Here is a 140,508-nt window from a genome sequence, read left to right as displayed (position 1 = left end):
GTGATGATCTAGAATGTTTTAGAGTAGATTAATATGTTTCCTTGCTTGATTGAGTGATCTTAATGCTAATCTAGAGTTGGGCATTTTAGATTAGAACTCTTGACATTTCATTGCCCGGAAGGTGTTCGATGAAATGTCTGAGCCAACTCAACATACTCTTAACTTACCCTACCAAAGGGATTTGATGTTAGGGGAGTTTAGAAAGTTGAATGATCTCTTCTTAATGATTGCTTGATTGACACAAACCAAAGGAATTTGATGTTTGATCAATGAGAGTAAATGAGCTTTTGTCTTGGAAAAGAACTTGCTTAGAATTTCTATCTAGACTTAGGGGAATATGTTGATTGAAACTTTGCCATTTTAGATTAAATCTTAGTCATCTGAAATCAAAATCCTATGCATATGATTCATCCTTTATCCATTTGATTGAAATTTGCTAGTTAGTTGTGTTAGAATCTTGTTAGTTTAATCAAACCACTTTATTGAACTGAATGCACTTAGATTAAGTTTGAACATGCATTCTCTTTGCATCAAAATACTTAGAAATGGATTGACATCTTAAATACTACATTATTTGAATTAGGACCCTTGAAAAGTCCATTTCGTAGGACCACTGATTCAGATCAACTTCAAAACCTGACTGCGAAAAATCAACATATAATAAATATATTTTTAGTTGTTATTAAAATTTAATGTTTCATAATCAATGTTTGATTATCACAATTTAATTGCTTTTCTAATTAATTATATTTTCTTAAGAAAGAATGTAAAAAAAAACCTTTTTATCTTTCATATACTATTCTTATTTTACCATATTGATTGAGACTTTAATTGTATAAATAAATAAATATGGCAATTTGAACGGTCAATCATTTAGTTTTATATATTTTGAATTTACATTGTATTCACTTGTTTGTTGTGTATATAGTTATATTTATACTTATATTTTATTTTCTAATTAATTGAAAAAAAATAAAGAACATGTTATATGTGGAGATACTTTTTAGATTGTTAATATATGATTATATATATGTAAACTTCTTTTTGAAAAATGGTTCAACTTGTTGAAACAGTATCCAGTCCGGTTTTCAAAACATTGTCCCAAACTATAAAATGAAATAAAAACAGATAATTTCTTATTTTTACAGAAAATATAAATATTTAATCACCCTGCAATATAAATTTAGACTAATATCCATATACTTTGAGTTATTCTTGGATTCACCCCATAGGTGAACCTGTAAGAAATCGTTATTTTATATTCAATATCTTTTAAAATAGAAAATAAATTATTGTCAATTTATATCATGATTTTAAAATTACAAAAAAAGTAAAAATAAATAAAAAAGTAAGATGCAAAAAAAAAAAATTTAACGTCGTCAGCAAAACACTAAACCCTAAACTCTTGGATAAACTCTAAACCTTTGGGTAAAGTATAAACCCTTGGATAAATTCTAAAACCTAAATTAAAAACACTAAACACTAAATCTTAAAAATGCTAAACACTTAATCCTAATCCTTAAACCCTTGGGTTTAGTGTTTTTAAGATTTAGTGTTTAGTGTTTTTGATTTAGGATTTATCCAAGGGTTTATGGTTTACTCAAGGGTTTATGGTTTACCCAAGGGTTTAAGTTTTAGGATTTAGGGTTTATGGTTAGTGTTTAGTGTTTTTCTGACTGCGTTAAAAACATATTTTTTTGCATCTAGTATTATTTTTTATTTATTTTACTTTTTAATTTATTTTAAAATCATGATATAAATTGATAATATTTTGTTTTCTTTTTTAAAAGATACTGAATATAAAATAACGAATTTCTATTGGTTGGTGAACCTACATGTTTACGGAGTGAACCCAAGAATAACTCATATACTTTCTGTAAAAAGATGGAATTTTGTATTAGTTTGATTTTTTTTTTTTATAACGTCGATTTATTGATTTAACTTGAATGTAAATGATCATCATGGAGTAATACACTTAAGTACTGTGGTACATAATAATGAAAAGAAAATGAAACACCATCTTCAATTTGTTTTGCCAACAAATCTGCAACTTTATTTGCACTTCTTCTTGTCCATTGCTGGGGTCAAAATCGGTCACGACGGAATCAATGTCTGAAAGTCCGTAAAAATCGGCATGAACGTTTTTACGAAAAATAAATCTTAGAAAAAGATTTATTTTTACGAAGAATCTTGCGGAGAAAACACATTCACGAAAAATCGAAGAAAGACTCGAACAAGGTTGCCGCGTAGCAACCAGCGCAAAAGCTGGTCGCTACGTAGCGACCAAGCACGTACACGGCTCGGTCGCTACGTAGCGACCGATCAAGTACACGGCTCGATCGCTACGTAGCGACCGAGCTCTCACCGAAGCTCGGTCGCTACGTAGCGACCGAGCGATCGCTACGTAGCGACCGAGCTCTCCCCGAAGCTCGGTCGCTACGTAGCAACCGAGCACGTACACGGCTCGGTCGCTACGTAGAGACCGTGCTTTCTTAAAATCGATACGACACGAATCCATGTATTCTCGTCTACTCTTTAATGCTATCTCACGTACACGGCTCGGTCGCTACGTAGCGACCGTGCTTTCTTAAAAATCGATACGACACGAATCCATGCATTTTTGTCTACTCTTTAATGCTATCTCCCGAAGACCGTAGCCAACCCATTTCATGTTTCTCGTCATTTGAAGTCATCAATCGAACTTTACGATAAAAACCGTGGAAAGTTCGTTTTTATCGAAAGAAGCCATAATAAACGTTTCGAGTTAAACAACGGCCCAAAGAGACCTAAGACGTGACTCGAAACCCACTTACGATTTCTTAACCAAAAGCCCATAAACCGTAGGATGGTTTATGCTTGGTTCGCAAAGAAAGATAAATGTCAAGTTTCCGCGATAAATACGAAATTTTTAAGATAATTACGAAGATCGGAAAAAATGGAACATCTTCATTTTTATGCTATGACGGCTTAAGGGCAGAAGAGGAAAAACGTAAACCGACCTAGGAGCCAGTATATAAGGAGTCCTAGGCGAGAGGCATGAAGGGAGACATTTCAGAGCAAACTTAGCACTTAGAGCGATTTTAGGCAATTTTCCGTTTTTTTTATTCGAGGTGCGACTCAATTAGGTTTTTGCCGTCTTAGGGTTTTAGAACTAGGAATCTCGCCGACAGCTCTCGTAGCCCACTTACCTTGTTGTAAACGCTCAAACGCAGATTTGGAATAAGAACTATCTTGCTCTCCTTTTCGTATTCTTATTTTATTACTGTTTTCGTTTCGTGTTCTGATTGCTTGGCGTGTGGTATTAGCAGATATCCGAGACCTCTGGAAAATTAGGGTTATCCTACGTTCCTAATTTAATTGACAGTGCGAATTTCAGTTCCCAAAGTTTGGCGCTAGAAGAAGGGGGGGGGGTACGGATCAATCTAACTCTCAGCCACAAAACGCTTGATCAAAACAATGTCAGGAAACACGAAAGACAAAATCGCAGTTCGCAACAACGCTGGTAAGACAACCCAAGCCGCCACTGCGCATATGGCCAACGATTACGCAAACGCCATAGTGCCTAAAAAAAAAAAAAAAATCTAGCCGCGATTTTTCGCTAACAGGAAGTGCTACGAGACGAGCTTGCGATTTCTCTGTCTAAACATAAAGGAAAATGATAAATTTTATCAAATCCTGTAAGTTTGGCTCATTTCCGAGCTAAAGAAGTTTCAATGCGTAAGGGTTTTACCAAAACACGTTTTCCGAAAACTTTTCGGAAGGTAAAACTTGTTCACCCAAAAACCGCAGAAAACCCCTAGGTTAATCGCGGAAAAAGGAAGCGCATCAAATCGATTATACAGCTCGGTCGCAACGTAGCGGTCAAGCTCTAGCCAAGCTCGGTCGCTACATAGCGACCGAGCACGCACAAGGCTCGGTTGCTACGTTGCGACAGAGCACGCACAAGGCTCGGTTTCTACGTAGCGACCGAGCACGCACACGGCTCGGTCGCTACATAGCGACCGAGCTCAAGCCAACTCTCCACTCGCTACGTAGCAACCAGGAAGGCCTCAGAAAGGTCCTCCTTTGCGTTCTCCTTTGAATCCTCATCGAAACGCTTTTCGTTTCGTCTCAATCCGAGTTTCCGTTGATATTTTACGATGAAAACAAGTAGGACTCTTCTTGGCTTGCTTCAACTCGCTACGTAGCGACCTGTTAGACCTTCACTCGCTACATAGCGACCTGTCAGGCCTCAGAAAGGTCCTCCTTTAGGTTCTCTTTTGAATTCTCATCGAAACGCTTTTCGTTTCGTCTCAATCGGAGTTTCTGTTGAGATTTTACGACGAAAACAAGTAGGACTCTTCTTGGCTTGCTTCCACTCGCTACGTAGCGACCTGTCAGACCTTCACTCGCTGCATAGTGACCTGTCAGGCCTCAGAAAGGTCCTCCTTTGCGTTCTCGTTTGAATCCTCATCGAAACGCGTTTCGTTTAGTCTCAATCGGAGTTTCCGTTGAGATTTTACGACGAAAACAAGTAGGACTCTTCTTGGCTTGCTTCCACTCGCTATGTAGCGACCTGTCAGACCTTCACTTGCTACATAGCGACCTGTCAGGCCTCAGAAAGGTCCTCCTTTAGGTTCTCTTTTGAATCCTCATCGAAACGCTTTTCATTTCGTCTCAATCGGAGTTTCCGTTGAGATTTTACGACGAAAACAAGTAGGAGTCTTCTTGGCTTTCTTCCACTCGCTACCTAGCGACCTGTCACACCTTCACTCGCTACATAGCGACCTATCAGGCCTCAGAAAGATCATCCTTTAGGTTCTCTTTTGAATCCTCATCGAAACGCTTTTCGTTTTGTCTCAATCGGAGTTTCCGTTGAGATTTTACGACGAAAACAAGTAGGACTCTTCTTGGCTTGATTCCACTCGCTACGTAGCGACCTGTCAGACCTTCACTTGCTACATAGCGACCTGTCAGGCCTCAGAAAGGTCCTCCTTTAGGTTCTCTTTTGAATCCTCATCGAAACGCTTTTTGTTTCGTCTCAATCGGAGTTTCCGTTGTGATTTTACGACGAAACAAGTAGGACTCTTCTTGGCTTGCTTCCACTCGCTATGTAGCGACCTGTCAGGCCTTAACTCGCTACATAGCGACCTGTCAGGCCTCAGAAAGGTCCTCCTTTGCGTTCTCATTTGAATCCTCATCGAAATGCTTTTTGTTTCGTCTCAATCGGAGTTTCCGTTGAGATTTTACGACGAAAACAAGTAGGACTCTTCTTGGCTTGCTTCCACTCGCTATGTAGCGACCTGTCAGACCTTCACTCGCTACATATTGACCTGTCAGGCCTCAGAAAGGTCCTCCTTTGCGTTCTCATTTCACACTACTAGAAAAACTGGATTTAGCTACAAATTAGCCACACAAAAAAAATTGTTGCTGTTTTTTCACCACAAATTGCTACAAAATAGCCACAATTTTTGAAAAATTATAATTTGTAGCTAGTGAGTGGATTTTTGTAGCTAATTAGCTACAAAATATCATTTGTGGATATTCTAAGAAAATGAGTTACAATTAGCTACAAAATAAATTGTGGAAATCCAAATCCACTATTAGCTACAACATAGTTGCGGAAATATATAGCCACAACATATTTTGTGGCTCTTTGAAGAAAATGTAATCCCTAAATATACCCTAAACAATAATTTATAAAAATGTTCAATTATAATAAATTTAAATCTTAAATCCCAAACTTTTTAAAATAAACTATACATAATATATCTGAATAATATTCAACACTTATGAGTTATAAGTTATAACAAATTTTCAATAAAATAAATTTCTATATCACACTTTAAACCCCAAACATATCTCAAACAATAACTATATTATAAACCCTAAACCTTGAATTTTTGATAATAAACTTTAAATCTTAAATCCCATCTTAAAATTAAACAAAAAAGATCAAACATATATTGATAAATTATATATTTTGTTCAAAATAGATCAATGTTTCTTAGATTATATATTATATAACAAATTACTGTTTATAATATAGCTAAAACTAAGATCTAACTCTCATTAAAAAGTTTATAAGTTTATAGAAAAAAATTAAATCATAACTCTAAATTTTGAGCTTAACTTCAACTCTTTCGTAAATCTCAAACTCTAAATTACACAAGTTTATGGCTTAAACTTTAAACTACTTTAAATAAAAACATACAAATGTTATAACTTCCAAATCCAAAATTTGAAACTTTAAACCTTAACCCTTTAATCATATTCCTTAAACTCTAAACCCTACTATACCATATATCCAAACATTAAGCTTATTACTATTGAAATTAAATAATAAATCATAAAACTAAAATATAGTGTTAAGTAGTAAAGTAAAGAGTATTGTATAATATAATAAAATTTAAAGTATTTTAATGATATATATATAATTAAACGTGCATAAAGCATAACACAAAAACTATTCATTTTCTTTAAAGTAGTATGATAATGCAATCTCCACCATTGATTAAATTAATTTAATGGTTGAAATCTCCGTCCTTTTTCCTTATTGGCTAATCCATGAATCTCAAGACTGCCATCTCAGCCACTAACTTCATTTTAATCTAAGGGTCAAAAATTATTTGGTTTTGTCTCCTCCTTCTTCCGAGATTTTCTTTCTTCTTTCTTCTTTCTCCACATTCATTTCTTCTGCAAACAGAAGACATCTCTCGTTTAGTTGTTTCTTTCTCTTCCTTTCTCAAACACAAATGGACGAGTACAGATTGATCGGAGAATCCAGTCAAACATATGTCTCAAGAACTGGATTCTGGCGGAGAAGTGGTGCCATATGCGGCGGAGGAACTGAGATCCAGGCGAGTCATCTGATGGAGTTGGCGCCGTTGCCTAAAGGTAAGACCAAGCGGCTTGCTTAACCTTCTTTGTCTTTATTTACTTTTTTCCTTTGTCTTTTCTAAGGTCAAAGACGGCTTGTTTAACCGTCTTTGTCACTAAGCCAATGTATCTAAGGTCTTTGTCTTTGTTTACTTTTTCTCAGGTTGAAGAATCGAAGAACGAGAAGCAGAAGGTGGAGGAAGAAGAAAAGACGGCGTGAAATAGTGTGTACGAGCGCGACGCCGCGTTTGGTGGAAACGGAGCAACACGACGGCCCTTCAGCTCCAAGAGACTATCCAAGACATAGGTTTAGGTTCCTCATGGCGGCGCAAGAGACTATCCAAGACATAGGTTTAGGTTATTATTTTTATTTTTTTGTCGACTGTGGTTTAGGTTATTTTTAAACCAGTTTGTAAACCAGATATCATTTGTAAACCAATTTAAAATTGTAAACCGAAAATACTATTGGTAATAAAATAATTTGTTTTGGCTAGATATATATTGCTGAACATATATATAATATATTACAAATTTGTATTATAAGAAAAAAGTTTCAAAAGTATTATATCAAATTAATATACAGATATTTATTAAAATTGTATTCTAAAAAATTGTATGGCCACAAATAATGCTGTGGCTTATTGTAGCTATCATAGCTACAAATACTATCTCTTGCTATTTGTGGAAATTAGCTACGAAAAAATATTGTTGTTATGTCGTAGAAAAGCGACTACAAATAGCCACAATTAAACAATAGCCACAAGCTCATAGTCAACAAAAATGTTTTGCGGCTATTTGTAGTTATCCGTTAAATAGCCACGAATTTTAAGTAATAGCCACGATTAATTTTGTAGCTATATTGAATTTTTCTTGTAGTGTGAATCCTCATCGAAATGCTTTTCGTTTCGTCTCAATCGGAGTTTCCGTTGAGATTTTACGACGAAAACAAGTAGGACTCTTCTTGGCTTGCTTCCACTCGCTATGTAGCGACCTGTCAGACCTTCACTCGCTACATATCGACCTGTCAGGCCTCAGAAAGGTCCTCCTTTAGGTTCTCTTTTGAATCCTCATCGAAACGCTTTTCGTTTCGTCTCAATCGGAGTTTCCATTGACATTTTACGACAAAAACAAGTAGGACTCTTCTTGGCTTGCTTCCACTCGCTACATAGCGACCTGTCAGACCTTAACTCGATACATAGCGACCTGTCAGGCCTCAGGAAGGTCCTCCTTTAGGTTCTATTTTGAATCCTCATAGAAACGCTTTTCGTTTCGTCTCAATCGGAGTTTCCGTTGAGATTTTACGACAAAAACAAGTAAGACTCGTCTAAACTCCTTCGCTTGCTCCTACTCGCCCTTACCTCCATCTTTGTGTTCTCCTTCAAATCTCGATCGAAACGTCTCTTGTTTTGTCTTGATTGGAGTGACCATTGAAACTTTACGATAAAAAAACCCGCAAAGACTTGTTTTCTCGCTTGGATTCAGATTAATCGTATAAAACGGCAACGGTTAACTTAACACCTTAGCCGCCTCAACTATACGATTACGTTGAACCTTTGTATAAAAATTGACGTCGTATCTAAGGAGAAGATAACAGCCAAGTTCGGAAGATAAATGCCAAGTTTAAAGGATAAAGACCAATATCGAAAATGGCGAACATACACGAGAAGAAGAAGGGGAAATAAGCAAGCAAAACTGAGAAGAGACAAAACTGCATCTTCGAGAGAACTAAGGTATTTCCGACTTGAAATTTTTGAAATCAGACTTGGAATTTTCGTAGGAAATTACTAAGAAATAAAAACGCCTTTGAGACTGCCATAGAACTTTAGGGAACGTACAACTTTTGCAAATCATGAACATAATCTCAAAGACTATACATCATTTCTTGTCGCAATCATGCGTACAGAAACATATATGTTGGGGTCAAAATCGGTCACGCCGGAATCAATGTCTGAAAGTCCGTAAAAATCGGCATGAACGTTTTTACGAAAAATAAATCTTAGAAAAAGATCTATTTTTACGAAGAATCTTGCGGAGAAAACACATTCACGAAAAATCGGAGAAAGACGAGAACAAGGTTGCCGCGTAGCAACCAGCGCAAAAGCTGGTCGCTACGTAGCGTGCTCGGTCGCTACGTAGAGTGCTCGGTCGCTACGTAGCGTGCTCGGTCGCTACGTAGCGTGCTCGGTCGCTACGTAGCGTGTTCGGTCGCTACGTAGCGTGCTCGGTCGCTACTTAGCGTGCTCGGTCGCTACGTAGCACGTAGCAACCGAGCTCGAGCCAAAGCTCGGTCGCTACGTAGCGACCGAGCTCGAGCCAAAGCTCGGTCGCAACATAGCGACCGAGCGATCGTCCTGCTCGATCGCGACGTAGCGACCGAGCTCAAGCCGAAGCTCGGTCGCTATGTAGCGACCGAGCGCTCGTCCCGCTCGGTCGCTACGACCGAGCTCGAGCCGAAGCTCGGTCGCTACGTATCGACCGAGCGCTCGTCCCGCCTGGTCGCTATGTAGCCAACCGAGCTCAAGCCAAAGCTCGGTCGCTACGTAGCGACCGAGCGATCGTCCCGCTCTGTCACTACGTAGCGACCGAGCTCAAGCAAAAGCTCGGTCGCTACGTAGCGACCGAGCACGAGCCGAAGCTCGGTTGCTACTAACGACCGAGCGATCGTCCCGCTTGGTCGCTACGTAGCGACCGAGCTCAAGCCAAAGCTCGGTCGCTACGTAGCGACCGAGCGCTCGTCCCGCTCGGTCGCTACGTAACGGCCGAGCTCGAGCCGAATCTCGGTCGCTACGTAGGGACCGAGCTCAAGCCAAAGCTCGGTCGCTACGTAGCGACCGAGCGCTCGTCCCGCTCAGTCGCTACGTACCGACCGGGCTCGAGCCAAAGCTTGGTCGCAACGTTGCGTCCGAGCGCTCGTCCCACTCGGTCGCTACGTAGCGGCCGAGCTCGAGCCGAAGTTCGGTCGCTACATAGCGACCAAGCGATCGTTCCGCTCGGTCGCTACGTAGCGACCGAGCTCAAGCCAAAGCTTGGTCGCTACGTAGCGACCGAGCGCTCGTCCCGCTCGGTCGCTACGTAGCAACCGAGCTCGAGCTGAAGCTCGGTCGCTACGTAGCGACTGAGCGATCGTCCCGCTCGGTCGCTACGTAGCGACCGAGCTCAAGCCAAAGCTCGGTCGCTACGTAGCGACCGAGCGCTCGTCCCGCTCAGTCGCTACATAGCGACCGGGCTCGAGCCAAAGTTCGGTCGCTGCACAGCGATCGAGCTCTTCCGAACATCGATACGACACCAGTCCATGCATTCTCGCCAAACCTTCAAATGCTATCTCCCGAAGACCGTAGCAGGCTCAGTCCATGTTTTCCGCTATTCTAACTCATCGATCAAACTTTACGGATTAGAAACCGCGGAAAATTCGTTCATTGTAAGAAGAAATCGTAGTAAACGTGTCGAGTCGGAAGACGGCCCAAAGGGACCTAAAACACGACTCGAGGCCCATCCTACGATTTCTTAACCAAAAGCCCGTAAACTACAACACGTTTTACGCTTGGTCCACAAGGAAGGATAGATGTCAAGTTTCCGCGGATAAATATGGAAGTTTTGAAGATAATTGTGAAGATCGAGAAAAATGGAATATCTCCATTTTATGCTATGACGGCTTAAGGGCAGAAGAGTAAAAGCGTAAACCGACCTTGGAGCTAGTATATAAGAAGTCCTAGGCGAGGAGCATGGGGGAAGACTCTTTTAGACTCAGAACTCTCTGCACTTAGAAACTTAGGCTTATTTCTCGACAAGTTCGGTTTCTATGACTGGCACTCAATCACTAGACGAACTCGCCTAGGCAGTTCGATCTCTTGTCCAACTCTACCAATTGAACTACGTTCGGCTTGATCCTCGAAAGGGGTACGTAGGCAGCCTTTCATAAGGTTCAGTCCGAAATCAATCAAAGCCTTTTAGATATCTTTTTCGTCTTTTGCTATCGAGCTGCGACTCAGCTAGGATTAGGGTTTTATGTTGCTAGAACTAGGTAACTCGCTGACGGCCCCGGCGGCCAAAGCCTTTGTATTCTCTTGTAATGATCGCAACGCTCTTACGCGAATTCGAAATAAGATCTACTTCCTTTGTAAATTCGTTTTATCATGTTTTCTCATATTTTCCGCATTTATTTGGTTACTTGTCGTTGGCTCTCGCAGAGATCCGGGTCCTCTGGAAAATTAGGGTTTTCCTAATTTTCCTTATTTAAACGGAAATCGACAGTGCGAATTTCTGTTCCCACAGTTTGGCGCTAGAAGGAGGGGGGGTCGGATTACTCTTACTCATAGCCGCAAAACGCTTGATCAAAACGATATCTGGATATATGAAAGACAAAGTCGCAGCTCGCAAAAACGTTGGTAAAACAACTCCAGCAGCGTCTACTCCTATAGCCATCGCTCATGCAAACGCTGTAGTACTTAACTAAATCGAAAACCTAATTGAGACTCTTCACCACAGAAAGAGCACGAAGCGAGCTCCCGATTTCTCCGTATAAACAAAAGGGCAACGATAAAACTTGTCAAACCCCGTAACCAAATCGGAGAAATCTCAACGTGTGAGGGTTTGACCAAAAGATGTTTTCCAAAAAATTTTAGGAAAAATAAAACTTGCTCTCCTAGAAACTGCGTAAAAAACCCTAGGTTACACGCAGAAAAACCCTAGGTCGCTCGCAGAAAAAAAGAAGCGCAGCAAATTAGAAACGCAACGTCCAGCTCATCCAACGGCGAGTCGGACAAGACTCCCAGGATCCCAATCCTGATCCTACTTCGAACAACGGTCATACAGCTTTTTGTTTCGTCTCAATCGGACTCTCCGTTGAGATTTTACGACGAAAACAAGTCAGCTCGACGAATCGAGACTGTCCGCATCAGCTCTCCGTGTGGCGAGCTGAGAGGGCTCATTCAGCTCGCGCTACGGCGACCTGGATCACCCCTCGAGCTTCCCTCTCCAGTCTCGATCGTACAGCTTTTCGTTTCGTCTTAATCAGACTTTCCGTTGAGATTTTACGACAAAAACAAGTCAGCTCGACGAATCGAGACTGTCCGCATCAGCTCGCTGTGTGGCGAGCTGAAAGGGCTCATTCAGCTCGCCCTACGGCGACCTGGATCACCCCTCGAGCTTCTCTCTCCATTCTCGATCGTACAGCTTTTCGTTTCGTCTCAATCGGACTTTCCGTTGACATTTTACGACGAAAACAAGTCAGCTCGACGAATCGAGACTGTCCGCATCAGCTCGCCGTGTGGCAAGCTGAGAGGGCTCATTCAGCTCGCCCTATGGCGACCTGGATCACCCCTCGAGCTTCTCTCTCCAGTCTCGATCGTACAGCTTTTCGTTTCGTCTCAATCGGACTTTCCGTTGAGATTTTACGACGAAAACAAGTCAGCTCGACGAATCGAGACTGTCCGCATCAGCTCGCCGTGTGGCGAACTGAGAGGGCTCATTCAGCTCGCCCTACGGCGACCTGGATCACCCCTCGAGCTTCTCTCTCCAGTCTCGATCGTACAGCTTTTCGTTTCGCCTCGATTGGACTTTCCGTTTCGCCTCGATTGGACTTTCCGTTGAGATTTTACGACGAAAACAAGTCAGCTCGACGAATCGAGACTGTCCGCATCAGCTCGCCGTGTGGCGAGCTGAGAGAGCTCACACAGCTCGCCCAATGGTGAGCTGTACCACTCGTCGAGCTTCTCTCTCGAGTCTCCATCGCGCAGATTTTTGTTTCGTCTCGATATTACGAGAAAAACCGCAAAGACTTATTTTTCGTATAAGATCGAAACGATCGTCTAAAACGGCAACGGTCGACTTAAACCCCAAAGTTGCCTAAACTATACGAGAAATTTAAACGCAATCCGGTTTTATAAACTTCTGCTACGTTGAGTCGAAAACATCTAATCATAAACATCAGATGGTTTTTCAACAATATACAAAGTACACCTAGTAAGTTAAGTAAAACCAGCAGTGCGAAGAAACGAGAACATAAACTCGGATGTTGAAATCCCTTTTTCACTCCGAAACTCTCGTTGGTATTTCGTCAAAATCAATTCGTACGATAATAAGTCAGAAGACACGAGAATAACGAAGAAGAGGCAGCCCCAAATCATCGATGAGAATAAGGTATGTCTTATTTGAAAATTTTATTAGACTTCTAATTTCTCGTAGGAAAGGAATGAAAACGTCTTGGAAACTGCCGAAAACCCTAGGGAACTTAGAATTTAGGTGGATAGTCTAGCAAGCTAAGTCGTAGGCGATTTTTCTATCTCGATCTATTGTCCTCTAACTGTTCAGGCAAAACTCGCAAACCGATCCAATCTCTCGTACAACCGAGAAACGATCGCCACGCATTCAAGCACACCATCTCACTTCCTAAAGAAAGAAGAAACTAGAGACACGAACGTCGTCTTAAAACCGACTCGCTCCTAGAAATTTTCGTGAAACCAACATATTCCAAGTCATCATCAATTAGTCGCGGTCTTTAATCGACCCGGATTGACGATCATCCCATGAAGGGATGAAACCACCCCGCGACTGACTCCGCACGGGCTTTTCATCGAGTTTCTTAGGCTTTGTCTCCCTCGGATAAAAAAAGAAAAAACTTCCATGCGAACATAGGAAAGATTATACGAAACTTTCATCGTATAAATCAAACCTAAAAACGGAAAAACGTTTCCTACGACCATGGACATACTTGGCATATCAATCTCGACAAACGCTACTTGGCCCTTGTCCTATCACGCTTCACTTCGATGACGAGCTAGGTTACGGCATCCCCTTTATGGGCAATCCGAACCAACTCGACCTTATTGATAGCACGAAAGTGTCATGGCCTAATTATTGATCAACTACGTCCTTCGATATGCGGCTGAATACAACCTTCACGCCAAGCCAAAACATTCGACGGACAATGTAAACATGTCGAAAATCGGCTAAGTTTTACAATCTCACAATTCACTCTATTTCCGAACTGCTCTAGCATGAATCACACTACTTGACATCCAAACAAGAACATAAGTTTTGGCTGCGACTGTCCGCAAACAAATTGAAGTGTTCCAGCAAAGCAGGGTTAAGACAAACAATTATCGTACCGCCCAAAAACGGGAATCATACGGTAAATTCGTCATAACGAAACTCAGTCCTAACAACCAAACAGTTAACAGAAATGTTCCACTTGTCAAAAATCGACCAAGGTCCATATACTACGAATCACTTTAAGTCCGCTGTCTATTACTCGTAAAATGCGGCATGTAAGAAAAACTCGTAACAAAGCTCCTATAGCTATACGGAACATCCTCAAATAGACACGAAAGAAAAACTCGGAAGGCCAACACTTCACAAAGCACTATGAAGGAAAACGCTTGTTCCCATGGACAAATTTACACGACGCCTCAGTCATAATTCCTCGATCGCAAATAAAACTATTAGCATCCAAACATGCATGAACAACAATTTTGGCTGCGAACATTCGTAGTCAAACTAGAATGTTTTTCAAATGCATGGCTAAGACTAAACCCTTGCAACATCGCGAAATATCTTCAAGCCCGCGAACATTTCAAGCACGAAACGTGGCATACGAAAGAATAACAAATCTTCAGCATCGCGAGACGTCGCAGACGCCTGAAGATTAGTTCTTCGACGAAATTTCCTTCCTTGATAAAAACACCTTCATGGAAGACCAAACAGTCATACGCACTAACATCTTCTCAAATATTCTTCGCGAAGACTCAAAACGGTATTTTTTACCATTAAGTTTGTTGCTGATCACAACAAACTCTCAACGTCCTAAACAGACATAGCCATCTCACGAAGATGACTCTCGTACATCCGACACAAGGATAATAGCGCTATAAAAGAAATCCGAAATTTTGGTCCAACACTTCCGGTCTCCGGAGAGATGCTTGATTCGTATCAAACAAGTCGTATAAGCCGAGAACCTATCGCGGACTTTAAATCGATACGAATCAGGAAGAAATCGCAACAGGAAAAACGATAGCCGGCCAGTCACCGCACAATCCTTAAACCGAAAGTAAACCTAGGTCTTGCCCTAAACCCAGCGCACTGGTCTCTAACATCTCTAGGCATAGTATCAAACACCCTAATACGAGATCCCAAAATTTGTCTCTTTCCCAATATTCGAACGTCTTCAGAAAATCCCGCAAGTTTACACACTGCGGAAAACTCTCGAAACAGAGAATCTGGATATGGCAATTCACACAGAGTTAGATTACAAGACGACAACTCGTAGTCTTCCCTCTACACCCATATAAAATGCCATCGGCAGCAACATGCCTGATAACCTCTACATAAAAACCAGACCGTAAAGGTGTCGCTGGAGAACTAGTCATACAAACCTTAACTCCAAGACGAACTACGAAAGGTTTGATCCCTTCAACAAGGGTACGTAGGCAGCCCTCATAAGGCGCAGCCCCAATCTTATTGCGTTCTACTTTTAGAAGAGCGAGAAGACCACTTACCACGGACCTTTTCGACCATTAATTCCGCCTAACTCACCTAACTTGCCAAGCCACTCGCTAAAACCTCACGCTAGAAGCTCATGGTTCTAACGATCTGGGGGGCTAACTGTTGGGGTCAAAATCGGTCACGACGGAATCAATGTCTGAAAGTCCGTAAAAATCGGCATGAACGTTTTTACGAAAAATAAATCTTAGAAAAAGATCTATTTTTACGAAGAATCTTGCGGAGAAAACACATTCACGAAAAATCAGAGAAAGACGAGAACAAGGTTGCCGCGTAGCAACCAGCGCAAAAGCTGGTCACTACGTAGCGTGCTCGGTCACTACGTAGCGTGCTCGGTCGCTACGTAGCGTGCTCGGTCGCTACGTAGCATGCTCGGTCGCTACGTAGCGTGCTCGGTCGCTACGTAGCGTGCTCGGTCGCTACGTAGCACGTAGTGACCGAGCGATCGTCCCGCTCGGTCGCTACGTAGCGACCAAGCGCTCATCCCGCTCGGTTGCTACATAGCGACCGAGCTAAAGCCAAAGCTCGGTCTCTACGTAGCGACCGAGCTCAAGCCGAAGCTCGGTCGCTACGTAGCGACCGAGCTCAAGCCAAAGCTTGGTCGCTATGTAGCGGCCGAGCGCTCGTCCCGCTCGGTCGCTACGTAGCGACCGGGGTCGAGCCAAAGTTTGGTCGCTACGCAGCGATCGAGCTCTTCTGAACATCGATACGACACCAGTCCATGCATTCTCGCCAAACCTTCAAATGCTATCTCCCGAAGACCGTAGCAGGCTCAGTCCATGTTTTCCGCTATTCTAACTCATCGATCAAACTTTACGTATTAGAAACCGCAGAAAACTCGTTCATTGTCAGAAGAAATCGTAGTAAACGTGTCGAGTCGGAAGACGGCCCAAAGGGACCTAAAACACGACTTGAGGCCCATCCTATGATTTCTTAACCAAAAGCCCGTAAACTACAGCACGGTTTACGCTTGGTCCACAAGGAAGGATAAATGTCAAGTTTGCGCGGATAAATATGGAAGTTTTGAAGATAATTGTGAAGATCGGAAAAAATGGAATATCTCCATTTTATACTATGACGGCTTAAGGGCAGAAGAGTAAAAGCGTAAACCGACCTTGGAGCTAGTATATAAGAAGTCCTAGGCGAAGAGCATGGGGGAGGACTCTTTTAGACTCAGAACTCTCTGCACTTAGAAACTTAGGCTTATTTCTCGACAAGTTCGGTTTCTATGACTGGCACTCAATCACTAGACGAACTCGCCTAGGCAGTTCGATCTCTTGTCCAGCTCTACCAATTGAACTACGTTCGGCTTGATCCTCGAAAGGGGTACGTAGGCAGCCTTTCATAAGGTTCAGTCCGAAATCAATCAAAGCCTTTTAGATATCTTTTTCGTCTTTTGTTATCGAGCTGCGGAGAAGGCGAGCCATAGAGAGGCCATGATCTATCACTTTAAAGCGGAGAAGGCGGAAAAGGATCTTGCTCGCATGCGAGATGAGATGTTGGCGCGAGACGCTCAACTCGCTCGTGATCATGCCCGGGCTGTTCGTAGGGCGGAACGGAAGGGCAAGAGGGAAATTGTCGAGGTGATGAAGACTCGCGCTTCTCATTTCCAGGTTGAGTACGGGAATCTTAAGGGCGCTTTCAACTCGCTGGGCGACTTCCGTGAGTGTCGCGGCTCTGTTGGGAGCCTTTGGAAGACGCGGGCGGATGACTACGTTTTTGAGAGGGAGATAGAGTTAATGAAGGGTGGCATGAAGGATCATGCTCACGCTGAGACGCTCATTCCTCCGATCGATGGGAAGATTCAGGGATTCTGGGATCCCGTCCCGGTTTCTCCTGATACTGTAGAAACCACGACTGATTTTGCCGGTGACGATGAGGAAGTGAACTATCCCGCGGATGAATTCGGAGTGAGTGTTTTAACTTTGATCTGTGAGTGTTTTGACGGGAAGAAGTTTTTCCCTTATCTAGTTTTTAGCGGCGAGTGTGGCCTTTGTTCACATATGTCTGGCCGAGCGTGGCCTTCGAACTCTGTATGGGCCTGTTTTGGCCGTTTTTATCGGGACTGGCCGTTGGTGGCTTTGAACCCCTACCGCTACGCGGTTTATATAATGGATGTTTGTTTGAGTTACTTCGTTTTGAGTGGGTTTGAAGTAAACATGAGTTGTCGTCTCATATTTAACTTCGTTGAGGCGTTCAATCTGTTGGTTCGTTCCAGACGTGAGTTTTCGTAAAAATTATTTACGACCTTTTGGGAACGTTGAGATATGAACGGAGAGACATGTTTTAGGATCTCATATCGTTTAGATATCATGTCTTTGAGATGTCTGAGACCAATGCGATGGGTTTAGGGCAAGACCTAGGTTTACTCTCGGTTTTAAGGTTTGTGCGGTGACTAGCCGGCTATCGGTTTTCCTATTGCGATTTCTACCTGATTCGTATCGATTTAAAGTCCGCGATAGGTTCTCGGCTTATACGACTTGTATGGTACGAATCGAGCATCTTTCCAGAGACAATTTTTAAGCCTACTGGAAGTGCTAGACAAAAATTTTGGATTTTTTTTGTAGCGCGCTTTCGTACTTATGTTGGACGTTCGAAGATCAAAAGAGTGATCTAATTGCATTTGTTTAAGACGGCTGATGTATTCGTCGGGGCCAATCGACGAACGGAGTGTAAGATTTGTAGTGGTCGCGTTCGGACAATTTGTTCGTATCATCTCGATTTTTAACTTGGCGACGTCTCGCAGTTAGTTCGAAGACTATACGTATATTTTCGGTGCTGAAGTGAGATTGTTTTGCGATTTTGGGCCGTACGAGGCTGCTGGCAAGAGTATTAACATTTGTAAATTTTCTAGGCGTGTTCTGAGACTTTTGCAAGTGTCTTAAAAAGGAGCGACGCATATTGGTCGTAAAAAGTTTTGAAATCTCTATAGAATTCGATTACGATAACGCATCTTTTCCTATGTGGGAGTATACGAGTATACGCACCCACTCCCCCCTTTTTTAGAAAGGGGGATAGATGAACTCGTCTTTCGACGAGCTGCCTACGTACCCCTTTCGAGGATCAAGCCATCTCGTAGTTCTGTTTTGTGCCGCGAGTGTTTTCACTCGGCGGTTGTTGCCGTGCTGACCGCCTTAATCGTAATGATCGTGGCTGGGTCAGTGTTCTCTTCTGGATGTTCCAGCTGAGTTGTAGTGTCGGCTTCGGACTCATGTTGAGTTTCGACACCCAAAGCGCTTGCGTCAGCAGACGATGTTAAATCGTCTTTTCTTGAAACGTCTGTTGAAGATTTATCAATCTTCGTGCGTTTGCGATTTGCCGTTGCAGAGGTCGTCATCTGTCTTAGCTTGTGTTCCACGAGGAAGCATAGTCGCGACTGTTTCTGATATCCCCAGATAGCTGCGACTCCGTTTGGGGTCGGGAATTTGACGCCCAGGTGGTACGTCGATGGAACGGCTTGCATAGCGTTGAGCCATGGGGTTCCCATGATCACGTTGTAGATGGCAGGATGATCGACTACCGTGAACTCGACGATTTTTTTGATCTCCTTGGCCATGACTGGTAGCTGAATCGATCTGAGGGTCATCGATACTTCGCCTGAAAAGCCTGTGAGCGGTTTCGGAGTTGGAGTTACTTCTCAGAGTACGATGCTCATCCAATTGAGAGTGTCGTGGAAGATTACATTGACCGTGCTTCCCATGTCAATGAGTACTCTTCCGACTTCCAGATCTCGTATGACGAGGTCTATGACGAGCGGATCGCAGTGAGGTTGATCGATCCCGCCGGCTTCCTCCTTTGTGAAGGTGATCGAGCAGTTCTGATCATCTCGGGTAGGAGACCATGTAGGCCAGTTTGCGCTCGACTCCGCCTTCCACTGGTAAGCCTTGATGGCCGAAACCATATCGTTGAAGAATTGCGATCCTCCGATGATCATGTTGACTCTACGACGATTGTTATTGTTCCCTTTGTCGTCGGGCCTCCTGCCGCGTTTATCCCCAGATTGTTTTCTTTGAGGAGATCTCTCCGCGGGAAGATTTCTGTCCGGCTTCGGGGCGCGATCGGTCTCGAGGATGAGATCTTTCACGCTGGTCACTTCCGAGAGTTCTCCGGCTAGTAGCTTCGCGGCCAGCCTTGCTCCCAAGACCTTGCAGTTAGTCGTGGAGTGTCCTCGGGACTGGTGGAACTCGCAGAAGGTGTTTTCATCATATCCTTAATTGCGAGTCCACGTATTACCCATGGTTCGGCTCTGGTCTCAACCGATCGCGTAATTGTGCGCTCCTTGGAGTTCTTCCCCCTCGTGATGGACATACTTGTCGTTATGAGGGTTCTTCTTCCTTGATTTTGGGTCTACATCTTTCGAGGATGATCTCGCCGACTTATGTTTTTGCGATAAGATTTTCGTTTCTTCCTCGATCATGATGTAGTCCATCACCTTGTGGAGGGCGTCTTGGATTTTTCGCGGTTTTTCGAGGGATATCCATTTTCTGAATTTCGACTTGTACCAGAGCGCCTTTCTGAGCGCATCGATGGCCACCTTGTCGCTTATCCCGCTGACCCTAGACATTACCAACTTGAATCGGTTGATGAACTCGCGGAGGGGTTCGTCTTCCCTCTGGGACAGACTCCAGAGATCGACATCGGAAGTTTCTCTATCTATGACCATAGAGTATTGCTTGAGGAATTCCGATGCAAGCTGTCAGAAACTTCCGATAGAGTTTCGCTTAAGGCGCGCGAACCATTCGAGGGCTGCTCCTTCTAGATTCTCGACGAACAGGCGGCAGTAGCCGGCGTCTCTTTCGCCATCCTTCAACGTCGCTCTTCCCATCGTGATGTGGAAAGCCTGAAGGTACGCTCTCGGATCGGTCGTACCATCATACTTTGGTACTTTGATTTTTCAAGGATTGGATACCCTCGTATCTGAGATGCAAGTGGTGAAAGGGGTCTTCCGAGCCCCTTCCAGCAGCATGTCGATCTCGGGGGCTGCGCTGGTAGCGTGATGGATTTCAGATTTTACGGCTCTTACTTCTGCCGTAGTCTTGGTGATATAGTCGCGAAGATCGCGTATATCCGACGTCTCGTCAGCAGATTTCCGCGCTTGTCGGCGTTTACTGCAAGTGAGCTCGGTTTGCTTTTCAGCCAGCTCTTCTTGTTCGTTCCAATAGAGGATTTCCTCCTCTTCTGTCATTGGTTTGTCGAACGGAGACCTTTCTCGAGTGAATCGGCTTCTGGTTCTCCTTGGATGTCTATCGGCGTCCTCATCAGTATTGTTGGAGACATCGCTAGGATCCAGGTCGACTTGCTCGACTCCATTATCCTCCAAAGCCTTCGCGGGAGGCGGAGGGCTTTCGGAGTTTCCTTTTTCGACGGGAGATTTCTCGCTAGGGTTTCGACCCGAAGGTAGTTCTTGTGCGGCTCGAGGACTGTTGAGTGGGGTTGCAAAGTCGAGTCTTTTCCCGCGGACTTTAGTGGTTCCGCGGGGGCGGATTGCTCAAGTCCTTGCCGTTAAAGTTTCAACTTGTTTGGTCAAGGTGCTCACGAGCTTATCCTGTTCTTCCGACCTTTTTTCGTAGGTGGCGAACATCTTTTTAAACTCCTCGAGCGCCGTGGCGTTGGCTGCTGCGTTGGCCACGTATATGTCCGCTGCGGGAGTGTGGAGATCAGTGCTGCTGCCTCCGTTAAGAGGAGTCTGCACGTTATCCGTGTCGTCAGTTGACATGTCTGGTTGAGCGTGATGTGGTTGAGAGTTAGATTGATCCGTACCCCCTCCCTCCTTCTAGCGCCAAACTGTGGGAACCGAAATTTGCACCGTCGATTTCCGTTTAAATAAGGAAAGTAGGAGAACCCTAATTTCCCAGAGGTCTCGGATATCTGCTAATACCACACGCCAAGCAATCAGAACACGAAACGAGAACAGTAATAAAATAAGAAATCGAAATAGAGAGCAAGATAGTTCTTATTCCGAATCTGCGTTTGAGCGTTTACAACAAGGTAAGTGCCTGGGCTACGAGAGCTGTCGGCGAGATTCCTAGTTCTAAAACCTTAAGACGGCAAAAACCTAATTGAGTCGAAGCTCGAACAACAAAAACGGAAAATTGCCTAAAATCGCTCTAAGTGCTAGGTTTGCTGTGAAAAGTCCTCCCCCATGCCTCTCACCTAAGACTCCTTATATACTGGCTCCAAGGTCGGTTTACGCTTTTCCTCTTCTGCCCTTAAGCCGCCATAGCATAAAAATGGAGATATTCCATTTTTTCCGATCTTCGTAATTATCTTTAAAATTTTGTATTTATCCGCGGAAACTTGACATTTATCTTTCCTTGCGAACCTAGCGTAAACCGTCATGCGGCTTACGGGCTGTTGGTTAAGAAATCGTAAGTTGGGCCTCGAGTCACGTCTTAGGTCCCTTTGGGCCGTCTTCCGACTCGAAGCGTTTATTACGGCTTCTTTCGATAAAGAATGAACTTTCCGCGGTTTTTTACTGTAAAGTTTGATTGATAACTTAGAATGGCGGGGAACATGAAATGGGTTCGCTACGGTCTTCGTGATATAGCATCGAAGGGTTGACGAGAATGCATGGACTAATGTCGTATCGACGTTTCAGAAGAGCTCGGTCGCTACGTAGCGACCGAACTTCGGTTCGAGCTCGGTCTCTACGTAGCGACCAAGCTCCTGCTCGAGCTCGGTCGCTACGTAGCGACCGAGCAGAATGGACATTCGGTCGCTACGTAGCGACCGAGCCTTGGCTTGAACTCGGTCGCTACGTAGCGACCGAGCCTTGGCTCGAACTCGGTCGCTACGTAGCGACCGAGCGGAGCACGTGTTCAATTGCTGCGTAACGATCCTTTTCGAGCTCTTGTCCGATGACTCGCGCTTCCTCCGCAAAGCTTTTCGTAAAGAAGAATCTATTTCGAAAAAGTATTTGTCGAAGAAGGTTTCTACGTTTTCTTTTCGGAGATTTGGATGTTAACTTCGTCGCAACCGTTTTCGACCCCAACAAGTCTCTTCTTGTTAATGATATCTATCACCTTCTGACAATCACTTTCTATAATAACCTTTCTATAACCCAAACTCCAACAGTGTTGTAAAGCCATCAGTATAGCTTGTAGTTCACTTTCCAAAGCATCATTATTCACTCTCCCCCTCGCTTGAGCCGAACCTTTATAAGAACCATTAGCGTCCCTTATAACCCAACCAGCCGAGCTTTGATTTAGTAGTGGATCATAAGCTCCATCTGTATTACACTTAACCCACCCAATCATAGGTCTCTTCCAATGTAGACACTCAGGCAATTGATGACTATGTCTCCGTCTTGTATGAATCTCTTCAATCTTACTATCCAATTGTTTCCATTCTTTTGCATCCTCTCGTGCATATCTCAATAATCTTCTCCAGTGAATTTCCTTTTGCTGGAATATTAACATGTTTCTACTCTTCCATAATCTCCATAGCAACCAGAAGGGAAAATCATGCATGTGTGACAATCGAGTTGATAAGGAGCATTGCAAGCATGCATCAATCTTCACTTCTAGCGTTGAACTCGGGTTGTTGATAATGAGATTAGAGATTCCAGATGTTCTCCATATCCTTTTCGCATAAGGGCATTCAAAGAAAATGTGATCCTCCGTTTCTACTGCAGAGCAACATCTTCGACACTGATCATTTTGAGTTATGTGACGTCTCTTCAGGTTATTAGCAGTCGCTAAGCTTCTAGACAGAAGCCTCCACAGGAAATGTTTTAGCTTAGCAGGAGTTTTTGTTTTCCAAACCTTGTGTTTCAAAACTGCAGGTCCATGAGTTGGAGTTGTAGGTGTGCTGGACGGTAAGTGCGTACCTAGCCAATATCCTGATTTCACTGTGTAAATACCATCTTCATTATAGTGCCAACCCAATAAGTCTTGTCGTGCCACTGAACTTATCTTTAGAGCTAGAATCTTATCCACATCCTCATCAATGATCACTTCCCGCAGTTTTTGTTCATTCCATTGATCTCTAGCAGCGTTGAAATATTCTTTCACCTTTTCCTCCAACTGATACACTCCACGGGCTCTTGGTGGTCTAGGTGGGTGATCCGGTATCCATGGATCTTTCCACAAATTAACCAGAGTTCCATCACCAATAATGTAACGCATTCCTTTACTAATAAGATCACGCCCATGTAGAATCGACTTCCAAGCATAAGAAGCTTTCTTTTTTAGCTTTGCATTCAGAATGTCCTCCTCAGGAAAATATCTCGCTTTCAGAATACGAGCCATCAGACAGTGAGGATGTTGCATAATTCTCCATACTTGTTTGCTTAGCAGAGCTTGATTAAAAATTTCCAAATCTTTAAAACCTAGACCTCCTTCTCTTTTTGGCACACTTACTCTATCCCAAGAATACCAGTGCAAGCCTTTCTTATCACCAGCTCCCCACAAAAATTTAGCTAAGACTGCATTGATCTCAGCACATACCTCTTTTGGTAACCTAAATATATTCATTGAGAAGATTGGCATCGCCACTGCAATAGCTTTCAATAGAACCTCCTTTCCACCCGTAGATAAGTACCTCTGTTTCCAGCTTTGTGTAACACATTTAACCTTATCTATAATATAGGCAAACATCTCACTTTTCTTGCTTCCCACTTGTTCTGGCAGTCCCAAGTACTTACCAATTCCTCCTTCATTAAATATTCCTAGCAAACACCTCATTTTTGTCTTAACCGTGGGGTTAACCTTAGTTCCAAAAGTAATCGAAGATTTGGAGAGATTGATTGCTTGGCCTGAAACTGCTTCATAGATGCTAAATATAGTCTTGAGCTTCTTTGCCGCCTTCTCATTAGCCAAGGAAAAGAATAAAGAATCATCCGCAAACAACAAATGATTGACCGTTGGTGCATTGTTTGATATTTTCACTCCTAATAGTGATCTATCCAGCATTGCTCATGTCATCAAATGTGATAGCACCTCTGCACACAGTATAAACAGATAAGGGGGCAGAGAATCCCCTTGTCTCAGTCCACGAGCTGGCGTGATAAGACCCTCTGGAGATCCATTCACTAGCATCGAATATTCAACTGCAGTGACACAACTCATTATCCATCGAATCCATTTGCCATCAAAACCCATAACCTTCATAGTCTCAGCTAAGAAATTCCACTCCAGTCTATCATATGCTTTAGTAATATCTGTCTTAACTGCCATGTAAGACGAAGCCTGTCTTTTCCTAGATTTAAGACTGTGGAATACCTCATGAGCTATCACAATGTTGTCTGAAATCATTCTTCCCGGGATGAAAGCATTTTGATTCTCTGAGATGATATTACTCAGATGTTCCTTGAGTCGGTTGACTAAGACTTTAGTAATAATCTTATATGAGACGTTACAAAGCGCTATAGGTCTAAACTCTTTCATACCAGTGGGAGGATATACCTTTGGTATCAGGCATATATTAGTATGACTGAGCTGATGATCCATCCCTCCTGTCTCAAAGAAACCCGTAATCTCCTTCATCACATCTTCTTTAATTTCCTCCCAATAACTGTGATAGAAAACCGCAAACTGTGGGAACCGAAATTCACACCGTCGATTATAACAAATAATAATGGAGGAAAACCGAGTGAACCCGTTTTTCCCTGAAGGTCCGAATTCTCCGCGTAATCACTTTAGAACGATAAAAAGATAGATAATCGCTCAGAGGCGTTTTATTGAATAGTATGAATACAAGATTTCTCCGAGAGGAGTAGAGATATGCTAACTATCGGAACAACAGGACAAGAGGCGGTCAAGACGTCCTAAGCCTTGCCGTGCTAGTTTAACCACCTAAGCCCTAAGTTCTCTAAGCTAGCAGGAGTTCTCTAAGTCTAAATTCTCGGATCCCTTTTTCTTCTGCTCCTGCTCTCCTTATATAGTCGCTCTAGGTCGGTGGCCCATCCTTCGCCTTCGGGCCCAAGTCTATCTCTTTCGGGCATATTCCATTTTTCGTCGATCTTTATAGTTATCCTCGAATCTTTACATTTATCTTTGGAAACTTAGCATTTATCGTATTTCTGCGAGTTAGGACAAACCGTCATAACTTTTATGGGCTCGAATCCCTTCTGAGAGCGTAGATGGGCCTCTAGACCAGTCTGAATCCTTGCGGACCGTTCTTAGGCCTTTTGGCGTTTATACGATTTCTCGGTTTTGGTCATAAAACTTCGAGAATAACTTTAATCGAAACGAAACGAGAAGTATATGGTCCCGAAGGTCGGATATAACAGCTATACGGAAGATACGGGAGTCGAAGTAAGTCGGACAGGCCAGGATCAGGTCGAGCTCGCCGGGCGAGCCGACTCGCGTGATGGCTGAACTCGCCGGCGAACACAACCACGCGACGGTTCAGCTCTTCGTTCACTTCCGATCTTTCTTTCAGTGAATGTTTTGCGAGAATTTCGTGAATAAGAAATAATCATAGCCGTTGATTTTGAAATAACCGTTTTTGACCCCAACAGTGGTTGAGCTCGCCGGGCGAGTATAACCACACGTCGGTTCAGCTCGCCGGCGAGCTGTCCGACGTGATGGTTGAGCTCGTCGGCTAGCTGACCCGCGTGACGGTTCAGCCCTCCGGCGAGTGGCTTTTGTGTGGGATTCGCTCGTTCGTTCACTTCTGATCTTTCTTTCAGTGAATGTTTTGCGAGAAATCCGTGAATAAGAAATAATCATAGCCGTTGATTTCGAAATAACCATTTTTGACCCAAACAGTTAGCCTCCCCCAGCCCGTAAGACTCGGAGACAATTTTGCGGGCGAGTGATATGAATTAGAAATCGAAATCTTTGGCTAAGAATATTTATTGCGGAAATCCATGTCACCCTCATATCCTTATAAGTAGCAACTCACCACTCCTCATTCTTCACATATCTCTTTCTCTCACATTCTCGTTTCTTCAAACTACCTATCAACAATGTCTTCCTCCCCAAGTGAAAAGAAAAGCTTCGACGTCGAGATGGGTGAGGCCAACTCGGCACTTCCGACTCCGGCCATGCACGAAGCTACTCCAACCTTCATCGTCGGGTTTCTTTCTTTCAAAGAGGGACTGTCCAGACGCAGTGCCGAGAAGGAAGGGGGTTGGATTCAGCCTAAGGTGCCAGCTATCCTTTCTTCGCCTGCGATGTCGACCTCGGCTGGAGGGAACAAGTCCCCTGGTGATGCAACGCCCCTCGCAGAATCGGCCATTGGTTCCTGTTCAAGTTCCGGAGGTCTCGGCTCAACCCTCGGGCTCTTCGACCACACCAGTCCCAGTTCCTAAGGAGGAGAAAGCGACGGAGTTGATGCCTCCACCTTTGGATAGGAAGGAGATCGTCCTAGGTCTTCCCGCGTCCAATGCTGCTCCTTTGACCAAAAGTCGCAAGAGGACTGGCGCTGCGACCGAGACCATCAAGAAGAGGAGATGTACCGCTGGCGCGGAAGGGGAGCCCTCGTGACCTTTGTCGCAACATCGTGCCAAGGTTTGTTTTGACTATTTTCAGCATAAGCCACCTTGTTCTACGATTATCTTGACCCTTATTTCATGTATAGTTTGTATCCCTGATTAACGGGATCCTCAGCGACTAAGGAACAGAGATAGAGCGTTCGACAAGGGGCCTGGCTGAATCGCGAGAGGCATTGAAACAAGCCGAGGCCGCGTTAAAATCTACTGAAGCTGCTCGTGCTGCTGAGCTCTCTCAGCTGGAGGTTCGGGTCAGCGATCTCGAGCGGGACCTCAGAAAGTCGGCGTGTGCATTGTTCAAGCTGAAGAAAGAGAAGAAAAGCAAGGCTTCCGAAGTCCTCGTCTCCAGCGTGAAATTCTGAACCGAGAAGAGTCGAGGACTGTTGTTTCGAGGGATGATTTTCACGCTCGCCTGACGAGGATGGCTGTTCTGTTTGATTCCCTCATGGCAGTCCATGAGAAGGACCTGGCTCTAGCGAGCGTCGAGGGAAGCCTGAACGAGATCCACCTGCTTAAAGGCGACATGGTTCCGACTCTGGACTTCGAAGAAACCAGACTGTTGTCTCGCAAGGAGGAATTGAAGGCTTCCGACGGGGACTTCGAGTCGATCCTCTCTCAGCTGTAGTTCGAGTGCACCCTCACGCCGTGTTCGGGAGAGACCGAGGGGCAAGGCCCCGTGGCTGAAGAAGGTGGAGATGTTGCGAGTGGGAGAGGATACGACGAAGCGGCCGAGGGAGGCAATGGCTGTGAGGTTGAGGATGAAGGTAGTGCTCCGAGGAGTGCTCAGGGTAATGATCCTTTCGGGGATTTTTTTTTTTTTGGCCTGTTTGTGAGGCCTCAGTTTGCGTGTTTCGGGACTGGCCGTTGGGGGCTTTGAATCTCTGCCCTTGTTAGGGCTTTTTGTATAATGCTTGGCTCAATCTATAAAACCTTTTCGGCTTATTATAAATCGAGAGAACTCCGGGTTTTTCGAAGTTAGAGGGCAAAGGAGTGAGTTGTCGTCTCGTTTCTTGCCCCCGGACGATCACCGTATCCATAGTCGGTTGAGTATGGGAACCGAAATTCGCACTGTCGATTTACGTTTAAATTAGGAAACTAGGAAACCCCTAATTTCCCAGAGGTCTCGGATCTCTGCGTGAGCCAACGGCAAGTGACCAAATATATGCGGAAATCGTGAAAAGATAACAAACGAGATTAGAGAAAACAGTAGATCTTATTTCGTGTCCGCGTAGGAGCGTTGCGATCATTACAAGAGATCATAAAAGCTTTGGCCGCAAAGGCTGTTAGCGAGTAACCTAGTTCTATCGGCCTAAAAGCTCAAACCTAGGTTAGTCGCAGCTCGATAACAAAAGACGAAAAAAATACAGAAAAAGTTTTTGATTGATTTCGGACTGAACCTTATGAAAGGCTTCCTACGTACCCCTTTCGAGGATCAAGCCAAACGTAGTTCAAGAGTGAACCAAGAGATCGAACTGCTTGTGCGCGTTCGTCTGGTAATCGGGTGCCAGTCATGAAACAGAGCATGTCGAGAATAATGCCTCAGAGTTTCTAAGTGCCGAGAGTTCTGAGTCTAAAAAGTTGTCCCTCCATGCCTCTCGCCTAGGACTCCTTATATACTGGCTCCTAGGTCGGTTTACGCTTTTACTCCTCTACCTTTAAGCTGTCATAGCATAAAAATGGAGATATTCCATTTTTTCCGATCTTCGTAATTATCTTCAAAATTTCGTATTTATCCGCGGAAACTTGACATTTATCTTTCCTTGTGAACCAAGCGTAAACCGTCATGCGGCTTACGGGCTGCTGGTTAAGAAATCGTAAGTTGGGTCTCGAGTCATGTCTTAGGTCCCTTTGGGCCGTCTTCTGACTCGAAGCATTTATTACGGCTTTTTTGATAAAGAACGAACTTTCCGCGGTTTTTACGGTAAAGTTTGATCGATGAATTGGAATGGCAGGAAACATGAAATGGGTTCGCTATGGTCTTTGGGAGATAGCATCGAAGGGTAGACGAGAATGCATGGACTAATGTCGTATCGACGTTTCGGAAGAGCTCGGTTGCTACGTAGCGACTGAGCGGAATGGACGCTACGTAGCGACTGAGCGGAACGGACGCTCGGTAGCTACGTAGCAACCGGGCTTGGCTCGAGCTCAGTCGCTATGTAGCGACCGAGCTTGGCTCGATCTCATTCGCTACGTAGCAACCGAGCGGAACAGACGCTCGGTCGCTACGTAGCGACCTGGCTTGGTTCGAGCTCGGTCGCTACATAGAGACCGAGCTTGGCTCGAGCTCGTTCACTATGTAGCAACCGAGCTTGGCTCGAGCTCGTTGGCTACATAGCGACCGAGCGGAACGGACGCTCGGTCGCTACGTAGCGACCAAGCGGAACACGCATTCGGTCGTTGCGTAGCGACCTTTTTCAAGCTCTTGTCCAATGTCTCGTGAATGTGTTTTCTCCGCAACATTTCAGACATTGATTCCGTCGTGACCGATTTTGACCCCAACATTGAGCGTGCAGCTTTTGCTTTGTGCGAGAACTCGTGAAAACGTATAGACTTAAGTGAAGAGACAAGTTTTGGGATCTCATATCGAGATGTCGATATTATGCCTTTGAGATGTCAGGATCCAGCAAGACTGGGTTTAGGGCAAGACCTAGGTTTACTTTCGGACTAAGGCTATGCGATGACAAGTCGGCTTTCGTTTTGCATGTTTGCGATTTCTACCTGATTCATACCGATGTAGAGTCCGCGAAGTGTTATCGGCTTATATGACTTGTCTTGGCATGAATCGAGCTACTTCCAAAGGCCGTTTGGAAGTGGTGGCCAAAATATTGGATTTCTTGTATAGCCCGCTATGGTATCCTTGTTGGATGTAAGAGAGCATATCCTTTCGAGGGCGGCTAGTGTCTGTTTAGGACGTTAGGGTTCGTTTGTTGTGATCAGCAACAAAGAAGCGATGCCAGTTTAAAGGCATTTCACCGTTAGAGGTATCTTGATTTTGGAAACAAGATTGTTGTTTCCATAAGTGTTGGAAAGACCGTAACTTCAAGCGTGTTGCGACGTCTCGCAGTGCCAGAAGTTAATCGTTTTTGTTTTGAGCCGCGTTTTTCTTGCGGGCTTTTTACCAAGGATGCTCTCTTTTTTTTTTTATGAGCATTCGTGGGTTTGTTGGTTTTAGCGTGATAGCTGATTTAGGCGTTTTAGGCGAGTTCTAGGCCGCCGTTCTGGCCGTTTGTCGGATAGTGGGCTTAGCGATTGTAGCGTCGCATTTTTTTTGTGAAAAGTTTCGAAAAGATCGACTTTTTGAAAGTTGTGGGAGTATACGAGTATCCGTACCCATTCTCCCCCTTTTTTAAGATGGGGGGATAGCTGAACTCACTGGGCGGGCTGCCTACGTACCCTTTTTCGGGGATCAAGCCATCTCGTAGTTCTTTGGACCCACTTTATGATTAGTGGTAGTATTTCTTAAGATGCATCGCGTTCCAGGTTCTTTGGATCTTGACGTCCCAGTTTGCTCCCAGTTTTCCTGCGTTACGTTCGGCAGAGTTCTGGAAGACTTTGCAAAGGACCAGGTCGCCTTCTTTGAACCTGCGATGGCGAACGTTTGAGTTGTAGTATTTTTCGGCGGCATGCTGGTAATTTTGGATTCGTATGAGAGCTTGATCTCGCCGCTCGTTAATAAGATCGAGTTCGTCCAACAGCGCTGTTAAGATCTTCTCGTTCGGGGAGGAATCTTCTCCGAACTCCGAGAAATTCTACTTCCGCGGGGATCATACATTCCGTTCCGTAAACAAGGGCGAATGGGGTTTCACCCGTAGCCCGTCTCGGGGTCGTACGATGCGACCAAAGAACTCCTTCGTGCTCTTCCGCCCATCGCCCCTTTTTGGCTTCTAAGCGCTTTTTTAACCCGTCGAGGACGGTTTTGTTGATGGTCTCTGCCTGGCCATTGCACTGCGGATATCTGGGAGTCGACTTGGTCAGTCGTATTTTCCACTTCTCGCAGAATGCTTCGAATCGGGTAGAGATGAACTGAGATCCGTTATCTGTCACGATTTCGTAAGGGACCCCGTGTCTGGTGATGATGTTCTTCCATACGAAGTTCTCGACTTGTACGTCTTTGATACTTGATAGGAATCTGCCTCTACCTATTTTGAGAAGAAATCCGTGAGGACCAGGAGGAAGCGTTTCTGCTTCGAGTTGTGTAATGGCCCGACGATATTCATGGACCATCGCATGAAGGGATACGGAGACGAGATGGACGAGAGGACTTCCGCGGGTTGATGGATTGTCGGCGCGTGCCTTTGGCATTTTTCGCACTTCCGTGCGAACTTCTCGCAGTCTTTGATCATAGTTGGCCAGTAAAAACCATGGCGTTTTATTTTTACGGTGAGAGATCTTCCGCTGGAGTGGTTCCCACATGATCCGGAATGAACCTCCTCCATTACTCTTCTTACTTTTTCGCCTTCGGCGCAGGTCATGAGTGGGCCGGAGAATCTTCATTTGTAGATTTCTCCTTCTACCTTTACATATCGCGCGGCCTGGGCCTTGATTTTGCGGGCCGCCCATTTCTCAGTGGGAAGCGTTCTGTTGATTATGTATGCTCGGATTGGCTCTATCCATGGGCTGTCGCAGCCGTATTCCGACTGATCCACGTTTTCTTCTGGTGGGTCTTCGAATTCCTCCGCATTTTCGATTTGTGCTCGAATCAGATTGGCGACCACTGGTGGTCCGATGCTTGGGTGTTCGATGAAGTCGATGGGGATTACTCGTCTTAGTCCAAAATTCGAACTTGATGCGAGTGCGGCCAAGGCATCCGCCTGAGTGTTTTCCGAGCGAGGAATCCTAGTGAGGGCGAAGTGGTTGAAGTCTCGGGAGAGGTCTTGGATGAGTTTTAGATATGCATCCATTCTTTCGTCTCTCGCTTCATATTCTCCGCTGTACTGATTTGCGACTAACTGAGAGTCACAGTAAGCGTGAATGTTGCGGATCTTAAGCCCATGGGCGAATCGTAATCCTGCGACGAGTGCTTCATATTCGGCCTCGTTGTTCGACGCATGGAATTCCAATCGGAAAGACTGTTCCAAGACTTCGCCGGTCGGAGACGTGAGCCGGATTCCGATCTCGGATCCTTGTTTGGACGATGATCCGTCGACGTGAAGGATCCAGGTTGAGTCCGGTTCCGTGTTTGTCATATCCCCCGTGGGCAATTCTACCAAGAAGTCCGCTAGTACTTGAGATTTTGCGCAGGTTCTTGGGTGGTACTCCACGTCATACTCGCTTAGTTCGATTGCCCATTTTGCGAGTCGTCCTGACTGACTCGGACTGTGCAAGATCGTTCGCATGGGCAAGGTGGTGAGGATTGTTATGGTATGCGACTGAAAGTACGGCCAGAGTTTCCTTGCCGATTTCACAACTGCGAATGCTAGTTTCTCCATCACGGGATACCGGGTCTCAGCGTCCAGTAACGTTTTGCTTATGTAGAAGATTGGTTTTTGCTCACCGCGTTCCTCTCTAATCAAAACGCCGCTTACTGCTGTTGTGGAGACTGTGATGTACAGGAACAAGGGTTCTCCCTCCACTGGTTTTGCGAGGACGGGAGGAATGGCTAGGTAACGTTTTAGCTGTTGGAAAGCTTTCTCACATTCCTCCGACCATTCGAACTTCTTATTCCCTTTCAGCGTGTCGTAGAAAGGAAGACACTTATCTGTCGAGCGCGAGATGAAACGGTTCAACGCCGCGACTCTTCTGGTTAGCCTTTGGACTTCCCGTTTCGTCCTTGGCGAGACCATCTCTATTAACGCGTTTATCTGCTTAGGATTGGCTTCGATCCCACGACACGTGACTAGGTACCCGAGAAATTCCCCTGATGCCACCGCGAATCTACACTTTGCAGGGTACAGTTTCAAGTTGTGGGCGTTAAGTTTTGCAAAGCACTCCTCCAAATGGGAGACGTGGTCGTGCTCGTCAAGAGACTTTACGAGCATGTCATCGATGTATACCTCCATAGTCTTGCCGAGCTGTTCGGAGAAAATTTGATTGACAAGTCGCTGGTAAGTGGCGCCTGCATTCTTGAGACCGAAAGGCATTACTTTGTAGCAATATGTTCCCCGATCGGTGATGAACGCAGTTTTCTCACGATCGTCGAGATTCATCATGATCTGATTGTACCCGGAGAAGGCATCCATAAATGACAAGAGTTTGTTCCATGCTGTTGCTTCGACCAGTCGGTCGATGTGCGGGAGTGGGAAGCAATCCTTTGGACGGGCCTTGTTGAGATCGGTGAAATCAACGCATACTCGCCATTTGCCGTTTTTCTTTTTGACCACGACCGGGTTAGCGAGCCAGTCTGGATACCTAACTTCTGTTATTGATCCGACCTTCAGGAGTCTTTCGACTTCCTCATTTACCGCGGTGGCACGCTCCGGTCCTAGCTTCCGCCTTTTTTGTTTGACGGGTCTGTAGGTCGGATCGATGTCAAGCTCATGACACGTTATGCCGATATCGATCCCTGGCATATCTTCCGCGGCCCAAGCAAACGCATTGAGGTTCTTTTTGAGACAGGCGATGAGCTCTGTCTTTAGTGGCTTGCGGAGGTTGGCTCCAATCTCGACACATCGTTTCGGAGAGGATTCGTCGAGGCAGATCGAAATTACCGGTTCGCAAGTCGGTTCGCGCTTACCTTCTAGAGCTTCGGCCCTTTGAGATTGCCAGAAGACTTCCGAGTCTCGTTCTGGGGCGTTCTCATCGAGAGTAAGCTTTCTTTTCTTTTTGTGGGAAGTTTCGATCGCCAAGTTCTTTCATTTTAACTCGGCGATGAAACATACTTGCGACATCCTGCGGTCTCCTTGTATAGTTTCGACTCCACGAGGGGTTGGAAACTTAAGGCACAGAAGGAATGTCGAACGGATCACTCGCATGGAATTCAGCCATGGAGTACCGACGATCGCGTTGTACGATGTTGGGCGGTCGATGACTAAGAATTCCGTGACTTTGGTGACACTCCCGGCTTTAACAACGAGGTCGGTCGAGCCTAGAGTCATAGTAGCATTTCCCGAGAGTCCGAATATCGGGCTGGGTCTTTCCGTAACGGCGCACAGATCGATCTCCATTCTTTCGAGGGTGCCTTTGTAGATAATATTGGCCGAGCATCCGGAGTCGACCAACACTCTCGCTACGTCGATGTCTTGGATCGTCAGCTCGATGACAAGGAGATCGTTGTGGGGTTTGGCCTGATCGGCCGTTGCTCGGTCCTTGAAAGAAATGACATCGTTAGCTTCTGGAGCGGACATCCTATGTCTTTTATCGTGTAGTGATTTTTGAGTTAGAGAATTCGTTAAACCCCCACTACTTCTAGCGCCAAACTGTGGGAACCGAAATTCATAGCGTCGATTATAACAAATAATAATGGAAGAAAACCGAGTGAACCCATTTTTCTTTGAAGGTCTGAATTCTCTGCGTAATCACTTTAGAACGATAAAAAAATAGATAATCGCTCAGAGGCGTTTTATTGAATAGTATGAATACAAGATTTCTCCGAGAGGAGTAGATATATGCTAATTATCGGAACAACAGGACAAGAGGCGGCCAAGACGTCCTAAGCCTTGCCGTGCTAGTCTAACCACCTAAGCCCTAAGTTCTCTAAGCTAGCAGGAGTTCTCTAAGTCTTAATTCTCGGATCCCTTTTTCTTCTGCTCCTGCTCTCCTTATATAGTCACTCTAGGTCGGTGGCCCATCCTTCGCCTTCGGGCCCAAGTCTATCTCTTTCGGGAATATTCCATTTTTCGTCGATCTTGATAGTTATCCTCGAATCTTTACATTTATCTTTGGAAACTTAGCATTTATCGTATTTCTGCGAGTTATGACAAACCGTCATAACTTTTATGGGCTCGAATCCCTTCTGAGAGCGTAGATGGGCCTCTAGACCAGTTTGGATCCTTGCGAACCGTTCTTAGGCCTTTTGGCGTTTATATGATTTCTCAGTTTTGGTCATAAAAATTCGAGAATAACCTTAATCAAAACGAAACGAGCAGTATATGGTCCCAAAGGTCGAATATCACAGCTATACGGAAGATACGGGAGTCGAAATAAGTCGGACAGGCCGGGATCAGGTCGAGCTTGCCGGGCGAGCCGACTCGCGTGACGGCCGAACTCGCCGGCGAGCATAACCACGCGACGGTTCAGGTCGCCGGCGATCTGACCGGCGCCGACCTGAACCGTCGCGATGGTTGAGCTCACCGGGCGAGTGCAACCGTACGTCGGATCAGCTCGCCGGCAAGCTCACCGGCGTGATGGTTGAGCTCGCCGGTCGAGTATAACCACACGTTGGTTCAGCTCGTCGGCGAGCTGTCCGACGTGATGGTTGAGCTCGCCGGCGAGCTGACCCGCGTGACGGTTCAGCTCTCCGGCGAGTGGCTTTTGTGCGAGATTCGCTCGTTCGTTCACTTCCGAACTTTCTTTCAGTGAATGTTTTGCGAGAAATCCGTGAATAAGAAATAATCATAACCGTTGATTTCGAAATAATCATTTTTGACCCCAAGACAGTAAACCCGTCAGGTCCTGGAGTCTTATGTGCACCAATATCCATTACAGCTCTATAGACTTCTTCCTCAGTAACCATTCTAGTAAGATCATGATTCATATTTGGAGTAACTCGTCTCTGAAAGTCGTGAAACACCTTCTCATACATTTTTGGATTAACCCCTTCAGATGTATACAGCTCATTAAAATAGTTGATCGCCAATGTCGAAATCGCCTTATGACCTCTATGAATAACTCCCTGGTCATCTTGGATTACCTTGATAGTATTTTTGATTCTTTTTCCTTTTGTGACAGCATGGAAATAACCTGTATTTCGATCTCCAGACCTTAACCAATTGATTCTGCTTTTTTGTTTCCAATAGATCTCTTCATCTATATAGGCTTGATTCAATTCCTCTATGATCTCTGACCTCCTTTCCTGGCTCGTTGTTGTAGATGTTACACCTTGATCCAACAAGGCTCGCAGCATTCCTATTTTCTCCACTGCATTATTCATGTTATGTCTCTTCCATCGAGATATATGGGTTTTACATCTACTTAGTCATTGAACTAAAGGTATTTGTAGAAGTTGAGCTTGCCCTATCCCTTTCCATCATCTACGAACAGTATCTTCAAAACCATCTTTTGACATCATGCGGCTATCAAAACGAAAACACTTGCACGGTTCTTCTTTCCCCACTGCGATGAAAGTTACCAGTGGTCGATGATTGTTAGGGTCAAAAACAGGTTACGACGGAATTACCACTCGAAAATCCTCGGAGATCATATTTCCGAAAGAGATAGTAAAAAGGAAGATGTAACTTTCGTAAAATATAACCAAACACGAAGTTTTTACGAAGAAGTATCCTTGAAGATTCAAACCAAACTAACCAAGCTCGACCGTTGCGTAATTACCACGCATACACGCTGTCCGGTCGCTGCGTAGCAACCAAGTCCGAGCCAAAGCTCGGTCGCTAAGAAGCGACCGAGCTCGAGTCAAAGCTCGGTCACTAGGTAGCGATCGAGCGCTCGTCCAGCTCGGTCGCTACGTAGCGACCGAGCTCGAGCCAAACCTCGGTCGCTACGTAGCGACCGAGCGATCGTCCCGCTCGTCCAGCTCGGTCGCTCATCCCGCTCGGTTGCTACGTAGCGACCGAGCGATCGTCCCGCTCGGTCGCTACGTAGTGACCGAGCTCGAGCCAAAGCTCGGTCGCTACGTAGCGACCGAGCACTCGTCCCGCTCGGTCGCTGCGTAACGACCGAGCGATCATCCCGCTCGGTCGCTACGCAGCGACCGAGCTCGAGCCAAAGCTCGGTCGCTACGTAGCGACCAAGCACTCGTCCCGCTCGGTCGCTACGTAGCGACTGAGCGATCGTCCCGCTCGGTCGCTACGTAGCGACCGAGCGATCGTCCCGCTCGGTCGCTACGTAGCGACCGAGCATTCGTCCCGTTCGGTCGCTACGTAGCAACCGGGCTCGAACCGAAGTTCAGTCCCTGTGTAGCGATTGAACCCTTCCGAACATCGATACGACATCAATCCATGCATTCTCGTCAAACCTTCGAATGCTATCTCCCGAAGACCGTAGCAAGCTCAGTCCATGTTTTCCGCTATTCAAATTCATCGATCAAACTTCGCGGATTAGAAACCGCAGAAAGTTCGTTCTTTATCAAAAAGAATTCGTAGTAAACGTGTCGAGTCGGAAGACTGCCCAAAGGGATCTAAAACACGACTCGAGGCCCATCCTACGATTTCTTAACCAAAAGCTCGTAAACCGCAGCACGGTTTACGCTTGGTCCACAAGGAAGGATAAATGTCAAGTTTCCGCGGATAAATACGGAAGTTTTGAAGATAATTGGAAGATCGGGAAAAAATGGAATATCTCCATTTTTATGCTATGACGGCTTAAGGGCAGAAGAGTAAAAGCGTAAACCGACCTTGGAGCTAGTATATAAGGAGTCCTAGGCGAGGAGCATGGCAGAGGACTTTTCAGAGCAAACTTAGCACTTAGAGCAATTTAGGCAGTTTTCCGTTTTTGTTATTTCGAGCTGCGACTCAATTAGGTTTAGCCGTCTTAGGGTTGCTAGAACTAGGAATCTCGCCGACAGCTCTCGAGCCCAGACTTATACCTTGTTGTAAACGTTCATACGCAGATTCGGAATAAGATCTACTTTGCTCTCTTTTTCGATTTCTTATTCTTATCGTTGTTATTCTCGTGTTCTGATTGCTTGACGTGTGGTAATTAGCAGATATCCGGGTCCTCTGGGAAATTAGGGTTTTCCTAGTTTCCTTATTTAAACGGAAATCGACAGTGCGAATTTCGGTTCCCACAATGATCTGATTCCCCAATCTCCAAGAATTCTGTTTGAGAAGCAGGAAACATCTCAAACCATTTAGTATTGGCCATTGTTCGGTCTAGACAACATTTAACAAGATGATTTCCTCTTTGTCCTGCCCATGAGAATCTGTCCCTACCGACTGAAGATCGACCAAATCACAAATCCTCATCATCTGTCTGAACTCCTGAAACGAGCTTTCTGATCGCCTTCTTCCACCATCTTTTTCATGGTTCCCTAATATCTCATTAAAGTCCCCAAGAAGAAACCAAGCCTGTTGTCTTCTGGTTAAGCTTAGTCTTGTTAGTCTTTCCCATAAGTAGTTTCTGAGAGGTGTTTCAGGATGCCCATACACGTAAGAGAAATAGAATTCCATTCCATTAAACACAACTTTACAATCGATAAGATATGCAGACTGACTAACAACACTTAACTGAACCAAAGACTTGTGAAAAATAACTAAACCACCTCCTACACCAACAGGTGAAACAATAACAGAAGAGGGAAATCCTAATTGAGCACCAACGTCTCGCACATAGTCGTCTTGCTGCTTGGTTTCTGACAAACACATAATGTCCGGGAGATATTTGCGGTTTATCTCCTTAAGGCGTCGAACTGTCGAGTTTGTGCCTAGGCCTCGACAGTTCTAGCAGGCTGTCCTCATGGCGGAAGAGGTGGTTCAGGGCCCACCGCGCCTCTCACCGTGTTTGAATCGTTTTGTACAGTCCCATCATGAGTAACCTGTTCACCACTCGCAGCCTCATTGCTTTTCTTACGTTTGGACTTGGAAGAATCACTAGACTCGCCTCTTTCACCCTTGGAGAACTTCAATGTGTTCTCATTAGCACCAGACAACCAGCTCTTCCGCTTATGCCCCGATTCCTCCTCAACATCTTTAGGAAAACGTTGCCCATTTGGATAAAGAACATTATACATCTCGTCTCGATCAACATCACTCGTGAACATGGTTTGCATTCCATTACCGCTCCAGAGTTTCTCATCATCTGCTTCCCCCTCCAGGATCCTTATGTTCCTCTCATACTCTTCCTGCTCAGGATCCTCTTCCTCAACCAACGGCTCTACATTTTCCTCCGCTGCCTCATTACCATCAGCCACAACACCCTCATTAACTTCCTCATTTATTTCCTCAATGGCCACTCCTTGATTAGGTACAATCTCAATGTCATCATCTTCTTCATCTCCATTATGAGCTCCATCGTCATTATCAGGTCCTCCATTCTGAATCAGACAGGCGCCTGAGTCATGAGTGATCAGACCACGAACTTCACAAAAACCACGAAGCCTCTCGTATTGCAGCCTCAGTAGCGTGTTGACTCCTGGGACAAACTGAAAGTTCCTCTGAAACCGGAGAGGGTGATTGACATTCCAATTCAATCTGACTCTGACATACTCCAGACGGCTCCCAATCTCCTCACTGTAATCCATGTGGATATACTCTCCCAAAAGTCTTGCTATGTTGACAATTACTTGTCGATTCATGCATTGCAGTTGAATTCCCCGGATTTGGATCCAGAAGGGAATGTAGTTAAGCATCTCCATGTCCATCAATGGTGTCCACCTCTGGAGCACAATCATACAATCCGCAAACGCCCACGGCCCCCTTCGGATTACCATATCCATTGATTCCTCGGAGGGGAAGACAAACTGGAAACGTCGGCCTTCAATGACACGTCCACGAACTAAACCTTCAAAGCCCCAGTTTCTTGGCATTGTAGCAAGGAGTGCTTGGAGATTCTGTCGTCGTGGCATCACCGGACGACCCACCAAGATGAATCGATTTTCTTCTTCGGCTTGACGCACCACCTCCGCCGGTAACACAAAAGGGGGATCTTCACTTCCCAAAGTTATATCTTGCATTGCTCTTCGAATATTATCAACCATCAAGTTTTGAAAAAGGAAAAATATCCAAAGATGGATTGCAAGAAGAGAAAGTAAGAATCTATAATATCCCCAATTGATTGGGAACTTATAAAGTCTTTCCGACAATAACTGCCTCCATACCACTTCGTCACGATCCACAATCGTGGAGATAGCCAGCAACGTGGTCGAAATCTTAGAATTAACCACCCCATTGCTCAAAAATTCATCATCAACCACCCAAAGAGTGGCGAGAAATTTGAAAAAATCTAGCCGTTTCGGTTTTGCCTTTTTGTCGCCTTTCGGAGCATTTTGTAACTTTGATTATTGTATTAGTTTGATTATATGGTGAGAAAGTGAATGAAAAAGATATTTATCCGTGTTTTGGAAAATAAAAAGAAGGAACAACAATAATAATAGTATGTACGATCAGAACTGCTTCTTCGCGTGAAATTAGATCTAGCGGTAACCTTTTTCAATTTTCAGGTATCCTATGAATAAAACGACACAACCTATAAAAGTTCATCTAATTTTTTTGTAATTTCTTTGTTTCCGTAAAATTTGAATTTATTCTCCTCACCAAACAAATAGCAGCAGCTTTCATGCAAAGTTTTACCAAAACAAAATGTTCCCATATATGATATAGCATTGGTTTTCCCACAAAAAAAAATATAAAGATATCAAAGCTCAATCATTTTAGCGAAAAAAAAAAAAAAAAAGCTCAATAGAGAGAAATAGAGTAAAGAAGAACAATCATTTCAAAAGCAAAGCATTTGTCATTTTCTCCTGCTTCCTCACCTATCATCCAAACCAAAAGCAAACACTACTCTCCTTTCCCCCGATGGACGTCGTTTAATATCTCAGTGAGACATATCTCCAACATCATCGACCAGCAATTACACAGGAAAATGCAAGATCCACGCAACCAGGTTCCACCTTCTCCCACAATCTCCTCCGTCTCTTCCTCCGATCTTGATACAGAGGTCAGTTTCTATAAATTTTAAATCAAATAGATTAAGCTTTATTTTCCATAAATCCCTTGAAAATATCATATTTTTATTACAAAACTAAATTATACATCTTAAATTGAACTTTGATTAGTTCGAAGTCTTGATTGAGTTTTGAATTGGCGATGTTGATATTAGTCGACAGGATCCTTCTTCCATGACAGAAGCATCACACTTGGAACGCTTATGGGGTTTAGTTTCACAGCAACCATGCCGATGATGCCATTCAGAGCTTCTTCTCACCGCCACGTGTCTCCCTCCATCTCAATCTCACGTGCCACCAGCTCCAACGCAACAAGACGCAACCTGAGGAAGCGTCCTCATCCGAACTCGGCTGAGCGGCATCGCCGTCGCAAGTGGTGGCGCTTTTGCCGAGACGACGACGACGACGCCGGAAACGGGATGCACCGTGGGTCCGGAGAATGCAGACGGTCATCGCTCGGAGAGTATTTGGAGGTGGAAAGGAGGTCTGGAGAAGAAGCTGTATATGGCTCCGCCGAGGCGGAGCTAGAGGGTGCGGTGGCGCGTTATAGGGAACAGCAGCCGGCGGTGGCGGAAAGAGCGTTGTTCGCTGACGGGAGGGTTCTTCCTCCGGCTTCAGCTGAGGTTGTTAGCGGAGAAGGTACGCCGGCGGTTACGGCACTTTGTAGATTCCCGGTTTCCTTAACCGGTATATGCAGCGGAGGCGGAGGATAGATTCGTATATTTTAATATTATGTATTCAATATTCAAATATTTTTTAGAATCGTAATCATTAGTCTGCGGGGAAAAAATGGGATGCAGTCCAATAACATCAACAAAGAAAAACAGCAACAAAGAGCCGAATGATTATTCAGAAATAATGATTGATAAGGGAGAGAATAAAAGTAATTTGTGGTGAATTGAGATTGTGTAGTTGATGAAAATTGGAGGCGAGAAAATGCTACCGGCGAAGCCGACCTTGTTCTTTTAATTTGTGTGTGAAATGTGTCCTTTATCCACTTCTTCCATTTTGTTGCAACAAGACTTTTGTTGCATGTTTGTATCAACTTGAGACATGTTTTCAAATCACTCAAGTTAAAAAAAAAAAAAAAAACATTCGATCACTTTATAAATAAAACAAAAGACAAGCAACAACTAAAAAGAATAACTGATAATACTAGAGTTGCAACAATTCACTCAAATCTGAAATTCTAAAGGAATCAAATTTGGAACATAGGCACAGTGAGAAAACCAATCGACCTTGCCATACCCTATCTGAATCTTCTTGCACACATCTCCCTACACAATATAGATGCAAGGATGTCTATCTTTATCGTCGCTACAACACATGAATAGGGTATTGTCATAGATGAAGTAACTAACGCCATACTTCTTGTGAAACAAATTTGGCAAGTTAGTTGCTGTTAAGGTCATCAAGTTTACCCACACCACTTCCTCTGTATCATCAATCTTATTCTTATTAGTTACCCGAATTTCAATCTTCCTTGTTAAAAAGTGTTGAAACGAAAACCGATCTCCTTTCCAAACCGCAAGGCGAAGTTCATTGAGACAATTGTTATCTTGTAAGGGAAGGAGACAAAAGGGTTTGAAAATCTCCCTAGTGAAATCAAAGCTTTGGATGAAATACTCACTAGTCTGGAGGTTGGAATCAATCCAATACAAATTTCCATACAAGGACACATGTGACCGTCTATCTATTTCAGGCATGTGTACCTCGTAAGGTGCATTAATGTACCTCAACACGTGAGAAGCACACTCGTAGATCGCAGCTACCTGGGGTGGGTGGTACAGTAAAAGCTTGTGAACCTTTTGGGGTCCACTGTTGTCGTATCCTAAGCCGAAAACATTGAACTCTTTGCCCACGGACAACTTTATCAAGTTAGCCTGTCTCAACCATGGAGACCAGAGCGCTGTCTCCATCTTCGAATGGAATGGAGGATATTTACAGAACAAGAGTTCATCGCAAGTAGTGATTCTTCTGTATTGCAAATTTGAATCCCTACAAGAAGAGTGTAGCCCACGCAAAGTTACCCTTTGATCGATGATGTCTATTGAATAAATCTTTGATTTGGTCAGAAAGATGAACTGGGGACGGGAGAGAGACAAGTGGTTGTTGATAAAACTCTTGTCGTTGAAAAGAGAATCCCATCTCTTAGACAAGGTTCTGAACCGAACAAGAGACTGAGGTGGAAGACGAGAGAGTATTTCTCCCTCTAGTTCCCACGGAAGGCTAACATGCAGATCCATTAGGTTTTCTGTTTACGATTAACTCTGATAATAATATACGATATCCTTTTCTTTTTTTTATTTAAGAAAGGTTATGATAGGATAATAATACTTTTTGTTGGAGATAATATCACACGTCAGAAAGATAAAAATAAATCAAATAATATATAAGAGATTTGGACTCTGAAACTTAGATGTTACTTGTTTCTGACTCTTAATATATTTAGATGTGTGCAAAATATATTCTAACAAACCTGTCCAATTAAATTAATAAAGTACTGAAGTTCACTCACGTAGAAAGTTATGACGTATTCATAAGTCTACTGATGGTTAAAAAAATGCAGGTGTTTCAAGAATGTCAGACACTCGATGCTGCCGGGAACACATTTGAGCTCTCCATGATCAGGCAAAAGGGCATTGGAGCTTATGTGAAGAACAAGAAGAATCAGAATCAGAATCAGGCAAACCAAATCTCTATCTATCAAGAGTGTCTAGCTTCCGATTACTTAACCTTAGATAACATTCTTTGCTGTATGGGATGCAGATTTGCTGGATATGGCAGAAAGTGAGCTCAGTAAATGAGAGAGGCTTCCAACGTTTCTTGGACAATGTTCAATACAAATCCAATGGGATCTTATGCTATGAGCGTGTCTTTGGACAAGGCTTTGTGAGCACTGGTGGAATCGGTTAAATCCTAATTTCCTTTTGCTTGTGTTGTATGTGAGATGTTTTGTGTCTTAATCTATCAGTACTATAATGTATATTTTGTGTTATGTTTCTTGTGACAGAGACAACCAAAGAGTTTGTGGAGAAGATGTATCTGAAACCAGGACAGAGAGTGTTAGATGTTGGTTGTGGCATTGGTGGAGGTGACTTCTATATGTCTCAGGAGTATGATGTTCATGTCGTTGGTATCGATCTCTCAGTCAACATGATTTCCTTCTCATTGGAACGTGCTATTGGACTCAACTGCTCGGTTGAGTATTGTAACAAATAAACGCAGGAGTATTACGAGGACATTGTTGGAGGATGGAAGGCAAAGCTGGAGAGCAGTGTTTCAGGTGAACAAAAAATGGGGACTTTTCATCGCCAATAAGAACTAACTCAAGCTCCCCTTCCCTCTCTTTTTTCTATTCAAGTGTTCGTGTGCCTCTTCAATATAAAAGTTTTATTTTCGTTTGGCATTTGATGTTCTGTGAACTTTTAAATGTTGTTTGGTTTACCGTCGGTAGATAGATAAACCGAGTTTCGTTTGGTTGCATTGTCGTGTTTCAAAAGCAACAAACTTTCATGTCGTTGTCATCTTGCCTTTTGATTTCATGATTACAGATAGAAAGTAAAGCAGCTAGGTGATCTGAGAACTGATTAACTTATAAACCAACGCTGCTATGTGTGAGACGACTAAAAGAGTGAGGAGAAAGAACACCAAACAGCGAGACAATAAACTTAAATATTCCTACAGTAACACGAGTGAAGCCAGTGAAAATGGTCCTCTAGAGACATAAGATGTACAAAGACAAGCATTAAAACAGAACCAACCAATGCAAAGTGGAAACCATGGTTTCAGCTTTGCTGACGAACCTGCGACTCCCAGAAGAGTCTAACAGTGGAATAAATCAAAGAAGGCTCAGCCATTGCACCATTACCATAGTCACCACACGCCAATCTCTTCTTGATGGGAGGAATGAGCGTGATCCCAAGCTCATCAAGGGAACAAAGATGCCTCTCCGTGAAAGGATTGTTCCACATCAAAGTATTCATCGCAGGCGCAACGAAAACCGGTTTGCTATAATCCCAAGCTCGTACGATACAAGTCAGAAGATTATCACACAGCCCACCAGCAATCTAATATAAAAAGAAAAGAAAAAAAGTGAGAGCAAAGTAAAAGTCTTCTAACGGAATTTAGATTTATTTATTTTTTTAAACCTTGGCTAATGTGTTAGCAGACAAAGGAGCTATGACCATGACGTCAGCCCAGCGTCGGAGCTCGATGTGAAGCACTGGATCGCCGATCTTGTTCCAGGTTGACCACTCGTCTTCGTCGGTGTACAGAGTGACTTCCCGCGGGAGGGAGAGCCTGTCGAGGAAGTGGAGAGACGATTTCGAGACGACGGCTCTCACTTCGGCCCATTCGGCGAAACAATGGCAGAGGTTTCCGAATTTGATGGCGGCGACGCTTCCGCTCGCGGCGAGGAGGACGCGTGGCTTCCGTGGTGCGGCTTGCACTTCCATGTCTTCTCTGTCTCGTTTCCCGTTCTCCATTGGCTCTTTTGGAAACCGTTACAGATCTAGGGATTCGGCGAGGGAACCCTAACCGAAGAAGATTGATCTGCTCGAGAAAAATATCAAAATGTTTTAGAGGGAAGAGAGAGGAGGACTATCATTCTAGCTTCTGGTCAAATGGGCCGTTGACTTCTTTTTTCTAGGCCTCTACTTTTGTATGGGCTTTTTAGTTCTTAGTAAGGGTCTAAGGGATTCAAATTACTCATCTCTATCATTTCTTCAACTTGCTTTGGGATTTCTGTGAATTTAAAAACTAATTATATACCTTGTAAACATTTTTAAGATCATGATCATGGACGATGATAGTAAGAATTTGTCTTTTGATTATATAAATGTCCATCAATTTACTAAATGTTGCTTCTTTTTTTTATCATCATTTACTAAATGTTGCTATGATATACAAATCTATAGTTATTGTATGTTAATTTGTTGCATAATACATACATGTTATAAATCATGGAATGGATTGCCATTAACCAGGTCCGGTGCAAGACCGGTCCAATACCTAAAAGATGGAGAGACGGCCGAAGCCCTAGAGAGAGGAGAGAGAGAGAGGCAACTTTAGAAGAGAGAGACGGCCACAAAGCTTGGAGAAAAGGAAGCTCTTTCCTTTTCCTATTAGACGTAATCTTTCCATTATTATGTATTAGTAGTTTTCCTAATCCTAGTGTGTTTAGGTTTTGGATAATTTCCATTTATCTTCATCTTGTAATCTTTATATAAAAGAACTCCCTTGATCCTTAATAATAACACAGAAATATTCAGTCTCTAAACACTCTATTTACAACACGTTATCAGCACGATAGACTCCAAAACCCTGAGATAAAACCTAACATAAAATCCGTCACACATAAACCCTAAATCAGGCCCAACTTAAGATCGATCTATCTCTCAAACCCTGAAGAACCAGACGACGAGCCACATATCAAATTGAATCTCTTGACGAGACGAATTTATCAGCGCATTCCGTTTGTCAATCCAATCTCAGACGCACCCACACTCGCAGAAACAATACGCGGCGCCGTCTTAATCTTTTGGAACCCTAATCTTGAAGAACCCTATATTGTTCTTGCTTGCGTTCCGGCTTGCAAACTCCGATCAAGCTCAACTCTGATCAAGCTCAGCTTCAGGCGTTCCCTGTCCGTGATCAACGTCCTCAGCCTCAGCTCAGCTTACGTCCAGCTCAAACCAAATCCCCGACCAGACGCAACCGTCCGTGAGAAGAAACAAGCTCGCAATAGCTCTCGGCAACGCGACCCGATAGGAGCCGTCCCGTGTCCGTTCGTCTCAGCTCGTCTCTGATCTTTGGTGGTCCGGTTCAGACCTGCAAAAAAAAAGGTACAGACTTAATCTGAAAACAAGAATCGAATTTGGTTGTTTTGTAAAGATTGAAACCCTAAAAGATAATCTCTAAAACTAAAAGCCATAGGTTAAATATATCAATCCCCTATGAGTAAATCAAAGCTCTATAAGTTCGATTTAAACCTAAGAACGAGATTGATCCATTGATCAATTAAAATCAGAACGTTAAAGTTTTTTGAATCTCAAATCAAATCCACTTGGTCAAAGATCAAAGTTTTCGAAATCCCCTAACACCCTAATTTTGGAAAATCGGTTTTAATTTTGATTTGAAACTTGAGTGTTTGATTGATCGCCTAGAGCTATGATTAGAATAGTTTTAAAACTTGAATCTGAATCTTGTTTAAACTAAAACCCTAATCTCGAATTTTAAAATTTCTAAAGGCCTTGAAACTTTAAACCTCTCATTACTTAAACCTTGAAAGATTGATTTAAAGAATGTACATATTGAATGAGAGTTAGGTTGCTAGATTATTTAATTCTAAAACTTAATAGATATGCAACTAAGAAATAGGATTGAATGCATCTAGATCCCGTTTTGTATATGGCCGTGTGACCTAATACATTGCTCACACTTGCGGCCATGTGCCCTTGATTGATTAAAAGCCGTGTGGCTCAGTGAATATCAAAGTGACCGTGTGGCCTAGTATCCGGATGGTTATGAACCGGATTGCATCATGATCTGATCCTTAAGATCGTTGTATCACATAACAATCGTGAAGCCTAAGCATCACAATGCAAAGCCGTGGGGCTTAAGCATCATAAATATACTTATGAAATCATATGCACTGATTATTTGAATTGGTTGTAAGAGTTCTAAATCATAAATTGATTAAATGATTTCAGATGTCGAGATTTGAGCCTTCGGATTATGCTGCCCTAAATTTCTCTGGAGATAATTATCAAGAATGGGAAATGAACACTTCAATTGCCCTGAAGTCTAGAGGACTCAGGAGATGTATCATTGAAGGCAATAATGCAATTGAAAGTGAAAAGCATAGAGCCATAACAATTATGCGCTACCATCTCACTGAGGAACTGAGAAATCAGCATGAAAATATAGAGGATCTTTGTGAACTTTGGACAAGACTAGAATCCAGATACTCAATGATATTTTGGCAAAAGACCAATGAATGAATGGAAGCTTCTCAGGTTCCAGGATTTTGAATCCGTGGAAGAATATAATTCTGCTCTAATGAAAATCGCCCATAGTCTTGAACTATGTGGTGAAGTGGTAACATATGATGATTTATTATATAAAACATACTCCACATTCCATCCAAAGGATGTACTGTTATCACATAAGGCTAAGGGTTTCACAACCTATAATGACCTATTGTCATACCTATTTGCAATCAAGCAAAGAGAGCAGAAACTTAAAAATACTATTAGTCGATTTGAGAAACTTCAGAAAAGATACATTGAGCAACGAGATAGTGAGATGAGACTTCCTGAAGCCAATGAGGCTAGAAATGATAAGGAAGAATCCAAGAAAACCGCCTGGGAAAATATAGATTGTGAGGCCGGCTTATACATTGACTAAAGAAAGATCTCGACATGATAATTTTATTTTAAGTCTATGATTTTGTGATTTGCTTTTAAACTTATTTGATGTTTCACGATTTTATATATATAATATAATTGATTTTGAATTCATTATCTTGTCTGATCTTACTTGAACATATGAATGTTTTAAAGAGTTGCCTAACTGGCATAAAAACCAAGTAAGAAATCATGAATGGGTATAGTAAGCATAGTAAAGAAACTATGGCTAAGGCATTGCCTTAAAAGGCATTATACACACCCAAAAGAACATGTGACCCATTGAAGTTATAATGTATGGTTTCCAAGTAGAAACAATGGGTAAGGAAGGAAACAAGTTCCTTTAGACTTTAAGAAGAAAAACGCCTAAGACCTTAAGAGAAAGTGGTCGAGACTATACCTATGATCTCTACTGATCAAAACTATGCTACAGATCAGTATGATAAAGAGGCAAGAGATATGGTATGATAGGATTAGCCATCCTAAAGTCTAAACTTGATGCAAAGATTGAAAAGGCACAGAGTTATCCCGTAAAAGATCTCACGTTGTGAAACATGTACACAAAGGGAAACTCATTAGGCTTAATTGTCCCAAGCACCACGATCTTATAGTATGGTCATGAGGGGGAGAGAGGATAAACTCATGATCAATGCTAAAAGTTCGTGTACCACTATGGTCTAAGACCATGTTATGTTATATGGCTCGGTCATTACTCGGCCATAAAGGACCATTCCTCGGCCGTAGAGGCCATGATACAAACGGCCAAACCAAAGAGGCCATTACCCGGCTGAAGAGACCATGAGAATAAACGGCTCGGCCGTGACTTGGTTGTGACTTGGCCGCATAGTGCAGGCTTGGCCGCACACGTTCCATTACCTATAAAGGTTCGGCCAAGTAAGCTATTACCTATAAGTTATCGGCCAGATAAGCCATTATCTATAAGACTAAGATTCTAAAGTCTATAAACTTGGAGACATTATGAATTTACATGTATAGAATGATAATATGCATCAGGCCATATAAGTGAGCATATATATTCCCATCTCAGATTGAATACGGGTCATAAAACCAGACATACACCATCTTAAGAAATTTTGAATAAACCACCACATACATACATGTGTCGTCTAAGATGGAACCTCAGAAGAGGATTGGGAATATATAAGAATAAGATCTTCTCCACAAAATAAAAAGGACCGAGAGCCAAAACATGGGTGATCAAATAGTGGCCAGATACGGATTGCATGAAACAAATGAATCCGAATATTAAATGAGAAAGATTATAAGCTGGATAAAGAATGTTAAAAGTACGAATGGTTTTAACCATCATTGTCTTGGCAAAGATCCTCGGACTAGAGATTATGATTTATGACGTCCAAAGAAAGATTATATAAAGCTAGATAATTGAGAAGCTAATCGAAATGCCAGACACTGACCCGAGAAATGACTAACCAGCTTAGCACCAAATGAATGTCCTAGAAGAGACATAATCAAGTTGCTATAGAGTCTATACAAGATAGACCAAGTGTTCCATAAGATAAAGGAATTTCGGATAGAAAAGAATGGTGCATAGAATACAGATCCGAGATTATAGGAGAAACCATACCAGACATTGAGAAAAAGGTTGTGCAGCTACACATCTAAGGTACCAAACCATGTAGTCTTGGGACGCCAAGCTACTAGGTAACAAAGGTCCTGGATAATGAAATCTCAAAGTGATCAGATCATGTCTGGAACATAATGAAACCACATGAAAGTGTCGACACACACACACATTTGTATAAAGATACATAAAGTTATAGCACTTGAACATAAAGAGATGAATGAGGATCATGAACCCACGAAAGAGTACTCATACAATCATAAAAGATCATAGAGATTAGAAAAGATAAAACGTGGAGGTTCAAAGTATCTAAAAGAGAGATGGGCGTATTGGCCATATACAAATACAGAAACGCCATCTGATAAACCAGTGAAATAGATGGATCTTGTGAAGTAAAGAAACCGTGAGAGAAGGCACATGATCACGAGGTCTAAGAGTGTTCATGTCTTCCTACTTAGCAGCATTAGATCATAGCTTGTTACACAAGGTACTCACAGAGATCAAAGGAACAGATTATAAGGAGATAAACTCCTATGTGGTGGATGCTGCTACAGATTTCCGAAATAAAAAATGGTCTGATCATAAGAAAGAAATTAGATACAATGATGCAGTAAGCAGCATATGGATCACTGGATAAGATGAAAGAACAGCTTCGTTCCTAAGCTGATTCATGGACTGAAACATAAAGCAGCTGCATATAGTATGTAAAAGAAATTGATCACGCATGATCATTGATCTTGGAGTTGTATAAAAGATAATCCAATAATAGTCCATATACATTTGAAATCCCTTGTGTTTGTACTAAACCTAAAAGAGGTTAATAGACTGATACAGAACGTATCTGTAGGCGTCCGGTCCTTCGACTAAAGACGTCCAGCCCTTAAGCTAAAAGGCGTCAGGCTCTTATCCTTTGATCACGGGCTAGTAGAAAAGATCAACCATCAGGTTGCAATCCGATAATCAGATCCCTTAAGGATCCGGCATAGCAGAACGGTCTGCTGCTGTATAAACTCCACAAAGTTTTGTTGTAAGGATAAGAGGAGATGTTTAATTTATCCTTACCTGTCGAATATAAAGTATTGTAGTCCATAAGCTCGTGAAAGCCGAAGTCCATGACCTAATAATGTATACTTAGCGTGTGATATGATCCACAGCAACTGAGGTCATGAGACGCCATCATCATCATTAAGATAGGAATGCAAAGAATAATGAATACGGCATTACCTAAGGCAAAGAAATCGATGTCCACATCCATGAGAATGTTCGGCCGCAGAGCCATAATAAGAGATTATAAACTCACATCAATGATCATTGATCTTGAACACTCATGAGACACGTAGTGGACATGTATAGACGAGATCTATGACCCAGACATAGATCGGCCAGATCGAGACATAGGTTCATGATAACCATGTCTAGTACATTGTCCATAAGTACTTATTTTGTCCGACCAAAGTAAAGAGTTAACAGTAGACGATCACGTCTAGACTATGGACACATGCAAACATGATTTGCAAAGACCCAATAGTGATCCCCGAGAACAATATGGTTCACATTGTTTAGCACACATGCTTTACTGGGACACTCAATGTCAAAGGACATGAGAAAATGACCTAAGAAGTCGAAGTGGTCTAATTACGGTTCAGTAATGATACCGGCCGATTACTCCCTTCCTACATATACAGGAAAGATCACGCATCAGATGCGTAGAATGTAGAAACCTACAGTGAGGTTCACATCAGGGGGAGTAGTGCGTGTTGTGCTCTTTTTCTTTCATCGTGGTTTTGTCCCACTGAGTTTTCCTGATAAGTTTTTAATGAGGCAACATGAAGCGTACTACAATTCATGTATGGTTATGGCATCCAAGGGGGAGTGTTATAAATCATGGAGTGGATTGCCATTAACCAGGCTCGGTCCAAGACCGGTCCAATACCTAGAAGATGGAGAGACGGCTGAAGCCCTAGAGAGAGGAGAGAGAGAGCCGACTTTAGGAGAGAGAGACGGTCACAAAGCTTGGAGAAAAGGAAGCTCTTTCCTTTTCCTAGTAGATGTAATCTTTTCATTATTATGTATTAGTAGTTTTCTTAATCCTAGTGTATTTAGGTTTTGGATACTTCTTATTTATCTTCATCATGTAATCCTTATATAAAAGAACTCTTTTGATCATTAATAACAACACAGAAATATTCAGTATTTAAACACTCTATTTACAACAATACACAAATTATCATCTTCTAATATACAATTATAAATAATTATCTTAAATAGTTGATCAACCTAATCTTAAACATGTCTTCTGATTTGCACAATACATGGTATGAATATGAAGATTTGCTAGCAACGCAATTTTTAATACTATGAAATTGTTCGTCCTCTTAAAACAACTAATATCAGAAAAATGAAAGCAGAATAAAAAGAAGACATATAGCAAAGATTCATAAGAGGGAAAACATTCAACACTGGAAATAACTCCTGATTTACATCAACCTTCTTAATGTTTAGTTAGTGACACACTGACACAAACACCATCAAAAGAGTCTTTGTTTTTTTCTTCCAACAGACTAAAATTCCTTATAGGTTTTTTAATTAAAGATAGGATCCAGTACCTAAATACTAAAAAGAACACTCCTAAACCACAAACACCAAGGCTACTGTCTAGGCTGTTTTTTGCGAGATAATTATTCTTCAGAACAGAGCTTCTTGCATTGCCTCTGCATCTGTCTGCACCTGGGTCTGGTCTGTCGGGGCTTGCTCTTCTTCTCCTTCTCTTTCTTGTCCATGTCCCTCTCCTTCTCCTTGTGGTTCTTCAGCTTCAGTCTGTGGCGCTGCCTCCTCTGGCTGCGCTTCTTCCACAGCTTGTGGCTCAACAGCCATCATTGTAATTAGTCCTTCCAGCTTTTGTGCCGCTTCCACAGCTGCTTGATTATCGTTGTTTATAATACCAGCGTTCAACACATTCAGGATTTCTTTTGCTTTCTCATTCTGAAACATTCAAAGACACAAAAAAACAAACATAAGAATCAAATAAAAGAAAAGACAGTTTATTATTAATAGACTTGACTTACACAGAGGTCAAGCTTTGCCTTGAGTTCTCCATAGGCAGACTCCAGTGCACCAGTAGCTACCGTCACGGGCCATGGGTTCTAGGTTCATAAAAAGGAATAAACGTTAGACATAAGTTCAGCAACTTCAAGACAGACAATAATGTTTGAATGAAGACAACACTTTAAGTAACACGTTTCTACTTAAAAGAAGATAAGGAACTAAGACTTGTCACTAAGTAAAGCATTAACCAGATTAATTATCAAACTAAAGCGAAACACCACCTACCACTTAAGTCGAGGGACACGATTATAAAATATAAACACATCTGAAAGCTAGACAGGTTTAGATTTTTTCTTACAAGCTCGCAAACAGACAATGCTCAAAAGCGGGAAAGTGGCACAGACATAATTCACAAATCATTGTCATAAAAGTATGAACGTTTTCAATTCCTAAATTGACGGCGGAGCAGTGAACACAGTACTAACATAGGATACTGCGAATTTATACCTCAATCAAAGATCACATAGGGACATGAGAAAGTCATTACCTTTCTGGGTCTACCAACGGGACGTCCTCGTCCACGCTTAGGCTTGGTGATTAGCCTATTCTTAACACCACCGACCTTAGGTGGTCTTCCTCGTCCACGCTTTATCCCTGGCGCAGCGGCTACAGCTTCTCCACCAGCTGGAGCAGCAACGGGGACTCCACCAGAGTCAACTCTCCTTGGCCTTCCACGGCGTCTAGCACCGTTAGCGACGTAAGGAAACACAGAGGCGGTAGAGGAGACTGATAAGGGCTTCCTCTGTCTCCCAGCAGCTCTACGACCCGGTGGCCTGCCTCTTCGTTTCATGATCACAGACAAACCAGCAGGTCGAGGGATCGGAGCAGATCCGTCCTTTCTTGGACGACCAGGCCCTCTCTTTGCAGACTCAGTAACCGTCTGGGTCGGACTGGCTACAGGAAACTGAGGTTGCTCCCAGCTTGGCTGCCCGTTAAGCTGGACAGCGTTGGGTTGAGCAATGACGACTTGTTGCTGTTGTTGTGGTGAAGCTTCAGGCTTAGGCTTAGGAGGTCGTCCACGTCCTCGCTTCTGCGGCTGAGAAGCGGATCCAGAAACGGGGCCAGAGGCGGGGTCGAGATGACCAGGGTTCCCCAGAGGAGACTCAGATCTGGGAGCGGCGAGACCGGCGGCGGCGGCGGCAGCAGCAACAGCGACGCTCTCGGGAGCAGAGGAAGAAGCAGCGAGCTTGTAAGACTTCTTGACCATAGAAAGAACGCCACAGTTCTTCAAGGTCTTGAGATGGTGAGCCAGCAAAGCTTGGTGATCGGTGGGCAAAACAGGGTTAGATCTCTCGATGTACCTCGAAATCGCCATCTTGCTCGAACCCTCAGGCTCGTTCAAATGCGCAATCGCCTCCACGATCAACTACACACAGAGAGAGATAAAAAGTTAATTACTTTATTAAAAAAAGGTCATCTCAATTTAGTCGAAAGGTGAAGACTTTTTTTATAAAGATCAGAGCTTACTTCAGAGTAAGGAGGAGCGGTCTGAGAAGGAGGCGTCTGCGTTTGCGTTTGCGGCTGCGGCGGGGAGACATGGGTGTTGAACGGAGTTTGGTTAACCGGCTGAGCACCGTAAAAGGGGAGATTCGGAGCGGAGACGAAAGGGCTGTTGGAGGTTGGGTATTGAGGGAAAGGAGAGTACTGAGGAGAACGGTGAGGATCACTGGAAAGGGATGGATCCATTGGAGACAGGAACAGTGAAACCAAAGGAAGGAAAAAAAAGAAAAAAAAAAAAGACAGCGGCAGGTGAGATTTAGTTTTTAGGTTTTTTTTCTTTCTTTCTTTTCTGCCTCTTTTGATAAATTGTTTTGGTTTTGTGAAAAATATATAAATGTGGGGGGAAGAAATATAAGAGATAGAGTTAGGTTTGAGAGAGAGGTAGAGGGTAGAGATATGCGAGAGAAGATGATAGGGTTGAAATGCTATCACCTTCATCTCACCGTTGGATGTTTTTTTATTATTGGCTTTTGGCGAGGATCGATGACGTGTCGACTTGTTTTTGTATTTATATTTTGAGATTTGTGTTTCTTTAGTTTTTATTTTATTTATTTGGGCTTTTACCATATGGCTACATTTTCGATCCAAATGTACTCAAATTAAAAAATGGACCGCCTATTTTTTCTAAAAGACCCGCCTCATTTTCAGTGTAAATAATTTTGTAAACAAGGACTGATATATTAGTATTTCTTTTTCAAAAATCAAGAATTATCAACTTGTTTCTCGTACATAAAGCGTAGCAAGCATTGTTGCATTTATAAAGGGTGGCTCGCGTTTGTAATAAACTCGGATGTTTTGTAGATGGCTGTAATAAAACTCCATTAAAGAGTGTAGATAAGCAAATATAAAGGGTGGCTCGCATAACTACGTCGGTTGACTGAGAATCTGAGATAATATGGGCGAATTTAGAGAGAAAATGCTGGGAACATTAACTGAAGAAAGTTAATTATTGGATGCACTGAACTAATTCTAACATTTTTCTGTAAACTTACCCTGAGAAAAAGAATTGGGTGTATGTACGTATATGCATCCAGTCCTTACTCTCTACATTAGTTTACCATCTAAATTTTATTTCTAATTACACTAATATAAATGATTTAATTTGGATCTATAAGCTTTTCTATGTAAAACAACTATGACCCTATTAACATTGGAGTCAACCATATTTGTTCCTACTTTTAAAGAAATCCAAAGTTGAACTTCCAAAATTGAAAATCAAATTTCAAACTAACCAAGCAGAGAAATCATTGATAAATACGTTAAAAATACAAAATATTGTCTACTTACGAATTTCCCACTACAAAGCTGAATGTTTCTTTAACTGTCAACTCGATTGAACAAACAATTTTAAATATATTGGTATATGAAACTTACGTGTGGATAACTATCATCTTACTAACATGTATGATTGCTAAATAACGAACACGTATATTACTCATGAAGCCTCCTATCAAATATCAAAGTTTGGAGTGGAAGACTGTTCGAGGGAGAGGTAAGCGTGGTCGCCGCGGGCGAAGCTCCTCTCATTAGATATTGTCTTTCATACCATTGATGGTCTATCTTAACTCTTCCTTGCCTTTGTTATTCTCACTGGTTTGGGATTAAATATGCTCATGAAGATTGTTTCATGAAAACTTTTCCCGACTATAAGACCTTCAGTCTTATCATGTAATCGTTTTATTTTAAATTTGAAAGCCTTTAGTCAAAAAAAAAACACGTATATTACTGCACACAAAATTATCAACGGATGAAAAGGAAGGCTGTAAGTGGATATTAATGAAAGGAATAAGTAGAATTAAAAAATGATAATTAGTGGAATCTAATAGAATAGAATTAGTATTTCATTTGTTTCGGAACTATTTCTACGTGGAATTATTTTTCAAAAGAATGTTGATATTTTTTTTGGAACGAGATGAAATACTCGTTTTTTTTCATTGCAACTAGTGAACATTTTGTGGAACGAGAAGGAATTAAACATTCAAAAAGTTTTTATTCCGAAAAAATGTATTTCAGTTGCATCAGAAATTTAAAATACCAAGTCACCAGTACAGGGAGAAGAAAAAGAATTCCAACGTCCCATTATATTTTGACAGAATCTAACCATAACGTATTCCTTAAAGTCTTTCCAATGTTTTCTTTGTTGGCCGCTTAAAGCCTACCAATCTAATACACACAACAATTATAATACATTTATCACATTCACCACAGTGGATATAGCGGATAATGGTGACCATTCAAGCTCCAAACCATAACCTCATAGCCAAGTCGCTTTCAATGCAACTTCTATCTACGTTTGTCTTTATATGTGCGTGTGTTGTGTGGGTGCGTGAGCTCAAATCATATTTAAGCAAAGTCAAACACATAAACAAACAAATATGCGGCAAATAAAAGACGAGAGAGAGAGACCGGACGACAACCAAATAGTCAAGGAGCAAAATGAATAAATACGAATCACGCTACCAGGTCTTGGCAATACTATTCTTACCAACATCTATAGAATATCATATTATCCACATGTTTACATACTTTGTAATGGAAACGTTGCATTTTCTATAGTTTTGGTGGAAACGTGTTTGCTTTTTTTGCTTTGTCAAAAAACTCAAAGCTTGGCTCTAGTCAGTAACAAATAGTAACAGTGTAACACACAACCGATATAAAAAGAAAAAACTGCATAAATAGTTGAATATGGTTAAATAGAAACTATGTTTGAGAAAAAGAGGGATAAAAAGAGGATCGAACAATGGTAGGCTAAATCAAATCAAAATAGTTAATCATTTGATCAAACTAAGATTCTGTGTAATGTGACTCTAGAATTGGTATATATTTAATTTGTGACTTTAAGCAAATGATTTACTTGACTTATAGCAAAGATGTGTCTGGCTCTAGCGGGGGAAATGTTTGATCTATAGACTATACCACACGTGTAGTTCAAATAAATATATATGATAAAATATACATTTTTTTGGGTCGCAAACACATTTTATTCAATGATCACACAAATACATTGGATGCATAATAAGGGAGAAAAAAAATCTGCAAATGAAAGAAAAGAAAAATGTATGCTACACCAAATCCATATTGCTATTATTCTCTCTAGGTTGGTAAATGTGGAAGGTCTGCATAAGAAGGATTGAATCTCTCTGTTCCCGCTTTCTATGGTCTGGTGCCACGAACCGAAGAGCAAACGCAAAAATTGCTTGGAAAACTTGTTGCCTGCCAAAGGCTGAGGGAGGTATCGGGCTGAGGAACTTCAAAATCTGGAATCTCACGCTACTTCTGAGGCTTGGATGGCTTCTCTTTTCAGGAAGTAGCTCCCTTTGGGTTGCCTGGCATCGCTCTCATAATTGCCCATCCTCTTACGCTTTCTGGTCCCAAGTAGAGTCACCATCGCAATCTTGGAGCTGGCGAAGCATCTTGCGCCTAAGAGAGATACTGTCTCGATTTTTATTCAGTGAAATTCACAGTGGCCAGAATACAAGTTTTTGGTTTGACAACTGGTCCCCACTTGGACCATTAATCGGAGTGTTTGGGAGGGAAGGGACTCGTAATTTGAGGATTCATATAGATGCTCCTGTCTCTGCTTCCTGGAACGCAGGAGGATGGTCTCTTCCTCACCCAAGATCAGAGCAAGAAGTCAATCTTCACCTATACCTCACTGGCATCCCTCTACCTTCCATTGATAGGAGACCTGATCAGTTCTTTTGGTTAACTAATGGGATTAAAAACAGAGTTTTTTCGTCCTCAAAAACATGGGATGCATTAAGACCTCGTGCTGCAATTCAAGATGTCGCCAAACATCTCTGGTTCAGCGGTGCGACGCCGAAACATGCCTTCCACTTCTGGGTCACAAACCTTAACAGGTTACCCACCCGTTCTCGCTTGGCTTCATGGGGATTGCAAGTACAAACAGAATGTTGTGTCTGCAACTCTGAGATTGAAAATCGAGACCACCTTATGCTCACCTGCCACTACGCAACGGTTCTATGGTCTCAAGTAAGGCGTCACTTTCGAGTCTCCGTCCCATCATTCACTGATTGGACACAACTTATCCACTGGACTACATCCTCTAGCTCTACAGCTCCGGAAAACCTGAGAATGATGGTTGTTCAAGCTATGGTTTACAACATATGGCAGCAGAGAAATAATAATCTTCATAACCAGACGCTGCAGCCACCGTTGGTTGTCTTCAAACACATCAATAGGCACATCATCAATTCTATTTATGCGTTGAGACATAGGAAGAAGTTCAGCTCCCTTATGCAGCTTTGGCTGATTTAATAGTGCTCGACTCTTGCGCACTATGTTTTAGGGTTCTCTCCACGAATCCCTGTTCTTATTTATATTGAACCCCTGTTTTTTACTTTCTTTTTGCCAGAGTTTCTTTTGTAAAAGATAACTACTTTTGTAGACTACTTCTCATTTAATATGATATTAACATTCTTAGCAAAAAAAAAATGTGGAAGGTCTCAGTCTCATATAGTACGTTCACTGAGATTTTGGCAACATCAGTATTAACAACATCAATTAAACCATTTTTCCACATGTTAATGGGCCCGAGTTGCCAGCCTCTCAACACAAGGCTTACTTCTATAATGGGCCTCAACACGAGATGGTATCTACGTGCAGTAGCTCTTTCCCTTGATAGAGGTTTTGATCTCTTTGGTTCGAAGTGCATCAGAGTTCCAAGAAGGAACTATATTCAAATGGATCTTCATAAACAGGTTTGCACTTTTTGTTAGAATTCGTATGGGTCTGTTGTATCGTTTATCTGTTTGTTTTCTTCATATTCAGAATTGAAACTTAGGGTCTAGACATCTTCGGTTTTGTTTCTGTAAATGTCTCCAACTAGGAACTGTTGCAAATCATCGTTGTATCAACTGAGTTTAAGCGAAAATTTGGGATTTATTACACAATTTTCATGGTGTTTGGTTGCCTAGAAAATGGTGGACCAGTGCAAGCTTACCATTGATGATATGTATAGTTGTTACCGGTTGATTAATGGAACTGTCAAATATTTGGATCAGAACTTTCTGATGTCAGTACTTGTACGTCTTGAAAAAAACACTGCATTGTGGATTTTATTGCTTCCTGAGTTTGCGCCTCGGCTCTGAATTAGCTTTTGGCTGATCTAAATCTACTTTATTGCATATGCTGAGAAGAGGTCTCAAGAGTTTAAAAACAGTAGGAATGCTACATTGTGGATTTGGTTTCTTGTTTATGTTTCCTCTGTTCTCATCCCGAATCTATGGTACTTGTATGTGCATAAATGCTCACCGGGAATCCATTGTTTCCTGGGAAGAACGTGGGGGCACCAACCGGGAATCGGGAATCGGGAATCCTTATCTTCTTTTAATATCCATGGTCCACCATTTTCAGTAATATTCCCGGTGCCCCCACAAATCCCGGCTAAAGCCATGGTTTAATGGCAAGTACTTTAGGCCTAGTCGGGTTAGATTCATGTTAATTGGTACGAAACCTTAAGTCGTAGGTATGTGGTCCACATATGAAAATATTAGTGCTGTAACATTACCAGACCACGGTTGGATCAGTTTTTGCTATTATCAGCAATGATGATCAATACCTTGTTTTGTTCTGTTGTCTCTGCGGTTTGCTAATCAAGTTTTAACTTAGTGGACAGTACAATAACGAGGTTGTGAGATTTTATATTTTCCAGTTTCTGTATATTTTGTGTCGGTGTGCTCGAATCTTTTTGTCTGCATATCTTTGTCAAATATTATACTTTTCTTGTGAAAATAAGATTCATATATATATTTTTTAGATAGTTATCTGATTAAAAATTTAATTAATTAACCAACCTTATTAATAAACTAACAATACTAATCAATCTCCATCATCACTATTATAAGTGTGAATACCAACATTGATCCTCTCCAGATCTCAGTCACATCGTGTCTCTTAGTTACCTCTCTCTCTCATGTTTCTTTTTCTCCTCCTCCTCTCTGCTTCTCGCTCCGGTGAATCTTCGCCGTCCGGGGACGCCAACAGAAAAAGTTTTCCGGAGGGGTTCGTGTTCGGAACCGCCACGTCAGCATATCAGGTTGAAGGCGAGACGTACCAAGATGGGCGTGGTCCAAGCATCTGGGATGCATTTGTCAAGATTCCTGGTTAATCATCATTACCAAATTTTAGTTACAATTTCACCCGAGTAATATTAACCGTTTCGTTTTTTTTGGCCACTGGTAAAAAAAAACAGGCAAGATTGCTAACAATGCCACGGCTGAGTTAACAGTGGACCAGTATCACCTTTACAAGGTAGGTACCACTAATCTTTAACCTTATAGATTTTACATAATCTGATCATAATGTTTTAGTTTTATAAGTGTGTTTAATGTTCATGATAATTAAATTTTAAATATGATATCAGGAAGATGTAGATTTGATGCAGACACTGAACTTTGATGCCTACAGATTTTCCATTTCATGGTCCAGAATATTCCCTGGTATTATTAGTGTCATATTGTTTATATTAGAGATTAAGATTGATATATTATAACTTCAAGCTTATGAACACAGAGGGAGCCGGTAAAATCAACTGGAATGGAGTTGCTTATTACAACAGATTGATAGATTACTTGGTCCAAAAAGGTATAACACATTCATAGGCAGTTGATATGATTATATGATTATTTTTTTGTTTTGTCTTTTGAGTATACATTTAATGCTTAGGGATTACACCGTACGCGAATCTGTACCACTACGATCTTCCTCTGGCTTTGGAAAAGAAGTATAAAGGCTTGCTTGGTAGACAAGTTGTGTAAGCTCCAGTCTCTTCTTTCTCTAGTCTCTTATGCTAAACCTTCAAACAACGATCTATTTATCTGTGAGGCAATCTACAGGGAAGATTTTGCGGATTACGCAGAGTTTTGTTTCAAGACATTTGGTGATAGAGTGAAGAACTGGATGACATTCAACGAGCCACGAGTAGTAGCTGCTTTAGGTTATGATAACGGTATATTCGCACCGGCTAGATGCTCTAAAGCCTTTGGAAACTGCACTGAAGGAAACTCTGCCACTGAACCGTATATCGTTGCACATCACCTTATCCTGGCACATGCTTCAGCCGTCCAGCGATACCGCCAGCACTATCAGGTAAATAGTAACTCTTATAGGGTTTTCAAATATATTTATATGATGGTTATTGATGGAACCGATAAATTCTCAGGAGAAACAAAAGGGAAGGATTGGTATTCTTCTTGATTTCGTTTGGTTCGAGCCTCTTACGAGTAGTGAAGCAGACAATGACGCTGCTCAAAGAGCAAGAGACTTCCATCTCGGATGGTAATGGTTCAAAATTTTGGACGTGTTAAAGTTTGGTAAGGTTATAAAAGCATCCTTTTAATAGGTGTTTTTTCAAAGGTTCATTCATCCAATAGTATATGGAGAGTATCCGAAGACGATGCAGGACATAGTGAAGGAGAGGCTTCCAAAATTCACGGAGGAGGAAGTGAAGATGGTGAAGGGTTCCATAGATTTTGTGGGAATAAACCAATACACGACTTATTACATGTCCGCTCCACATCCCACAGCCAAACCTAAAGATTTAGGTTATCAACAAGATTGGAACGTCGTTTTTAACTGTGAGTTCTTGTTCATATATATACGTTCGTTTGTTGGCAAGTGATAAGTTCTTGTTCATGGATTGCATTGTGACAATTAATATGTAGCATTACTGAGAAACCTCAATCTCTACACATGCAGTTGCAAAGGATGGGAAACCAATTGGTCCAAGGGTGAGTAATGATTTTTCATTTGAATTTTCTTAAGTCTCCTTTATTACTTAGTATTTTCCTTGTGAATTAATCTAATTTTATTTAGGCACATTCGGAATGGTTATACAACGTACCATGGGGAATGTACAAGGCCATGATGTACGTTAAGGAACATTATGGCAACCCTACTATGATCCTTTCAGAAAATGGTATTAACAATAAAACCCTCAACATCTTTCTTTGTTTTTTTTTTGTCAGCTGACATCTTTCTTTGTTATATATCCAAAGATTGATAGGAATGTGAAGTGTTACATTTGAGTATTATCTTTATAGGTATGGATGATGCGGGCAACATTACTCAAGCTCAAGGAGTAAATGATACATCAAGAATCACGTATTATAGAGACTACTTAACGCAGCTTAAAAAGGCAGTAGACGATGGTGCCAATGTAACTGGATATTTCGCGTGGTCATTGCTTGATAATTTTGAATGGTTATCTGGATATACTTCAAGGTGCAGAAGCTAACTAATGAATCTATATTGTGTATGTGATTATTTTCTGATAATATGTTAGTCTAAGCTAATGCTTTTATTTTTGTTTAGGTTTGGAATTGTGTACGTTGACTACAAGGACTTGAAACGATACCCCAAGATGTCTGCTTTATGGTTTAGACGTCTTTTGAAACGGGACCAGTGATGAGATTAATGTCTCCATGATTGGATATATGTGATATTTATTTGACTTTCCAACGCTAATAAAAGTTTCAGCAGCAAGAAGTTTTGTCTTGTATATACGTTGTAACTTTCAATAATGTGTATGGCGTTTTACATTGAAGTTTCTCATCATCACCATGGTGTTAAGAAATAACAAAAAAATATTCTAAAATGTGTGATTATCAATATCTGTTGGGAAAGATAACGGATAATATTTTTTTTGAGAAGTTAAGATGGAATGTAGATTTATATTTGTGATAGCTTTTGTATTTGGGAAAGTGATTTTCTACTAAGGCTTGTGTTTGAAGATTCTTTTAGAAACTTTCTTAAAACTCTTTCTTGAATGTTTTCTCTCAATTGCTTTGTTTGATTCTTGGATGATACAAATGGTGCTAAGCACCTCTATTTATATATAAGTGAAGAAGTGATATATGGTGTTTTTAATACCATTACATGTGTTCTTTGAGTTAATTCTCAGTCATAATTCGTGCTTATTTGATATCATTCCATGTTTGGAGCAGGTGAAAGAGTAAAGAGGAGAGTGCCATGAAGGAAGAAGTCATTTTGGAATATCTAACGCAGAACAGCCAGTCGGATCAATCCGAAGGTTGTTCCCAAAGAGAACAAGCGACTGACTGTTCCCGACTATTAAGGAAACTTCCAAGATTTCAGGGGGTTGCCCTAGATTTTCTCTCCTTTCTCTTTACCACTGGCGCCTCCATATAAAAAGCTTATGCTATCATTTCTAAGAGGAGGCTAGTTTTAGAAGAGAGGGAGAACTATTTTGGATTTAGCAACTTGTAAGGGAGAAGGCTACATCTCTCAATTTCACGAGAAGATCATCCCGAACCCTTGTTTTTCTACTTTATTTTATATGCAGTATTATTCAGAAATCATGTATGTGTCATCTTGCTTTATGATTGAGTAGTCGGCTAAGCTTGCTTAGGGTTTTAGGGTGTCAATCGCATGAGCTAAACGCAAATAAGTGATTTTAACTGTTCTTCATTCATATTGTTCTTACTGCTTGCATTGAATTGATCACTTAATGTTCGATCCCTAGTTTAATCACCTAGCTAACCGCTTAGGAGATAAATTGACATATATTGAATGAGCTTCATATCCCTAATCAGCGAGAGTAGATATTAGGGTATTAAGTGAACTAATCGGACCTGATCTCTAAGGCTTGCTATCGCGTCTTGTTCCAAGTGAGAGCTTAGGACTCAAGACCGATCAGCAAAGGGAACAAGTCCACGATAGTGGATTGTTCTAGCCGAGTGATCCGAGTTCTAGACTGCACCTCATTGCACTTGAATAGTTGTTTGGTTTCGCATCGACACCCGATGAACAACCCTAAGCTGACTTTCATTTAAATCGAATTTGAATCTCTAGGTATTTTAGTTACTTGCGTCACCAATGATTTTAAAACCCCACTTGTTTCCCAGCTAAATATTGAACTCATAAGAGTAAAGAGTAAACTGGTCCTCTGGATTGAATCTCAAATATTACAATTACCACTGTTAACTTGACAGTAGCAAGGATTCCTTTTTAGTGTATCAAGTTTTGGCGCCGTTACGACGTGGACCAGGCTTTTACCTTTATTTTTCGGTTTAATATTTAGTTTGAGATATCTAACTTGCTTTTAATTCTTTGTTGGAACATATGATCCAAGTGCATGACCAGTAGACATGCTCGGAGCAACGCACAAGGACCACTACATCAACTGACCAACGACGAACTCGCAAGATTAGAAAGACAGAACCGTCAACAGCCGAGAACAACCGACACCAACATGGGTGATCACGGCAATCAGGATGACCTCACTGCTGCATTGGCAATCATTCAACAACAAATGTAGACTCAGCAACAACAGATGTTGCAGATGCAACAGACCATCCAAAATCAGCAACAAGCTGCTCAAGAAACAGCTAAGAACGCTGCGCGAGAAGAGCGTGGTGCTCATATAGGGGAGAGGAACCTTCCGTGGAACTTCGCTACTAACCGCTCCCCCATCAACCCTCCTCCTTGCACTCGACAAGACTATGAGATCAAACCTGCACTGATAAGTCTGGTACAGAAGAACACGTTCAGCGGTCTCACTACTGATATCCTGATGGACCACATCGAAGCCTTTGAGAGAATCTGCAATTTCTCTCGCTCTAACGGAGTGCCACCAGACTATGTCAAGTGCACGCTGTTCCCATTCTCTCTTGAAGGGACAGCTTCTTGCTGGCTCCAATCTCTGCAAACCGGCTCTCTTACCTCATGGGACCAGGTCCGATCAGCGTTCCTGAACCACTTCTACACAAAGTCTAAAACCGCGGCTCTACGGCACATGATCTCTAATTTCAAGCAGAAGTCTGATGAACCTTTTCATGAAGCTTGGGAGAGGTACAAGGAGTACCAGAGAGAGTGCCCGCACCATGGGTTTGACGATGACTATATATTGGAAGTGTTCTATGATGGAGTGAGCTATGAGTTTCGAAACACCCTTGATTCTTCGAGTAATGGAGATTTCATGACTCAAACCACACCTGGTGCGTTCGAGCTGATTGAGAACATGGCTTCAAGTTCACTAAACAAGAACAAGGAGCATGACCACTCGAAGAGTGTGAACAGCATAGATGATCTCACTGCAAAGATGGACCAACTGCTTAAGGGAAACCAAAGCCAAGTGTTCATAATGGAAGAAGCAGTTCCTGAGAAGAGTGCCGGTGACCTGGCGTTTGATGCTGAAATATCAGGAGACGATCAGCAAGAGGTGAGCTACGTGAATGGGTAAGGATGGCAACTCAAAAATTACCACCCAAACCCTAACGTGAGGAACAACCCACAGCTTTTCTGGCCTAAGCAAGACAAACTAGCTGATCCTGCACAGAGTAACCAAGGTCAGTATGTCGGGTATCAAAAGAACTACCAACCCCGGACTTATGTTCTAAGACAACCGCAGAACAATCCACCTCAGATGCAGAAACACCAGAACACTTAGCCAGCTACCTCCGCTCATGTCGCTGTTCCGCAAGATGAGACAAAAGCTATGTTGCAGCAGCCGCTCCAAGGACAACAGCTCCAAGGGAAGGCTCTAAACCAGGTTACTACCGAGATCAATACAAGAATGAACCATATGTTCAGCGATTTGAGTACCAAGTACGACAATGTCGCGAGCCATATGAGACAGGTGGACATTCAGATTGCTCAGACTGCTGAGAGCGTCAAGAGGCAACAAGGTACTCTACGTGGAAAAACCGACAAAAACCCTAAGGAGTGCAATGCGGTTGAGTTGAGAAGTGGAAAGCAACTGTCGGAACCGGTAAAGAAGAGGTTCACTGCGGCTGAGAAGGGGAAGCATAAAGAGTCGGAACTACCACCAGCCAATACCCCGACAGCTGAGAAGGAGAGGGAACCACTGTTGGAACCAATTCGCCAGGACCAGAACAACCAGCTGAGGCTGTCCGCCCGATCCCAGAGCTTGTTCCTGCTCGCGAATACACTCCTAAAGTCCCTTACCCTATTCCAGCAAAGGCTACTCGTAAGGACCGAGCGGAGATGAAGGGCAGAAAGATGCTGGAGGACCTAACCGTCCGACTCCCCTTGATGGATGCGATCCAAATGATGCCCTCCATGCGCAGCTTTATGAAGGGATTGATCTCAGAAAAAATATCAGAGGATAGCGAATTCATGACTGTCTCTAAGGAGTGCAGCGCAGTGCTTCAGAACAGGCAGATAGAGAAGCAAGGAGACCCTGGCAAGTTCGTCCTCTCTATCCAGATTGGGAAGACATTTTTCTCATGCTCCCTGGTTGATCTGGGATCCAGCGTAAACCTCATGCCCTACTCTGTAGCACGACGTCTGGGATACACGCTTTTCAAACCAACTAGGATGTCCTTGGTGTTCACGGATAGATCAGTTAAGTCCCCGGTTGGTATTCTAGAGGTTCTCCAAGTAAAAATCGGGAACACCTCTGTTCCAGCAGACTTCGTAGTTCTAGAGCTGGAAGAGGAATCCAAAGATCCTCTCATTTTAGGAAGACCGTTCCTATGTACTGTTGGAGCCATCATTGATGTGCGGCAAGGGAAGATTGATCTCTATCTGGGAGAGAGAGTCATGCAGTTCGAGATGGATGAGCTGCTGAAGAAGCCGATGCTGGATGGACAGACCTTCGAGGTGGATGAAGGGATTGATCTGCTGCAACCTCGCGACGGGATGATCGAGTAGATTCTTACAGAAGATCCACTTGAGCTTGCACTAGTAAGAGCTGAGGCCGAGCAGAGTGTCGAGAACATTGACGCAGACGGGTATGCTAAGATGCCTGACTCTGCAAGGAGTATGGGAAGAATGGTGGCGAGTCTAAGTCTGGGGGAAGAAAGCAACAAGGACGAAAACACTCCAACTGGAGCGACCCGTTTACCGAACTCGTCGAACCTACCTGATGATCCGTGGAGCGAGTTAAAAGCTCCCAATGTTGAGCTAAAACCCCTTCCCAACGGGCTCATATACGCTTTCTTAGGTCTGAATTCCACTTACCATGTCATTGTGAACGCTGAACTCAAAAATGTGGAAACTGCACTGCTTTGTGTAAGCTTAGGAAGTATCATAAGGCATTAGGATATTCACTAGCTGACATACCTGGCATCTCACCTGATTTATGCATGCATAGAATACACCAGGCAGATGAATCAATGACTTCTGTTGAACATGAGAGGAGGTTAAACCCGAATCTAAAAGATGTTGTTAAGAAAGAGATAATGAAACTTCTTGAAGCGGGTGTGATCTATGCCATATCTGGTAGTAAGTGGGTTAGCCCTGTTCATGTAGTACCTAAGAAAGGTGGGATCACTGTTATCACAAATGAAAAGAATGAATTGATCCATACTAGAACAGTGACAGGACATCGCATGTGCATTGATTTCAGAAAATTAAATGCAGCCACTAGAAAGGATCACGTTCCACTTCCCTTCATTGGTCAAATGCTTGAGAGATTGGCTAACCACCCATATTACTGCTTTTAGATAGTTATTCAGGTTTCTTTCAGATCCCTATCCATCCGGACGATCAGGAGAAGACGACGTTCACATGCCCATACGGAACATACGCATACATGAGAATGCCATTCGGCCTGTGCAATGCGCCAGCAACACTTTAGCGCTGCATGATGTCGATCTTTACTGACCTGATTGAAAACATTATGGAGGTTTTTATGGACGATTTCAGTGTCTATGGAAGCTCTTTTAGTGTCTGTTTGTCAAACTTGTGCAGGGTACTCAAAAGGTGTGAGGAGAAACATCTGGTGCTAAATTGGGAGAAGTGCCACTTCATGGTTAGAGATGAGATTGTTCTAGGACATAAGATCTTTGAGAAAGGCAATGAGGTAGATAAGACAAAGGTCGAGGTTATGATGAGCTTGCACCCACCAACAACTGTGAAAGGTATCAAAAGCTTCTTGGGTCACACAGGGTTTTACAGGAGGTTCATCCAGGACTTCTCAAAAATAGCGAGACCACTCACCAGACTGCTCTGCTAGGAGATCAAGTTTGATTTCGACAGCGAGTGCTTAGCTGCATTCCATACGATCAAAGGAGCTCTAGTCAGCGCACCTGTTGTACAACCTCCAGACTGGGATCTCCCTTTTGAGATCATGACTGATGCTAGCGATTTTGCAGTTGGAGCAGTCCTTGGGCAGCGCAAGGACAAGAAACTTCATGTGATCTATTACGCAAGCAAAACCATGGATGAAGCTCAATGCAGATTCGCTACGACTGAGAAGGAACTTCTGGCTATTGTTTTTGCATTCGAAAAGTTCAGATCCTACCTGGTGGGATCAAAGGTGATTGTGCACACAGACAATACTGCTCTTAAGTACTTGCTCACAAAGAAGGATGCAAAACCGAGGTTGTTGAGGTGGATTCTTCTTCTCCAAGAATTTGATCTCGAGATAAAAGACAAAAAGGGAGTCGAGAATGGGGTTGCAGACCACTTGTCCAGAATGAAGATTGAGGACGACACAGCTCTTGATGAAGAACACACAGTGAAACACGTCAACGCGATTGGTCTGCGCTTAGCGGAACAACCCCTGAGCATAACAACCGATTGTTCTCGCGTACCGGAACAACCAGTAGCCGCGATCCAAAAGCAGTACTCTCACCTCCCCTGGTTTGCTGAGATTGCGAACTTCGTAGCTGCTGAAAAGGAACCACTTAAGTTCACTGGAAACGAGAAGAGGAAATTCTTAAGAGAGGCGAGACAGTATGTTTGGGATGAACCGTACTTGTACAAACATTGCAAGGAAGACATATTCAGAAGGTGTGTTCCAGAGGTAGAAATTCCAGGGATTCTACATCATTGTTATGGTTCCTCTTATGCAGGGCACTTCGCCACATTCAAGACGGTTTCCAAAATCCTTCAAGCAGGTTTCTGGTGGCCAATTATGTTCAGAGATGCTCACGCCTACATAGCTCGATGCGATGCATGCCAGCGACTTGGGAACATCACCAAAAGGAATGAAATGTCTCAGAATTACATTTTAGAAGTTGAGGTGTTCGACTGTTGGGGAGTCGACTTCATGGGACCATTCCCTCCGTCCTTCAAGAACGAGTACATCCTGGTCGCCGTTGACTATGTCTCCAAGTGGGTAAAAGCAGTGGCAAGTCCCACTAATGAAGCAAAAGTGGTGACTAAGATGTTCAGCTCCATCATCTTTCCGAGATTTGGGGTGCCTAGAGTGGTCATTAGCGATGGCGGAACACACTTCATCAACAAGTCATTTCAGGGCTTGTTGAAGAAGAATGGGGTGAAACACAAGGTGGCTACCGCTTATCACCCCCAGAAGAGTGGACAGGTTGAAGTTTCCAACAGGGAAGTCAAGAACATTCTACAGAAAACTGTCAATACCTCGCGCAAGGACTGGTCGCTTAAGCTGGACGATGCTCTCTGGACCTACAGAACAGCCTACAAAACGCCGCTAAGAACCACCCCCTATCACCTGGTCTACGGTAAGGCTTTTCATCTTCCTGTCGAACTCAAATACAAGGCTGCATGGACGGTCAAGTTACTGAATTTTGACATCAAGCCAGCAACTGAGAGGCGATGATTCAAGTCCATGAACTGGAAGAGATAAGGCACCTCGCCTATGAGAGTTCCAAAATTTATAAGGAGAAGACCAAAGCCTACCATGACAAGCGAATCATTGCCAGACGTTTCGAACCAAACGATAAGGTCTTGCTCTTTAACTCCAGACTTAGGTTGTTCCCAGGCAAGCTGAAATCTAGATGGTTCGGACCCTTCACCGTTAAGAAAGTCCGCCCTTACGGAGCTGTTGTGTTACTGGACAGAAAGGGAGACGAGTTCGTCGTCAATAGTCAGTGCATCAAGCATTACCTTGCTGACTCCACTATCGCAGAGGGTGAAGAAATTCCCCTAAGCGATCCCCCATCAGCCTGATCGGCTGGGCCAAGTTAAGCTAATGACTTTAACTAAGCGCTTGGTGGGAGGCAACCCACTGGTGAGTGTATATATTGTTTTCTATAGTCTATTTTATCTCTTTTCAGATTTAGACTATAGAAAAAAAAAGGGTTTCGCCTATTTAAAGCCTCACCCTTCCACTTTCCCTTTTAACTCAACCGTACCCTCCTCCCTTACTTGCGATTTTGAAGCCATCACCAAAACTTAAATTCTCACTCTTTTTAAGTGATTCTTGCTTCTAATCCAATTGGATTTTCGAGTTCTCTCTGTTTTTGCAGTCCATTTTCTCCGATTATCACGGTAAGAGGCTCGGCAATCAAAACACAATAGCGATTTCGGTTTGAAAAGCTCACCCTTCTAAACCGCTTTGATAGTTCGATTCTTGTTAGAAATAGCTTGATCCGAAATTTCCTTTTGCTGTTAGGGTTGATTTTAGAAGTTGAACTTTTGTCTCTTAGCCCTAGAGAATCGCGGTTTCATTTCTCCTTTGTTTGAGCAAGTTTCGATTTAGACAAAATGCTGCATCTTGATATACATTGCTCATATGAATTGTGATTGTGAAAAGTTGAAATGGTCTGATTTGGCGAGTTGATGTTAGGTTTGTTGAAGGCGGGTTGCTTAGAAGGAAAAAGGAATAGTTCCTAAAAGAGGATTAGTTTGATTCCTTTTCTTCTATGCAACCGAGGATGAAACTAATGAAAAACTTTTGTTTGCCTTGCAGATGCCTCCACGCACCAAGCAATCGACCAATAAAACAAGGAAGACGAACAACACGCCCCCACAGCGAGCACAACAACCAACCTCCGCCTCTTACCCATGGCCGCGAGAACAGGAGGACGAGCCAATCAATCTCGATGAACCTATGCTTTTAGATTTCAATTGCGAAGGGTGGGACAAGGAGACATCTAGTCGGTACAACACTCTCCTCAAGGCCGAGATACTACCTACCCGTTTTTGCCACGCCGAGACTCTCGTTGAGCTTGGTATCGACGAGGATGTGTTCGAGACGCTGCAAGCGATGAGGATCGTTCCCCTTTATTACGCTACACACGAGCTCTACCCTGACCTTGTCCGCCAAGTGCTCACCACTGCCACCATCAGCTATGAGGACTTCTCTGCTCCTTCCTACGCCAACTGCTCCTTATCATTCATAGCTGATGGAGAGTATTGCTCACTGTCCCTCGACAAACTCAACGAAATCTATGAAATCGCGAATGAGCCGAGAGGGGTAGCGGTGGCAAAAAAGTTTGCCCCATCAAACACCTTCTAGGACTTCATCGCGAATGGGAACTTCACACCTGGCAAAGCCTACCAGTCGCAGATCAGGAACCCGACACTTAGAGTCATTGCAAAGATCATTTCAAACCTCGTGTTCGCCAAGGATCAGACTTCCAAAGTGACAAACGGGGAGCTGCAAACCCTGTATGCAGGTATTGAGGATGAGATCCGCGCTTCAGGGTCTGGCATTCCAATTCAGAAGGTCAAGACGAACCCAAGCTTTCATTTCATCACCATGCTTTACGAGAGGAGGCTCTGTCTGATGCACGGCACGAACAAGAAGGACAGAAGCGGTAGCTTGCTCACGCCGCTCTTCAAGCATTTCTGCATTGATCTCAGAAAATACAAGGTGAACACGGAGATTCAGTACCTCGACATCAAGTACCTTATGGCGTGCCACATCATGCGCGATGAGGATACATACAGCTTCTTAGACAAGGAGGGTACCCAGCTGTTCACCAAGCTGCCTCACCTCGAGATCACCAGGCTCAGCGTGTTCGACAACATACGCTTCCTCCCACCACCCGAGTTCTTATGCACTGATCCTCGTGCTGGTGCACCTGACGCGAATATGGAGGATGTCGAGGACATTACCCCAGAAGCTGACCCATCATACGACCTCGGAGAGCTGGCGGATGTGACAGATGATCAGGCTTACCGACGCTGGATGGTTTACTCGCAGCGGAAGAACAACAGTCTCATGCGGCGGATCCTCCATCTCGTTACTGCGGCTGCATTGGCGGAAGTAACCAGCGACAGTCACCAGCAGAGCAGACTCCACGATCGCACCGACCAGGAAAGGCGCCTATGGGAATAGGCACTTCAACTGAGGAGGTTCATCGCTCGCACAACAGACGTTCGTTTGATCCGGCCGAGAGCGGCGAGTCCGGCTGAGTCCGCAAGGACTATTCTCTATCCATTGTTCTATCCATCTGAACTCTTTATTTTTATGCTTTGTGTTGTTATTTGGCTGACCTCGATTTGGTTTCACACCAGGGATGATGTAAATTAAGTCTGGGGGAAGCACTTGTTGTGTGCTGATATTCTATGTCTTTATTTCTGTGTCAGTCCCTATGTCATTTGGATGTTTTATTGAGTCAGTTTAGGATCGAGTCAGCTAAAACTCTTGTGGGAATTAAGACCTTCTGTTGTGATAATCTTTTAACCACCTCGTTCTCTAACTTTCTTATCCAGTGACCTTAGCAGTGATGAAAGACCCACACTTGGACCTGGAACACCCCTGACTTATCTCATTTGATTCTACAGAACCTCTCAACCGATTAGATTACACTGGGTAGACTCAACTCCACATAACCTGAACCTAATCTTGACTGAAATTCTTCTTGTTATGGGCACTAGATCAGGGAAACGAGACTTACACTCAGGACTTCTTACTCCTTTTACCAATCTTGTTGATCCTGAATGGCTAGCTCATCTTTAGCTAGTTCCCACCTTGCGCCTAAGCCTTTATTTTTACCTTCATGCACTTTGTTTTTCAGTGTCATATGTGCAGATATGTGCAAAAGGGTCGGAGAGGAAAGGATCGACGCAGCCTCTTACTCGTTAATGCCATACACTAAAGAAGAGAGATCAAGCATGAAGAGAACAGTCGATGAGACCATGCTCTAACAAGAGAACAGTCTATGAGTGCATGTTCTAACCAGAGGCATGAAGAGAACAGTCGATGAGACCATGCTCTAACAAGAGAACAGTCTATGAGTGCATGTTCTAACCAGAGGAACAATGGTGACCAGTGAGAAACAAAAGAATAGACCACCAGTGGTTGCGAAACATTCATTCTGTTGCCTCTCCCTCGCAACCCCATCACCTTGTTAAAAAAAAAGAATATATATATAAACGCACGCCACTGGGAAGGTTGAACAGGGAGTTGGTACCAATTTTTGAGGAGTAGCCGAGGGAAGTCAAGAACTGAAGAACAGGCCCACGGTTGATCCGAAGGAGAGATTAACTGCACCCGTGAAGCAGAAACGAGTAAGGGCTGTGGACATCAATGGATCCGTCATCTCCTACTATTTTGCGCGATATCCTGCTTCCACTTAAATTTGGTAGCCCCTAAACACTCTTAGCTCCACCATGAAATAGCCTGTTCCTTACCCAGCCCGTCTACCCTGAATAGTGCTGTGATGAGAAGCTCACGCTGTTCTTAATTGAATTTAAGGAGTTCTGTCTCGATAGTGTACCCTTTTTCAGGTATTAGATACAGAGTATGGAGCTGAATTTCGAACAGCGATCGTGGGTGTTTTGGTAAGGGTGTGTGGTCTGAGTCTACAGCTTGTATGGTTCAGAGATGCGTGGTAAGAGTATGGTTATTGAGGTCAAGCGAGTTTCCACTCTTTCAAACCTTTCTCCTTGTTCTTGAGGCTTGGCCTTGTTCGAGGACAAACAAGGATCTAAGTCTGGGGAAATTGATATATGGTGTTTTTAATACCATTACATGTGTTATTTGAGTTAATTCTCAGTCATAATTCGTGCTTATTTGATATCATTTCAGGTTTGGAGTAGGTGAAAGAGTAAAGAAGAGAGTACCATGAAGCAAGAAGTCATTTTGGAATATCTAACGCAGAACAGCCAGTCGGATCAATCCGAAGGTTGTTCCCAAAGAGAACAAGCGACTGACTGTTCCCGACTATTAAGGAAACCTCTAAGATTTCAGGGGTTTGCCCTAGATTTTCTCTCCTTTCTTTTTACCACTGGCGCCTCCATATAAAAGGCCCATGCTATCATTTCTAATAGGATGCTATTTTTAGAAGAGAGGGAGAACTATTTTGGATTTAGCAACTTGTAAGGGAGAAGGCTACATCTCTCAATTTCACGAGAAGATCATCCTGAACCCTTATTTTTCTACTTTATGTTATATGCAGTATTATTCAGAAATCATGTATGTGTCATCTTGCTTTATGATTGAGTAGTCGGCTAAGCTTGCTTAGATTTTTAGGGTGTCAATCGCATGAGCTAAACGTAAATAAGTGATTTTAACTGTTCTTCATTCATATTGTTCTTACTGCTTGCATTGAATTGATCACTTAATGTTCAATCTCTAGTTTAATCACCTAGCTAACCGCTTAGGAGAAAAATTGACATATATTGAATGAGCTTCATATCCCTAATCAACGAGAGTAGATATTAAGGTATTAAGTGAACTAATCATACCTGATCTGTAAGGCTTGCTATCGCGTCTTGTTCCAAGTGAGAGCTTAGGACTCAAGACCGATCAGCAAAGGGAACAAGTCCACGATAGTGGATTGTTCTAGCCGAGTGATCCGAGTTCTAGACTGCACCTCATTGCACTTGAATAGTTGTTTGGTTCCGCATTGACACCCGATGAACAACCCTAAGCCGACTTTCATTTAAATCGAATTTGAATCTCTAGGTATTTTAGTTACTTGTGTCACCATTGATTTTAAAACCCCACTTGTTTCCCAACTAAATATTGAACTCATAAGAGTAAAGAGTAAACTGGTCATCTGGATTGAATCTCAAATATTACAATTACCACTGTTAACTTGACAGTAACAAGAAATCATTTTTAGTGTATCAAGAAGCAAACTCTAACATGTTCTAGATTTCTCTAAATTATTATCTTATTTCAAAATATCTAATATTAATTATTCTACGCCATAACTTTCTCTCTTCTTCTCCATAATTCTAAATAGTTCTTTCTCCTTATGCTCTTCTTTTGGGCTCTTAATATGGATCATGATTTTGGGTTTTGGGCTGATGGAGGAAAAACCCAACAAATCTCCCTCTTTCCGACTTAGCCCGAAACCGTTGTCATGCTGGTGCCTTTGCAGCAATCTTCAAACTTCTTGATCGGTAATACCTTGGTCATAAAGTCTGACCAGTTTTCGTCGGTGTGTACCTTGTTGAGATGTATGAGCTTCTCTTCAAGAACTTCTCGTATCCAATGATGTCGAATATCAATGTGCTTTGAGCGAGAGTGAAACGTTGGATTCTTTGCTAAGTGAATAGCACTTTGGTTGTCACATAGCATGTTGTACTTGTTTTGCTTTACTCCCAACTCAGGCAAGAAGTTCTTCATCCATAGCATCTCTTTGCACGCTTCCGTTGCTGCAATGTACTCCGCTTCCGTGGTGGATAAGACAACACACTTTTGTAGCTTCGATTGCCAAGAAACAGCTTCCCCTGCAAAGGTAGTCACGAATCATGTTGTCGATTTCCTTGAATCTTTATCACCAGTCCTATCTGCATCGGTGTAACCGTTCAACTCCAATTTTCCATTTCCAAAACATTGACACTTCTTCGTTGTGCCTCGTAGATAGCGTAGGATCCACTTAACTGCTTCCTAATGTTCTTTTCCTGGATTGGAGAGAAAGCGACTCACAACTCCTACGGCATAGGCAATGTCGGGTCTGGTGCACACCATAGCATAAATGAGACTGCCCGCTGCTGATGCATATGGGGTAGTCTTCATTTCCTCTTTCTTCTTCTCACTTGTTGGACTTTGCTTCGAACTTAGCTTGAAATGTCCAGCAAGTGGAGTGCTCACCGGCTTTGCTTTGTGCATGTTGAATCTCTCCAACACCCTTTCAACATATCATTCTTGGGACAACCATAGAAGCTTCTTTGGTCTATCCCGAGTGATATTCATTCCAAGAATCTGTCTTGCTTGCCCCATATCTTTCATCGCTCCCAAATTTTTCTTCAATGCAGCTATCTTGTTGCGATCTTGGCCCACAATTAACATATCATCAACATAGAGCAATAATATCAGAAAGTTGCCGCTTTCATACCTTTTTATGAAAACGCAATGATCATTCTTGGTTTTCTTGAAGTTATGATCCACCATGAAGGAGTCAAACTTCTTGTACCATTGTCTTGGGGCTTGCTAGAGGCCATAAAGACTCTTCTTTAATCGGCACACCAAGTCTTCTTTTCCTGGAACCTTGAATCCTTCAGGTTGTTCCATATAGATCTCCTCCTCGAGTTCACCATGTAGAAAAGCCGTCTTGACATCGAGTTGTTCAATCTCCAAGTTTAGAACCGCTGCTAGACCAAGAACCACACGGATAGAGGACATCTTCACCACTGGAGAGAATATTTCTTCAAAATCTATGCCTTTCTTCTGGTTGAATCCTTTCACAACCAATCGATCTTTGTATCTTGGATTTGAGCTTCTCTCTTCATACTTCAACCTGTACACCCACTTGTTCTTCAAGGCTCTCTTTCCTTTTGGTAGCTTCATCAGCTCATAAGTGTGATTATCATGCAAGGATTGCATTTCATCTTGCATAGCTTCAACCCACTCATCTTTACGAGTCTCTCCTATGGCCTCCTCATAGTTTTGAGGCTCCCCCTCATCTGTAAGATTAACATACTTATCTCGATAATATCTTACAGATGGTATTGTCTCTCTTCCAGACCTTCTTGGCTCATGTTCTTCCTATGGCTCCACTTGATCTTCTTCTTCACCTTCATTACCATTTGGATCCATGATGGGATCCCCTTCGCCATCATCTCCAATCACTTGTTCATGATCTTGAGGCTTATGAGAATCTTCATTCCTTACAACCCTTAGCTTTGGTTTCTTTGATTTGTCGATGTCTTCGATTGTTTGATCTTCGAAGAAAACAACATCTCTGCTCTGGATAATTTTTCAGTTAACCGGATCCCAAAGTCGATAGCCGAAATCATCTCTTGGTGACCCAAGATAGATGCACTCTTTAGTCTTGGAGTCTAGCTTGGCTCGTTCATCCTTAGGTATATGGACGAACGCTCTACAACCGAACACCTTCAAATGGTTGTAAGAGACCTTCTTACCCGACCAAACTTCCTCCGGGACGTCGCCTTCCAAAGGAACTGATGGTGTAAGATTTATGACGTCCACTGCGGCCTTTATGGCTTCTCCCCAAAATGGCTTGGGTAGTTTAGCGTGAGAGAGCATGCACTGAACTCTTTCTGTGATCGTTCGATTCATTCTTTCAGCTAGCCCGTTCAGTTGTGGCGTCTTTGGTGGTGTCTTCTCCATTCTAATTCCATGAGCTTTGCAAAACGCTTCAAAGGGACCTCGATACTCTCCACCATTGTCAGATCGAACACACTTGAGTTTTTGACCTGTACTTCGTTCTGCTTGGGCTACAAACTCCTTGAAAGCATCAAGAACTTGATCTTTTGTCTTCAAAAGGTGTATCCACACCTTTCTTGAATGGTCATCAACAAAGGTAACAAAATATAATGCACCTCCAATGGATTTCTCAGACATGGAGCATACATCAGTATGCACAAGATCAAGGATATGCTTCCTTCTCATACGTGTAGATGATCTTCGGAAAGCGACTCTATGTTGTTTTCCGGCTAAGCAATCATGACATGGTGAGAGATATGTACCTTTCATATCAGGAAGAATTTTCTTGCGAGAAAGTATATTTAATCCTTTCTCACTCATATGCCCAAGTCTCCGGTGCCATATTTCCATGTCAACACTCGCGACGTTTACTTCTTCCTTGCAAAGCTTGGCTTGTATTATATAGAGTGAGCCTTCTTTTCTTCCTCGAGCCATGATCAAACTTCCTTTGGTTAACTTCCATTTGCCACCACCAAAATGACTGTCCAAGCCGGCATCATCGAGCTTTCCGATTGATATGAGATTGAGTCGCATGTCGGGAACATGCCTCACATCATTGAGAACTATCTTACATCCAGTGCTTGATGTAAGAATAACATCCCCCTTTCCAACAATCTTGCTTCTTCCTTGATTTCCCATTTGAACATTACCAAAGTCACCACTTTGGTAGGTTGTGAAAAAGCTTCCATGAGGGGTGACGTGAAAAGAAGCACCAGAATCAATAATCCATGAGCTATCATCAGAGCTAAGATTACATTCTCCAACGAGATATAATTCTTCGCTCTGGTCTTCCACAATGGTGGTAGTCTTGTCTTCATGCTTCTTTGTAGGATTGAACTGGTCTGGTTTGATATTACCGGCTTGTTTATTTTTTTTGAAAAACCGACATTCCGACTTCATGTGACCCGGCTTGCCACATTAATAGCAAGTAACTCTCGGACGTGACTTAGATCTTCCTCGAGATTGGTCTCGTCCTCTTCTTCTGTTTTGACCATGAGTCTCTTCTCTACCTCGTCTATCAACAATGTTAGCTTCTGAATAAGAACTCGAACCTCGCTCCTTCCTGCGAACTTCTTCGTTTAGAAGGCTATCAGTGACGGTGTCCATGGTAAGCTTTCCCTCCGGTGCTGAATTTCTTAGAGTGACAACTAGTGTGTCCCAACTCTCCGGTAGTGAACTAAGGAGTAAAAGGGCTTGCATTTCGTCTTCAACCTTCATATCAACTTTGTTAAGCTGATTTACAATCCCCTTGAAATTGTTCAAGTGCTCCATCATGCTCTGGCCATCATTGTACTCCAACTTTACCAACCGTCGAACAAGAAGAGCTTTGTTTCGAGGTGTTTTCTTTTGAATCATGGATTCAAGTTTTGTCCATAATTCAAAAGCATTTGTGTAGGTAGAGACATGTTCAAAGAGAGATCGGTTGACATACTTACGTATTACGGCAACCGCCTTTCTATTAAGAATCTCTCATGCTTTATCATCCTTTCCATCCGGCTTATCCTTCATGATGATGGGCTCATGCAAATCCTTACAATAAAGGTGATCTTCCATCATCGGTTTCCAATAAGAGAAATTGTCCGTCGTGAGCTTGAACATGTCACCTTCAAAGGTAACGGTGGCCTCCATCTTCACTTCTTCAAAGATAACGGTAACTTTGCTCTGATACCAGCTGTTGGAAAAGATAGCGGATAATATTTTCTTCGAGAGGTTAAGATGGAATGTAGACGATTTATATTTGTGATAGCTTTTGTATTTGGGAAAGAGATTTTCTACTAAGGCTTGTGTTTGGAGATTCTTTTAGAAATTTTCTTAGAACTCTTTCTTGAATGTTTTCTCTCAATTGCTTTGCTTGATTCTTGGATGATACAAATGGTGCTAAGCACCTCTATTTATATATAAGTGAAGAAGCAAACTCTAACATATTCTAGATTTCTCTAAATCTATACTATTAAAGCAGGATCCTATTGTCATAATTACCTTAGGGGCATGTTTCCTTCACTAACATTGCATGTTTCATTAAGGGCAATTAAGTAATATTAATAACAAATCTATATTGGGTCATTATTTATGGATCCAGCCCAAATCAAATCTCTCTGGGGCCATTTGGGCCTATTAAAAAATCAGATTCAATTCTCACTTTTTTTTTTCCTTTGGACCATTGAGTCCAAGTTCAAATAATTTTTTTTCAACTATTCTTAATTATTATTTTTTCTTTTCTTAATATAATTTAAGCATTCATAAAAATAATTGAATTTTTTTATTGAAAAGTATAAATCTTTATTAAAAGTATATAATTTTTTAATTAAAATATTAACCCCATAATAAAATTAATTTATCAGAGTTATACCAACTTAATTCATTAAAAAAATAAAGTTTAATTTTTTTTAACATAAATAGTCATTTAAAATGAAATACGATAAATAAAGATAAAATTTTTAAGTCTTTTATAAAATAAAACACAAATATATGAAAATGTGACATTTACTAAATATTTGTCAATTGAAAAAAAAAACAAAAATAAATCCGCGCTTTGAAAGCGCGGATCAAAATCTAGTTATTATCTTATTTCAAAATATCTAATATTAATTATTCTACTCCATAATTTTCTCTCTTCTTTTCCATAATTCTTGATAGTTCTTTTTTCTTGTGCTCTTCTTTTGGGCTTTTAATATGGATCATGATTTTGGGTTTTGGGCTAACGGAGGAAAAATCCAACAATACCATTCTTGTTTGGTTCTTTACTTCTTTATCATGTTTGTTGTAGAAACATGTTCTTGTGAGTTGTAGATACCATAAAGGAATCTTCATAGACTTAGACTATCCACGTTATAGAACTACGTAGATGCTACGTTGCTTTTTAGACTCAGTAATGCGATGTAATCATATTCCCCTGCGACTAAAGAAAACTACAGCAGGACGATTTGCATCACATGTTATTTGGTTTATATTTTCACATTTTCAACCTTAAATAACGTTCTTAGGAATTTGGGCGTTTGCATTTACGTATAGGATCAAACGTAGATGTAGTTTTATTGTATTTAACATGTTGTCGTTATTCTCTTATCTCACTCGCATTTAGTGTTTTGGAGAGTTGTAGAAAGAGGACGTTTTCACGTGAAGATTGTGGGGGCATGGTCCAGTCCTGCCTGCCTATGGATCCACGAGGACTGAACTTATTGTATTGCGATGTGACTTCTTTCCCCTTGTCGGTTTCTGTGCGTCCACGTTTTTGGTTCTGGCCCTTTACGATTCGCGTGATGACTTTTCTCAAAATGTGGGCCGGACACGATAACTCAATCCTTTTTTTATTCTTTTAAAGTTCACACATATTCAGACTTGGTTTATAACTTCTAAACCTTACTGAATATATTATATACACCGGTCATTGACATAGAGTCCATAGAGGTGATCATGCACATTGCAAAGTGAGACATTGATCTTAAACCTCCATATTTTTAAAAATTAATGTAAATAAATATATATTCTTATATTGTTGTCTTTGGCTTGATGACCTCCAAAATTTAAGAATCAATATGTATAAACTTAGACCAACATTATCGGTGGTGGAGGAGAGGGTTCTTATTTGTGGGCCCTATCACCTTTTCTTAATTAGTGTGCCACAATGTCCCAAAATAAAGAACGTTTGAACTGCGTCCTTAGCACTGTTTGCGGGTTCCCCGACACGTGGCGACCCGCGATTGATTAATTTTTTTTATTTTTTTATTTTTTAAAACCAGAAAACAAAAAAAAAAATTTTAACGACCAAAAAACGTTTTGGGCGATAATATTGCCCTTAACGGATCATAATTTCCAGGATCCAGTAATATTTATGGGGGAAACAAAAGACAAGAATCCCCGTACTATGACTCCCATTGATCCGCAGCACGATAAAAACAAACAATGTGTGGAATCCTGCGTTATTGCTTCTATTACAAAATAGAGCAGTTATTGCTTCTAAGGTAGTTTTTTACAACTACCAGCTAACTAAGTTTATTCTTTCAACTAAATGGGTCCCACAATTCTTAATCTCATTTTTCTTCTTTTTCTCTAACAGAGAAATAATTCTAAAAATAACAAAATGAAGAAGTTGATAGATCGTAATTTGAACAAGATGTTGAAGAACAAAATGAAAAATCCTGAGAAATCCCAAGAGAAAATCTGGAAAACAAAATGAAGAATATGATCTCTTCATATCTGCCGCCGAAAACAAAATGAAGAACACGATTGTGGTTCCTCTGTTTCTTCGCCATGAATCAACATGACCAAGCTTCTTCTTCCACGCCGTCAATTTATGCTCATCTTCCGAAGGATCCACCACCGAATAGCGATTCACCACCGCGGGTCGCGAAAGCTCGATGAGCAACAATGACCACTTTTGGCTTTATTTCACATCTGGTCTCTCGACTTTTGAGTATATTCATTTTTACCCTCCAAAGTTTTTGATTTGCAAATATATCCCTTTCAAATTGACTACTGATTTTTAATTGTACAGACCAGACCTTCCCTGATTACACGAACGAGTCCTTGAACTTTTGGAAGTTTTCCATTCGTCTTTTAACTTTGCAAATTGCAAATATAACCTCTTAATTTAGTGTTGTACACATGTAAACTAATTTTCATGTGTTGTACACATGTACACTACAAATTTGTTGTACACATGTGCGCCTCCAACCTTTAATGTACACATGTACACTAACGAATGTACACAACTTTACAACATGTTAGACATCTAACATGTATCTCAAACATATGTGTACATGTAAATATCTGATAAAATATAATATGTATATTGTACATGTTAGCCCTTGTCGATAGTCAAAAACATAAGTGTACATGTAAATTTCTTTGAAAGTAAATATTTTAAACATGTAAATACCTTTAGATGTGTTTAAACAAGAATAATAACCTTCCAAGACCTAGCTTTTAATGCATAACCATGTGTGCCTATGAAATATTTTCCGCAAATCTCGTCCCATCGATTTGTTTCAATATGTGAGCATGCTTCCGTGTAGAAAGATTGTTGTTTTGTGTACAATGTGATTTTTTACACCGCATTTCGTGTACATAGAAGATGATTGGAAATATGTGGTGTCTTTAAGATATAGATGGATTGACTGTTGCTTACTCAGAATGCCAAAATAAACAACAAAATAAATCAATCAAACTAAAGTAACATATATGACAATTGATGTACACATAATTACATGTTTTATTCATAACTAATAATCTTAATGATTTTTAGCACTTGATTTTAGTTCATTTAATTCATTTTTAGCACTTGATTTTAGTTCATTTAATTCATTTAAAATTGTAAATCTATCCAAAAAATTCACCAGTTGTACATGTGAATCTGATGTACATGTGTATTGTTGTACATATGGATGGTAAAAATGTTTGTGTACATAGATTTTTGTTGTACATGTGTACTGTCGTACAATTCGGTGTACATATTTTTTTGATACTTTATATTTGTTTTTGTTCATTTAAGTCATTTAGATATGTCTTTAGTTTAATTGTATTTTCATAGATGTATTCGTATTACAAGAGGTTAAAATATAATTTCTGAAGTTTGAGACAAAATTAAGGATCAATTTTCACATTTTAAAAATATTGGGGTTACAAAATAAATAACAATAAGTTTAGGGACCAAATATGCAAAAATGTCGAAATTAGCCTTTGTTGCTCTCAAGCTTATCATGCCAGTTTCAGAGCGCATAAGAGAGGCATGAAGGTCACGGCGACGATGAATCACAACGAGAAGAGATGAGTTGAGACACAACACATCATATCAAAGGAAGTATTGTGGCGGCGGGAAAAAAACCCGACCCAATGACCACAACAGACCACGACAGTGTAAGTACGACGTCAACCAATTGCTCCGGATACGGCGGAAAATTGTGAAGATGTGAAAAAGAGGCTTTGATAATTTCTGAATTTTTTAATTAGTTTTTAAGTTTCAAATGTCTAGTCCCGAAAAAATAAGAAAATGGACTAATTTTCAAAAAAAGTGGGACCATTTAGTTAGATGGGTGATTTTAGTTAAGAAAAACTATCTGAGTAGTCATAACTGCCCTATAGTGTTATTAAAAACTTAAAACTGCCTTAGAGCGTAAATAACTCTTTTTTGGTTACATACTTTTTTTTATTGGTCAAATGTTACATACTTATTTAATGAGATATACGTACTTTGAAAATGTTATTATACGTTATATAAAAATGGATAATCGCGTAACACGTGTCAATAATTTTAACTTCCTCTGTTTTTAATTGTATTGCTCTGTTTTTTAATTGTGTGGCTCTGTTTCTGGTTTTATTTATAAGTTTATAAGAAACCGGATTTGAGTTTTGTTATATATTTAATTCCTGTTTTCGTAAAAAAAAATTTCTTTCTGGATGAATACATTTTAATTTTACAAAAAAAAATTCTGATTTAACTTTTTACCAAAATTTGACAAAAAAGGTACTGAGTTTGGTATTTAAACTTACTTATTTATGCAAGATATTTTACCAAATTTTTCTTTGACCAAGGATCTTTACCAAATTTTGGAGATTTGTTGACAAAGTTGTGTATTCTTTTAGGTCTAAAAATCTGAAACTGGTGAACATCCACATTTTTTTTTTCATTTTATCCATCTTACAAATCAATTTTGCTGTTTGTACATACAGTAAATTTTTTTATAAATTATTATTCGATAAACTAATAGATATGATAAATAAAATAATTTTTTTCTGGTCTCTTGTTAAACCGATGTGAAATATAACATTATTCGGTAAAATAACGAAATAATAGTATTTAAAAAAGGCTTAGGTAAACATATAGTCTTATTAAAATCATAAATCAATAATTACTATATATATTTTTTTATATAAACACACATAAAACATTTTTTTGTTTATTTTCTTCTAAATAAATTTTATCTTTGATTTCTATTTCATTTCGTTGAACATCATATAAAGGTGTATTAATGTAGTCAATATACATAAAATATATCAAATACTCTAATCAAAAAGATGAAATTTAAATTTATAAAGTTCTATCAATATAATATCATGAATGAAATATTTTTCATTTTTATAAATAATTATACTCTTAAAATATAAATGTACAAATTAAAAATTTCTTTAAATTAATAAATCTATAAAGTAATAAATTATCATAGTGCAAGTATTATTAATTTATATAGTTTTTACTGTAAAAGATTTTTCATAATATCCCACCTGCAAAAATATTACATAATCATAAACAATTAATATATTTAAAACCATAATTTAAATCACAGTCTTATCCAAATGGTAAATAATCACTCAATTGCATCCTCACATATCTGTCAATCATTGTATTATTATTATTTTCAAAATAAAATCTTAAAAAGAGCCTATAAAATAACCTTTAAAGACACACAAGTTGTATCATCCTCAAACAAACAGTCAGAACTCACTCACCACCATGAGGCACCTCATTGCACCTCCGTGGCCTCTCTTTCTTCTTGCCCTCATCCTCCTCTGTTTTTTCAGTTCCGGCGAATCCTCACCGTTCGGAGAGAAGATTAAACTGGACACCGGCGGTCTAAGTAGACAGAGTTTTCCAAAGGACTTCTTGTTCGGAACAGCCACGTCAGCTTATCAGGTCGAAGGCGAAACTCATCAAGATGGTCGTGGCCCAAGCATTTGGGACGCCTTCGTCAAGATTCCTGGTAAACTACACTTCAAACATATTTTCTTGTTTGGTTACATAATCATAATATCTTTTTTTTTTTTAATGAAACAAATCATAATATCAATGATTGGTTAATTAATAATGATATAAACAAAAATTAAACAGGGACTATCGCCAAGAATGCCACGGCTGAGCTAACAGTGGATCAATATCATCGTTACAAGGTAAAGCGACTGAGCTTAAAGATTCAAATATTTTTTTAAGTGAATCATTATAAGTATGTATTTTATATTTACATGTGTGTTCATGATAATCACATTTCAGGAAGATGTGGATTTGATGAAGAAACTTAATTTCGATGCTTATAGATTTTCCATTTCATGGTCCAGAATATTCCCTGGTATATTAGTAATCATTTATGGTTTATATTTTAGATCAAGATTCATGTTGTGTAACTTCAAGCTTTATGACAGAGGGAACCGGTAAAATCAACTGGAAAGGAGTTGATTATTACAACCGATTGATCAATTATTTGATCCAAAAAGGTATAAAATTATAACACATTCATATAAAACTGATTTTGATTAGAAAAAAATATATAACGAATATATAATTGAATACCTAGGGATTACACCGTATGCAAATCTGTACCATTACGATCTTCCATTGGCTTTGGAAAAGAAGTATAAAGGCTTGCTTGATAGACAAGTTGTGTAAGCACCAACTTCCAACTACATATATACCCATACTCTTCTTGGTCTCAAATGCAAATCAATAACCGGATTAAAGTTGTAATCTATAATTGATGCAAATTTTCAGGAATGATTTTGCGGATTACGCAGAGTTTTGTTTCAATATATTTGGAGATAGAGTGAAAAACTGGATGACGTTTAATGAACCGCGTGTGGTAGCTGCCTTGGGTTATGATAATGGTATATTCGCACCGGGTAGATGCTCTAAATCGTATGGAAACTGCACACAGGGGAACTCAGGTACTGAGCCATACATTGTTTCCCATCACCTTATCTTGGCCCATGCAGCAGCCGCCCAAAGATACCGCAAATATTACCAAGTAAACAACAACTTATAAGTGGATTTTTATTGGTGTGATGAAACATATATGACTCTTTTGTCGAACTAATTAGTAATTACTGAGTACTCGTTTTTTTGTGTGAAAATTTTCAGGCGAAACAAAAAGGAAGAATTGGGATTCTTCTAGATTTCGTTTGGTATGAGCCGCTTACTAGAAGTAAAGCAGATTATTTTGCAGCTCAAAGGGCAAGAGACTTCCATATCGGATGGTAAATGTTTAAAGCGCTAAAACATCTAAATTACTCATGTTTTTCAATTACTCTTTTTCTTTTTCTTTTGGAGGCTTACAAGAATGCACTTTTTTAATAATGTTGGAAGGTTTATTCACCCAATAGTATACGGAGAGTATCCACAGACAATGCAGAATATCGTGAAAGATAGGCTTCCGAAATTTACAGAGGAGGAAGTGAAAATGGTGAAAGGTTCCATAGATTTCGTGGGAATAAACCAATACACAACTTATTTCATGTCAGATACTCATAACGCCACCATACCTAAGGAGCTGGGTTACCAACAAGATTGGAATGCTACTTTCGGGTGTAAGTTCTTGGAACATTCCATATGACTATTATCTGTAGATTTTGAGTTTTTATTTGCAATTCTTTTTTCGTTAATATACTTACAGTTGCAAAGTTGGGGAAGCCAATCGGTCCAAGGGTGAGCTTTACTAACCTTTGCTGATGTTCTTTTAACTCTAATTAGTTAATGAGTAAATTAAATTTAAATCCGTTTACCATAGGCGTACTCTTATTGGTTATACAACGTACCATGGGGAATGTACAAAGCCTTGATGTACATGAAGGAACGTTACGGCAACCCAACTATGATTCTCTCCGAAAATGGTATTAAAGACACACAAATCTCTTACTATAGTTTTCTTTATTTTGTACTATTTTTCTAAAAAAACTATAGAAATATTGACGTCTAATAAATGTTATATACATTTATAGGTATGGATGATTCAGGCAACGTTACTCTAGCTCAAGGACTACACGACACAACGAGAATCAAGTACTATAAAGATTACTTAACTCAACTTAAGAAAGCTGTGGATGATGGAGCCAATGTGAAGGGATATTTCGCGTGGTCATTGCTTGATAATTTCGAATGGCTGTCAGGATATACTTCAAGGTATACGCTAGTTAAGTTAAATCAATGATTATGTGTGATATTTCTGAGGACATGGAAGCATTATTGTTTATGTATTTTTTTTTCTTTATTGTAAAGGTTCGGGATCGTCTATGTTGATTACAAGACCCTGAAGAGGTACCCCAAGATGTCTGCACAATGGTTTATGCAACTTCTGAAACGAAACAAGAAATGATCTCGCATGTGTTCATGGATGCATTTAGATTGTAAGGTTTGGAGTTGATCGTTTGAAGAGTTTAATAAAAGGTTCAATTAGCAAAAAAATTGCATTTTGGCACTCTTACAACTTTCATAAAATTGAAGCTCATATGGAGTATATTTCAATATGTTATATTTTGTTTCATTTCATTTGATTTTCTTTTTACAAATTTAAAGTAGACTAGATCTATTTGTCCGCGCTACGCGCGAAAAATTACCTTTCAACATGTTATTATTGATTTTGTTGTGATAATCTTAAAAGAATGGTTAATAAGTGGTTTTAGGTATCTCCAAGTAAAGATGAATGTCCCGTGATGATGACGTTTGATAGTAGTATTTTTACGGGCAATTTTGTTATTCAAATTGTGATATAAAGTATTTTTGTGTATATTAATCATACTAAACTGATCAAATTTTATAAAAATATTCATTAACAAACACGACTAAGGCGACATATATCTATTTTCCAAACTTTGAGGAACAAACAAAGATAATTTAGAAATAATTTAACATAAATACTACATCAGCCCTCGAAGAAACTTAATCACTTCATCAACATGCAAGGATTATGTATTTTAATTGTTACACTTATGTTATGTTTTTTCCAAACAATCTTAAATTAACTTTTGAATGAAATATATAATTCAGAATATATTTACATGTGATATGGGTATAATTTTATAGTATAATAGTATGTAACCTATGCGAAAAAATAAATCATCTAACTAAAAATTTTCAGTAACTTGAAAATGTAATTATATTGTTTAGAAAATGAATTACATTTTTTTACCATTTTTGGAAAATAGTATTATTTTTTGACAGTCAAAATGAATTTATGATATGAATTTTCTGTAATAAAAAAGATTGCACTACTAATCAAGAAAAACAATTGTACTACTAACTCAGAAATATGAATGCTATTTGTACCGAAAACAATAAATTATTAGTAGCAGCAAACTCTACTAATAATATCATATAGAAGAATTATTGAAGTAATAAAATATATTTTCCTTATATATATATTAATGTTTTTTTCTTACAGAAGAATTCAAATGATGAAATTTAATAAATTGCGATTCAAATTTTAGAGACTGTTAATTTAAAAACATTTCATATTTATTTAAATGTCAAAACATTATATTTTTTAAAGATTGGAGAGGAAGATTATTGTTTAGTTAAAAATCAATTAAAATAAATGTTTTACATGTTAGAATGGCATAAGATACGTGAGAACAACATCTACAAACTTCTTCAAACACAGAGACATGTAGAAGAAGAGATAAACCTCTCCTCAACTCATATCTCGCATTATCCTTCTCTGTTTCCTCTACTTCCATTGGAACTTTGGCCTCTAGAGTCAGACGAAGAACACTAAAAATATACATATTTTGTTTTTCTTCTTATGAGTAGTCCGCTTGAGTATTGCCTTTTCATCATTTTTTTCTCCACCATCTGCATCTTAGGACTTCTCTACTCTTTGTTTTCCACTTATTCTCTTTGGTCTATTGATAATATTCTGATTTCTTGACTTAGCTAGAAGAAGTTAGAGTTAGAAAGTTACACTATTAGTGTTACAACTATTGATAATATTCAGATTTCTGCAGCCTTTATTAGTGTTAATTAGAAAGTTACAACTATGTGAGAACCACCGTAGAAAACTGTAGAGCAAGCTTCTTTCCTTGGTAATATTGTAAGAGACATTTGGTGGAATATAAAGAGTGGCGGCCACATAGTTGAAGGGGGCTTGGAGCTAGGTCTCAACAGACTTGGAAGGATACCTTTACTGGTGGTGTTAGTAAGAAAGTATGTCCTCTATCTTGGCTACCCATTGTCTTCTCTCGTCAATATAAGTGAGATTCCTCCAAATCTACTGCAAGTAAAGTACAATAGGTTTACACCAAGCTTACTATATATAGAGCTCAATGGCATAGAGAACTCAATGGTCCCAATTTCTTATTTGTAAATTGTAAGGTCGAAAAGATTGTCTCATTATTCCTTCTGGGGTCATACTACATATTTTCAGTGCCTCACCATATGTTGTGGTTACACTGCTGCTCTACCAGATAAACAAATAATTAACTGAGGAAACTTGTATGGCCACAACGTTGATGTTTGTCCTAAATGTAGCATGGACTTTCTCAGGAAACAGAAATCGTCACTAATGTTCTTGGGGGACTTTCTCAGGAAACAGCATGGACTTGTATGGCCACAACGTTAATGTTAGTTCGTGGGGGGAAACGGTTAATATATAGATGCGCCAAAAAACCTTTTAGATACTAATGTTCTTGAAAAATATCACTCCATGTAAACGGTTCATGGTTTCTAATAACACATATTTAGATAGAGTTACCTTACGTCTGGCTTTGAAACTCTTCCATCTCTTCCCAATTCGTAGAACCTGGACTGAACACACATTAAAAAGCTTTAATTACCAAAAAAATTTGTACCCAGGAGAAAAAGAGTAGGATGTGAAGAACCTCTTACCGATTTCAGAAGCATTCATTAATTTAGCATCTTGTTTGACACCTTCAGATTCAGCATTTTTATTATAACCTACAATGTGGAGAAGTTTCTTCTCTAAGGCTCAGAAAGCCATTCCTGAATCTCAGCCAGTGTATCCAATATTTATTATCTGCATGCACGGAAGTAGGAAAAACCTAACTGGAGATACACGTAACAATTGTTTTATTGCACAGGTAGTCACGCTATTGCCGAAACCTAAATACCAACCTGCCCTCTTCCTTGCTCCATGATTGCTTTCTGAAAAGTATGCTCACTATCTCCAGTTTCAATCACGCTATCCACTGTCTACACGCAAGAAAGGATCATCATGGACCCAATACTAATACCAAATCTATAGATTTAAACTGAGAAAAGCAGAGGTTGAAGTCATTGCCTTTCATCTGCTTGTTGACCAGTAGCTACCATTGTCAAGAAGTAGAACAACACCCAAAAATATCAAATAGTATATATCCGAAATCATTACTTGGAATAGTTGAGTCGTTAGACAGATTCCCTATTCAAAACCTTGAAAACACACACCTCTCTAAAACTTCTCTATATTCTGCTGAATGTTACGTCTCGGAGTCTGCAGTGAACAATTTTGAAAGATTAGGATAACTTTCTTAGATGGTTTTTTTTTATTTCGAGAATTTGTAGAACTACTTAAAACTTACTTGGAATCAAGAGATTATAAAAACATCACTTGGTTGCCTAAATTCCCTCGGATGGCTTTCTTATCCAAGTAGAGCAGTTGTTGCCAAAGAGTCTTGACGAAATGATCAACTTTTTGAAGCCAAAGAGACTTATAAAAACACAATCAGTTCGTAGGTACCAGCTCTGGAGCTCCCTTTTCTTACTCGGTTCCAGTCTCCATTACCATTGTTATATGTCGATTCTCTGTTCTTGAAGCTCTAGCAGCTAAAAACATTGCTTCTTCTTTCTTAACATTTTTTAAAATACATAAAATTACAACATGAAAAACAGAGTTTAAAACCATACCAATATAACAGAGAATTACTTAATGTGTATCTCAGTAACATATTTGCAACAATACGAATATATTTGCAACATATTCTATAATATTACTTCACACTCTATCTTATGAAAATTTTTATTGAGAGATGATTACAAATGATTCAAAGTCACGGCTCGGTTCCATTGCTACGCCCGGATTTTTTCCTATAATATTATTTCATTGAATTAAACTTGCGTATTTTAACAAATTTGTATGAGAGAATGATGAAATAAATATTTCCTATAATGTTATCTCAGATAGCTCGGATAATTTCAAAATTTTGGATAAAACATATTCATGTAGTTCAGTCTTATCAAGAAATTATGATAGTAGAATATTTTGGATAAAGAGTAGATAAACCGTATTTTGTATATATAGTTAGGTTTATAAATAGTATATTTAGAATATTTTTTTTTAAAAAAAATAACATTTTAGGAATATAAAATATAGTTTGGATTGTTCGATTCTCAGTTAGGTTCTGATTTGGTTTCACCTTTTGTGTTCTAAAAATATAAAAATCGTTCAAATATTTGTTGACTTGGCTTTGGTTTCATTTTTTTGTTTGGTTTCATTTCTTTTGCTCGGTGTCAATTCAGTTTTGATTATTGATTTATATGCTAAGGCTTAAATGTTTTTGTACAGTATGTTTTGTAGTGGATAAATAACTAATTTAAAATTATTTTAATTATAATTTTATAAATAAAATACTAAATCAGTTCTCATATTAAAATCGTTACAAATATTTACTTATATATTCCTATTGTATTTGATAAATAACTATTTAAAATTATTCTGTTATAGATTTTATAAATAAAATATTAAAACTGTTATGGTTAATTAGAATGGCATGTCTTGTATTTAATTAATAAATAATGTAAACATATTTTAATGATAAGTTTCCCCTAAGTTTTGTATATAAAATATTAAAAATGTTATCATATTAAAATTGTTGCAAATATCCATTTATATACTCCCATTGTATTTGATAAATAACTGATTTACACTAAATTTTAATCATAGATTTTATAAACACAATATTAAAACTGTTATGGTTAAATAATATGATAAAATGAAAAATCTTACTAAGTTTTCATTATTGAGTTAATATTTCTAAAATTGATTGTTTTGAATAAACAGTTAAATATTGGTTAGTACGATAGAATCTCTTGGCGTTAATATATGGTCTAATATATGGTCTGGTCGAATATGACATGTGAAAATTAATGTTAGTGCAAAAATTAATAGTAATATTTATGTGTGGAGTAGTATTAGTTTTTTTTTTAATCTCAAAACCAACAGATATTACAGCAGACTCAAATTGAATAATTTCATTACTGAAAAAGCTAGTTAACTTCAATGAAAAATAACTACTTGACTACAATGAAAAAATAAGATTAGATCGGATTGAGCTATAGCATCAGATAGCTATCATAGTACTCTGCAACCACCATTTACCAAAAATTTTAAAAGTACAGACCAGAGAGCAACCGACTCATTTCCCATCAATAAACTCCTTTCCTGTGATGATTTTGGCTTAATCACCTTCTTAGAGTGTTTTTAACTTGATAGAATGAATGAAACTGAAAGCTTTATAAACCCATCCAGAACCATAAATGAGCCCTCAAAAAGACCAGCTCCATAGTTTGATAAATAAATGCCAAATGACCATAACCTAGAGCAGACCTTAACGCGACAACTCCGATAACTTACATACTGAGAGATACATAAACCACTCCAGAACTATATTATTCTGAGCAACTATAATACATGTATGTTTCATTCTAAAACAACAACCCATAACCATGGCCGACCTCGTATGATTCCTTTGGAGAACCCAGACTCGTACTGAAACATTCAAACACCATTTGGGTTCAACCAGAGTACAATCCTGATACATTGAAACATCTACATCATTCTTTCCCAAAAATAGCCAGATCCAAATGCTAAAGCTCATGGATTTTGATCTTGTGTCAAAGAAACCCAACCTTCATGACTTCTAGCAATTAAACGTGTACCTTTCTTGTTCCTGTAGTGAACTCTGAATGTTTCAGTAACATACTTTCAGTAGCCCTGCTACTATCATCGCCAAAACATAATACAATATATAAAACTTTGAAAGCAATCTGAACCTAGAAAATGAAGAACATGAACTTTCACCCCCCCAACTTGAAAAATACCTAATAACATCTTATTCAAATAAACTATGAATAGCAACGTAAAAGGTATAAAGGCTTAAACCATGAACTGGAAAAACAAAGTTCATCATATCTGATGACCGAGGAAGAAGCACAAAGTTCATCCATGCAATAACTATTTTAGAAATTGATGATACAATATGTTAGGCCAAGTCTGAATAAAATATGTTTGATTAGAGGAAAAAGCACAAACTTTTGCAGATAGTTGCGACCTCCGGCTTGGCCGTTTCTGGCAAAGACAGAGTGTGAAGACCTCTGTTTAAAAATTGTGCAAGTGGTGGCGGAGGAGAGATTCCGAAAACCGTATACAGACCTTCGAGAATAACCAAATCCTGCGACGATCAAATCCCCAATTTCTTAATAATGAGACAATAAAAAAAGAGTCAAAATGTAAAACCAAGGTTTGAAAATCCAATCAAAACCTTTCTGGATCCAAATATCAAACTATGAAAACTTCCTTGATGGTTATATGGCAGAACTTTAATAATACATGAATCCATAGTAAGATGACCTGAAAATCGAAATCAAGTAGCCTCTTGATCGCTTTCATCATCTTTCTTAGATATTGTAGTTCCACAAAGAGAAGACCTTTATATCCATTGAATGGTGTTTTTTTTTTATCTGTATCACTCATTCCTTTAGAAACAGCCGTTTTTGATTCTTGATGTTATTTTCTTTGATCGATTTATAGAAAGAAGACAAATCTGGAGCCCGACCTTACAGATGAGAATCGGAGAAGTTAGAAACACATAGAAGGGAAGAAGAAGAGACATGCTAGGGCGACAAAGCTGGAGTGACGTGGCATCATACTGATATTTAATTGGCTGATTTTTATTGCCGACATAGAGGATCTCTCTGATAAGCTTATTGCCCTTTTAGTATTGTGATGTTATATTTATTTGAAAATTTATGCCTTATTTTCGTATTATGCAACACGTGTTTTATTTGGTTGATTAAAAAAATGTAAGGAAATGATAGGCTGTTAAGCTATTCGTCAAATTCACATATTTTTTTCCGGCAATCGACATATATTACTTTTTTTCTGGAACTAAAGCAATCTCCGGCCATAACACCAAATATAGCGTAAAAATTATATCAAATTTGATGTTTTGGTGTCATATTTTTTTGTCATCTCTAACTATAACACCAAATATTACACCAAAAATAATATTATATATTATTGATGTTTTTCAGTTTTAATAATTTTATTTTTATTTATAATTTATAAATAATTATTTATCACACCTAGATATTATATTTGTTAAAATTTTGTAATTTTACGTTTATATAATTTATTTATATTTATATTTTCGGTTTAACAATATTATACTTTTATGTATTTAATGTATATATATATATATTAAAAATTACAAACTATTATTTATGAAAAGTACATAACAAAATAACATATTTATTTTATGTTTTGAGTTTTTATTTCAAATTTAATATGCATTTTAATCTTATCCAGCCTATGTTATTAATTTTTATATTTTATAAAATACTGATTAGAAATTTATAGTATTAAAAATAAAGTATAAAGTTCTATGATATTTTATTTTTAATAATATAAAATATTACCATTTTAGTGATTTCTTACTTAAAGATAAAATAAAAATATTTAATTTGTAAAACTAATTAAAAATACAAATAATAAAATATATTTATGTTTAGTTACAAATTTGAACTAATTAAAAAATAATAATTGAGCTATATTATTAAATGTAAACAATAAAATATGTATATTAAATATTTAGTGTGATGAATAGTATTACATCAAATTCACTTTACACCAAATTTGGTGGGATGGTGTAATTTTCAGCGTCCCATTACAGATGAACTTACTGTTTTGGTGCCGTCCATTGGAGTCGGTCTAACAGACTAACACACAAAAGCGACATATAGGTAACCATTTTCTTTACCACGCTGTGATTCTGCTATGAAATTTCCCGAGATTATGATTTCAGTTTATGTCGTTGTAGAGAACGTTTCGTCATTGACTGCACCATCGATCGAAACATGCATTTTCGTAATTCGTGATATTAAACCATATCGTTTTGGGGTTTTGTTTAGGTTTCGTTACAGTGTGTTGAAGCCTTGAAGGTATGACGGAGATGGACATTGACGAGATAGAGGCTGCTACGGAGATCGATCTATACGATATATATAGGAGAGCCGTTTCTCCAAAGGTTTTGCAGGAAAGCTGCTACGTCGTTCTTTGAAGAGTATGGATTCATAAGTCATCAGCTCAACTCCTACAACTTGTTCGTTCAACACGGGCTTCAGATCGTGTTTGAGTCTTTCGGTGAGTTGCTTGTGGAGCCGTCGTTTGATCCAACGCAGAACAAGGACCATGAGTGGAGATACGCGACTGTGAAGTTCGGAGAAGTCAGCACAGAGAAGCCCACTTTCGATACAGATGGCAAGGTGCTTTAGTTACTTCCATCGCATGCGTTCACTCATATTCACAGGCCCAACTTTCTACCAGCACTTAACCACATGGCAGAGGACAAAGTCAAGTTTAGGAATACTGGACCAGTACACCCGCTCACTCGCCAGCCAGTTACGGACAGAAAGAGGTTTGGTGGAATCAAGTTTGGAGAAATGGAGCGGAACTGCCTAATTGCTCACGGTGCTTCAGCTAACTTGCACGAGCGTCTCTTCAGTTTTAAGTGATTCTTCACAGATGTACATATGCAGGAACTGTGGAAACGTAGCGAATGTGATAGAGAGGGCGGCAAACAGTGGAAGAAGGATCAGAGGACCATACTGTAGGCTATGCGAATCTTCAGACTATGTGGTGATGGTGAATGTGCCTTATGGAGCTAAGCTTTTGTATCAGGAGCTATTCAGTATGGGTATTATTCTCAACTTCGATACCATGCTCTGCTGATTGTCCCAGTCTCTTATGTTTATAAATTATAGGCTAATAATAAGTATGTATGGCGTAGAGCCATAGACCATGTCTTGTGTAGTTTGATTTGCTAGTAAGAATGGTATTTCTTAAAATATGCTGTCTACAATTCTAATCAACAACAGCTTGCGGTTTTACTGGCAGTGGAAATGAAGAATGGAGACGAGTCACATTCTTATGGAAGGAATTAAACAAAAATTGCCAAAATATAAAGGTCTGGGAGGGGTTTATAAATAAGACAACTTCAAAACAATCGAGCCTAGAAAAAGTGGAGAAAACAAAGACAGCCAAAGTTCTCTGACACTCATGTCTCTAGTAACGACCAATACCCCAGACCCTGACAACTCCATCAGTGTAACCACTGAACAATGTGCTTCCATCTGCACTCCAGTTCAAGCTTGTGCAGTAGTTCACCTGCATTTTTTTTACCAATTTTAGTTAATCCAATTGCAAAACATCCTCAATCTCAATAATCAAAATCAAGACATAACTAAAGAGTTACATGGGAAAATGGTTCCTCTAGCTACTCCTAACCAAAATTTCAACTTTTTCATAATTAAAAGACAGTAACTTTGGTGCAATCCCAATTATATGGACAACGACACATACCTTCTTCTGGTTACCAGTTCCGACACCACCATCACACTTCTCAGCCTCCGCCTTAAGATCAACCTTCAACTCATCAACAACACTCTTACTCTCGAGATCCCAAATCTTAATACTACTCTCAGTCGCAGCACACAGCCAGTACCTATTCGGACTGAAACACAGCGAGTGAATAATCGATCCACCCTCAAGCGAATACAACTTCTTCCCCTCAGCCAAATCCCACAACAAGATCACACCGTCTTTCCCGCCACTCGCACAAAGCGAACCATCAGGCGAAACCGCCACCGTGTTGAGATAACCAGAGTGCCCCGCGAGAGAGCTCTTCAGCTTACAGTTCTGCAAATTCCACACCTTCACGGTCTTATCCCACGACGCGGAAACAATGGTGGGGACAAGCGTGTTGGGGCTAAACCTCACACAGCTAATCCAATCCTTGTGCCCATCGGCTTCAGAGATCGTGTACTTACACTCGCCGAGCGTGTTCCAGAGCTTGATCGTACGGTCACGAGAGGCGGACACGATCTGACGGTTATCGACGGAGAAGGCCACCGAGAGGACGTCTTTCGTGTGTCCGACGAATCTGCGAGTGGAGACGCCGGTGGCTAGGTCCCAGAGGCGGAGCTCGCCGTCCCAGCTTCCGGAGAGGGCGAACTGCCCGTCGGAGGAGAGGACCACGTCCTCGACGAAGTGAGAGTGGCCCGTGAGTCGGCGCTGCGCGACGCCGTAGGATTTTTCGTCCTTGGTGAGTTTCCAGAGGATGATGGATTTGTCGCGGGACGATGTGACGATGATGTCGGAGTTGTCGATCGGCGTGGCGATGGCGGTGACCATGTCGGTGTGGGCGCGCATTGTGCCCTTGAGTACGAGTCCCTCGGCCATTGTTAGGGTTTTGGGGGGCGGGAGAGAGACTCTTTTAGGGTTTTTTTTTCTTCTTCTGATGAAATCTGAAAATGGCGTGACGGAGGAGGATGAGTGTAGTGAAGGTATTTATACTTAGGGTTCGGTGCGGTTTCAGCGAGGAGGCTATACTTAAATGGGCCGAAGTTGGATTACATGGGCCTTTCATGTTTTTTTGTTGAGCTCGTTTTTGCCATTGTTACTCAGGATTGGAGCATATGCAAATGAACTAGTTAGTCCCCCTTAAAGGCATCACCATTTTATTCTACAGTTTTAATTGTGTGTAAGACTTGATTTTCCTGGATAACTTGAGAGGCTTTTTTCGGCTATCTTCTATATCGACCAATTAATATCCTTCCCTCTGTTATGTCAAACAGTTTGCACCGTTTTTTCCATTTTATTTCCGATGCTCTTTAGATTGTTGTCAGTCCACAGATGAAGTGGTAGGCCGGTTAGTTGGATCCAGAAAGAGATTATCCATGAATAGTCCTCATCAACAATAGGTTCCCACTTCCCAACGAACCATATCTATTATATTTCGTTTATGTAAGACATGCAAAAATGAATAATATTAGCGTTTTCTTTATGAACTTTTAGAGATTTTTGTTTTTGTATTTGGAAGTTCAATAATAATATTAGTATTTAGGTGTTGATAACTCATCAAATCTTTTTCTTATAGAAGTTCTTTGTTCCTCTGCCATAGAAACCAGAGGCCACTTGTTTATTACTTGTCAGTATAGTTTCAGTGTCTGGCTGGAGGTGTTTAGGCGTTGTCGTTCTTCCGCGAGACGTTTTACAAATTGGGTTGAACTTCTGTCTTGGATCCGATCATCATCCTCAAAAAAGGTGACTCTACTTCGCAAGCTAGAAAGTCAATCGGTGGTGTTTCACCTGTGGAAGCAGAGGAATAATGTCGTCCACAACAAAATCTGACTTCCTGCTCCAAAGGTGTTCCAGGCTATCGATAAAGAGATTGCGGAACATTATTTCTGCTAGAAGATCTCGCAAAGGATTCAGGTCCTTAATGCAAGTGTGGTTGAGATGATAGTGTAACATGTTTTTCTTATTGCTTGCTTATTGTTCCAACTTGTTTTTATTTCTTTTTGCCGGGTTGGAACAGATCTTAGATTATTATTTTGTAGAATCTTCAATCATTTATGATATTTACAGTTTAGCAAAAAAAAGTTCGTTGGGTATTAAACGAACAAACTTTTGAGGGTCAACATAATTAATAGTATAGATTGTTATCAAAAGAATTAGGTTACATGGATTCATGTTTATGGGAACACCTAAAAGATCAATTTAGTATTTGCTAATCTGTCATTAATCATGTTTATCTTTGCTATTTTCAGCTGTAAAAATACCATTAGTTTCTCATTATTATTGTTTTGTCATGTTCTGTACTGCAATTTAATAAAACTGTGTTAAACAAAAGAGTGGATTCACGTTAATTATCATTTCCCTCCCGTTCATATTTGTAAGAATCATACTCCTTTTAGAGGCACCAACCAAATGTTTGAAAACGACAACAGAGAATAAATGTGAAAGAGTGGGTTAGGTATTATTTGGATGAAAGTAGAGATGGTAATTATGGATCTGGACCGCGGGCCTGATCCGTAAAAGACTGTCGCGGGACGGTATTGAGACGAGGTTTTCTAGGCCCACAAATTTGCGGGCCTCGCGGGACGGGTCTTTGCGGGATTGAGTTTTTTGCGGGATGGGTCGAAACGGGTCATGCGGGATTACATGGATCCGCATTTTTTTTTCATTTCTTATTTTACCTGAAAAAGACGAGAAAGAGAGTGAGAAGAAAGCGATTCTTGTGACTTTTCCGCCATAAAACATAAAGAGTTCCGGTAATGATGATTCGAGCTCCGGTGATGATGATTCGAGCTCCGGCGATGACGATTCGAGTTCTGGTGGTGTTTTGATTTGTTTTTTCTTTTTATTATACACAACTATGAATTGTTTTATTACAATGTGATATTTTTGTTTAAGTTGATTGGTTTTATTTTCAGTATTGTGAAGTAGTGTTTTTTTAAATTAAATTTGATTACAATGGTGTTATTTAGGAGAAAAGTTAGTTGTATATCACGTCACTTGTATAAATTGGCAAAGTGATTTACGAATTTTTTTGCAATCCAAATAATTAAAAAGAGAGATGGATTGATGAATACATACAAAACTTGAGCCAAATTATTACAAAGACAACAACTCAATCAGATTCAAGCTTAACAAAAGCTAATGCTGATAACAAAAGAAGACTTTTAACTCAAAAACGCAAGCACAAATAGAGCTTTGTGGCATTGATTTTGATAAGGCTTCAGTGAAGCTTAATGAGCTCTTTTCAACTCTCTTACACAACTCTTCTAATTGAACATTCATGAAATAAGTTGTAGCAGGCGGTTTGATAAGAAAGCGTTCCGCGGGACGGCCCGCGAAGGCCTATATATTCTGCGGTACGGGTTTGGGCCGGCATTTTGAAGACCGCAACCCGCGCGGGACATGTCCGCGCGGGACATGCTCGCTCTGATCCGCTCGACGACTAACCTACTGCGGTACAGGACGAAACGAGATGGGTAAACTTGTTTGACATCATGACAGCTGAGAACGTTTCAATGGAAAAACAATTATTCTGAATTTCCTTATATATAGTTTATTTATAAGAATTATCTATTTATCATACACGTTTCACGTTTGTTCTGCTTTCTCAGTGCTCTGCAATGGCATCTTGAAATACTATATGTGGCTGCGAGCCTTGTGTCTTCGCAAGTATATTGATTAAATTATATAAAAGATATCTTATATATTAAAAGAGAAGTCACGGCCTTGACTCATGTACAATTTTTTTTTAAAGTTGATCAATTACTAGAAAGTCATGTTACATTTAGTTTCTAATCTTATCATTATTGTAGATCTAAATAACTCACTTTCTAGATTATAGGAACTAAATAATATGTCTACTACATTATATGAACTAAATAATTATCAACATTTTTCAAGAAAAAACGTGATCTAGAAACAACCAATTCAATAAAAACAAATATACGATAAAATTATTATGTTTTAAAAAGTGATAGACACACCTCATATATTATACTAATATATACCAATGTAGAATTGAAACAAAATATTTATATAAAAATAAATGAAAATAAACTCTCGCGCGGTTACGCGGATCGAGAACTAGTCTTATATATTAAAATAGAAGTCATGACTTCTTTCATGTGTAATTTTTTTTAATTTGGACCATCACTTAGAAATCTTATTAAATGTATTTATTAAGACTAATAATACATAAAATCAAAATACTTTAATTATAATATCTTTTTGATATCTTTTCATTTTAAATATAAATATATTTATTTTCAAATTCTAACAAATCTGTTTTAAAATTTTTTTACAAGATCTTCAATTTCGAAATTATATTTAAATATTTTCACTAATTTCGAAATTAGTTTGAAGTATTATTATACATTAATAAATTCAGTAATCGTTTATAAAATGAAAAATAAAAAATTCTGTAATATTTTATATATTATATAATCATAATTGAGTTAAATATAATAAAATTGTATTAAATTTATATATTTATATATTTTATTTTCGTAAGTATAAAATATTTATGTTCAAAAATAAAATCTAATACGTTGGTAAGATGGGTTAACATTAGCAAACTATATAATACATGTATAAAAATTAACATGTATTTCTTTAAAGCTTATAATATAAAATCTTTGTAACTACTTTAATCATAATATATTTTCATTTTTAATATAATATATATTTATATATTATAATAAATTTGTGTAAAAATAGTTTAACGATAATTTAATGTATTTTAACTTATCGTTTATAAAATGAAAAATAAATAAATTATATCCTATTTTATCTACTTTATAGTCATGATCATGTTAAAATACAATTATTATACTTAAATAAATATGATAAAAGTATATTCAATTGATAAATTTATAAATTTTATTTTCATAAATATAAATTATTTATTTTAAAAATATAATATAATGATAGAACGGCTTAAAATTAGCAAACCATATAATACATGTCAAAAAATTAACATATCTTAGACTTTTGTATATACAATAATATATTATCTAAAATGAATAAGCATAAAAAGTATTAGTAAAAAGAAATACATCTTTGAAACATAGATCAGAATTTAACATAAATTAAATACAAAATAATTTTCAAATATATTTTCTCATGAATATATTAATTTGCTTAATAATTAAATCCAAATATAATAAGATAAATATATAATAAGAAGTGAAAATACATACGGTTTTAGACAATTGATTAATTATAACACGTAAATTATGAAATTATTGTATTTGAAATAGTTATATAAACATTTAAGTATATGATTAACGTTGAAAATATATACCACTAATGTTTAAAAACAATAATTTATGTATAGAAAAGTGAAAACAAACATCTGCGCGGTTCAAATTAAGACGAACGGACTTGAACACTATATGTCGTGAGTCTCGTGTCTATAGAATCACAATATCAATAAGAAGTTCTTCTCTTATTATTCAATCACAAAGCTCAAACTTAATATCTCAAACTCACACACTTATGCATCACAATATGCATTACTATATATAGGACTTAGACATGTCCTAATCCTTATAGTATTATCACACACATAATATCCTAATCCTTATAGATAATCATAACTTTTAAATAAGAAAAAGGAAACTTGCAACTCAAGCTTATCCAACATTCTCCCCTTTAAGCTTGAGCTTGTCTTCACACACATCTTGAACTCCAATAAGTTCACGCATCTCTTTAAACTTGTTTCGACCAAGTGATTTGGTGAGGATATCAGCCTTCTGTTCGCTTCCCGGAATATGTTCAACTTCAACCAACTCATTTTCGACGCACTCTCTTATGAAATGAAATCTTCTATGAATATGCTTGCTTCGTCCATGAAACACCGGATTTTTTGACAAAGAAATTGCTGACTTGTTATCAACCTTAATGACCACACGTTCACTTACTTCTCCAATAGCTTCACTTAGCAACTCTTGTAACCAAATAGCTTGTTTCGCAGCTTCTGTTGCAGCCATAAACTCTGATTCACATGAAGAAAGAGCTACCAATTCTTGTTTTGTAGAACTCCAAGTTATAGGACTCTTGCCAAGGTAGAATATATGTCCCGTTGTGCCTTTACCATCGTCGACGTCTACGTTACATGAGCTGTCGCTGTAACCTAACAAGCCGGTACCTTTACCACGTTCATATCGCAAACCGAGAAAGATAGTGCCTCGAAGGTACCTTAGAACTTGTTTCATCGCTGCTCCATGTGACACTCTAGGATCTTGCATATACCGGCTCAAAACTCCAACGCTGAATGCTAGGTCCGGTCTTGTATGTAATAAGTAGCGTAAGCATCCAATGTTTCGACGAAACTCTTTCTCATCGACCTTCTCCTCGTCTTTAGCCTTAGAGAACTGAGCGTTTTGCTCCAACGGCACGTGTGTTAGATTGCACGAACTCATACCGCTTTCCTCAAGAATCCGTCGGGCATATCTATCTTGTTTAAGTATAATGCCTCCATCGTATTGTAATACTTCTATTCCCAAATAGTACGTCAACAGACCAAGATCACTCATCTCAAACTTCGCTCCCATCTCTTTCTTAAACTCAAGTATAGCTCGTGAGGATGAGCCAGTGACTAAGAGATCATCGACATAGACTACTACGATTAGAAGCTCCTCACTTGCTTCTTTACGGTAAAGAGAGGGCTCTTTGGAGCACCTTTAAAAGTTTAAGCCACGCAAGATCTGGTTAAGTTTTATATTCCAAGCTCTTGGAGCCTGCCGTAAACCGTAAAGGGCCTTCTTAAGTCTATAGACTTTGTGTTCCTCTCCTGCGACCGTAAAACCCTCGGGTTGATACACAAAAACTTTCTCTTTCAGCTCTCCGTGGAGAAAGGCAGTCTTGACATCAAGATGATGTATCTCCCAGCCATGAGAGCCAGCTAATGCTATGATCAGACGTATAGTCTCAATACGAGCCACTGGAGCAAACACTTCGTCATAATCTACTCCGTGCCTTTGAACATAACCTTTTGCTACCAGCCGCGCCTTGTATTTGTTGATAGTCCCGTCGGCATTGCGCTTGATTTTGAAGACCCACTTCAAGCCTATTGGCTTTACACCATCAGGTAACTCAACAAGATCCCAAGTATTGTTCTTCTCTATAGAACAAATCTCATCCTTGCACGCATCAACCCAAACTTTTATCTTTCTCGCTTCATTGTAATCCCATGGTTCGTCATTGATAATCATTAGCAATCTCTCCCCCTCTACTTCCGCGAGAAGAACGTAATCATCAAGATGTGAGGGTCTGGTGATGATCCTTGTTGATCGTCTAGGTAATGGTTCAACTTCATCATCTTCACTACTGCCATTATTGTCATAACCGAGATCTTCTCTGTCCTCAAGCTCTCGAGTCACAGGCCCTGCTTCATTTGTGCTCTCGATTACCCGAGATAGATCAAACTCAAGTTCTCCAGAATCGCCGTTGTTGTCTTTACACCAGTTCCAACTCTTGTCTTCTTCGAAGATCACATCCCGGCTCACAATGATACGTTTGCTCAAAGGATCATATAGCCTATAGGCTTTTGATCCTGGTTCTGTTCCAAGGTGGACAAGAGTTCTGGACCTGTCATCGAGTTTCTTTCTTCCTACGCTTTCGGTTCGTGCGTGACAAACACATCCAAACACTTTGATATGACCGAGATTTGGCTTGCGTGATCTACAAGCTTCGTATGGTGTGCATCCCTCCAATGACCTAGTAGCAACTCGATTGATTAGATAGGTGCAGTGCCTTATTGCTTCACCCCAGAGATGGTTCGGCAGTTTCATGTGTTTTAGGATGCTCCTAGCCATCTCAAGGAGTGTTCTATTACGTCGCTCCACTACGCCGTTCTGCTGTGGAGAGTATGGTGCGGTTAGGTCTCGCTTAATTCCGTTCTTCTCGCAGTACACTTGAAACTCTTGAGAACAAAATTCTCCTCCTCTATCTGTCCGTAAATTCTTGAGTTCTGTACGAGTTTCTTGTTCAGCACGTATCTTAAAAGTTTTAAACTTTTCAAAGGCTTCGCTTTTCTCTTTTAGCAATGCCGTCCACATGTATCGAGAATGATCATCTATTAGGACGAATATGTATCGACTCTTGGCTGGGGTTGGTGGCGTGATGGGTCCACATAGGTCGGCATGTACCAGCTCAAGGAGTTTCTTTGCTCGATATGATGTAGCTTGCGGGAACGGCTTGCGAGTTTGTTTTGCTTTCAAGCAGGACACACATGTCTCGGAGCTGTGATCGATATCTGGAACGCCGTTTACAAGCTCCTTACGTACCATGAGTCTCATTGTATCCTTGCTAATATGCCCCAAACGTGCGTGCCATAACGTGCTGTCTCCTAACCCCTTTACTTGTAGACATTGTATGAGATCGACCTGTAGAGTTACTTTATACAATCGATTCTTTGCTCTAGTACTCCTAACCATCAGCTGTCCATCTCTATCATATAGGCTTAGTTGATTATCTTTCATACAAACTTCACACCCAACTTCTGTAGCTTGTCCTAAGCTGACGATGTTACTTCGTAATGCCGGTATGTAATATACATTCCTTAGCACTTTTTTTCTCCACCTCTAACTATGAAACGGATCGAACCTTTTCCCATTATGTCTATCCTGGAATCATCTCCGAACCGTACCTTTCCAGTGATCGTTTCGTTCAGCTCATAGAAGAACAGTCGGTTACCACTCATGTGGTTGCTAGCGCCGTTATCAAGGTACCAGATATCCATCGAATCTTCCTCACCCTCAAACCTCTTAGGATCTACCTTGTTCTCGTTAAGGTAAACTATCTCATTCATCATGAGAGCGTCTGCTTCTTGTGTGTTGTCTTCCTCCTTCTTCTCAACGGTTTCTTGAAGATTCAACAGTTTGTCGGGACAATCCGTAGCATAGTGTCCGAGTTTGTCACAGTTAAAGCAGGTAATGTGAGATGCATCACCTCCACCAGCTCGTCCTTGCCGATACGTGTCCCTTTGTTGTTGAAACGATCCCCGCGCGCGGCCTCTTCCTCGCCAACCTGTTCGTCCACTGCGTCCTCGTCCACGATTGTTATAGTTATTGCCGTAGTTCTCCTGCCTCGAGTCTGCGTACATCAGTTTACTCGAGTCATCAACTGTGTCTTCTTCTTCTTCAGTTATTCTTTCTTCGTAAGCTTTCAATCTCCCAATGATATCCTCAAAGCTTGTCAAGTTTAAGTCCAATACTTGCTCAAGTGAAGCTACAATATGAATATACTTCCTTCTTGGCAAGCTTGACAAGAATTTCTTGACAATCTTTGGCTCCTCGATTGTCTCCCCTAAGGAGGCTGCCTTGGAGGTTATCTCTGAAAGTTTTCCAACGAATGTATCAATTGTGTCTGCGTCTTTCATCTTGAGTCTATCAAACTCAGCCATCAAGGTTTGTAGTCTTGCTTCACGTACTCTCTCTGCTCCTATATGGCGTGATTTCACAGCATCCCAAACAGATTTTGCATTGTCTAAATCTCCGACTTGAAGAACCAAAGCTTCAGGTATTGATTGGAACAACAAGGCGATGGCCATATTGTTTTTATCTTCTGCTTTGCTCCCAGGGTCGATTGTTTCCCAGACTTTGCTCACCTTTAATGCTATCTTCATCCTCATAGCCCAAACTGTATAATTTGAAGAAGTAAGCATTGGAAGCTTAACAGATGTAGCCCCGACATCTTTGGTGCTTAGCACGAGATCATCTTTCGTATCACTCATAGTTGTTTTGGCTCTGATACCAAATATAGAATCACAATATCAATAAGAAGTTCTTCTCTTATTATTCAATCACAAAGCTCAAACTTAATATCTCAAACTCACACACTTATGCATCACAATATGCATTACTATATATAGGACTTAGACATGTCCTAATCCTTATAGTATTATCACACACATAATATCCTAATCCTTATAGATAATCATAACTTTTAAATAAGAAAAAGGAAACTTGCAACTCAAGCTTATCCAACAGTGTCTTTGTAATTATATTGGTTAGTTTTTTTTTTTTTTTTTTTTTTTGAAAAAGGGCATATATATTGGTTAGTTTATACAGAGACTATTCGAAGTGGATTCTGATGACCATTAAAGATCAGACAAATCCTTTTTGGGCTGGGAATGTCAGAACATGATTTAGGTAGTTTAGGGACTAAAGAATATCATTACTAAATCATTTCACCAACATAATTATTATGCATTTGCTTATAAATATACAGATTTTTTATCTGCAACATCACACGCACGCAAATATCAAAGATACTTTCTGATTTCTCCTCTTGTTCTATTCCATGGCTGGTCCAGTTTCGGGTGATACAGAAGCGCAGTACGCTGGAGATACAAGCAGCAAGCGCGGTGGCTGGATAACTTTACCGTTCATGATGGGTTTGTGTGTGTTTTTTTTTTGTTTTTTTGAAGGCAAGACAGCAACATATGTTAAACGTATGTGGTGCAGCTACATTGTTAGGTATGTCCATAACTTCTTTCGGATGGGTGCTGAACTTGATCGTCTTCTTGATCGAGGAATTCAACATCAAGAACATCGCTGCTGCTCAGATTTCAAACATTGTCAATGGATGCCTCAGCATGTTGCCACTTGTAGCAGCCATTTTAGCTGATTCTTTCTTTGGAAACATTGTCGTCATCTCGGCTTCTACTTTTATCTCGCTGACGGTTAGTCCAAAACTCTTCTATGTTGTTAATTTCTTATACATAAAGTTTAAAGGAGTTTTAAACATTTTTTAATTAGGGCATTCTTCTCCTGACGCTGATAGCATATTTGGACTTATTGAAACCTAGACCGTGTGAAACCGGATCAAATCTATGTCAGTCTCCATCGGAACTCCAGCTTGGGATCTTGTATACAGCCTTAGTTCTAGTAACCACTGGAGCAGGTGGGACACGGTCAGGGCCGGCCCTGGGCCAAGCCCATTGAAACATTTGTCTTAGGCCCCCATTTTTTTAAGGCCCCCATTTAAAAAAATCCAATATACATTATATAATAATTTTTTTTTTTTAAATAAGATCACACAGATTTGGCAATATCAAGTTCATTTAAACAACCAAAATCCATTTGAATAGGCCAAAGAATAAACTAATGCAATAGTCCAATAATTTAAAAAGAATAAAAATCAAGAAAGTTAACCAAATTTTTTGACTAACGTGTTTCTTTTTTTTTTGTCCTGGACTCTTCCACTTCTTATTTTTTTAAGCTTCTTCCTTTCCCTGTCGTAACCTGCAAACCAAAAACACAATTTCAATATTATTTTGTTAATTGCTTGTGTCTCCTTATATCAGAAGCAAAATCTCGCCATAAGCCATGAAAGGTATTCAGAATTCTGCTACTATAATTATAAATATGATTATCAAACCAATTCTTGCTAAATTTTTCTTTGACATAAATTTTTTTAGGAATTTCTACACGAAAAACAAAGTGTAAATCAGGATATGAGAAGGAAAGAGAAAGAAAAAGAAAAAAAGAAGAGGAAAAATCTCAAGCCAATTCTATGTTAAGGTATGTTCAAATATCAAAATCTCACGAAACTGATGAGTGTATTGGAGCTGGTGATGAAAATCATACTTTAGAGGATGATAAGATAGAGGAAATTATAGACAAGTCTGAGCAAGAGCAAAATGAGAGTAAAGAAGAGGATGTGAATGTTGAAGAACAAGAAGAGATTGTGGATAAGTCTGATCCTGCAAATTGGAAAATAATTGATCAGAGTTTGAAAGATTTCCTAGTCAAATTAGGTCCTATGAAAAGAGTACATGAAGACTATGTGTTTCCAAAGAATGATCATGGTAGACATTTTTATCGTAAGTATTACAAAAGAGAGATGAAAAATGGAGATAAACAAGATAGGAGCTGGTTACTTTATTCAAAGATATCAGACAAAGCATATTGCTTTTGCTGCAAGTTGTTTGGTCGGGATCAAGAAGTCAACCAGCTTTCAAGCAAAGGGTTTAATGATTGGAAAAATGTCAGGCTGAGACTGAGTCAACATGAAACTAGTCATCACCACCTTGTGTGTATGAGTCAGTGGATGGAATTAGAACTGAGATTAAGGAAGAAGCAGACAATTGATAAGTGTCTTCAAGAAGAAATCAACAAAGAAAGAAACCATTGGAGAGAAGTCTTGCTGAGAATATTTTCATTGGTAACAACTCTTGCTAAGCAGAATATAGCATTTCGTGGGACTAATGAGAAGCTTGGTCAGAAAAACAATGGAAACTTTCTGAGTTTTATTGAATCATATAGAATTTTTGATCCAGTCATGCAAGAGCATATCAGAAGGATTAAGGAAGGTCAGACTCATTATCATTATTTAAGCCACAAGATTCAGGATGAGTTGATTGTTATGCTAGGACATGAGCTCAAAGTTATGATCATCAAGAAAATTCAAGAGGCAAAGTATTTTTCGGTTATTCTCGATTGCACTCCAGATAAAAGTCATAAAGAACAAATGAGTCTTGTTATCAGATGTGTGGATGTCTCCATGGCTAAAACACAAGTTGAAGAATTTTTTGTGACATTCTTAGAAGTTTCAGATAAATCTGGAGAAGGACTTTTTGAGTTGCTTTGTGATACATTGGCTGGTCTCAATTTGAGTATTGATGATGTGAGAGGGCAAGGATATGATAATGGATCTAATATGAAGGGAAAACACAAAGGAGTACAAAAGAGATTGCTGGATATCAACTCAAGAGCATTTTTTACGCCATGTGGTTGTCATAGTCTCAATTTGACTCTTTGCGATATGGCTAAATCATCTAAAAAGGGGATTGCTTTCTTTGTAATCATTCAACGGCTATATTGTTTGTTCTCAGGATCTACAACTAGATGGGAGATGTTTAAGGAAATTGTAGGAGGTCTCACACTTAAGTCATTATCTGAAACTCGTTGGGAAAGTCGCGTTGAAAGTGTTCGAGCGATTCGTTTTCAGGCTCCAAAAATAAGAGATGCGTTGGATTACTTGGCAGAAAATTGTGAGGATCCTGAAGCTCGAAGCAATGCTGAAGTTCTTGCTACAAGTGAAACTCATGGAATTGGAGGATTTGAGTTCTTATTTTCTATGGTCATTTGGTATGAGCTTCTATTTGCCGTTAATACAGTAAGCAAGGTGCTGCAATCAGAGCATATTGATATTGATAATGCTGTGTTGCAATTGAAAGGGTTGGTTTCATATTTGAACAACTACAGAGAAGTTGGATTTGAAAAAGCAAAGGCAGAAGCTACGATTATTGCAGAATCAATGGATATTGAGCCAAATTTTCCTGCTCAGCGAAGGCGCATTATTAGAAAGAAGAAACATTTTGATGAGGAGCTAGAAAGGGATGATGAGTTTGAGACGCTGAGTGAGGAAGAGAAGTTTAAGGTTGATTTTTTTCTAAGAATCGTGGATCAAGCTATTGTATCTCTTCAGATGAGGTTTGAACAATTTGAAGAATATGGGAAGATTTTTGGATTCTTATTTGATCTAAAGAAGCTGAGATTAACATCAGATGATGGTTTAAAGGCATCATGTATCAACCTTCAGAGCTGTCTTAAACATGGTGAGATCTCAGACATTGATGGAAATCATTTATTCCTAGAACTCAGGGTTTAAAGAAATGTTTTACCAAGCGAGATCAGAAAGGCCATTGATGTGTTAGACTTTATAAAAAGGTATGAAGTTTGCTGCTATCCAAATATTCTTATTGCATACAGAGTGATGTTGACGATTCCAGTTTCTGTGGCTTCAGCCGAGAGAAGTTTTTCCAAGTTAAAGTTAATAAAATCTTACATGCGGTCAAGTATGTCAGAAGATCGATTGAATGGTTTAGCAGTGCTGTCAATTGAGAGAGATATGGTCGGGAAGCTTGACTATCAAAGTTTGATGAATGACTTTGCAGAAAAAAATGCAAGAAGGAGTATTTTTCAGAAGATGTAAACTATCGGTTCATTTGTTTTTTTTTTGTGTACGGAAACTAATGTTTTGTCACTAATTTAGTACTTTATATATGAAACTATGTTTATCGGTTTGTTTTTGGGATATTTTTGTGATATAATATATAGGCCCCCGTTTTTCATTTTGTTTCAAGCCCCCAAATTCTCTGGACCGGCCCTGCCAAGCTCTAGTCATGGACCGTGGGCTTGGTCCTCACTTCAAAGTCCCGGCTGGCTCCCTCCAAGTCGTAATAATGACCTCTGCATCCACCTTTATCATAATGAACAACTGGCTTGTCTATCCCATGTACCAGAAGCTTACCAAGAAGCGGCTAACACCGCTTCGAAAAGTCGGGATAGGCCAGGTGTTCACCATCCTAAGCATGGTAGTCTCTGCGGTTGTGGAAGCAAAGAGGCTGAAAACAGTTGAAAACAACGGACATTCCATGTCAGTGCTATGGCTGTTTCCTCCTCTAGTTATAGTGGGGATAGGCGAGGCCTTCCATTTTCCGGGAAATATTGAATTGTTCTATGGAGAATTCCCAGAGTCTCTGAGGAACACCGCAACTTCATTGACCTCACTGGTGATTGGAATCTCTTTCTATCTGAGCACAGCTCTGATAGATCTGATCCAAAGGACCACCAAGTGGTTACCAAATGACATTAACAGCGGAAGAGTTGACAATGTTTACTGGGTTTTAGTCGTTGCCGGAGTCTTGAATTTCGGATATTTTCTCGTCTGCTCTTGGTTCTACAAATACAGAAATCTCGGAGGTGACAATGAACTAGATCCTAAAGATGTTTCAACCTAAGACAAACAACATGTTCGCTTCAGTTTTCTCTTTATCTGTAGCTGTAAGCTCAAGATTGTGAGCGTGTTCGAGCTGAGCTAAGAGTGTGTTACACAGTGCGGTGATTGTGTAACACAGTATGGCGAGTTTGTTACGAGTGATGACGTGTCACAAACTTATGGAAATAGAAGATATTGCTTGGACGTGAAGCAAAGAAGATCTTCTAGTTTGCAAGATTTTAGGAAATAGAATATTGTCTTTTTCGTGTCTACTTAATGAGATAATCTAAGAGAGTTTTAGGTTAAGCATTAAGAGAGAAAAAGCTAGAACAAGAGGTTTGTTCTTGTCGGCTACAGAGATCAAGTAACTAGTGTTTAGCTTGGGTCTCTGTGATTTAGAGATTAGAAACTGGTCTGTCACTAGTCGTGTGTGACTGAGCATAAATCAGATTAAACAGATCTATGGGATTGTTTAAAAGGTTTCTAATTTACAAGAAAGTGTTCTTGAAATCTCTTGTGTGTGAGTTATAATTTGGGTGTCTCTGAACTTTCATTTGGTATCAGAGCATGAAGCCTTTGTGGTATCAAGTACTACTTACAGGTTGAGATCCTGCGGATTTCATGGACACCATGAAAGAACTCCTACACACTCACAAGCTTATTATGCTTGACAGTACCAACTTCGGTCACTGGAAGGTGAGGATGCAACACATCATCAGAGGAGTTGATGAAGATGCTTGGACGTCTGTAGAAGATGGTTGGAGTGCGCCTACTGTCATCATGGAAGATAAGACTGTCGGTCCAAAACCTAAAGATTAGTGGACTGATGGTGAGAAGAAAGCATCAAAATTCAATTCTAAAGCCTTGACTGTCATATTCTCATCAGTGGACGTTGAGCAATTCAAGATCATACAAGGTTGTGAATCTGCCAAGCAAGCATGGGATACACTCATTAATCACTTTGAGGGAAACACTAGTGTGAGAAGAACTCGTCTTGATCATCTTGCCTCCAAGTTTGAAAACCTGAGAATGAGTGACGATGAGCCAATTGATGGATTCATATGCAAGATCAGTGAACTGGCAAGTGAAGCGTTTGTCCTTGGAAAGAAGTATGAAGAAAAGGATCTGGTAAAGAAACTGCTAAGGTGCTTACCTCCACGGTTTGAAGCTTATAAAGCTGAACTTACACTGGCTGTAGACACAGATGAGATGAAGTTTGATCAACTCTCTGGCATTTTGAAAGTGCATGATCTTGAGAAAAACGATCGACAATCTACTAATCAGAAGAGCATTGCTTTCACAGCCGAGTCTAAGGATGATGGTCGAGTTACTAAGATTGAAGAAAACCTGAGTCTAATGGCACGAAACTTCAACAAGTTTGTCAAGCGTATGGAGAAAGGTGGTGGTAGATTCAATGGACGCTACCAAAAGGATGATTATGAAAGGAGTAGCTCTCAGCACTCAAAGCATGATTCTGGCAAGAACACAAAGAAGTGTCATGAATGTGAAGGTTACGGGCACTTCAGGAGCGAGTGTCCCCTTGCTAAGAGAAAAGAGCAAAAATGTATTGAGTGTAAAGGAATTGGGCATACACGCAGTGAGTGTCCTAGCATTCTCAAGAAAGAGAAGTCTCTCATGTGTTTCAGTGACACTGAATCTGAAAGCGAGAATGATGAAGGTGAGCTGCATCTAAACTTCATGGCGTTGATTGGTCAAGAAAGTGGAAAAGATACTGATGTTGACAGCGAGGATGACGGTGATCTTGAGCAAGATCTTGAAGCTGAGTACAAGTCCCTCTTCAATAAGTTCTCTGATCTCAGCCATGAAAACCTTGCACTGCTCAAAGAAACTGCAATGCTGAAAGCTCAGGTTAACATACTGGAACTTGATCAGCCTTCTATCAAGACGAAGGAGTACTCGATTAACATAGAATCAGATCAAGAAACACTTGCACTCAAGAGAGCTATGACAGAGCAGGAACGAGTTCGTAAGGAAGCTGAAGCTCACGTGCAAAGGCTAAGTGACCTCTTGGCTATGGAGATCGATCGAAGCAGACTACTCGAGAGTCAACTTACTGAAAATCACAAGAAGGTTCGAATGTTGTCAGCTGGTACTGCATCTCTTGATCACATACTGACATTGGGACAGTGTCCAAGTCTCAGCATTGGCTTGGGATACAAGGGATCCACCTCCACATCTACAGAAACAAAATTTGTGAAGGAAGCTCCTAAGGAAGAAAAGAAACCTGAAGAGAAACGAGCTCATGTTGAAAGAAACAAGGATGTTCTTCCCAAACAAAGAAGACGTGGAAACGGTTGTCACTTCTGTGGAAAACGAGGACACAATGTTAGGTTCTGTTATTTTCGAAGACATCAGTATGAGAGAGCATGGAGGTTGAACCTGTGCTTCACCGAACCAACTGCTTACGGTTGTGTATAGATAGCCAAACGTGATCTGTATCCGAACTTCAAAGAGAATACTCATTCTAAGATAAACACCAGTTCTGTTAAGTCACACTCTGAAGCAGAACATGATCTAGTTTGCAACCTGGTGCGAGTGCAAGTAGACACAGAGATCGTGAGTAATGTTGCTTATACCTCTGCTGAAGAAGCATCACAAGCGCATTCCATGGTATTTTGATAGTGGTTGCTCAAAGCATATGACTGGAAATGAATACTACCTTGAGAAACTCGAACTCATCAGAGGTGGAAAAGTTACTTTTGGAGATGGTGGACAAGGGAAAATCCGTGCAATTGGAATAACCTCCAGACCTGATGTGCCTAAACTCTCAAATGTTTACTTTGTTGAGGGTCTTAAGGCAAATCTGATCAGTGTGAGTCAACTTTGTGATGAGGGATTAGAGGTTATCTTCAACAGCAAGGAATGTCGTGCCGTTGACGCAAGAAACAATGTCGTGCTAAGGGGTATTCGTTCCGGAAACAACTGCTATCTTTGGAGACCTTCTAATGTGTGTTTTGCAGCTGCTGAATCCAAACTTGATCTCTGACACAAGAAACTGGGTCACATGAACACAAATGGACTCTTCAGACTCGTAAATGCTGAAGTAGTAAGAGGTGTCCCTGATTTGGAGAAACAAACAGAGACAGTATGTGGAGCATGTTGTCAAGGAAAGCAAGTCAAGGTACAACACAAACAAATTTCAGAGATCAGATCTACACGGATATTGGAACTGGTTCATATGGATCTCATGGGTCCTATAACTCCTGAAAGCATTGCAGATAAGCGATATATTTTTGTATTGGTCGATGATTTTTCCAGGTATACATGGGTGGACTTCTTACGCAACAAGTCTGATGCCCTTGAGAGTTTCAGAATCCTTTCTCTTCAGCTCAAACAGGATAAAGGAGGAATCATTCAGATCAAGAGCGATCATGGCGGTGAGTTTCAGAATGAGCAGTTTGACAAGTTCTGTCACAGTCAAGGTATCCGTCATCAGTATGCCGCTCCAAGAACTCCTCAACAAAATGGGGTTGTGGAAAGAAAGAATAGAACATTGCAAGAAATGGCTAGAGCAATGCTGTGTGGAAACAGTGTTCCATCTGGGTTCTGGGCGGAAGCAATCAACACTACGTGCTATGTGATAAATCGGGTCTATGTCAAGCCAAAGACCAAGACTACTCCCTATGAAATTCTCAAAGGTAAAACACCGAACCTGAGTCACATGCATGTGTTTGGATGCTTGTGCTACATTCTGAATGACAAAGAACATCTGAGAAAGTTTGAAGCAAGAAGTGACGTAGGGATGTTTCTTGGATACTCAGTGAACAGTTCAGCCTACCGTGTGTTTAATCAGCGTACAAAGTTTGTAGGCGACAATGTTAACGTAGTCTTTGACGATAGCATTGGATTCTATGAGGCTCGTGTAACACAAACAATAGACGGTGTCACGCCAAGTTCCTCAAGACAAGCTGAGAATGAAGCTGAGAATGAAGTGAAAGAGGAGTCTGAAGAAGACGATGAACCTGAGATGACCAAGGTCGATCTTGATCAAGGAAAAGTACACAAAAACCACTCCTCTTCAGACGTGATTGGCGGACTGTTTGATGAAAGAGTTACAAGAAAGAAACAAATCGACTTCAAAGAGATGTTAAAGTTGGCGTGTTTCGTGGTGAAGATGAATGAAGTGGAATGCTTTGTGTCAATTATTGAGCCTAAGAACATTCAGGAGGCATTGGATGATGAATTCTGGACCGAATCGATGCACCTGGAGCTTGAACAGTTTGAACGACTTCAAGTGTGGGAACTGGTACCAAGACCAAAGAATGTAAACATCATTGGAACCAAGTGGATTCACAAGAACAAGACTGATGAGTAAGGGAATATCATTCGAAACAAATCGCGGTTAGTTGGACATGGATATTCTCAGATCGAAGGAGTAGACTTTGATGAAACCTTTGCTCCAGTTGCACGACTTGAATCAATACGACTACTTTTTGGAATGGCGTGCAATCTGAGAATCAAACTCTATCAGATGGATGTCAAGAGTGCCTTCCTAAACGGTTATTACAAGAAGAAGTTTACGTAACACAACCAAAAGGGTTTGAGGATCCACATTTTCCGGATCACGTTTACAAACTCAAGAAAGCTCTCTATGGGTTGAAACAAGCTCCACGAGCTTGGTATGACCGTCTGACGGAGTTCCTGTTACAAGCTGGTTTTCAAAGAGGTGGTGTGGACAAGACACTGTTCGTCGGAGAAGATGGAGATGACATGCTGATCATTCATGTTTACGTGGATGATATCATCTTCGGAGGAACGTCTAAGCAAATGGTTGATGACTTCGTGAAGACTATGACAAAGGAATTTGAAATGAGTATGGTTGGTGAACTGAGCTATTTCCTTGGACTTCAGGTCAAACAACTAACCGATGGAATCACAGTGTCACAGAGTACCTATGCCAAAAATCTCATCAAGCGATTTGGAATGCAGACAAGTAAGACTGCAAAAACTCCTATGAGCACAACAACCAAACTTTCCAGAGATAGCGATGGGAAACTAGTTGATGAGAAACTCTACCGAGCCATGATTGGAAGCCTTCTTTACCTCACGGCGAGTCGTCCTGATCTATGCCTCAGTGTGGGGATTTGTGCTCGCTATCAAGCTAAACCAAAAGAGTCTCACATGAATGCAGTAAAGCGTATTATCAAATACGTGAAAGGCACCCTTGACTTTGGTCTTCATTATACATTTGAGACTAATGTGAATCTTGCAGGTTTTTGTGATGCTGATTGGGCAGGTTGCTTAGATGACAGACACAGCACATCGGGTGGTTGCTTTTTCTTGGGAAACAACATGGTCTCATGGCATAGCAAGAAACAAAACTGTGTCTCTCTATCCACAGCGGAAGCTGAATACATTGCACTAGGAAGTTGTTGCACGCAGCTCCTTTGGATGCGACAAATGCTTGTCGATTACGGTATCACCTCAGCTCCTATGCTAGTTCATTGTGATAACATGAGTGCTATAAATCTGTCTAAAAATCCAGTTCAGCATTCACGTACTAAGCACGTGGATATCAGACATCACTTTGTGCGAGAGTTAGTGGAAATGAGAATTGTGATATTAGAGCATGTCCCAACTGAGAAACAACTTACCAAACCATTGGATCACAACACCTTTCTGGGTCTTAGAAAGGCGTTGGGAATCATGGAACTCTGATTAAGACCTGGAGAAGGGGGAAGAGTCACTGTAAAAAGAAGAGTCAATGGACTTCGTACGTCGATGCTACTCTCCTACTAACACCTTGAGTCAACAAGTTCCGCTGTGTAAGTATGTTTATCTGACTCTGGTTAACTCTCTCTTCTGATTCACTGATGAAGGGCACTCACCTTGAACTGAGATGTTACCCCATTTCACGTTTGAGGTATTGATCACTGCCTGGATTGAATGAGGAAACACATAAGAGGGTGAGTGTTACATAAGGATAAACGCGTGTCACACGAAAAGGTCAAGAAATAAGACTCGTGTGCAGCCTCATGAAAGAGGTGTGTTACTCAACAAAGAAATCAATCGTGAACAAGGCCTGGAATGATAGATACTCATGATGGAGCTGGGTGTTACCCCACTTTGCCTCTAATCTTGATCACTGTCTTGACTAGGCAGGCATGTTACCAATCTCTTGGGATAAATGTTTCGGAGCAGGGTGTCACTCCACTTTGTCTCTGGATTCCATCTCTTTCCTAACAATGGAGTTGTGTATTCATTGCTTGTGAACTGATGAAACGTGGTTGTTTGTGAAGATGGAGAGACAGACGCACAAGATACCTAACATGTGTTTCTAGACTGTACAGAAGAGTGTGAAAAACAGAGTTGGGGTTAACTGAATGAACACAGCAGAATCTCGTTTGTGACAGCTACTCGGCTGAGAAATAGCTACAGACTTGGGTTGACTCATTGATTTCATTTATAAAAGTTTTGGTAGCTAGATGTGTGGCTAAATCGTTCTTCAGTGACTTTACCCCCGAGATGCAGGCATCATGTTCGTAGATGCCTATGTGTATATGCTGGTTATGTTACGGGACTGGCTCATATCACAATTCACATGACTCCTCTGCTCTTATACGACTGGAAGTGAAGTCTGTGGTCCTGATTACGTGTGTGTATAATACATCAGTGTTATTGCTTTACACACAGGGTTTTATTTATGATTATTTAATTCAATAAATGGAACTTGATTTGGGACTAATGCTTTAAATTGAGTTCAATAAATGGAATTAGGGTTTTTCGTGTGTCACTCCCAAAAACAGATTCCGCCACATCTCTTCTTCTCTCCAAAGTCGAAACATGCAACCTTCCCGCAGAAGCTCTCGATTGTCTGCAAAAGTAACATCTGCGCCGGTTTCCTCCGCCGCTGGGCCCTCTGAATCTTCCCGAAAACGAGTCCGCAAGCAGCGCCGAGAAACAACTCCGTCACCACCGTCACCACCTGCTGCAGTTACCTCTTCCTCTGATGACGAGGTTGAAGCTTTCCAACCTAAGGAGCCACGCTATCAAGCAAGTCGTGCCTCTTTCCAGGCACGAAATCAGGAGAATCCCGATTTGCTTCGCTCGCACATCACACCGGTCTCGAGTCGGTTTGTCACAAGCAATGCAGCTGAAAGGTATGAAAAGTTGGCTCCCCGGGGCTTCGTGATTCAACAAAGGACGTGAATGATGAGAACTTGTCTGATGTGAAAAGAGTGGTAGTTAGGTCCGGACTGATCTATACTCTAATTGACTGTGATTTATTTCACCCAAATGTCGTGAAAGAGTTCATTGCGAATCTGGGGGCTGCTGAGAATAGAGAGGATGGCGTTGCTGTATTTCTTCGTGGATCTATGGTAGATTTCTCACCTACACTGATCAATGCTCTGTATCTGATTCTGGGATTTGAAGAGGACCCTGACTACATGACTGCTGACATCGACATTGTGTGCTCGTTTTTGACTGATAATCGAGTGCAACGTTGGGAAGACATGAGCTCCAAATACCTAACTCGGACAAATCATGTGCTCTACAAGCTCGTGTGCTCCAACTGGATACCTACGACTAACTACACTTCAATGAATCAGGAGCGACTCAAGTTCCTCTACATGCTTCATCATCACAGGAGTTTTGATTTTGGTCAGTCTGTTTATGATCAGATCATCAGTTTTTCAGCTAACGTTAACACTGACAAGTCTCGGAGGATCATCTTCCCTACGTTGATTCAGCAAGTCATTGACTATCAACGAACTGTGTTGTCTTTTGAAGAAGATGATGAGTACACTGGATATCCGAAGCTCGTTGTCAAAGACATCAAGGCAGGTCGAGGACAGGGTGCTGATGCTCGATCTGTGGATCTTTTGGCTGACATTGAGCGAACCATAGCTGATCTGAAAAAACATTCGGATTCGCTTGAGGAGTAAGGGTGTCATACTTGTAGTCAATTCTTGAATTTTATGCGTCTCTAATCTTGTTTGTTTTATCTTAATGTGCATCTACTCAGGGGGAGAATACCCGCAGTACACACAACAGCCTTCACAGGATGAGGAGGTTGTAATGGAGCAGGACAGTGATCAGAGTGAGAGCTTCTGAGCGAATGGAACTCTGTAGTGAGAGTTTCTGAGCGAATGAAAGTCTGTAGTGTTTACAATGTTGCTATGTTGCTTGGATGTTGCTTCATATGTTCTTTTGAATTAATATGGCTGTGTAATCTGACACTCTTAAGCTTATCAATATGTTGTGTTTCTGGTTTCTCGAATTTCAAATTTGTTCAATACAGGGGGAGAATGAGAGACAGTAATTCAATAATGCAGGGGGAGCTGCGATCATGAGATGGTGGCTAGAAGAGCTTGAATTGACTCACTAAGAACAGCACTACATTAGCAAGACATTGTTCTGTGCGTACGACAGGCTCTGATCCTGTGCTATTGGCGACAGCGATATCTAGTTGATGTTAGGACAGCTGGTTCTAAGTTGAGTAGAGTGTCACATTCAGATAAAAAGGGGGAGAATGTAAGCTCAAGATTGTGAGCGTGTTCGAGCTGAGCTAAGAGTGTGTTACACAGTGCGGTGATTGTGTAACACAGTATGGCGAGTTTGTTACGAGTGATGACGTGTCACAAACTTATGGAAATAGAAGATATTGCTTGGACGTGAAGCATAGAAGATCTTCTAGTTTGCAAGATTTTAGGAAATAGAATATTGTCTTTTTCGTGTCTACTTAATGAGATAATCTAAGAGAGTTTTAGGGTTAAGCATTAAGAGAGAAAAATCTAGAACAAGAGGTTTGTTCTTGTCGGCTACAAAGATCAAGTAACTAGTGTTTAGCTTGGGTCTCTGTGATTTAGAGATTAGAAACTGGTTTGTCGCTAGTCGTGTGTGACTGAGCATAAATCAAATTAAACAGATCTAGGGGATTGTTTAAAAGGTTTCTAATTTACAAGAAATTGTTCTTGAAATCTCTTTTGTGTGAGTTATAATTTGGGTGTCTCTGAACTTTCAGTAGCATGCTCTTGTTTAACTTATGTGTCTGTTGTTCGCAAGTGTGTTTATGCTTAATCAATCTGATGTCTTCAGTTTTATCTAATTTGTTGCATGCTCCTTTTTTTCCCGTGTTTACTATCCCTGATGTTTTGTATATTTTTAGCTAAGATGTATAAAAATATTTCAATTAGAAGTCGAAACCTAGTAAACATAATGATTGCCACCACAAGAGGACACAGCATATTTATTTAAAACCCTAAAGATCCAAATCATCTAGGCAACGTAACTGTTATTTAAGGATTTTTCTGTGAACACACACAAAGTAAACCTAACTCCTACGTACCTCTGTTCTCTGTCATGACACAAAAGTGCATCACTCTTGCGATCCAAGCAACAACAACGGCAATTGGATATCATTTCCGTTCATAGCAGGTTACGATGTTCCATATTTTGCAAATCGTATGGACAATGTGAGACTCAATATTACATAATCCAAACTAACATATTCTAAACCTTTAAATGTTGGTTATGTTTGCAAGTGTACGTATATTGTAGCTACTTTTTTGTTTAGATCGTTTTTGTCATTGCTATATCAAGAATGAGCCATGGTCATTCGGTTTCGTTTTGGATTAATTATTTCGGTTCTAGAAGTTTAGGATCCGTTCGAATATAGAAAATTTAGTTCAGTTTGGGTTATTTCGGTTTTTGGTTCGGTTCGGGTAACAAAGTTGGAAACCGTCTAATATCAGAAGTAATTTTGGATCCTATTCAGTTCCGGTTCTTTGGTTAATTCAGGTTGAAAAGTCAAAAATTCAGATTTTTCGAATTAAATATGACATTTTTGGGGTTTTCGAGTAAATATTTGAATATTCTAGACAATTTTATATATTTCAGACATAAAGTATGAGGGGTGGGCGTTTGTATACCAGATTTGATTCATGTCTATTCGAGTTTTCAGGATTAAAGATTTTGATCACATTTGAGTATTTATGAATTTCGGTTCGTGTTCAGTTATGATCTTTACGAGTATTGAGTATTGGGAGAGACCCTAAGAGTCTATTATGTTTTCTCTATTTCATTTTAATTATCGTTTTAAATTTGTGCACACAAATTAAAATAATATTTAATTTTGTATATTTACTAAATAAAAATATTATTACCAATACACCTAACCACATTTCAACTAATAGAAAAATAAATTAGGATATAAAATCAATAAATTTAGCATTAAACTTATAAAACAACACTTATTTTGAAACAAAATTTATACTCTATAACGACAACTAAAAGAAACGGAGGAAGTATAACCTATTTAATAATACTAAGTGCGTTTTTATGGGGCCAATCGAATTAGTTGGTAAGATATATCAAAAACAATTATAAGAAAAATAAATGAACACATTTTTATTGAGCATAAATAATCTATACTATTCAAACAAAAACACTAAAAAAATTACTTACAAAAAGACATAGTTGGACCATTACATTTTTTATCTTCCTATTATTTTTCATAAAGTTAACTTAATTACTATTAAGTATATACGCTAATATAATATATTATTTCAATATTTTCAAAATAAGATATCTGAAAAATATTCTTAAGTATCTTTTTCTAAGATTAAATTTAATAATATATTTTAATAGTTTTTATTTAAATGTAAATGTATATTTCTTTTTGATATTTATTTTTAAATACTAAAATTTGTAATTAATATTAGATATTATTATAAATGAATATTAATTAATTTTTGATTTTTAGAATAAGAAATACAAATTTTATAATATTTGTATATACATAATTCAAATTCATAATTAAATTGGTAGACCAATTAATAAATATAAAGTTATTTCATCCATTTATTAAATATTTTATAAATTTTAAATTTCAAAATAATTACATATATAGAATAACATATATTCGTGAATTTTAAAAACTTCTTAAACTTATTAAAATAAAATATTAAAGTAAGATATTTAAACTAAGAAATAATATTATATATTAATATACATATTCAAATTAGAATATTAAAATATAATTAAATATATTGTAATTTGAAAAAAATATTTTTAAATAAAATATATTTTAATTTGATAAAATATAAAATATTAAAGTAAGATATTTAAACTATAGGTTATGTTTTACAATTACGATGACAAAAAAAAGTTTGACAGTTACAGTTTTTCCCAGATGATCTTATAAGCATGTAAATATTTTTCAAGTATGAGAAGGTTTAAATGACATTTAGTAAATTTTGATTGATATAAAAATATATTCATATTAATACAAACCTTTAAAGTATAAGTAAAATTATATGGAGCGGGTATATAAATTAATTTTCTTACTCTCACAAAATTATCTTTATAGAAATTTTAATTTAATTACCTATACTTTATAAATGTTTATATAAAACATATATTTATAAAATTCCTAATTTTCAGTAAATAATTATTCAAAAAATTAAGCATGCGCTTTAAAAGCACAAATCAAATGATAAACGAGTAAATTAGTAATAAATAGTTCAAATCTCTTATTTTTATAATTATAATAGTTCGATAGGGTATTAGGGTGAAAAAAAATATTAGACGAATGATCAAATCTATCACTCTTCAAACAAACTCAAAAGGAGGTGATTGGAATCTTGTCATGATATTTCATTAAAAGATTTTTAGAAATAAAAATCAAGAGTAAAATATTTAATCTGAATGAAATAATATATATATAGTGCTTCGAATATTAAAAATCACTTCGATTTGAAGAAGTGTATATCTAGAATTGTCAAGATCAAATAAAATATTAGAAACCACCCATTTAACAAATAATTTGTATATATAAAAGTATATACATTAGAGTAAGCACATAAATTAAAGTCAATAACTTTTGTTTATTTACAATCATGTTTTTGGTAAATAAATCAAAACAGCCATTTTATTTACTTTTTATGGTATATAATTACACTTCAGTCATATTGACATATATATATATATATAGTATATTTTAAAATAAATATTTATTATTGACACTTCATACTCATTATTTATTAACATTTGTATATTTACTCTGACAAAAATTTAAATTGTTATTCACAAAACTTTTAATGCGAAATTTATCAATACCAATTTCAAAATTAAAATATTAAGATCTCAATCATTTTTCAATGCAAATTTTGAAATTAACATATTTATATATTAATTTGATAGAGCATTATATAATAAAAAGTATAATATATATTTATATGGACCAACATATTTTTCAAAGGATTCTAAGAATCATCTTAGCGATGACACGTGACTAGGAAAACATGTTGTAATGTTCTAGGATTAATATATAGGGGATGCAATTTCTTCAAATCATTATTTTCTTGGATCTTTTAGTTAACATATTGAAAATCCATTACTCCATTCATTTAGTGAGGTTCTACCCTAAAGCTTTCAATTGTCAGGTATAATTCACATCAACTATGGATCAAGTAATTGTTTGCAATATGCATGATGGTAATGATTTTTGCATAGGTAAGAAAATCTTGAATGATGATAATAATGAGTCTACATGTTAAACTGGTCGTCTTGAAAGAACATTTTGAAATACAAAGCTACAAAGTAAGAATGATTAAAATATAGAGAATTCTAAATACAGTATAGAGCTTTCTTGTCTTCTTGTGTGGTTAAATCAAGGAAAAATGATCGCCGACTACCTGAAGTATTGGCCATGGCCAACCATGCAAACTAAACAAATGTATACTTAGCTACATGAAATATATATTATGCATGGCAACATCTCTCAACTTTATGATGTATGTAGTTAACATCACGAGTTTAATTTCATATCCAAAAAATGACGTGTATGCTAGAGACCGTTTAAATCTCTCGTTACATCAATTAAAATGTGACGTATCTGACGGTAATTTACCTAAATTAGATTTTGACCCGTGTTTTAAAAGCGTAAATTTTTTTTTAACAAAATCTAATTTACAAAATCAAATTTTTTTATAAGTTTTGATAAGTAGTGTTTTAACATTTTTATTTTAGTTGATTTGAAAACAATATAATTATATTATTTTTATTTATGTTAAATATAAAAGTTATATAAGATATTATTTAATTTAGTTTTTTTTTGAATTATTTTAATCTATTTTGGTATGAATTTTTAATAAAATTTCTGTAATTCATTTGATTAATTGTGTGATATATACTTATTTTATAAAATTAATAAAAAAATACTATAAAACTTCTTTGATGTCAATTTATTGACTCTAACATTTTATTTGTTTAATATGAAATTATTAAGCTAATGAATTATTTTATATATTTTAACAATAATTCATTTGATTATTTTTATTCTTAAAAGTATATAATTTATAATTATATACGCAAGACTATGTTTGGTTTAAGTTGACATCAAATAAGTTTTAAACAAATAAAATGTTTGAGTTTGTAAATTGACAGCAAATAAGTTTTATAATTAAAAAATTATCAAAGAATTATATATCACACAATTAATCAAATGAATTACAATTTTTTTTAGTAAAAGTTCATAACAAAACAGATTAAAATAATTAAAAAATAGATTAATAAAAATAATAGAATTATATAGTTTTAAACGTCACTAAAATAAAAATGTTAAAACACTAAATAAACTGTTAAAACATCATTTATTAAAAGTTCATAACAAAACAGATTAATAAATAAAAATAATACAATTATATAGTTTTAAAGTACAGTAAAACAAAAATGTTAAAACATTACTTATCAAAAAATGTTAAAACATATTGATTTTGTAAATTAGATTTTGTTAAAATTATTGTTACGCTTTTAGAATGTGAGTCAAAATCTAATTTTAGTTAAATTATAGTCGGACCGGTCATATTTTAATTGTTGAAACAAGATATTTAAATGATCTCTAACATCCACATCAATTTTTGGATAAATGAAATTAACTCGTGATGTTAATTACATAACATTATAAAATTGAGAAAAGTTGTCATGCATAACATATACGTCGTGTGATTAGGTATACATTAATATAGTTTGCATGATATTTATTTTTCCTTTAAATAAACCAACATAAGTACAGTATGTCGAATTAAATCTATTGTACATACTGTACCTACGTTGGTTTATTTAAATTGTTAGACGAAAAAAGATAAAGCGGGCCGGTCTAAATTAATTGTAATTTTTTTAGTTGCTGGTCCAAAAATATGCAGTGGCATAAAATGTAATTACTCAGTAAACTAAGGCTTCATTAATATGGTCTTTCAGAAGAGTTTTGGTGATGACACCTCAGCTCAGCTTTGTACTATAAGGTACAATTTAAATAATGTTTCTCAGTTAATAAGAAATTGTTATAAAAAAAACTGGAATTTTATTGTATCGCGGGAATTTAAATAAGGGCAAGATTTATACCCGTAGAATCTTTAACACTGATAGAAAGAGTTTATTATAGAGAGAAGAGAAGGTTGAGGGATGCGATTTACAATGAACGAAACGTTCGTATATATAGAAAAAAATTTACTGTGCAAATAGTACAGCGGGCCCCACATCTTTTTATATTTTCAACATATACGGCTGCTTTATTTGACTTTCATAACACTCCCCCTTGGGGACCGGTGTCACTATCCATTCTCGCTTAACGTCTTTGTTGCCTCGTTAAAAACCTTTCCAGGAAAACCCTATGGAAAAAACCATAGTAAGGTAAAAAGAGTACAACTACGTAAGCTCCCCCTCGAATGAGCAGTCATAGATCCTTCTGATGACGCATTCCAATGTTGTGGATGTGTTTTCTGAATACCGAGGTAGGAAGTGATTTTGTGAAGAGGTCGGCTGCATTGTCGCATGATCGAACATATCTTACTTTGATCTATTTATTCTTCTCGAGCTCTTGAGTGTATGAGAAGAACTTCGGAGGTATATGTTTGGTTCTATCGCTTTTGATATATCCGTCCTTTGTTTGAGCAACACATGCTGCATTATCTTCATATAGAATAGTTGGCTCCGTATTTTCGCCAATCCCGCTGCTTGAACAGATGTGTCGGCTCATTGATCTCAGCCATACACATTCTCTACTTGCTTCATGGAGTCCAATGATCTCAGCATGATTTGAAGAAGTAGCCACGAGCGTTTGTTTCTGGGAACGCCAAGATATAGCAGTGCCTCCGATCGTAAAAACGTATCCTGTTTGCGATCGGGCTTTGTGTGGATCTGAAAGATATCCTGCATCTGCAAAACCAACCATTTGACCTTTTGAACTTTTAGGATAAAATAAGCCTAAATCAATGGTCCCTTGGAGGTAACGAAAAACATGTTTAATCCCATTCCAATGTCCTCGAGTTGGAGATGAGCTGAATCTTGCTAAAAGATTAACAGCGAATGATATATCAGGCCGTGTACAATTTGCAAGGTACATCAACGCTCCTATTGCACTTAGATATGGTACTTCCGGACCAAGTATCTCTTTTTTTTCCTCAGGTGGTCGAAATGGATCACTTTCAATATTAAGTGACCTAACGACCATCGGGGTGCTAAGAGGAGTTGATTTATCCATGTTAAATCGTTTCAACACTCTTTTAGTGTATGTGGATTGATGCACAAATATACCATTTTGTGAATGTTCTATTTGTAGGCCAAGACAATACTGTGTCTGTCCAAGATCTTTCATCTCAAATTCTCCTTTGAGATAGTCTGATGCCTTTTGTATTTCTTTTGAGTTCCGATAATGTTAAGATCATCAACATATACCGCGATTATTACAAATCCGGATATTGTTTTCTTGATGAAAACACATGGGCATATAGGATCATTCACATATCCTTCTTTTGTTAAATGATCACTGAGACGATTATACCACATACGTCCAGATTGCTTTAACCCATATAATGATCTTTGCAATTTTATTGCACATAACTCTTTAGGTTTGGAACTTAATGCTTCTGGCATTTTAAATCCATCAGGGACTTTCATGTAGATATCAGTATCTAATGATCCATATAGATAAGCTGTAACAACATCCATGAGACGCATCTCTAGATTTTTATCAGCTGCTAGACTCATCAGGAATCTAAATGTAATGGCATCCATAACTGGAGAGTACGTTTCTTCATAATCGATTCCAGGTCTTTGAGAAAAACCTTGAGCCACTAGACGAGCTTTGTATCTCGTAATCTCATTTTTCTCATTTCGCTTTCGAACGAAAACCCATTTGTACCCAACTGGTCTCACATCTGCAGGTGTGAGCACAATAGATCCAAATACTTTTCGTTTATTAAGCGAATCAAGTTCAGCTTGTATTGCATTTTTCCATTGTTCCCAATCATGTCTCTTTTGACATTCATAGACAGATTTTGGTTCTGGATCATCGATTTCTTCATTTATTTCACTTGACACAATATATGAGAAAACATCATTAAGATCATTTTGTTCATTTCTATTCCATATCCTTTTATTATGGATGTAGTTGATAGAAATTTCATGATTACTTTCCGACTCATGATGCTCAACTTTCTCAGTACCCTCATTATTTGTTTCTTCCAAAATACTTTCTGCTATTTTGGATGTGTCATTTATCTTGACATCCTTTTGTTTTCTAGGATTTTTATTCTTAGAACCAGCAGGTCTTCCACGCTGCAGGCGTGTTTTAGACTCTCGTGTATCGTCCGCTTTTCCTTGCTCATTTGATATTTTAATACAAGCGGGAGCATTCACGGCTGGTATATGAGATTTAGTTACCGTCTTGGTATCCGCAAATGCATCAGGTAGCTGATTAGCTATACTCTGTAAATGCATGATTCGTCGAACTTCTAGTTCAGACTCTTTAGTAGGAGGGTCAAGATATAGTAATGAAGGTACACTCCATTTGATGTCATTTTCTACATTTTTGTTTTCTCCCCTAGAACTGGGAATACTTTCTCATCAAAATGACAATCGGCGAAACGTGCCGTAAAAACGTCACCAGTCTGTGGTTCTAGATATCGTATAATTGATGGAGAATCACAGCTAACATATATTCCCAATCTTCTTTGTGGTCCCATCTTTGTACGTTGTGGTGGTGCTACAGGCACATATACCGCACAACCAAAGATTCTAAAGTGGGAAATGTTTGGTTCTCGACCAAACGCTAACTGTAGTGGGGAATACTTATGGTATGCACTCGGTCTGATCCGAATGAGTGCTTCTGCATGCAAAATGGCATGTCCCCATACAAAGGTTGGAAGTTTTGATCTCATGATCAATGGTCTTGCAATCAATTGCAGACGCTTAATTAAAGATTCAGCCAAACCATTTTGCGTATGAACATGAGCAACCGAATGTTCAACTTCAATTCCCATTACCATACAATAGTCATTGAATGCTTGGGATGTGAATTCACCAGCGTTGTCTAGTCTAACTCTTTTAATAGTATAATCAGGAAACTGTGCTCGCAGTTTGATTATCTGAGTTAGAAATCTCGCAAATGCCACATTTCGAGATGATAATAGACAAACGTGTGACCATCTACTGGATGCGTCAATTAATACCATAAAATAGTGGAATGGTCCACAAGGTGGGTGTATAGGTCCACATATATCGCCTTGAATTCTTTCAAGGAACTTTAGTGATTCTTTATCGATTTTGGTTGGCGATGGCCTTACGATCAATTTTCCTAGAGAACATGCAACACATGTCATTTTATTCCCTTGAGAAATCTCCTGGATTTTCAGTGAATGACCATGTGAACTTTCTATGATTTTACGCATCATTGTAGTGCCTGGATGGCCAAGGCGATCATGCCATAATGTGAACTCTTCTGGGTTCTGTTTTACTAAAAGATTTGATTCGATCTTATCGATATAAGTATGATGTAGTCCCGAAGGAAGTTCTGGAAACTTTTCCAATATGTGTTTTCTGCCACATTTCTCAGAAGTTACATACATGTATTTCTTTCCATCCTCAGTTGTAGACTGAGTATCATATCCGTGAAGATATATGTCTTTAAAACTCAAAAAATTCCTTTTAGAACTTGGAGAATATAGAGCATTATTTATGGAAAATTTTGTTCCATTTGGCAATGTAAAGTTTGCTTTACCAGTCCCTTTAATCACGTCTGCAGGACCTGATATTGTATTGACGACAATTCTTGTCGGTTTTATATCGGAGAAATATCTCTTTTGTCTCAGAATAGTGTGCGTTGTTCCACTATCTGGTATGCATATTTCACGAATCCGTTTCTTGGATTTTGCTCCATTAGCATTATGATCCATTTCTGAAATTGTCATAAATATAAAAGGAAACATAAAATTCATTCATATAAAGAAGAAAAAAAAACACAATAATTATACATTAAGGTGACGTTAAAAACATCATTATTTGTTTAACATGAAATGTAATAATTATACATGACAATATTGAAAACTATTCAATAGTTTTATTATAAGCATTTCAGCTCTCTTCAGGAGTAATCTAGTCCAGCTCATTAGCGAAGTCGGAGGCATCGAGGTACGATGTTCCTTCAAAGTTTTCAGTGAGGTTCACTTCTTTAGCTTTGACTTTCGTGGACTCTTGATATAACTTACAGAGATGTGAAGGAGTACGACAGGTACGGGACCAATGTCCTTTACAGCCACATCTGTAACACACTGTCTCACGCTTCTGGGTGGTATCCTCTTGAGTTTCTTTACCCTTGGAAACTTGCCCGGGTCTAACCCACTTGTTAGATCCCCTCCATTTGGGATTGTAAGTTTTTCCACGTTTGTTGTTGAAACGGCGGCCATGACCTCGATTGGCCTGGTTTCTCCTTTCCGAATTTTCTATCGCCGTAGCATTCACTTCAGGGAATGCTTTGGCTCCCGTAGGCCGGGAATTGTGGTTTTTGATTAAGAGCTCATTGTTCTTTTCAGCTAACATGAGCGCAACCATCAATTCAGAAAATCTCGTGTACCCGCATTTTCTGTAAATTTCGGGCAAGAAGTGAAGCTGTTTGTGGAAAGTGATATATGTTTTATTCATCATTTCTGCCTCAGAGACAGGATTACCACAATACTTCAGGAGTGCAACTATCCGCAGGACAGAGGAATTGTAATCCTCAACCTTCTGAAAATCTTGGAACCTCAGATTTTTCCACTCTTCTAGAGCGTGAGGAAGGTTGATTTGTCTCTGGTTATCAAACCTTTCTTTTAAAGTTTGCCACAGTTCAGCTGGGTCCTCGACGTTTGCATAGTCGTGCGTTAGATTTTCATCTAAATGCTTCTTCAGGAAGATTATCGTTTCGGCTATATGCTCGGGTGGTGATTTGTTACCGATTACAATTGTTTCAGTTATCTTTTTCATCACCAGATATGGTTTCACGTTTGTGACCCATCCGGCGTAATTTTCGCCAGTTATTTTTAATGCCGAGAACTGGAGTTTCTCGATGTTTGCCATTTTGAATTTCTAAAAGCACATAAATAAAAATTATTAGAATATTATTAATATTAAAATGAACCGTTTACATTAATCATGCAAGCAATTACAAGGAGAAGCGATGTAAAGAAAATTAAACGATATTCATCTTAAATTCACTCGGAGTAAATTCTCCAACGAATAAACCATAAATAGAAACACAAATAAAAATGGCACATAAAAACAAAAGTGCGCGAATCATCTTTCTTGAAATGAAAAATCGGAGGAGAGCGATTTGAAATTTTTGAGAGAAGATGAAATGTTTTGGATGATGAAATGGAGTGAAAATGAGTTGTATTTATAGATGAAAATTACTGTTCATGACCGTTGGAGAAATGAGAAATTTTTGAAAAAATTTCTTTGTGACCGTTGGGGTTAAATCGAGTGCACCAAAAATTAGTCTGAAAATATCGTATTAAACGGTCAATCAAATCTATAAAATTTCATAAAATTAAAAAATTATGACAATAAAATATTTATGTTATGACAACAAATCATGCGACGGCTCAGCCGATCAATGCAGAGTAATAAATAAATTATACGGCGGCTCGGCCGACCAATAAATAATAAATTAAATTACTAGTAAATAATATAGGCGGTATTCCGGCCATTATAACATGGTATAAATGATACAAATAAATTTTACCGAATCGCAGAGTGATCGTGCTGATAACGTGTTATAAAAAGAACTGGAATTTTATTGTATCGCGGGAATTTAAATAAGAGCAAGATTTATACCCGTAGAATCTTTAACATTGATAGAAAGAGTTTATTATAGAGAGAAGAGAGGGTTGAGGGATGCGATTTACAATGAACGAAACGTTCGTATATATAGAAAGAAATTTACTGTGCAAATAGTGCAGCGGGCCCCACATCCTTTTATATTTTCAACATATACGGCTGCTTTATTTGACTTTCATAACAAAGATGATATTTATGTTTTTTATTCTAGATTTTATCTCTTGGGGGAGATTGGTGGCCTTCCCTTTCCGATATTTTCATTGGTAACAACTCTTGCTAAGCAGAATATAGCATTTCGTGGGACTAATGAGAAGCTTGGTCAGAAAAACAATGGAAACTTTCTGAGTTTTATTGAATCATATGGAATTTTTGATCCAGTCATGCAAGAGCATATCAGAAGGATTAAGGAAGGTCAGACTCATTATCATTATTTAAGCCACAAGATTCAGGATGAGTTGATTGTTATGCTAGGACATGAGCTCAAAGTTATGATCATCAAGAAAATTCAAGAGGCAAAGTATTTTTCGGTTATTCTCGATTGCACTCCAGATAAAAGTCATAAAGAACAAATGAGTCTTGTTATCAGATGTGTGGATGTCTCCATGGCTAAAACACAAGTTGAAGAATTTTTTGTGACATTCTTAGAAGTTTCAGATAAATCTGGAGAAGGACTTTTTGAGTTGCTTTGTGATACATTGGCTGGTCTCAATTTGAGTATTGATGATGTGAGAAGGCAAGGATATGATAATGGATCTAATATGAAGGGAAAACACAAAGGAGTACAAAAGAGATTGCTGGATATCAACTCAAGAGCATTTTTTACGCCATGTGGTTGTCATAGTCTCAATTTGACTCTTTGCGATATGGCTAAATCATCTAAAAAGAGGATTGCTTTCTTTGGAATCATTCAACGGCTATATTGTTTGTTCTCAGGATCTACAACTAGATGGGAGATGTTTAAGGAAATTGTAGGAGGGCTCACACTTAAGTCATTATCTGAAACTCGTTGGGAAAGTCGCGTTGAAAGTGTTCGAGCGATTCGTTTTCAGGCTCCAAAAATAAGAGATGCGTTGGATTACTTGGCAGAAAATTGTGAGGATCCTGAAGCTCGAAGCAATGCTGAAGTTCTTGCTACAAGTGAAACTCATGGAATTGGAGGATTTGAGTTCTTATTTTCTATGGTCATTTGGTATGAGCTTCTATTTGCCGTTAATACAGTAAGCAAGGTGCTGCAATCAGAGCATATTGATATTGATAATGCTGTGTTGCAATTGAAAGGGTTGGTTTCATATTTGAACAACTACAGAGAAGTTGGATTTGAAAAAGCAAAGGCAGAAGCTACGATTATTGCAGAATCAATGGATATTGAGCCAAATTTTCCTGCTCAACGAAGGCACATTATTAGAAAGAAGAAACATTTTGATGAGGAGCTAGAAAGGGATGATGAGTTTGAGACGCTGAGTGAGGAAGAGAAGTTTAAGGTTGATTTTTTTCTAAGAATCGTGGATCAAGCTATTGTATCTCTTCAGATGAGGTTTGAACAATTTGAAGAATATGGGAAGATTTTTGGATTCTTATTTGATCTAAAGAAGCTGAGATTAACATCAGATGATGGTTTAAAGGCATCATGTATCAACCTTGAGAGCTGTCTTAAACATGGTGAGATCTCAGACATTGATGGAAATCATTTATTCCTAGAACTCAGGGTTTTAAGAAATGTTTTACCAAGCGAGATCAGAAAGGCCATTGATGTGTTAGACTTTATAAAAAGGTATGAAGTTTGCTGCTATCCAAATATTCTTATTGCATACAGAGTGATGTTGACGATTCCAGTTTCTGTGGCTTCAGCCGAAAGAAGTTTTTCCAAGTTAAAGTTAATAAAATCTTACATGCGGTCAAGTATGTCAGAAGATCGATTGAATGGTTTAGCAATGCTGTCAATTGAGAGAGATATGGTCGGGAAGCTTGACTATCAAAGTTTGATGAATGACTTTGCAGAAAAAAATGCAAGAAGGAGTATTTTTCAGAAGATGTAAACTATCGGTTCATTTGTTTTTTTTTTTGTGTACGGAAACTAATGTTTTGTCACTAATTTAGTACTTTATATATGAAACTATGTTTATCGGTTTGTTTTTGGGATATTTTTGTGATATAATATATAGGCCCCCGTTTTTCATTTTGTTTCAAGCCCCCAAATTCTCAGGACCGGCCCTGTTCCTAACCGGGTTTGAACAATCTAAGAACCATGGTTTTCTTCTGTTGTGCAGGAGGAGTATATTGATAGGCACGTGGCTTTGCAAGGTTTGAATCTGTCTATTTGCTGGAGAGGCTTTTGGAATGAGAACATGTGGGATGCAAAACCAAAGCACGTGGCTTCATTTTTGCTTATAAACACAAAGGCATTAGAGAAACTGGTAATACAGTTGGGACACGGTTACTTTAAGTTTAGGAGAAAGTTTAGAGAGTTGGTTCGGACACTTTCTCGCAAGAAAAATGTCTCCATTGTTGTCTTAACCAATTAATTAAGGAGATAAAACATTATAATATATATGTGTGTGATGAATCTGTTAACTCTCGAATACATTTCAGTGTTTCTCCTCAATCTCGTTACTGGATTTGATTGTTTACGTTGTTTCTACTTGATTTAAAAACTTGACCATGCCACAGTTAATCTGCATGATTCCTAACATAACAACAGGTGTAATCGCTCTCTTTTTGTTGTTATTCAGTTGTGAATTGTGATTTAAGTCAAATGGTCACCTTCGATTGGTTACTTGTGTACTTTATGTGCTTCAAAATTTTAATGGGGGTGGGGAAGTTGATAAATGCTTTCACTTGCCAACAACCTTCAAATTTATTTTGATTTTTCTAAACCGGTCAATTTAATTACGTTGATTCGGTCTAGTTCGGTTAAATAAATAAAAGAAGATTCCGGTTTGGAGATTCCAGTTTCCAAATTAGGGGAATCTCGGTGTGGCTCTCAAAGTGATAACATTCATTATTCACAGAGGCGGATAGGGAGAGAGATCGGAACTAAACGTCACCTCTCGCCGGAGATTTTTAATCACTTTATCTCCCCTTCAAAACCACGACGACGATAGACAAGAGAACCATATAACCTCCTTCATCTCCTCCCTTCCGTCGAAGTTTTTTTCGTTAAAAAAAAAAAAAATTTAAAACTTGTAGCCATGGATTTATTCAGGTTTGTTCCTCTCTCTCTCTCGCTATCGATTTCAATTACTTAGGGCCTTAGATTGTGTTTGCAGTTGAGAAATTAGTTTTTGTGATCAAAACTTAGGGATTTCTGGAGGAAACATAGAAGGAAGATATTGGTGACGACGACTTGTTTGGGAAGTGGGCTATTGATTTACAAGCTATACAATGCTCATACTCGTAACCTCGCCGACTTGGAACGTGAGCTTGCCAACGAGCGTCACAATGATGAGCTCATCAAAGCCCAGTTACGTTCTTGCACATAACATTCTTTTTTTTTTTGTTTTTGCTTTTTGCCAGTTTCTCAATATCTTGTGTTGTTTCTTGTTTTATTTGGCTGTGCAACTCTGCTAGAATGAAGGCTCATTTCGAGACCATTCAGATGATTGCTGACACCACTACATTGCCCCACGCACTGCATCACTTGAGCAGCCGCATTGTTGAGGAGATCAATGTCTCTAGAGTGATGGAGAAGCTAAGCAGAGGGAAAGGAACCTTGGTTCCTTCTGAGAAGCTTCATCTTTGGAGTGAGCTCAAAATTTTGAGTTAGTAGTGCTCTCAGCTTTCTGTAGATATATATATATATATATATAGATATGTGGCCTCGGTAGATCTTCTTGTTAAACGCTTTTGTTTTTCCAGGTTTCACGAGGATGGTTGTGACTCTCTGGTCAGTCACTATGCTTAGTTTGTACATTAGGGTTCAAGTCAACATTTTGGGCAGACACTTATATATCGACACTGCTAGAGGTCTTGCCAGCTCCCATTTACTTGTAAGTCATTTTACTAACCTCTTTTTTTTTTTTTTTTTTTTTTTTTTTTTTGTCTGCACTAATCTCTTTTGTTATCTTTAAAGAATCTTTTTTTTTTTTTTTTTATGAATGACATGTGACTTGTAACCTGCTCCCTTCTGTTTGTAAGATTCAGTGTGCTAAATCGAATCGTATGATTTCGTTTTAAAAAATCCACTTCTTGCAGATTGACCATTTTGATAAAACTTTCGCTTGTTTCAAACTTGCATTGTATCTCTTTTAAGAATCTGACACGAAATATCAGTTTTCGAACTGAGCTATAAGGGTTGTATTGAGCACTATTATGTATTTGACATCCCTTAATATTATTTTCCTTATTGTACTCATTAGTCTTACATCTAACTCTTGTTGCGTTGATTGGATTACTACAGTCTCTACCAACTTATTTGCTTATCTGCTTCTTTTTTTTTTCCTCACAGGAAGAGTTAGATCTCATAGACAGAGAGGACGAACAAAAGTTTTTGACAAGTGCTGATTATCTTGCAACCAATAGCATGCCCAGTTTGATTTCCCATGTGAAGAGTGCAGTGAAAGAAGTGCTTAAAGGGTACATATCATTATCCCTTGTTTTTTTGTTATCCGCGAATGTTGATTCATTGGTTTCTGCAAATGCCAATAAGGTCAGTAAACTATGTAAACATTAAATCTATTGATGCGTGATTGATTGCAGAAAACAGTTAAAGGATGTGTTAACCACAAGAACTCTTGAAGAAACTGTGATCCGGATTCTTGGTCTGTTTATGAGCACTGGAAGTCCACATCACTGGATTGATTATTTAATGATGCCCCAAGACACCACCACTGATGTTTCCTCTTCAGATGCGACTGTCACCAAGTTTCATCTACTCGTTACCGAGACACGGGAAGTACTCACAAGGTAAAAGACAAACTGTTTCACTTCTTTACACTCTTGTCCTCATACCTGGTTAATGCTCAAAGCAAGAAAGAAAAAAAAGCAATCATGTCTCTTTTCCTTGTTGCAGCAATGAGTTTACAGATGTAGTAGAGATCGCACTCAAGTCTTGTACCGTAGCGTTAGTAGAGGAGATGGAAACACAGCCCGGTTTGGCCACAGGGATACAATTGGCGAAGCTCTTACCACAGATTGAGAAGACTGTGCCGGAGATTTCAGCTGTACCGGACAAGAACCGGTTCTTGCAACTCATCCGAGATTTGCCTCAAGTTCATCTCTTTTTTACACTTCTATACTCAAAGCCTCTATAATCTCACAAACTGCCAAATTGGTTGTTTGTTTAGTTTCCTTATCAAAAGTGATTTCAACTTAGTAAAATAAAATAGAACATTTTTAGAATAATTGCTCAATATGTATCAGAACATTGAATTATTGGCATAAGTATATGATTTCATTTATTATAGTTCTTAAGATTATTGTAAAGAAAGGCATTAACATTGGCATAAAAGAATATGATTTATTATAGTTTTGCAGATTTTTTAGAGAATAGTATTGGCATAAAAGTATATGATTTATTAATGATATTATAGTTTTGCAGATTTTTTGAGAAAAATATTGGCATAAAGTATATGATTTGTTGATGATGCATAAAAAAACATAATTATTGGCAAAAAAAACAAACATATATCTTTAAATTTGTAGGGCCCTAAAAAGCCCAAGGCCCAATGATATCGGGTCGGGTCCACGAAGCCGGTAACTAGTACAATTTGCTTTTTCTTCACTTGGGTCTTCTCTCTTCTGGAGTGGAGGCGGTAATGGCGACGAACAATGGAGACGTCTTGATGCTAGAGGCGGCGCCGGAAGCTTCAAAGCCGTGGGCGAGCGCGGCGAACGCAGAAGTAATCGACGCGCTTCCTTATATCGACGACGACTATGGCAATCCACTGATTAAGGCGGAGGTCGATCGCCTTGTTGAGGAAGAGATGCGTCGGAGCTCAAGGAAGCCTGCTGACTTTCTCAAGGAGTTGCCTCCTCTTCCCAAGTTCGATTTCGAGGTGATTTTTTTTTTTACTTTGGATCCTTTTAATCGATTTGTTTGTTCGTTTTTGTAGCTAGGGTTACGAAACTTTGCTGGATTAGGGTTTAGAGCGGATTGGGTGAAGTTTTCGTGAGATCCAATCGTTTTATCGTATTAGGGTTTTGATTCTTGTTGGAATTGCTATTTCTCTATTTGTTGTCTTAGGAACCAAGATTAGAGGAAGTGGTTGATGAGAGTTTAGGTGATTTATCTAAGTTTGAATCAATTAGAATCTTGAGATGAGATGGAAGCTCATGAGCTAGTTCTTGGAAGTAGAAGAACTGTTTATGATCTTGTAGTTTAGTTTCAGTGTTTAGGTAAACGGGTGAACTTGTTGATTCAGTATCTCATGTTATTGATTGTTTTTTTTTATGTCTTCTATGATTGGTGGAAAACGAATATCAGAACTGCCCAGTCCTCGCCAAAGAGTATGAGCGTGTTCGAGCTGGGAAGCCTCCAGTGCGGATCGATTTTGAGTCCCGGTACAAGCTTGAATTGCCTCCTGCTAGTAAGAAAAATGACGATGCTGCCTGGAAGCAGTATCTTCAGAAGAATCAACGGTCATTGCAACAGAAGATGATCGAGTAAGTAGAGTTTATTTATGTTTCTAATACATGATTCTCTTCTGACATGCTGCATTCCTCTCTTAACTCATGGATTTGTTAAATTCATAGGCTTGAGAATTTGGAAATGATGTCAAAACAAGGCCCTGAGCTTTGGAGACAGAACAACCATCGGCTTGAAGTATTCTTGACCAGGTTTGTTTTCCAGTATATATGTAAAGCTGCATTGATTGAATTGTCAGTCGTCGTTACGTTGTAACTTGTGGTTATATGGGTTCACGCTCTTTGATTGATGGATTGATATATTCTGTGGAAGCATTCTTGATAACGTTGTTGTCGATTTTGTTGCTTAAAATGCTTCTTTAGCTTTTGCCCGCATAAGACTTGCTTTGTGTTTTTCTTCATGTGCTTTCTGTGTGTGAGAGCTTCTTTGTTCTTATGAAACATCATTACTGGCTTTTGGAACATAAACACTAGAAAGATTTATCTCGTCACTCTACTTGTTCTCTCATTTCCAGAATGCAAAAACTAGCTCAGGAGCAGAACGAAGAAATTGAAAAAGTAAATCGTGAAAGGAAGTATCATCAGGTGATTATACTTTTGAAGTATCTTTTTTACACATTTCTTTCTTGCAGCCTTCTCTTTAGTTTATGGGGTTATGGGGGGGGGGGTAATCTGAAACTTTGTTTTGTTGCCACGTCAGCAAACCACTGCGTACGAGCTCAATGCTCTATCTCAAGAATGGAGGCAGCTCTGTCTGAAGAATATGGAGATTCAATCTGCTTGTGTCGTGCTAGAGACAAAAATCGATGCGTTCAAAAAGGAAGCTGCTGAAAGGTGAAGAAAGTTTTGTCTTACCTCTTTGCATCGCTCAAGAGTTGTATTTTTAAGCGCAAAACTGAAACTTTTGTGTTTTTGTTTCAGAGGATGGAACTTAGAAGAGAAACTAGAGAGTGCCAAGCCGCTTCAACCGCAGTGAGGCAACCGTGCTAGGGTTGTTGGCCCCCGCTCTTTACTTGCGTTTACTGATATGTTTAAGCATATCGTTTACGATTTGTTAGTGAAAATGATGTTTTAACCTTCTATCGATCTACTATCATTTATCTATCGGCTATAGTTTGAATGTTTAACATATATTTTTCTTTATAGTATAAGATTATGATTTGATAAGAAACATCTTAGGTTAATGAGTGTTTCTGTTTATGCAATGCGATCGGTTTACAAATTATGAGAGAATTGTTTTGTTAGGTTTTGATTAAACATCTTAGAACACCTCTAATGAAGGTTCTCATCACGTGTTTTCACCAATAAACAAATCAAAATAATGAAAAGTGAACAGAAAGACTAGAATAGAGTTCTCAAAAGAGATGAAAACCTCTTGAGAATTCCAAATAACACTTATTACTTTAATACTCCTTAATTGATTGAATTTTTGTGAACTAAATTCTTTAGTTAAGTTAGATTAAAAACCTCTTGTGAAGATAGGCCTTTTATTAGCTTTTCCAGACCTGACTTTGGAGAGTTGAAATCCACCTCCAACATTTTAATATGTGTTCAAAAAAAAAAAGCACTGTTTTAATAACGAGAAGCCTGCATCTGCATCATCTTTGTAGAATCATGAAGAAGTTTTCTACTTTGTTCATGGTTTATTGTGTTCTCACTTTCTTCCTTCTCGTCTACGTGAAAGGTAATGGACATACTAGTATTTATTCTCTACATAACAAACGTTTCTACAATTTTATTTAAGCTCAGAACTGTTGCATGATCAACTGTTTATTACACAAAAATCTAAAGAGTTTTTTGTTTCTGTGGTTGATACTAAATAACAGAGGTGAAAACTCTGGAGATAAAGGCGAAAGTGTGCACAAAGGCACACGTTTTCGAACAGAATTGTGTGGGATGGAAACAAGACTTGCATAAAAGGATTCAATAAAATTCTTGAGTACCCTTTTCATTGCGAGTGTGACATTTATGATGCAGCCCAAAGCAGACGTATTTGCACATGTAAATTTCCAAGTACCTAGTCCTTGCTAAATATTCATCGATTTTATAACCAAAATCTCTTTACTAGTATTGGAGAAAATACCTATGTAAGAACTAACAACGTTGTGTTAGTGTTTGAACGGGATTTAGTCGCCTATAGTGAAAGAAGTCAGAAATGGGATGACTAAAAACGTTTTATTAGATTCGAACTGAAGGATTACAAGAGTGACAGGAAAGTGAAAGAGCAACAAGATCGAAGAGATCGCCTAAAACCCTAGATCTAGCCGTTTAGTATGTACAATGATCAAAAAGTCTCTTTCTTGTTGCTTCTTCTCCCCCTTTTATAGGTCTTCTGTCTTTAATGCCC

At 39.6% G+C, this 140,508-nt stretch overlaps 15 protein-coding genes, 2 long non-coding RNA genes, 1 other non-coding gene and 1 pseudogene across 20 annotated transcripts; 12 read left to right on the top strand and 7 right to left on the bottom strand.

Moving 5' to 3' along the window:
* The first annotated feature begins 6,546 nt into the window (after positions 1-6,546).
* On the top strand, positions 6,547-7,351 carry LOC106379262. Its single transcript, XR_001275936.3, has 2 exons — positions 6,547-6,876; positions 7,022-7,351. It is a non-coding gene; the product is annotated as an uncharacterized LOC106379262 (long non-coding RNA).
* A 23,930-nt stretch (positions 7,352-31,281) lies between these two features.
* On the bottom strand, positions 31,282-34,074 carry LOC125580038. Its single transcript, XM_048743986.1, has 3 exons — positions 33,610-34,074; positions 33,193-33,549; positions 31,282-33,099 (listed from the first exon to the last, which is right to left on the bottom strand). The coding sequence occupies exons 1-3, from the start codon at positions 34,072-34,074 to the stop codon at positions 31,282-31,284; spliced, it is 2,640 nt and encodes an 879-aa protein (XP_048599943.1).
* Positions 34,075-40,203: 6,129 nt separating this feature from the next.
* Positions 40,204-41,403, top strand: LOC111207145 (uncharacterized protein At3g17950-like). The gene is made up of 2 exons (XM_022704837.2): positions 40,204-40,498; positions 40,661-41,403. Exons 1-2 carry the CDS (start codon positions 40,424-40,426, stop codon positions 41,216-41,218), a joined length of 633 nt encoding a protein of 210 aa, XP_022560558.1. The 5' UTR covers positions 40,204-40,423; the 3' UTR covers positions 41,219-41,403.
* Positions 41,404-41,627: 224 nt separating this feature from the next.
* LOC111207143 (protein SUPPRESSOR OF NIM1 1-like) lies at positions 41,628-42,751 on the bottom strand. The gene has a single exon (XM_048744567.1). It carries the CDS (start codon positions 42,749-42,751, stop codon positions 41,783-41,785), a length of 969 nt encoding a protein of 322 aa, XP_048600524.1. The 3' UTR covers positions 41,628-41,782.
* Positions 42,752-44,150: 1,399 nt separating this feature from the next.
* LOC106389058 (phosphopantothenoylcysteine decarboxylase) lies at positions 44,151-45,091 on the bottom strand. Its single transcript, XM_013829242.3, has 2 exons — positions 44,657-45,091; positions 44,151-44,575 (listed from the first exon to the last, which is right to left on the bottom strand). Exons 1-2 carry the CDS (start codon positions 44,990-44,992, stop codon positions 44,294-44,296), a joined length of 618 nt encoding a protein of 205 aa, XP_013684696.2. The 5' UTR covers positions 44,993-45,091; the 3' UTR covers positions 44,151-44,293.
* Positions 45,092-51,949: 6,858 nt separating this feature from the next.
* On the bottom strand, positions 51,950-54,511 carry LOC106347252 (potassium/sodium hyperpolarization-activated cyclic nucleotide-gated channel 4). The gene is made up of 4 exons (XM_013786775.3): positions 54,090-54,511; positions 53,110-53,988; positions 52,583-52,660; positions 51,950-52,499 (listed from the first exon to the last, which is right to left on the bottom strand). The coding sequence occupies exons 1-4, from the start codon at positions 54,306-54,308 to the stop codon at positions 52,203-52,205; spliced, it is 1,473 nt and encodes a 490-aa protein (XP_013642229.2). The 5' UTR covers positions 54,309-54,511; the 3' UTR covers positions 51,950-52,202.
* A 5,320-nt stretch (positions 54,512-59,831) lies between these two features.
* LOC111197881 (beta-glucosidase 43) lies at positions 59,832-62,688 on the top strand. Of its 2 annotated transcripts, none has more exons than XR_007318037.1 (12): positions 59,832-60,247; positions 60,337-60,395; positions 60,508-60,583; positions 60,657-60,728; positions 60,810-60,897; positions 60,980-61,232; positions 61,306-61,421; positions 61,500-61,720; positions 61,808-61,873; positions 61,959-62,061; positions 62,186-62,366; positions 62,457-62,688. XR_007318037.1 is itself a non-coding variant. In XM_013786760.3 (12 exons), exons 1-12 carry the CDS (start codon positions 60,058-60,060, stop codon positions 62,548-62,550), a joined length of 1,485 nt encoding a protein of 494 aa, XP_013642214.1. In that variant the 5' UTR covers positions 59,832-60,057; the 3' UTR covers positions 62,551-62,688. The 2 variants fall into 2 exon arrangements, 1 of the variants encoding a protein (XP_013642214.1); XM_013786760.3 differs by having other exon boundaries at positions 61,842-61,873.
* Positions 62,689-64,887: 2,199 nt separating this feature from the next.
* Positions 64,888-64,994, bottom strand: LOC125581113. The gene has a single exon (XR_007318824.1). It is a non-coding gene; the product is annotated as a small nucleolar RNA R71 (small nucleolar RNA).
* Positions 64,995-66,869: 1,875 nt separating this feature from the next.
* Positions 66,870-69,651, top strand: LOC106368603. The gene is made up of 4 exons (XM_048743984.1): positions 66,870-67,162; positions 67,821-68,030; positions 68,109-68,453; positions 68,547-69,651. The coding sequence occupies exons 1-4, from the start codon at positions 66,870-66,872 to the stop codon at positions 69,649-69,651; spliced, it is 1,953 nt and encodes a 650-aa protein (XP_048599941.1).
* LOC106366925 lies at positions 69,648-70,001 on the top strand. The gene has a single exon (XM_013806608.1). The coding sequence runs from the start codon at positions 69,648-69,650 to the stop codon at positions 69,999-70,001; it is 354 nt and encodes a 117-aa protein (XP_013662062.1).
* A 14,704-nt stretch (positions 70,002-84,705) lies between these two features.
* Positions 84,706-87,652, top strand: LOC106347230 (beta-glucosidase 44). The gene is made up of 12 exons (XM_048744566.1): positions 84,706-85,100; positions 85,229-85,287; positions 85,388-85,463; positions 85,537-85,608; positions 85,689-85,776; positions 85,883-86,135; positions 86,249-86,364; positions 86,474-86,694; positions 86,781-86,812; positions 86,895-86,997; positions 87,106-87,286; positions 87,383-87,652. Exons 1-12 carry the CDS (start codon positions 84,854-84,856, stop codon positions 87,477-87,479), a joined length of 1,545 nt encoding a protein of 514 aa, XP_048600523.1. The 5' UTR covers positions 84,706-84,853; the 3' UTR covers positions 87,480-87,652.
* LOC125580272 lies at positions 87,535-94,417 on the bottom strand. The gene is made up of 2 exons (XR_007318036.1): positions 93,726-94,417; positions 87,535-93,546 (listed from the first exon to the last, which is right to left on the bottom strand). It is a non-coding gene; the product is annotated as an uncharacterized LOC125580272 (long non-coding RNA).
* Positions 94,418-96,275: 1,858 nt separating this feature from the next.
* LOC106347220 (receptor for activated C kinase 1C) lies at positions 96,276-97,705 on the bottom strand. Its single transcript, XM_013786734.3, has 2 exons — positions 96,735-97,705; positions 96,276-96,539 (listed from the first exon to the last, which is right to left on the bottom strand). The coding sequence occupies exons 1-2, from the start codon at positions 97,611-97,613 to the stop codon at positions 96,438-96,440; spliced, it is 981 nt and encodes a 326-aa protein (XP_013642188.1). The 5' UTR covers positions 97,614-97,705; the 3' UTR covers positions 96,276-96,437.
* A 9,978-nt stretch (positions 97,706-107,683) lies between these two features.
* LOC106448789 lies at positions 107,684-110,678 on the top strand (annotated as a pseudogene).
* A 190-nt stretch (positions 110,679-110,868) lies between these two features.
* On the top strand, positions 110,869-111,486 carry LOC106366883 (protein NRT1/ PTR FAMILY 2.3-like). The gene has a single exon (XM_013806561.1). The coding sequence runs from the start codon at positions 110,869-110,871 to the stop codon at positions 111,484-111,486; it is 618 nt and encodes a 205-aa protein (XP_013662015.1).
* A 6,782-nt stretch (positions 111,487-118,268) lies between these two features.
* LOC125580037 lies at positions 118,269-119,371 on the top strand. The gene is made up of 2 exons (XM_048743983.1): positions 118,269-118,585; positions 118,663-119,371. Exons 1-2 carry the CDS (start codon positions 118,269-118,271, stop codon positions 119,369-119,371), a joined length of 1,026 nt encoding a protein of 341 aa, XP_048599940.1.
* Positions 119,372-119,435: 64 nt separating this feature from the next.
* On the top strand, positions 119,436-134,397 carry LOC125580036. Its single transcript, XM_048743982.1, has 2 exons — positions 119,436-119,526; positions 131,583-134,397. The coding sequence occupies exons 1-2, from the start codon at positions 119,436-119,438 to the stop codon at positions 133,613-133,615; spliced, it is 2,124 nt and encodes a 707-aa protein (XP_048599939.1). The 3' UTR covers positions 133,616-134,397.
* A 135-nt stretch (positions 134,398-134,532) lies between these two features.
* On the top strand, positions 134,533-137,042 carry LOC106347206 (peroxisome biogenesis protein 3-1). 2 transcript variants are annotated; one of them, XM_013786723.3, is made up of 7 exons: positions 134,533-134,781; positions 134,878-135,039; positions 135,147-135,319; positions 135,435-135,565; positions 136,024-136,151; positions 136,275-136,481; positions 136,588-137,042. In XM_013786723.3, the coding sequence occupies exons 1-7, from the start codon at positions 134,768-134,770 to the stop codon at positions 136,826-136,828; spliced, it is 1,056 nt and encodes a 351-aa protein (XP_013642177.1). In that variant the 5' UTR covers positions 134,533-134,767; the 3' UTR covers positions 136,829-137,042. The 2 variants fall into 2 exon arrangements, with proteins under 2 accessions (XP_013642177.1, XP_013642169.1); XM_013786715.3 differs by having other exon boundaries at positions 134,534-134,781; positions 135,147-135,337.
* A 139-nt stretch (positions 137,043-137,181) lies between these two features.
* On the top strand, positions 137,182-139,328 carry LOC106347198 (pre-mRNA-splicing factor SPF27 homolog). Its single transcript, XM_013786705.3, has 6 exons — positions 137,182-137,572; positions 138,001-138,179; positions 138,270-138,353; positions 138,677-138,746; positions 138,862-138,995; positions 139,083-139,328. The coding sequence occupies exons 1-6, from the start codon at positions 137,333-137,335 to the stop codon at positions 139,135-139,137; spliced, it is 762 nt and encodes a 253-aa protein (XP_013642159.1). The 5' UTR covers positions 137,182-137,332; the 3' UTR covers positions 139,138-139,328.
* The last annotated feature ends 1,180 nt before the right edge of the window (positions 139,329-140,508 follow it).

The sequence above is a fragment of the Brassica napus genome, chromosome C1 (genome assembly GCF_020379485.1).
Source record: "Brassica napus cultivar Da-Ae chromosome C1, Da-Ae, whole genome shotgun sequence".
NCBI classification, from domain to species: domain Eukaryota; kingdom Viridiplantae; phylum Streptophyta; class Magnoliopsida; order Brassicales; family Brassicaceae; genus Brassica; species Brassica napus.
Note: the sequence above shows the minus strand (reverse complement) of the source record. Positions and strands in the feature narration are given on the sequence as shown.

What these genes read in the sequence shown, in the direction of transcription:
- LOC125580038 (XM_048743986.1), bottom strand. Translation starts at nt 34,074, where the DNA reads ATGTCCGCTCCAGAAGCTAACGATGTCATTTCTTTCAAGGACCGAGCA. An exon ending in GAGACCGCAGGATGTCGCAA is followed by an intron (nt 33,550 to 33,609) that starts GTATGTTTCATC and finishes TCCCACAAAAAG; the next exon opens with AAAAGAAAGCTTACTCTCGA. An exon ending in GACCGGAGCGTGCCACCGCG is followed by an intron (nt 33,100 to 33,192) that starts GTAAATGAGGAA and finishes GTGGTCAAAAAG; the next exon opens with AAAAACGGCAAATGGCGAGT.
- LOC111207145 (XM_022704837.2), top strand. Translation starts at nt 40,424, where the DNA reads ATGCAAGATCCACGCAACCAGGTTCCACCTTCTCCCACAATCTCCTCC. An exon ending in CCTCCGATCTTGATACAGAG is followed by an intron (nt 40,499 to 40,660) that starts GTCAGTTTCTAT and finishes TGTTGATATTAG; the next exon opens with TCGACAGGATCCTTCTTCCA.
- LOC111207143 (XM_048744567.1), bottom strand. Translation starts at nt 42,751, where the DNA reads ATGGATCTGCATGTTAGCCTTCCGTGGGAACTAGAGGGAGAAATACTC.
- LOC106389058 (XM_013829242.3), bottom strand. Translation starts at nt 44,992, where the DNA reads ATGGAGAACGGGAAACGAGACAGAGAAGACATGGAAGTGCAAGCCGCA. An exon ending in CTGCTAACACATTAGCCAAG is followed by an intron (nt 44,576 to 44,656) that starts GTTTAAAAAAAT and finishes TTTTTATATTAG; the next exon opens with ATTGCTGGTGGGCTGTGTGA.
- LOC106347252 (XM_013786775.3), bottom strand. Translation starts at nt 54,308, where the DNA reads ATGGATCCATCCCTTTCCAGTGATCCTCACCGTTCTCCTCAGTACTCT. An exon ending in CCGCTCCTCCTTACTCTGAA is followed by an intron (nt 53,989 to 54,089) that starts GTAAGCTCTGAT and finishes CTCTGTGTGTAG; the next exon opens with TTGATCGTGGAGGCGATTGC. An exon ending in AGGCAAAGCTTGACCTCTGT is followed by an intron (nt 52,500 to 52,582) that starts GTAAGTCAAGTC and finishes TGAATGTTTCAG; the next exon opens with AATGAGAAAGCAAAAGAAAT.
- LOC111197881 (XM_013786760.3), top strand. Translation starts at nt 60,058, where the DNA reads ATGTTTCTTTTTCTCCTCCTCCTCTCTGCTTCTCGCTCCGGTGAATCT. An exon ending in AGAGACTTCCATCTCGGATG is followed by an intron (nt 61,422 to 61,499) that starts GTAATGGTTCAA and finishes GTTTTTTCAAAG; the next exon opens with GTTCATTCATCCAATAGTAT. An exon ending in TTATCTGGATATACTTCAAG is followed by an intron (nt 62,367 to 62,456) that starts GTGCAGAAGCTA and finishes ATTTTTGTTTAG; the next exon opens with GTTTGGAATTGTGTACGTTG.
- LOC106368603 (XM_048743984.1), top strand. Translation starts at nt 66,870, where the DNA reads ATGCCTGACTCTGCAAGGAGTATGGGAAGAATGGTGGCGAGTCTAAGT. An exon ending in AGCTTAGGAAGTATCATAAG is followed by an intron (nt 67,163 to 67,820) that starts GCATTAGGATAT and finishes AAACTTGTGCAG; the next exon opens with GGTACTCAAAAGGTGTGAGG. An exon ending in CACACAGGGTTTTACAGGAG is followed by an intron (nt 68,031 to 68,108) that starts GTTCATCCAGGA and finishes TGATTTCGACAG; the next exon opens with CGAGTGCTTAGCTGCATTCC.
- LOC106366925 (XM_013806608.1), top strand. Translation starts at nt 69,648, where the DNA reads ATGATTCAAGTCCATGAACTGGAAGAGATAAGGCACCTCGCCTATGAG.
- LOC106347230 (XM_048744566.1), top strand. Translation starts at nt 84,854, where the DNA reads ATGAGGCACCTCATTGCACCTCCGTGGCCTCTCTTTCTTCTTGCCCTC. An exon ending in CGCCTTCGTCAAGATTCCTG is followed by an intron (nt 85,101 to 85,228) that starts GTAAACTACACT and finishes AAAATTAAACAG; the next exon opens with GGACTATCGCCAAGAATGCC. An exon ending in TATGATTCTCTCCGAAAATG is followed by an intron (nt 86,998 to 87,105) that starts GTATTAAAGACA and finishes ATACATTTATAG; the next exon opens with GTATGGATGATTCAGGCAAC.
- LOC106347220 (XM_013786734.3), bottom strand. Translation starts at nt 97,613, where the DNA reads ATGGCCGAGGGACTCGTACTCAAGGGCACAATGCGCGCCCACACCGAC. An exon ending in GAACTGGTAACCAGAAGAAG is followed by an intron (nt 96,540 to 96,734) that starts GTATGTGTCGTT and finishes AAAAAAATGCAG; the next exon opens with GTGAACTACTGCACAAGCTT.
- LOC106366883 (XM_013806561.1), top strand. Translation starts at nt 110,869, where the DNA reads ATGGACCGTGGGCTTGGTCCTCACTTCAAAGTCCCGGCTGGCTCCCTC.
- LOC125580037 (XM_048743983.1), top strand. Translation starts at nt 118,269, where the DNA reads ATGCAACCTTCCCGCAGAAGCTCTCGATTGTCTGCAAAAGTAACATCT. An exon ending in ACAAGCAATGCAGCTGAAAG is followed by an intron (nt 118,586 to 118,662) that starts GTATGAAAAGTT and finishes TGATGTGAAAAG; the next exon opens with AGTGGTAGTTAGGTCCGGAC.
- LOC125580036 (XM_048743982.1), top strand. Translation starts at nt 119,436, where the DNA reads ATGTGCATCTACTCAGGGGGAGAATACCCGCAGTACACACAACAGCCT. An exon ending in GGAGCAGGACAGTGATCAGA is followed by an intron (nt 119,527 to 131,582) that starts GTGAGAGCTTCT and finishes TTATACCCGTAG; the next exon opens with AATCTTTAACATTGATAGAA.
- LOC106347206 (XM_013786715.3), top strand. An exon ending in GAGTGAGCTCAAAATTTTGA is followed by an intron (nt 135,338 to 135,434) that starts GTTAGTAGTGCT and finishes TTGTTTTTCCAG; the next exon opens with GTTTCACGAGGATGGTTGTG. An exon ending in GTGAAAGAAGTGCTTAAAGG is followed by an intron (nt 136,152 to 136,274) that starts GTACATATCATT and finishes GATTGATTGCAG; the next exon opens with AAAACAGTTAAAGGATGTGT.
- LOC106347198 (XM_013786705.3), top strand. Translation starts at nt 137,333, where the DNA reads ATGGCGACGAACAATGGAGACGTCTTGATGCTAGAGGCGGCGCCGGAA. An exon ending in TTCCCAAGTTCGATTTCGAG is followed by an intron (nt 137,573 to 138,000) that starts GTGATTTTTTTT and finishes AACGAATATCAG; the next exon opens with AACTGCCCAGTCCTCGCCAA. An exon ending in AAAAAGGAAGCTGCTGAAAG is followed by an intron (nt 138,996 to 139,082) that starts GTGAAGAAAGTT and finishes TTTTTGTTTCAG; the next exon opens with AGGATGGAACTTAGAAGAGA.